This window comes from Mytilus trossulus, chromosome 10, assembly GCF_036588685.1.
Source record: "Mytilus trossulus isolate FHL-02 chromosome 10, PNRI_Mtr1.1.1.hap1, whole genome shotgun sequence".
Lineage (NCBI taxonomy): Eukaryota > Metazoa > Mollusca > Bivalvia > Mytilida > Mytilidae > Mytilus > Mytilus trossulus.
The window spans coordinates 60,311,170-60,431,273 of NC_086382.1; the positions used below are offsets into that span (position 1 = coordinate 60,311,170).

The 120,104-nt window shown below is 32.1% G+C and overlaps 6 protein-coding genes across 11 annotated transcripts; 3 read left to right on the forward strand and 3 right to left on the reverse strand.

The window, feature by feature from the left end:
* Nucleotides 1-19,355: 19,355 nt before the first annotated feature.
* Nucleotides 19,356-20,579, reverse strand: LOC134688051 (uncharacterized). The gene is made up of 2 exons (XM_063548518.1): nucleotides 20,178-20,579; nucleotides 19,356-19,919 (listed from the first exon to the last, which is right to left on the reverse strand). The coding sequence occupies exons 1-2, from the start codon at nucleotides 20,577-20,579 to the stop codon at nucleotides 19,356-19,358; spliced, it is 966 nt and encodes a 321-aa protein (XP_063404588.1).
* A 31,889-nt stretch (nucleotides 20,580-52,468) lies between these two features.
* On the reverse strand, nucleotides 52,469-77,555 carry LOC134688295 (mitochondrial tRNA methylthiotransferase CDK5RAP1-like). Its single transcript, XM_063548860.1, has 12 exons — nucleotides 77,193-77,555; nucleotides 73,206-73,309; nucleotides 72,372-72,516; nucleotides 71,148-71,276; nucleotides 69,230-69,311; nucleotides 68,331-68,451; nucleotides 66,947-67,177; nucleotides 66,183-66,336; nucleotides 60,189-60,319; nucleotides 54,035-54,184; nucleotides 53,056-53,196; nucleotides 52,469-52,642 (listed from the first exon to the last, which is right to left on the reverse strand). The coding sequence occupies exons 1-12, from the start codon at nucleotides 77,518-77,520 to the stop codon at nucleotides 52,523-52,525; spliced, it is 1,836 nt and encodes a 611-aa protein (XP_063404930.1). The 5' UTR covers nucleotides 77,521-77,555; the 3' UTR covers nucleotides 52,469-52,522.
* A 75-nt stretch (nucleotides 77,556-77,630) lies between these two features.
* On the forward strand, nucleotides 77,631-85,431 carry LOC134688296 (threonylcarbamoyl-AMP synthase-like). The gene is made up of 5 exons (XM_063548861.1): nucleotides 77,631-77,858; nucleotides 81,844-82,039; nucleotides 83,321-83,555; nucleotides 84,137-84,273; nucleotides 84,975-85,431. The coding sequence occupies exons 1-5, from the start codon at nucleotides 77,765-77,767 to the stop codon at nucleotides 85,036-85,038; spliced, it is 726 nt and encodes a 241-aa protein (XP_063404931.1). The 5' UTR covers nucleotides 77,631-77,764; the 3' UTR covers nucleotides 85,039-85,431.
* A 2,614-nt stretch (nucleotides 85,432-88,045) lies between these two features.
* On the reverse strand, nucleotides 88,046-90,318 carry LOC134688297 (transmembrane protein 35B-like). Its single transcript, XM_063548863.1, has 3 exons — nucleotides 90,195-90,318; nucleotides 89,352-89,480; nucleotides 88,046-88,421 (listed from the first exon to the last, which is right to left on the reverse strand). Exons 2-3 carry the CDS (start codon nucleotides 89,466-89,468, stop codon nucleotides 88,098-88,100), a joined length of 441 nt encoding a protein of 146 aa, XP_063404933.1. The 5' UTR covers nucleotides 89,469-89,480; nucleotides 90,195-90,318; the 3' UTR covers nucleotides 88,046-88,097.
* Nucleotides 90,319-92,012: 1,694 nt separating this feature from the next.
* On the forward strand, nucleotides 92,013-96,411 carry LOC134688298 (baculoviral IAP repeat-containing protein 7-B-like). Its single transcript, XM_063548864.1, has 5 exons — nucleotides 92,013-92,075; nucleotides 93,066-93,588; nucleotides 94,724-94,969; nucleotides 95,270-95,383; nucleotides 95,878-96,411. The coding sequence occupies exons 2-5, from the start codon at nucleotides 93,081-93,083 to the stop codon at nucleotides 96,087-96,089; spliced, it is 1,080 nt and encodes a 359-aa protein (XP_063404934.1). The 5' UTR covers nucleotides 92,013-92,075; nucleotides 93,066-93,080; the 3' UTR covers nucleotides 96,090-96,411.
* A 4,231-nt stretch (nucleotides 96,412-100,642) lies between these two features.
* LOC134688299 (E3 ubiquitin-protein ligase XIAP-like) lies at nucleotides 100,643-112,936 on the forward strand. 6 transcript variants are annotated; one of them, XM_063548865.1, is made up of 5 exons: nucleotides 100,643-100,791; nucleotides 107,738-108,234; nucleotides 108,878-109,123; nucleotides 109,859-110,002; nucleotides 110,847-112,936. In XM_063548865.1, exons 2-5 carry the CDS (start codon nucleotides 107,751-107,753, stop codon nucleotides 111,098-111,100), a joined length of 1,128 nt encoding a protein of 375 aa, XP_063404935.1. In that variant the 5' UTR covers nucleotides 100,643-100,791; nucleotides 107,738-107,750; the 3' UTR covers nucleotides 111,101-112,936. The 6 variants fall into 6 exon arrangements, with proteins under 6 accessions (XP_063404935.1, XP_063404937.1, XP_063404940.1 ...); XM_063548867.1 differs by lacking the exon at nucleotides 100,643-100,791 and adding an exon at nucleotides 100,940-101,091; XM_063548870.1 differs by lacking the exon at nucleotides 100,643-100,791 and adding an exon at nucleotides 105,634-105,654.
* Nucleotides 112,937-120,104: the final 7,168 nt, after the last annotated feature.

Genomic DNA, 120,104 nt, shown 5'->3' on the forward strand with positions numbered 1-120,104 from the left:
TGGTGTGGATGAGACCTGGACGGGCGACCTTTTTGATATGAGTGACTTTTCCAGGGACAAGGGAAATGAATTTATCCTGAGCATTATCGATGTATTTTCCAAATATGGCTGGATTATACCACTCAAGAAAAAGAAGGGTGACATTTCGGAATGCATTCCAAGCGGTGTGCCCAAGAAGCTATCGACAGACAAAGGCAAAAAATTTACAACAAACACGTAAAAGCAAGGTATCGATATCTACTCCAGCGGGAACGAAGACAATTCGAGTATTGTCAAACGTTCGAAACTTTTCAGCCAACTCCACACGCACCTATATCGATGTCCTGGACGATCTTGTTCGCCAGTACAATACCAACAAACACCGCTATCAAGATGGCCCCTGTTGTCGTAAGTCATAAGGAGCATAAAAAAACAATTCGTATTGGAACCTTTCCCTCCCATTCAAACACCGCGAATTTCCGAAACAGAAAGGTACTTTCGAGAAGGGATACACCCCGCTGGACCGAGGAAGTATTCACCATTTCCCTAGTTTTGTCATATGTCCAATCGGCCTCCTACGATCTTTTTATCCATCTCCTCAAGAGTTTCAACAAAGTCCGTGGCCGCGGTGAAAATCTAGTTTCCCGAGTGAAAGTATCCCCCGTTCTCACCATCCGCATTACCTGTTGGATTAATATTTACAAAGGTACATACAGTGCATAATTACATTGTTTTGCCCCTTAAAACGCCCAATCGCCTTTAACTTACATCCGTGACATCAGAGAGACCCTAAGGGTGGTATGCACGTCCATGCCAATAAGCGGGGTCATATTCCAGGTAGTAAATAAATCTTTAAACGTTTTTTTTCGGCGAATGTACCTCAATTTTATCCGCAATGGCTTTCCTATCTTCTAAAATCTGTTCCTGTACCTTCTTTAGCAGTCGATCAGCCTGCTAACCCTTTTCGACCCAAGTTGTTTTGCCTGGGTGACAACCTCCTCGTGTAGGGTTTGGGACGACGATGAATTTTAAGATTTGTCTTCGTTTCTATCAACTCTCAACCAACTGATATTTTCTCAACCGGGATTACCCTCGAAGGTGGTTCATTTTGGCTATATTTGACGTTTTCAACTACTAACTCCATGTTCAATTGGATCAATGTCTTCATCATAACAAAAAAATCAATTTAGGTCACTCCAAAACCACCATTCCCAATTTACTGTTTTTAGACCCAGTTTTCGGGCCTACAAAACATATATATTCGAACACATTCGATCCTACAATCCTTATAAAAAATAAGAAAGTCGAGAAACGTACGCGGTGCGTCATGATTTTTCATCCCATAGCTCACAATTTGCAGTCGGTTCTCTCTTTGCCAAGACGGTAGTCAGTTGCTTATTTAATCTCTCATATCCCCATGTGCGAATAGTTTCCGCTTTCCAGCACAAGGTTATAATTTTACAGGCCTTTACTTCGTGTCGAAGTATTTAATGTCTTTGACAATCAAGGTTGAGTTCTGCCCTACTGTTCGCAATTTGATAATTTCCTCATCATTGCAGCGCTGTTCTCGATTGGCCTTTACAGCGGCCATTTTTTTTCAGAATTTCTACCTCTTGTGCCGTATACTATCTCTGACCAGACATATTTGTAATCTTAAAGTCCATTGTGTTTATTATATCTGTGAATTTCTATTTGTGTGTGTGTGTGTTTATTTCATCCACAAAGAAAACGTTTCCCTCGACTCCAACATAAAAATGGGTGTGTGGCAGAACTCTCATAATCATGCTACTGTTCATCTCTTAATAAGCCTTCAATTGAGGTATAAGGTAATAAGGGCCTGGGGTCAACGGCTCACAACAGTCCATTCTGTAAGACAAGTGTTCTGTAATTCAAAATATGCATTTCATTATTCAATATTGGCTATTTTTTTATTTTCATGCATATTTTGGCATTTAGGTCCTCCGTAACCCCTCTAATGGTCATTGCGGCACATATCATTTATACTCAAGTTATTCCTCTATCAATAAGCTTTAATTTGGTAAATAAAATTTGCCTTTGTTAGGGACTGAAGGGCTGTAGTAGTCCATTCCATTAATCAAAATAAGCTATTTCTTAATGTTCAAGCGTATTTCGATATTTAGGTCGTTCGTTACTTCTCTAATATGCGTTGCGGAACTTGTTGACTATAAACATTTTGTTCCTCTCGAAATATGCTTTCGAATGAGGTACGAAGTCTATCTATACTTAGAGGCTAAAGGGTTGCAGCAGTCCATACCATTATTCAAAATATCCATTTCATTATTCAAAATTGGCTATTTCTTAATTTTCACGCGTATTTCGACATTTAAGTCCTCTAATATGCGTTGCGGACCATGTTGACTATATACATTTTGTTTCTCTCGTTATAAGCTTTCGAACAAGGTATAAAGTTTATCTATAATTAGAGGCTAAAGGGTCGCAGCAGTCCGTTCCATTATTCAAAATATCCATTTTATTATTCAAAATTGACTATTTCTTAACTTTCACGCGTATTTCGACATTTAAGTCCTGTAATATGCGTTGCAGAACATGTTGAATATATACATTTTGTTCCTCTCGTTATAAGCTTTCGAAGGAGGTATAAGTTTTATCTATAATTTGGGGTTGAAGGGTCGCAGCAGTCCATTCCATTATTCAAAATATCCATTTCATTATTCAAAATTGGCTATTTCTTAGCTTTCACGCGTATTTCGACATTTAAGTCCTCTAATATGCGTTGCGGAATATGTTGACTATATACATTTTGATCCTCTCGTTATAAGCTTTTGAATTAGGTATAAATTTTATCTATAATTAGGGGCTTAAGGGTCGCAGCAGTCCATTCCAATATTCAAAATATCCATTTCATTATTCAAAATTGGCTATTTCTTAACTTTCACGCGTATTTCGACATTTAAGTCCTCTAATATACGTGATGGAACATGTTGACTATATACATTTTGTTCCTCTCGTTATAAGCTTTCGAATGAGGTTGAAGGTTTATCTATAATTAGGGGCTTAAGCGTCGCAGCAGTCCATTCCATTATTCAAAATATCCATTTCATTATTCCAAATTGGCTATTTCTTAACTTTCACGCGTATTTCGACATTTAAGTCCTCTAATATGCGTTGCGGAACATGTTGACTATATACATTTTGTTCCTCTTGTTATAAGCTTTCGAATGAGGTATAAATTTTATCTATAATTAGGGGCTAAAGGGTCGCAGCAGTCCATTCCATTATTCAAAATATCCATTTCATTAATTATTCAAAATTGGCTATAATTTCTTAACTTTCACGCGTATTTCGACATTTAAGTCCTCTAATATGCGTTGTGGAACATGTTGACTATGAACATTTTGTTCCTCTCGTTATAAGCTTTCGAATGAGGTATAAGGTTTATCTATAATTAGGGGTTAAAGGGTCGCAGCAGTCCATTCCATTATTCAAAATTGGCGATTTCCTAATTTTCACGCGTATTTCGACATTGAAGTCCTCTAATATGCGTGGCGGAACATGTTGACTATATGCATTTTGTTCCTCTCGTTATAAGCTTTCGAATTAGGTATAAATTTTATCTATAATTAGGGGCTTAAGCGTCGCAGCAGTCCATTCCATTATTCAAAATATCCATTTCATTATTCAAAATTGGCTATTTCTTAACTTTCACGCGTATTTCGACATTTAAGTCCTCTAATATGCGTGGCGGAACATGTTGACTATATACATTTTGTTCCTCTCGTTATAAGCTTTCGAATGAGGTATAAAGTTTATATATAATTAGGGGCTAAAGGGTCGCAGCAGTCCATTCCATTATTCAAAATATCCATTTCATTATTCAAAATTGGCTATTTCTTAACTTTCACGCGTATTTCGACATTTAAGTCCTCTAATATGCGTTGCGGAACATGTTGACTATATACATTTTGTTCCTCTTGTTATAAGCTTTCGAATGAGGTATAAATTTTATCTATAATTAGGGGCTAAAGGGTCGCAGCAGTCCATTCCATTATTCAAAATATCCATTTCATTAATTATTCAAAATTGGCTATAATTTCTTAACTTTCACGCGTATTTCGACATTTAAGTCCTCTAATATGCGTTGTGGAACATGTTGACTATGAACATTGTGTTCCTCTCGTTATAAGCTTTCGAATGAGGTATAAGGTTTATCTATAATTAGGGGTTAAAGGGTCGCAGCAGTCCATTCCATTATTCAAAATTGGCGATTTCCTAATTTTCACGCGTATTTCGACATTGAAGTCCTCTAATATGCGTGGCGGAACATGTTGACTATATGCATTTTGTTCCTCTCGTTATAAGCTTTCGAATTAGGTATAAATTTTATCTATAATTAGGGGCTTAAGCGTCGCAGTAGTCCATTCCATTATTCAAAATATCCATTTCATTATTCAAAATTGGCTATTTCTTAACTTTCACGCGTATTTCGACATTTAAGTCCTGTAATATGCGTTGCGGATCATGTTGACTATATACATTTTGTTCCTCTCGTTATAATCTTTTGAATGAGGTATAAAGTTTATCTATAATTAGGAGCTAAAGGGTCGCAGCAGTCCATTCCATTATTCAAAATATCCATTTCATTATTCAAAATTGGCTATTTCTTAACTTTCACGCGTATTTCGACATTTAAGTCCTGTAATATGCGTTGCGGAACATGTTGAATATATACATTTTGTTCCTCTTGTTATAAGCTTTCGAATGAGGTATAAATTTTATCTATAATTAGGGGCTAAAGGGTCGCAGCAGTCCATTCCATTATTCAAAATATCCATTTCATTAATTATTCAAAATTGGCTATAATTTCTTAACTTTCACGCGTATTTCGACATTTAAGTCCTCTAATATGCGTTGTGGAACATGTTGACTATGAACATTTTGTTCCTCTCGTTATAAGCTTTCGAATGAGGTATAAGGTTTATCTATAATTAGGGGTTAAAGGGTCGCAGCAGTCCATTCCATTATTCAAAATTGGCGATTTCCTAATTTTCACGCGTATTTCGACATTGAAGTCCTCTAATATGCGTGGCGGAACATGTTGACTATATGCATTTTGTTCCTCTCGTTATAAGCTTTCGAATTAGGTATAAATTTTATCTATAATTAGGGGCTTAAGCGTCGCAGCAGTCCATTCCATTATTCAAAATATCCATTTCATTATTCAAAATTGGCTATTTCTTAACTTTCACGCGTATTTCGACATTTAAGTCCTCTAATATGCGTGGCGGAACATGTTGACTATATACATTTTGTTCCTCTCGTTATAAGCTTTCGAATGAGGTATAAAGTTTATATATAATTAGGGGCTAAAGGGTCGCAGCAGTCCATTCCATTATTCAAAATTGGCGATTTCCTAATTTTCACGCGTATTTCGACATTTAAGTCCTCTAATATGCGTGGCGGAACATGTTGACTATATACATTTTGTTCCTCTCGTTATAAGCTTTCGAATGAGGTATAAAGTTTATATATAATTAGGGGCTAAAGGGTCGCAGCAGTCCATTCCATTATTCAAAATATCCATTTCATTATTCAAAATTGGCTATTTCTTAACTTTCACGCGTATTTCGACATTTAAGTCCTCTAATATGCGTTGCGGAACATGTTGACTATATACATTTTGTTCCTCTTGTTATAAGCTTTCGAATGAGGTATAAATTTTATCTATAATTAGGGGCTAAAGGGTCGCAGCAGTCCATTCCATTATTCAAAATATCCATTTCATTAATTATTCAAAATTGGCTATAATTTCTTAACTTTCACGCGTATTTCGACATTTAAGTCCTCTAATATGCGTTGTGGAACATGTTGACTATGAACATTGTGTTCCTCTCGTTATAAGCTTTCGAATGAGGTATAAGGTTTATCTATAATTAGGGGTTAAAGGGTCGCAGCAGTCCATTCCATTATTCAAAATTGGCGATTTCCTAATTTTCACGCGTATTTCGACATTGAAGTCCTCTAATATGCGTGGCGGAACATGTTGACTATATGCATTTTGTTCCTCTCGTTATAAGCTTTCGAATTAGGTATAAATTTTATCTATAATTAGGGGCTTAAGCGTCGCAGCAGTCCATTCCATTATTCAAAATATCCATTTCATTATTCAAAATTGGCTATTTCTTAACTTTCACGCGTATTTCGACATTTAAGTCCTGTAATATGCGTTGCGGATCATGTTGACTATATACATTTTGTTCCTCTCGTTATAATCTTTTGAATGAGGTATAAAGTTTATCTATAATTAGGAGCTAAAGGGTCGCAGCAGTCCATTCCATTATTCAAAATATCCATTTCATTATTCAAAATTGGCTATTTCTTAACTTTCACGCGTATTTCGACATTTAAGTCCTGTAATATGCGTTGCGGAACATGTTGAATATATACATTTTGTTCCTCTCGTTATAAGCTTTCGAAGGAGGTATAAGTTTTATCTTTAATTTGGGGTTGAAGGGTCGCAGCAGTCCATTCCATTATTCAAAATATCCATTTCATTATTCAAAATTGGCTATTTCTTAGCTTTCACGCGTATTTCGACTAATATGCGTTGCGGAATATGTTGACTATATACATTTTGATCCTCTCGTTATAAGCTTTTGAATTAGGTATAAATTTTATCTATAATTAGGGGCTTAAGGGTCGCAGCAGTTCATTCCATTATTCAAAATATCCATTTCATTATTCAAAATTGGCTATTTCTTAACATTCACGCGTATTTCGACATTCAAGTCCTCTAATATACGTGGTGGAACATGTTGACTATATACATTTTGTTCCTCTCGTTATAAGCTTTCGATAAGGTATAAATTTTATCTATAATTTGGGGCTTAAGCGTCGCAGCAGTCCATTCCATTATTCAAAATTGGCTATTTCTTAACTTTCACGCGTATTTCGACATTTAAGTCCTCTAATATGCGTTGCGGAACATGTTGACTATATACATTTTGTTCCTCTTGTTATAAGCTTTCGAATGAGGTATAAAGTTTATCTATAATTAGGGGCTAAAGGGTCGCAGCAGTCCATTTCATTATTCAAAATATCCATTTCATTATTCAAAATTGGCTATTTCTTAACTTTCACGCGTATTTCGACATTTAAGTCCTGTAATATGCGTTGCGGAACATGTTGACTATATACATTATGTTCCTCTCGTTATAAGCTTTCGAATTGGGTATAAGGTTTATCTATAATTAGGGGCTAAAAGGTCGCGGCAGTCCATTCCATTATTCAAAATATCCATTTCATTATTCAAAATTGGCTATTTCTTAACTTTCACGCGTATTTCGACATTTAAGTCCTGTAATATGCGTTGCGGAACATGTTGACTATATACATTATGTTCCTCTCGTTATAAGCGTTCGAATTGGGTATAAGGTTTATCTATAATTAGGTGCTTAAAGGTCGCGGCAGTCCATTCCATTATTCAAAATATCCATTTCATTATTCAAAATTGGCTATTTCTTAACTTTCACGCGTATTTCGACATTTAAGTCCTCTAATATGCGTTGCGGAACATGTTGACTATATACATTTTGTTCCTCTCGTTATAAGCTTTCGAATGAGGTATAAAGTTTATCTATAATTAGGGGCTAAAGGGTCGCAGCAGTCCATTTCATTATTCAAAATATCCATTTCATTATTCAAAATTGGCTATTTCTTAACTTTCACGCGTATTTCGACATTTAAGTCCTCTAATATGCGTTGCGGAACATGTTGACTATATACATTTTGTTCCTCTCGTTATAAGCTTTCGAATGAGGTATAAGGTTTATCTATAATTAGGGGTTAAAGGGTCGCAGCAGTCCATTCCATTATTCAGAATATCCATTTCATTATTCAAAATTGGCTATTTCTTAACTTTCACGCGTATTTCGACATTTAAGTCCTGTAATATGCGTTGCGGAACATGTTGACTATATACATTATGTTCCTCTCGTTATAAGCTTTCGAATTGGGTATAAGGTTTATCTATAATTAGGGGCTAAAAGGTCGCGGCAGTCCATTCCATTATTCAAAATATCCATTTCATTATTCAAAATTGGCTATTTCTTAACTTTCACGCGTATTTCGACATTTAAGTCCTGTAATATGCGTTGCGGAACATGTTGACTATATACATTATGTTCCTCTCGTTATAAGCGTTCGAATTGGGTATAAGGTTTATCTATAATTAGGTGCTTAAAGGTCGCGGCAGTCCATTCCATTATTCAAAATATCCATTTCATTATTCAAAATTGGCTATTTCTTAACTTTCACGCGTATTTCGACATTTAAGTCCTCTAATATGCGTTGCGGAACATGTTGACTATATACATTTTGTTCCTCTCGTTATAAGCTTTCGAATGAGGTATAAAGTTTATCTATAATTAGGGGCTAAAGGGTCGCAGCAGTCCATTTCATTATTCAAAATATCCATTTCATTATTCAAAATTGGCTATTTCTTAACTTTCACGCGTATTTCGACATTTAAGTCCTCTAATATGCGTTGCGGAACATGTTGACTATATACATTTTGTTCCTCTCGTTATAAGCTTTCGAATGAGGTATAAGGTTTATCTATAATTAGGGGTTAAAGGGTCGCAGCAGTCCATTCCATTATTCAGAATATCCATTTCATTATTCAAAATTGGCTATTTCTTAACTTTCACGCGTATTTCGACATTTAAGTCCTCTAATATGCGTTGCGGAACATGTTGGCTATATACATTTTGTTCCTCTCGTTATAAGCTTTCGATAAGGTATAAATTTTATCTATAATTTGGGGCTTAAGCGTCGCAGCAGTCCATTCCATTATTCAGAATATCCATTTCATTATTCAAAATTGGCTATTTCTTAACTTTCACGCGTATTTCGACATTTAAGTCCTCTAATATGCGTTGCGGAACATGTTGGCTATATACATTTTGTTCCTCTCGTTATAAGCTTACGATAAGGTATAAATTTTATCTATAATTTGGGGCTTAAGCGTCGCAGCAGTCCATTCCATTATTCAAAATATCCATTTCATTATTCAAAATTGGCTATTTCTTAACTTTCACGCGTATTTCGACATTTAAGTCCTCTAATATGCGTTGCGGAACATGTTGACTATATACATTTTGTTCCTCTCGTTATAAGCTTTCGAATGAGGTATAAGGTTTATCTATAATTAGGGGTTAAAGGGTCGCAGCAGTCCATTCCATTATTCAGAATATCCATTTCATTATTCAAAATTGGCTATTTCTTAACTTTCACGCGTATTTCGACATTTAAGTCCTCTAATATGCGTTGCGGAACATGTTGGCTATATACATTTTGTTCCTCTCGTTATAAGCTTTCGATAAGGTATAAATTTTATCTATAATTTGGGGCTTAAGCGTCGCAGCAGTCCATTCCATTATTCAAAATATCCATTTCATTATTCAAAATTGGCTATTTCTTAACTTTCACGCGTATTTCGACATTTAAGTCCTCTAATATGCGTTGCGGAACATGTTGACTATATACATTTTGTTCCTCTCGTTATAAGCTTTCGAATGAGGTATAAAGTTTATCTATAATTAGGGGCTAAAGGGTCGCAGCAGTCCATTCCATTATTCAAAATATCCATTTCATTATTCAAAATTGGCTATTTCTTAACTTTCACGCGTATTTCGACATTTAAGTCCTCTAATATACGTGGCGGAACATGTTGACTATATACATTTTGTTCCTCTCATTATAAGCTTTCGAATGAGGTATAAGGTTTATCTATAATTAGGGGCTAAAGGGTCGCAGCAGTCCATTCCATTATTCAAAATATCCATTTCATTATTCAAAATTGGCTATTTCTTAACTTTCACGCGTATTTCGACATTTAAGTCCTCTAATATGCGTTGCGGAACATGTTGACTATATACATTTTGTTCCTCTCGTTATAAGCTTTCGAATGAGGTATAAGGTTTATCTATAATTAGGGGTTAAAGGGTCGCAGCAGTCCATTCCATTATTCAGAATATCCATTTCATTATTCAAAATTGGCTATTTCTTAACTTTCACGCGTATTTCGACATTTAAGTCCTCTAATATGCGTTGCGGAACATGTTGGCTATATACATTTTGTTCCTCTCGTTATAAGCTTTTGATAAGGTATAAATTTTATCTATAATTTGGGGCTTAAGCGTCGCAGCAGTCCATTCCATTATTCAAAATATCCATTTCATTATTCAAAATTGGCTATTTCTTAACTTTCACGCGTATTTCGACATTTAAGTCCTCTAATATGCGTTGCGGAACATGTTGACTATATACATTTTGTTCCTCTCGTTATAAGCTTTCGAATGAGGTATAAAGTTTATCTATAATTAGGGGCTAAAGGGTCGCAGCAGTCCATTCCATTATTCAAAATATCCATTTCATTATTCAAAATTGGCTATTTCTTAACTTTCACGCGTATTTCGACATTTAAGTCCTCTAATATACGTGGCGGAACATGTTGACTTTATACATTTTGTTCCTCTCATTATAAGCTTTCGAATGAGGTATAAGGTTTATCTATAATTAGGGGTTAAAGGGTCGCAGCAGTCCATTCCATTATTCAAAATATCCATTTCATTATTCAAAATTGGCTAACATGTTTAACCCCGCTGAATTATTTATGTATGTGTCTGTCCCAATTCAGGAGTCTGTAATTTAGTGGTTGTCATTTGTCTATTAGTTTTATATTAGTTTTTCGTTCATTTTGTAAAATAGATAAGGCCGTTAGTTGTTTACATTGTCTTATTGGGGCGTTTTATAGCTGACTATGCGGTATGGGCTTTGCTCATTGTTGTAGGCTGTACGGTGAGCTATAGTTGTTGATGTCTGTGTCATTTTGGTCTTTTGTGGATGTTTGTCTCATTGACAATAATACCACATCTTCTTTTTTATATTTCCTCATTTTTATGCATATTGTTGCATTTAGGTCGTCCGTAAACCCTCTTATGGTCATTGCAAATCAAAATGTAGCTATAGTGTCACGGTCAAATTTTTTTATATTTTTTTCACTATTCACCGGTTCAATTTGAATAATGAAACATAAACCATTTCATTATTCATTATTCATTTTTCAATATTGAATAGTGAATAATGAACTATTTCATTATTCATTATTGAATAATGAATAATGAACTATGAATAATGGACGTACTTCAGCCCGGTAAAATGAATACTAAAATCCAGGCTGAAAGTAAGGCGAAGGTCATTTGGTTTAATAACGGACCCATGGTTGTGATTAAGTGTATCTTAATTTTTGTTTTAATTCTTTTGAGACATCGAATGACAACATTTGTGACACAGTACATCTTAATAGATATTTACAATAAAGGTTAATGGTCGGGTTGTTGTCTCTTTGACACATTCCCAATTTCCATTCTCAATTTTAATGAAATGAAAGGAAAAACAGTCCCTTGGACAAAATTATATAAAAACGGGATATTAAAAAAATAATCTTTTTTTTTAATATGAAGAAATGTGATGAAAATTGTCTCCCCCACGTTTTTTTCCATGACATTTAAGCAATTATAACATTTTGCTCAAGTGTAATCCTATACCCATAAGGCAAAAACAATTATTCCCTATGCCACTTTGTCATTGGGTTAAGAGAAGAAGTATACTTTTGACACTACTTGGTCATATTTTATGAGAATTTCAAGCCCTAGGCGTATCCGAGGATTTTTAAATATTCATAAAACATGATCTAGTATTTTCTGGCCAATTTAGAACATATTCACACTTTCGAGTGACCTTACTAAATTATCCTTTTCAATTGTAAAATTCAAACCTAAATAAGAATTCACTTTTTATAATGAAGATAATGATCATTCCAATTAATGAAATGGAATAGCACTGACATATTTTGTGAGAACAAAAAAGAAAAGTTGCTCAAAAATTTTAAAGTTTAAAAAGCAAACAATGTTATATAAATCAGTATTTTTGGAACTGGTATATTTTTTAGTATTATTAAACTCGCTCTATCAATATCAATTATTATCATTCATCAGATGGTTATTCAATGTACATGTGCAGTGGGTTTTTTTCTCGAAATATTTTTTTGCTCTTTGTATCAGCAGTCCTTTGTCTCCGTTCCATTTTTGTTTTTGTTATATCATTATAAACATTTATAAAATTCAAAATGTTTCTTTTTATTTTATAATGCAAATTTATTCAGTAGGCTTTTTCCCCAAGAAATATGTCTCGGGAGGTTGTACACTTCGTTGGTGTAGTTATTAACAGTTCACTCTCAGAAATAATCTACAATGAAGAATAATTCATTATAACATTTGATGGTGCATGTGAAGCCATATTCTTTGAAAATTAGAAGTGAAAAACTTACTTTTCATTGGACGAGAAAGGGTGAATATGTTCTAAAGCAGCCTTTTTTATAAAATACATATGTGTTGTTAATTTTTTGTTCAATCGCTCCAATACTTTTTTTCAAGAATGGAAAGCTTTTTCTATTGTCTATCTTCAATCATCCGGGCGTTTTGGCCTTTGGAGAATTTCATCTGCACTTTCTTAAAAATGTCAGAAATTTTTGTAAATAAACTCATCATAACGTTAACGCAATATTGAATTCAGCTGCTCATACAGACCATTATTATTCTAACAAAATATGCTTGTCACAGGACAATCCACAAGAGCCTTTTCTTTTAAGAGCCCAATTTGGATACCAATGTTAGTATTTGAATCTTGAATATTAATAAAATGACGAAGGCTAATTTCTACCTTACTTTCATTTCGGCCAAATAACTACCTTCTCTTTTAACAATTATGTTTTTTTCACATTTTGTACGTACTATAATATATAAAGCAACTGATTGGACCACTCAAATAGTAAACATTTCAAATAAAACAGTAGAACGAATACTTATGAAAACATTCCTTACATAATGACTATAGACCACGACCAAAGGGAACTAATTATGGTCTGTGTCTTCTAACAAAAAATAAACTCACATAGATACTGAACTCTGAGGAAAAGTCAAAACGGAAAGTCCCTGATCAAAATTAATGGCAAAATCAAATGATAAAACACACCAAACGAATGAACGACACCGGTCATTTGCCATACTTGTTATAGGCATTTTCAAATGTAAAAAAATGGTGGATTGAACCTGGTTTAAAGCGCTAAACCTCTAACTTGTATGACAGTCTTATCATCAAATTTCATTATATTTAAAACGATGCGTGAACAAAACAGACAAAATAAGCAAAAATGTCACAAAAAGGGATATAACAGCAACATGATCCCCACTAAAAACTGGGATGATTTCGGGTGACCCGGAAGGGTAAACTTATCCTCCGTGTGACACCCATCGTGTTGCTCATTATATTACGAAGCAGATAGATAGTTTAATTCGGTAAGTCACATTTGTGTACAGGGAACGGGATTGTAGTAACGACATGATAACGGATATTCTCTAAGTTAAACGGTCAACCAACTCATGTCTGATGGCGTCCGTAAAATTTAAGAAGTTATGATTTTAACTTCACCATTTGGAACTCTTGGTTTGAAAATGAAAAGGTCACACATTTTTCCTTGCTTTAAATTTAATACTTCTCTCAACATGCAAAATTGTAATGATTTACAGTAACGAGAAACTACCATCATTCAAACACATAGCCAAGAGAACATTGATGTATATTTTCTTATTCAGTTGAATAGATAATTAGAATTTTAAAAAGTTCTAAGGTTCACGTATTATCTTTTGTTTTAGCAACTTGTTCTATTGTTAAAAAGTGAATATGCAGCTAAGAGTAGTCGGGACCACTCTTACAAAATATATCAAGAGAAGGTATTGCGAATTGTTCTTGTTACACCCCTAAGTTGCTAAATCTGTTTTAAGAACACTTAATAACTGACAAAAAATTAAGAATGATTTTTATGTTACCGGAATTAGTAAGACCGCTTTAAGGTATACTAAAGAATCGTACTTAAATCGTGCACTTTTTTAAAACATTAAGGGCTGTCAATCATTCTAAGATAGGTCTGAGGTAGGGTCTTGTTACACTCTTAAATCTTAAGACTCTCTTTAGACGTTCGTAAGACAAAAGAATGCTTCTTTTTTTTTTTTTTTTTTTTTTTTTTTTTTTTTTTTTTTTTATTGATCTTTTTGGTGTTCAAGCTACAGTGTATACATACATTTTTACAATATATAAGTGATTGACATATGGCATAGTCAAACTATTGATATTTTACGAATAAGACATAGTAAAAACAAATACAAGTAAATGATGTGAATAATCGGTAAATGATACAAGTAAAAGATACTTTGGAATACATTAAATATACATGATCATATCGAGAATAAAATTTAATTAATAACTTCCATAAATTCCCCCCATCTGTCGACAAATGACTCGTGCTTGTCTTTAGAAAGATATAAATATTCTAATATCTCCAGACGTCTTTTCAAAAATTTGAGAAAAGCTTGCACAGATATAAACAATCTGTCTAATTGTGTGTACTTTACATAATGAATGTAATATTTTGCCTGTAAAATACAATAGTTTAACACTAAGTTATCAGAATTCAATATACCAAAAAAGACACTGTCTTTATTTAAAAATATTTTTACTCCAAAAACTAAATGCCACCAATTAGAAAATTCTCTCCAAAATCGTTTTATTTCTATACATTCAAAAAATGTATGCTCTATAGTTTCTATTTCTTTACAACTGGCACACTCATTAGTTAAAGAAAGTTTATATTTTTCAAGGAGATAATTATGTGAGACTATTCTGTGTAACACTTTATATTGAAAAGCTTGTAGTTTGCTTTCAATAGTACATTTAAAAGCTAGTGAATAAATATTGTTCCACTTTTCGTCACTAATTTCTATATTAAAACTTTCTTCCCCTCTTTGTTGTGAAATAGGAGAAACACTTACCCGATCGATAAAAAGTGAATATACATCTTTAGTATATAATTTGCTAATAGGCATTTTTTTATTCTCATGCTCAAAAACGAATCCAAAAGAGTTGCTCTTAGGTGACATGTGTTGTTGTAATAACAAATCTTTCCAGTCACGTGGTATAGCAAGTTTAATAGAAAGAATGTCTACAAAAGTAACATTCAAATTATATTTTTTGTTAATAGCGTCATGAGACAAAAATTCGCCTTTATCATCTACAATATCATTAATGAACCTTATGCCTTTCGTGTACCAAGATCTGTAAAAAATACTCGTTCTGTTAACCTTGATAAACGGATTGAACCAAATGAATTCTTTTCTAACATGAAATGCATTTAACGGGATGAAAAAACCCTTGAAACGTTTCCAAGCAGATAGCACTTCTTTATAAAAAAGAGGTGCTTTTAAATTTAAAAACTCAAATTCACATCTGCTTATAAATAAATTCTCTAAATCAAAAAGGGAGAAGAATGCTTTGGAAACATGTTTCCATTTAGAGTCATGTTCTGACAAAAATCGTTTTACCCACATGATACGAAAGGATAACAGCTGTACTTGAAAATTTGGTGCTTTCAGTCCCCCCTCGCTAGGAGACTTTTGAATAACTTCCGATTTAACTTTCGGAGTACTATCATTCCATAAAAAGTTATTAATGTCCCTTTGTATTTTAATTACATAAGATCTTGGTACATGTGTAGATGAAATGACATAAATAAGCTTCGATATTGCAAGTGATTTAAGAATTACGATTTTACCGATCAAGGAAAGGTTTCTGATCCTCCACATTTTAATAATTGGTTCCATTTTTTCTATGCATGTATCTAAGTTAGAACAAATCATTTCATCAAAAGCGTTAAATTTTAAACCTAAGGTTTTAAAACCATCTGTCCATTTAATAGGAAGGGAACCTTCTTTGTTGAATTTATTTCTTCCAATCCATGTTGCTTCGGTTTTCGAAAAATTGACTTTTAACCCTGAACACTTCTCAAAATCATTAAAGGAATCTAATAAAATTTGCGCAGAAAATACATCTTTCAAAAAACAAGTGGTATCATCAGCCAACTGTGAAATTTTTATTTCAGTATCCCCAATTTTTATACCTGATATATGGTTGTTCTTACGAATATTTATTGCCAGCAGTTCAACGGACAAAATAAATAAAAAAGGAGACAAAGGACACCCTTTGTCGAACACCTCTCTTAATTTTGAACGGACTAGAACTAAATCCATTATTAACGACAAGACTAGATATATTTGAGTATAAAGTTAAGACCCATTTCCGGAACTTGCTACCAAAATTAAAACAAGCCAATGCTTTTTGAATAAATTTCCATTCTAGCGTATCAAACGCCTTTTCGAAATCGACTAGTAATATAAGTCCTGGAAAATTTTTTAAAGTAGTAAAAAATATAATATCAGCAGTTAGTTGTAGATTTTCACCAATATATCTACCAGTCACATATCCTGTCTGATCTGGATCTATGAGTTTCGGAAGAAATAATTTCATTCTTTCCGCAATCACTTTGGCTAATAATTTGTAATCAAAATTTAAGAGAGAAAGAGGTCGCCAGTTCGACAAGTGTGTTCTATCTTTATCTTTCTTTGGAATAAGAGTCAAAATACCCCGTCTTTGGTCTATTGAGAGGGTTCCGGTCTCGAAGGAATATTTATAGCTTTCCAAAACATATTTTTTTACATCAATCCAGAAAAATTTGTAAAACTCAGCGGTATATCTGTACCAGGGCTTTTATTATTTTTAAATGTTTTTAAAACTTTAACGCACTCAGATTCTGAAATATCTGCATCGCATATATCCTTTTCCAGAGCTGTTAGCTTAGGAATAAAATTTAAATCAAAAAAGTTAGAATCACCTGAATATTTATCAGGGTCTTCTTTTGATGAGTACAGATTTTATTAGAAATTTCTCTCTTCGTTTAGAATTTTTTCCTGTGACAATATTTCAATGTCGTTTTCAACTAATTTGTTAATACATTTATTTTTATAATTACGTTTTTCTAATGATAAGAAATATTTTGAATTTCTTTCATGGCCTTCGTAGTGCTCGGCATGTGATCGTATAATAGCCCCTCTTGTTTGATTATTTACTATTTGCTCTAAATCTTCTTTAACAATATCTAATTCAATTAAAAGTGTATTTATAACTTTATCTAAATATGTACGAGAGAGATTTTTCTGAATTTCGTCTTGTCGTTTTTTTAAACTGGACTCTCTTTCCCGCAATTTCATGTTTTTATATTTGGAATATTTGACGGTTGCGCCCCTTATTTCACTAATGGTATCCTATTTTAAATTTTTAGTTTCTAAATTTTGATATTTATCATCACATTCTGATAAAGTAGTTTTGACTATATCCACATAATCTTTGTCTGTCAATAAACCCGAGTTGAATTTCCAGAAACCGGGACCTCTCTCACTAAAGTTTTCGCCTGACAGTGTCAACTTGATAAGACTATGATCAGATTTTATAGACGGAACAATGGATGTTTTGGTAACACTGCTTGACAAAAAATTCGATATCAACCAAAAATCTAAGCGACATTGTATAAGCGGGGTTCTTTGACGCCAAGTATATAATCTAGAGTCAACATTTTTTGTCCTCCAAATATCACATAAGTCAAATTCTTCTATAAAATCTTCTAATTTACTCGTATATTTGACAGGTGTGTTATATTTTGAACCACCCATTTTGTCTAAAGATGGATTTAGTATCGTATTAAAATCTCCACCCAAAACGAGATTTTGTTCTAACTTTTCATTTAATAAAATCTTTAATTTTTCAATATATATTTAATTTGGTCATTTTCAAAGTTTTTGGTCGGTGCATAATAATTCACAAAAACAAAATCTGTGTTATCAATTTCAACAGTTAGAATGAGATACCTTCCGTTTTCATCTGCAATTTTTTCCTTTAATATATAATCTGTTGAGCTGTTAAACAAAATAGCAACACCTTTAGAGTTCGTTTCCCCGTGCGAAAAATAAATATCTCCACCCCATTCCCTTTTCCATATAGTTTCATACGATTCAGTACTGTGTTTCTTGCAAGAAAATGATGTCGCTTTGAAATTTTTTTAACCAAAGAAACATGGATTTGCGTTTAAAATCGTTTCAAAAGCCATTTACATTAAGAGAAGTTAAATTGATACAATAATTAGCCATTATCTAGTTTTGGCTTTACAGTCTTATTAATTTCATATGTGATACACTTAACGTAGTTGAACATTATATAACTAAGTAGAAACAAAATACAGAAAAACATATCAAATATACAATACAATACAAAAAGAGAGAGAATTCTCTCTGTTCGGTCTGCCTGACCTAAACCATATAATTTATGTTAATGTTTGTTATATTCATTGTTCATTCTCAATAAAACGCATGTAACTTTCATTCATTAATAAAAACAATACACTATAGGTTTACCAGTTACGGTTTAAAGTACATGTAACTTTCATTCATACATAACAACATTACAATTTACAACCTTTACTATAAATGACCCAATTACAGATTGAAATACACGTGCACAGGTACTCAGACATTCTTGTTGATAATTTTGTTTACCTTTTCTTGCCGACGTACGAATATGGGACACAGTTATATAATGGCAAATATGTATTTTGATAGAACTGTGGATTGCATTGCATATCACTGGATTCATGTTTTTGCATATATATATATCGGATAGTTTTTTAAGATTTGCATTGGGTGCAAAACGTATAAAAAATGTTTAATATAAACATTTTTGATCGCCAACATTGCTGGGGATCGAAAGGATATTCGCACTTTACAAAAAAGGAAATGAGAATTCATTTTAAAGAATACCAGTATATTGGATTATTCTAACGTGTGTATGTGCAATTTATGTAAATATAGTGTCAACAACAACAAAAAAGTGGGATTTTTTTTCTCCCGAGATTATAGTAATACACAGGGAAGATGATTACTTTCATGATGTCTGCGTGCCGGTACCGTGAGTAAATTTTGTTATATAAAATAACAATATACGCTGCATGTATTTTATTGACTTATTTTAATTCATGGTGAAATTATTTCGGATAAAGTTAACTTGTATGTAAATTTAAAATTCATAAAAAGTAGTTTTATCTACAGATTACCTATTAAGGTAATTCATTAAAAATTTGCTTCTTTATAACTCACTGGAATAATGAATACTCTTTTTAAAAATAAAATAGAGAATTGAAACTTTTAAGATACTTTGAAAATAGTAAACATATAGGATTTGAAAAGAGAATACATGAAACTAAATATATAACATCTAACAAATAATAAACCTGAAAGAAAAAAAAAAAAAAAAAATGACATTCAGCATACTTTACTGCATGTTTATTGTATATCAAGATGAGTTCAAACAACAGTAAATTAGTTTAAAGTTTTTATTGTTTACATTTTGCGGAGAACCGATTTTACTCCCTCCAAGATAATATTGTTTTTTCTTGAACCTATCTTTGCTGTACCAGATGGAGGTGTACGTGAGGAAATGATAGTTATGTTGTGTGCATCTATTTCTTTTAAATAGTCAAGTATCCTTGATCCAATTCCGTAGTCTCTGTCGTCATCGTACCCGTCGTGTGTATGTCCGTCTTTGTCTGTAAACCGATATACCAATGTGTTGTATGTACATGCAGATACTGGGCCCTGCATTATTTGTCGGGCAGCTTCACGAACTTCTGCGTATGTTGTGGTGACAGCAGCTGTGACACAATAAGTATGACCATTGTCACTAACTTCATTAGAACTAGTTTGCTCAAATGTACCAAGTTTAGACTTGTTACTGGCATCAAAAATAGCTAAAGCTTTTGGTGTTGACACTTTTTCCACATATTTAGATCCACTTTTGATGAAGAATAAACTGTTTCCTTTAATTTTAGTGCCTACATCTACTTCTTTGTACTCCTTTTGTTTTTGTACTAGTCTTTTTCTGTTTTCACGCATATCGTCTGGAAACTGTGGAGTTATGTATATGCCATTTAGTAACTCTTTGTTTTGTTTGCCTATTGTTCGTGCAGTGTTTATGACATGCTCCCGGTCATTGTAGTCATGGAATTTAACAACTATAGGACGGGTGCTGTTTTTATTTGTCTGGGTCCCTATTCTGTGGGCTCGGTCAATTTTAATATTTTCAGTTATTTTCAAAACATTTTTGAAAATCAATTTTAATTCCGCTATTACGTTTTCGTCATTTCGTTCATGAACCCCTATTACTATAGCATTTTCCCTCATGCTGCGTTCAACCAGGTTTGCTATTTGACTTTGTTGACAATCGAGTCTAGTTTCTAAATGTACCACGTATGACTTCATTAGATTTAATTCCGTTGTCAGTTTTGTATTTTGATTTCTGACTTCGGCTATCATAGTTGTTTGGTCTTCAGTTTCTGTTGCCACAGCTTGAAGTCTGTCTTCAATGCCATCTTTGGCGTATATGTCATTTTTAATACCATGTATTTCTTCATTTTGGTTTTCAAATTTTATTATAAGACTGTTTAATGTTTGTTGTATGCCTACTATGCCACTTAGAAGTTTGTTATTGAATGTTTGATCCTCAGAGTATTCACCGAGGTTTTGTTCGAGTGAGCTATCTGTCTCCGTCATGTCAGTATCCGCCATTTTTATACCTGTGGTTTGTTTACTATTAAAAGTTTCTGTCTCTATTTCTCTTTCACGCTTACGAGTATTTTGTTTTTCACTCATTACCTTTATTCATTACTATCAAAGTACGTTTGTTATGTGTTGGTTTCAGAAAAATTCACTGTTTCACCATGTTTAAGTTGAAATTATCAGGCAGGTCGAGCAGAGAAAATAAAACTCAACCATTCATTTCCAAGGGCCGGCCCCAGGTTGTGAGTTATCAAAACGTAGTTATACAATGTACATTCAGTGATTCACATTACAGGGTGCATTTCCTGACTATACTTCGCTTACAGATAATTTACCAGCGGATAGAAACGAAAACTATCCACTGCATACCATACTTTTAATGTCAATCTTCATAATATGAATTGCATTAACTCAGTTGAATATTTTTTTTAACAATTAACGCATTAATATAGTTCAATAACAAAATTAGAGGAAACAAGTACTTCACTTGAAGTTTTCAGTTTTATGTTAACTGTTGATGATAATCAACTCCTTGTTAGATAAAATGTGATTTGATTTCGTGCAGCAAAAACGTCTGTTGCATTTAAATAAATTAAAACTAGAGGCTCTATAGAGCATGTGTCGCTCACCTTGGTCTTTGTGTATATTAAACAAAGGACACATGACAACATTGTGTTTTTGTGTTGGTGATATGTTTGTAGATCTTACTTCACTGGAAATTGTTGCTGCTTACAGTTATCTCTATCTATAATTAATTTGGCCCAGAAGTGACAGTTGAAAATGATTTGTAAAAATTTACACACAAATTTACAAAACTTGCAAAAACTGTAAAAAATTAACTAAAAAGGGGTCAATTGACCATTTTGGTCATATTGACTTATTTGAATTTCTTACTTTGCTGTATATTATTGCTGTTGACAGTTTATCTCTATCTATAATAATAATCAAGATAATAACCAAAACTTCGAAATTTCCTTAAAATTACTAATTCGGGGGCAGCAACCCAACAACGGATTGTCTGATTTGTTTGAAAATTTGAGGGCTGATAGATGTTGAACTGATGAACAATTTTATAACAGGTCAGATTTGCTCTTAATGCTTTGGTTTCAGAGATATAAGCCAAAATCTACGTTTTACCCCTATGTTCTAATTTTAGTTATGGTGGCCATCTTGGTTGGTTGGCCGGGTCACCGGACACATTTTTTTAACTAGATACCACAATGATGATTGTGGCCAAGTTTGATTTAATTTGACCCAGTAGTTTCAGAAGAGAAGATTTTTGTAAAAGTCAACGACGACGGACGCAAAAAGAAGGGATGTTTGGTATTTATACATGATACAAAAATATTGTGAATACTTTTTAGTGTAACATGTTAGTTTCTACAATTGTGTTGCGTTATTACCTTAGCTGGATTTGGCAAAGCTTTTAGGAATGTTGGTCCTCAATGCTCTTCAACTTCCTTCTGTATTTGGCCCTTTTAACTTTTTTTTATTCGGGCGTCACTGATGAGTGTTTTGTAGACGAAACGCGCGTCTGGCGTATATACATAATTTAGTCCTGATACTTATGATGAGTTTATTCAATATACTGAAATGGCCTATGCGGTCAAATCCAAATATTTTCATTTTAAAACAACAATAACCGATAGATCTTTAGGGGCTCGGATAAAACTAAAATCAGGCAACCAATTAATATTTGTCGCGTTAAATTTTCGGATTAATAATTTATTCCATCGGCATTTTTTTTGTTATACAGCATGGAACCTTAATTGAGTTAACTATTTTAATGGTGTTGGCTGATGGTTTCCGTGTCCCGACTTTTAAAAACGACGTAATCGATGTTGTGTAACGTAAAACATTTAAACGTATACAAAGGGGAATTCCTCGAACTTATCTTTGTAAATTCAGAATTATAAACCGGTATCGTACCGCAGTTTAATCAGCGTTACTGATGGGTCTTTATGTAGACGAAACGCGCGTCTGACGTATTAAATTAAAGTCCTGATACCTTTAACTATTTACACAACTGGGTCGATGCCACTGCTGGTGGACGTTTCGTCCCCGAGGATAAATCAATAGAAAAAGTTACTCCATTCAGGAATAAACTTCATTGGACTGTTAACAATCGGTGGACAAAGGTTATATTGACAGATGAGATGATGATAGTTATCAAACCAGATGGTACAATTCAAGTTTAGAGACAAGCCAAATTAAACATGGAGACCAGACTGTTTAGGATACGGTTGCACAGCGAAATCTTAAAATTATGGTCTGAGGGTGTATCACATATTATGGAGGTTGTAAATTAGCTATGATAAATGGTAATATGAACTCTTGTCAAGTATATAGAAACACACAGATGAAGAATAAAATTAAAAAAATAGATAAAGTATAAATGGTAATATGAACTCTTATCAAGTATATAGAAACACACAGATGAAGAATAAAATAAAAAAAATATACTTTATCTAATTCATAACGTTGAAGACCGAAGAATTATTGCGTGCCTGGTCAGAAGTGCCATTTTTTATATTCAGACTTTATTCAAGACTTCTACGCCGCTGCAGACAAGTTCTTGTTCAGTTGGTTTGCAAAACAAAATACTAAAAGTATAAATTAGTTTGTGGTAAGTTTTTATCCAAAGTTCATATAACATTTTTTTTTCATATTGGCGTTCATTAAAAAAAGGTGACTCATTTACGGCACTATGCTGTATGTTATATGGCATTAGTTATATCGGGAATGTACATGACGAAGTTTAACTCGAAACGTTAAATGAAGCGAAAACAGAAATACAAAACTGAACACAGAAATGTTGGTATTCATGCCAATTTGTAAAAAGGTCCATATAAGAAGCAAACTTTATATCTAATAAATTTTCTTGGTATGAAAAGCCATACTTTAAATGCATCAATTTCTTTGTATTGTGATATTCTGTTACGCATTTAGTAGCCTCGTATCCTTTACTTTCTAAATCAAGTCACATTATTTGAACCTATAGCATCCATTGAAGTGCATAGTTGCAATTACTTCTGAAAGTTCCTTCGGTTAATCTTTTCGGAAAAACAAATATTAAATTTCCACTTCCTGTTTATTTGATCATGTACTTCAACATGTTTACATCGTTCTTATAATAGCTGTGGTAGCATTTATCGGAAGATAATCATCTTTGAAAAAGTTCAGTATGTACGAAAGGACATTATCATTGTAAAAATAGCAAAATTTTAAACTGTAGTAGCAAAGGCGGAACAGTACATGACAACTAACCGATTTTAAAAGTGTTTAAAAATGAAGCCGTAGTTTAAAAATACGAAGATGTTGTGTTATTGCCAATGGCTTAAAGTTGTCTTGATTCGGTGTAATTAGAACTGCTCGTTAATCCACCACTTACTTCTCTGCATTGTTCATTATTAAAATGATGATCATCTTTTACCGATTTGTTACAAGATATTAAATTGTGAGTGTTTTAGATATTTTTTTCTTTCTTACATTTATAAGATTAATGCAGATATTTTTTCTTCTTTCTTAGAAGATTTATGTTTATTTCTGTGAGTATTTTGACATTATATATTACCAGTTGTATACCCTGCATACATGTACATCGTGTACGCTTTGCATAAAAAAAAACATTTACACTAGTAAACCTTTTCCTTCCAACAGAGCTGCTCACGGGGACAACGTGAGAACAAACAGTAATTGTGAATTGTACTGAACTTAAAATCATAATTCCATGAATTGATATTTATAAAATTAAAAAATTAAAATAAAAATGGTCTACGACAAAAATTTGAACTTAACGGACTTCAACAACAGAAATCTACATCGTATAAATTGATAGCCTCGACATAGCAACATTTCTAAAGATTTAGTGTACAATAAAGGCAACAGTAGTGCTGTTCAAAATTCATAAATCGATAGAGAAAAAATAAATCCAGGTTACAAACTATAACTGAGGGGAACGTATCAAATATAAGAGAACTTCGACACAACAGAGACACAACACCAAAACGTAACACACACAGAGACGAACTATAATGTAACAATGGCCATTTTCCTGACTTGTAACAGGGCATTTTATGACAAAAAAAAATGGTGGATTGAATCTGGTTTTGTGGCATGCCAAACCTCCCGCTTAATGGTAGTGTTAATTATAACATTTAAATGACAACATTACTCGACAGGGTTACAATAAATAAACAGATAAATGGGAGAAAACTATAGGACAGAGAAACAAAGGAATTATAATCATCAAAAGGTAACAGGTTAAAAAAAAATATTTAAAAGCCAGACGTGCGCTACGTCTACACAAAACTATGCTCAGATTATCCGCCTGGGACAAAAACATAATTATTATCAAGAATAATACATAGATTTCTTGCAAACAGTAAATTTTATAAAATTAATATATAATAGATATACATGATTAAACTGAAGTGATCACTAGCTTTAGAATAAAAACGAATACATTAAAAAATCACAGCCCTGTTAGCCATAGTGAATGCAACGCCCACATTTACGTCACATTTAAATTTCTGAAAACTAAAATTAAGAAAGAATTTGGTTGAAATTCAAGATTAGATTTGTATGACTTATCTAACTTATATTAATAACAGTGAAAATTATAATAGTAATTAATATTTAATTGTAGTAGTAGTTATATAATTAATTGTATTATCTAACTTTGTTGGTGATCAAACTGCAAACCAAATATATAGTGTAAATTTCGTTGATCCCAAATTAAATCTACCAAATGAACTGGATGAGTTGTTAAACACAACACAAGAATACAACAGAAAAAAAAGTAACGTTAGGACATTTGTCGTATTAATTGAGATATGTAAACACGAAGGGGCAGATGATATGTTACTGATGAGCTATGGGAAATTGATAATTTGGAAGTTGAAATAGTCCTGTGTATCATAGATTTTCGTGTGAAGTCGTCCATCTGTGTCAATATTGAGGAAAAGATCATGGTAACAATGTCTGTTTATGTTGATACCCAAATTTTCTCAAATATAACGGAACTATAAACAACTGCCATAATAGTGAGAGGTTTATGTGAATAAACCCATAACTGTCTATATCAAGTGATAGTGACCCATTTGTCCTGTTTCATTATTGATGAGGTCCAACCTTTGTAATTTTAAATGGAATCCCCTTTGTGAATCTAATTCTCAGTTAAGTATTTTTGTTTATAAGTTATTCAGAATCTTTTTAAGGGACGATAATTTCAAAATTATATTGATTTGAGAAAATATTACAACGCCTTCACCGGACAGGAAAAAAAGTTTAATGTTTTCTTATACTAGGATGTGATATAAAGTGTCTTATCCTTCAAAGGGCAAAAAGCTATCTTTCTTCAAAAAATTTACTGCATTATACTATTAATTAATTCATAATGATGACTATATCAATGACAAGTCATGTCAATACCAAGGTAATGACTACTAGGCTTGTGAAAAACAGTATACATAGCACACAAGGACAATTGTTTGCCGAATGAGCTGTCAATATTCGAGTATAAGTGATTTGATTCATTATTTTTATTTAGTTGATTCCGTACAACATTAATCAGTTAGAATGGAAAATAAAACATAATTACACATTTTGTCAGCTTTTAAAGGCAACGTAAGTGTTATAAAGTCATCAAAGATACAATAACATTTATAAACAAGACGTTGTACGAATTCATCCTTATAATAGCTACTCAAGTTGTCAGTATACAATTTGACTAAAAAAATCACAACGGGGGAGGGGGTTCAACACCTTCTCATTTATTTATTAAACGAATGTCAGAAAGAGTAAACAATCCATAAAAAAAACTGTAATTGTGTTGTACTTGTGTCCCCTTACTTTGACGATCGAAGATGTATATATTTGAATAGAGCATGTAAATTGTAGTCATCCTTAAATCTGTATTTTGTATATATGAATATATTGTTGTTGAGGAACGAATAAGTAAACAAAATATTTTTGTTGTGTCGCTATAATAACAATTCAACTAGCTTTCTTTTCAGTATTTGAACACACTTGCGCAACCATCAATAACGAAAGTCGCATGTCTATGGATTCAAATAGAGACGAAGACAATAATGTATCTGTGTAAGGTTGGAACAGAATTGAGGTGAATAGCACATATTCAATCTTTAAGATTGAGAAAGGAAATGGGGAATGTGTCAAAGCGACAACAACCCGACCTTAGAGCAGATGTTACAGCCGTTTACAACTTTATTATTAAATACGGACTGTTAATTGTTTTCATATTAGAAATTTAGCCTGTGAAAATCAACTTTCCCGTTTGATGAGATGATTTTTGTAAGTTGTACGTAGATAGATATAGGAAGGTATGTTAAAGTTTTATAATCCTGGAACCTTTAGTTTGAACTATTATTTATCAGATCTTAATACAATTTGGAAGCAAAACAATTACGTCTTTCTCACATAAATTGTCTTGTTTGTGTTTGTCAATTATACCTTTGGTTAAACTTGCTGGACAAGCCAGTAAATCGTGCCAAGTCAATTGTTGAGAAAGTAAGATTACATTTGCCGAAAATAGGAAATTCAAACAGGGAGATGTACGAGTAGAACATGCAATGATAAGCCTTTCTGCAATAAAGGACGCAATGTTACAGAAAGATCTGCACTTGAAGGGCTATAATGAATTGGAGTATGTGTCTGAATGTAGAAAATAAACTCATCATAGATACCAGGACTAAATTTTGTATATACGCCAGACGCGCGTTTCGTCTACAAAAGACTAATCAGTGACGCTCGAATCCAAAAAGTCAAAGTTCAAATAATGTACGAAGTTGAAGAGCATTGAGGACCCAAATTCCTTATAGTTTTGCCAAATACAGCTAAGGTACTCTATTCATGAGGAAGAAAAGCCTCAGTATTTCAAAAAAATCAAAACTTTTGTAAACAGTTTATTTATAAATATGACCTTATCAATGATAATTCATGTCAGCACAGAAGTGCTAACTACTGGGCTGGTGATACCCTAGGAGAATTAAAACTCCACCAGCAGTGGCATTGACCCAGTGGTTGTAAATAAACTCATCATAGATACCAGAATTAAATTTTGTATTTACGCCAGTGCGCGTTTCGTCTACAAAAGACCCATCAGTGACGATTAAATTTTAAAAGTTAAAATGGCCAAACAATGTACGAAGTTAATTGAAGAGCACTGTCAGAGGACCAACATTCTTAAACGTTTTGTCAAAGAGACCGTGTTTGTCCTTTTAGAAAGAACTGCGATGAAAAAAAAATATTTGAAGATATCAGGCTTTCAAAAGAGAAGATACCAAAGTGATGTTAAAACTATAAGTCAATCAAGAACCGACGAAACCATGACAAAAAGAGAAAAATAAAAATAAAAACTCTACAAAACAAAATATAGAAAACTAAAGTCGGATAAATACGAATCTCACCAGCCGCGCGTTTCGTAAACATAATAATTTATTAAACAAGGACGCTGATATAAAAAAAAAAGTTATTGGCCAAATAAAATGAATGAAATAAGAAGTTGAAACCGTAATGGGCCGAACATTCAGTGAAGTTTTGAAAAATACAGCTCAGTTGTGTTTTATTCTGGGGTAGAAAATCAGTGCATACATTTGTGAATAGTTACACCAAATAAGGAATTGTGCTTGCTTACTTTGCTTCTTCGTCATGAATACCTATCTTTCACTAAATTGACAGTTATCTTCTTTCAACCGTCATGTGAAGGGGTAGTATATGCATTACGATAACAACAAGGTTGCTATTTTTGTGCTCTACTTTGGTCAAGTTATCTTAACAATGTGGTTAGAAACAATCCAATCAACTGAACATATTTTTCAAAGATGATGGGTGCATCTGATTTAAAAATAAAAATATGAATTAATTTCAACATACAAATAAGAAAAAAAAGAATTTTGTATTTACTTCATGGCAAAATGTCATAGGTTTATATAAATAACAGGAAAAGAAGACAGTCATTAAACATGGTCTCGGTTTTTTTTTTTAATTTAATAATGAAAGAACGTAAGTTAACTGTTTATGTGGGTTCGAGGTCAGTGTAAGACAATGGTGAAATTTATAAATAAAAAACCGCCATCATTATCACAATTAAAATCAATCAAGTTATCAACTTGAGTCGAAAGCACCACTAGATATTATTAGTTACATAGTGTGCTAGTGACCTAATACGGTATAGATAGGGTCAGTAAATTACATATGGGATGAGAGTGAATTAAGCTCGAATCTCCATATGGAATTGACTGACCCCATATATACCGTATTACTTCACGAGCACACTATTTAACGAATTTATCTTACCGACTATCTTTACGTGTGAAATTTAGACTAGTGACCTACGTGTTTTGTGAATTTATTTCAATCTTAATCATCAATTTCGTCGTCTGTTGAAACCTTTAAGTTTAACCGTGTATGAAATAAGACTCCTTACTAACCAAATATGAAGTATACACGGTCTTCGAAGACGCTTTTAACCAATCATATTCCTAGAAATATAAAGTAGGTAAGATCATAAGTACTTTGTCTTAGTTCACAGCCTAATCTTATTTTTAAATCTTAAGATTAAGATCAATACACATTACCACAAACCAGTACAAAGTGTATAGGTACCGTGGGTCGCAAACTTTTCGTCAAAACTTAATCAATATCAAATAATCAAAATCATCAATTTTACATACTCATATGTCAGTATGAAAGATAAGATAAAAATAAGACATGAAAGTCACTCTGGTATTTTTCGCCTCTCCCGTCTTTTGAGGAATGTATCTCCCTCGTGCAAAGCTCTGATTTCTTTCACGGATTTGGCTATACTTTTTGGACCTTTTGGATTATAGCTCTTCATCTTTTATATAAGCTTTGGATTTCAAATATTTTGGCCACGAGCATCACTGAAGAGACATGTATTGTCGAAATGCGCATCTGGTGCAAGAAAATTAGTACCGTTAATTTTATTTACTACCACTGGGTCTATGCCTCTGCTGGTGGACTATTAGTCCCCGAGGGTATCACCAGCCCAGTAGCCAGTACTTCGGTACTGGCATGAAAATACGGATTTTTTTGTGTTATTAAAATTTGCTGTTACAAAATGACAGAAATTATTATAAATTAAGGAATGTATCTCCCTCGTGCAAAGCTCTGATTTCTTTCACGGATTTGGCTATACTTTTTGGACCTTTTGGATTATAGCTCTTCATCTTTTATATAAGCTTTGGATTTCAAATAGTTTGGCCACGAGCATCACTGAAGAGACATGTATTGTCGAAATGCGCATCTGGTGCAAGAAAATTAGTACCGTTAATTTTATTTACTACCACTGGGTCTATGCCTCTGCTGGTGGACTATTAGTCCCCGAGGGTATCACCAGCCCAGTAGGCAGTACTTCGGTACTGGCATGAAAATACGGATTTTTTGTGTTATTAAAATTTGCTGTTACAAAATGATAGAAATTATTATAAATTAAGGAATGGATCTCCCTCGTCCAAAGCTCTGATTTCTTTCACGGATTTGGCTATACTTTTTGAACCTTTTGGATTATAGCTCTTCATCTTTTATATAAGCTTTGGATTTCAAATATTTTGGCCACGAGCATCACTGAAGAGACATGTATTGTCGAAATGCGCATCTGGTGCAAGAAAATTAGTACCGTTAATTTAAGATATATAATATAAGACAAAAACCTATTTCTACGCAAACAAATACGTACTTACATAAACATATACATTTTGATTTCTCCAAAAACTATTTGTCTATACGAAATGTACTATTCATTTCAAAACTGTTTAAGCTGTTTGTAGTCCTTACCTTCTAATGACAATTTCTTACATATTTGTGCCAAAGAGTGCATTATTGTTTGTTGTACAATAGATCTTTGAATTACACTGATGTAAAGCTTTGTTATTAGTTGATATAGAGTATAACGGTAAAGAAAATGTTCTAAACAATAAGGTATCAGAAAAAGAGAGGTAAAAGATACCAATGGTTCATTCAAACCCGTACACCGAATATAAATTAACAACGCAATGACTAAATAAGAGTTGGAAATATGTATACCACTGGGAGTTGATCAAGTGCATGAAATCTGATGTCTTGAATACTGTAATGGTTTGGATCCATAAAATATTTTGAAAGTGCACCTCGAGAACTCCTTGTATAAAGCATTTCAAATTCGATCAATGTTTCTATGATTTCAATGTTGTACTCTTAGAATAAAAGGAAGTATTGTCTCACATAATGCGATTATGGTGCAACTGAATTATATGGCAAGGCATCCAAACATAGGTTTACAAAAGCCAGACATACCTTCTAAAGACATTTTTTGAAAATTCGTTCCCTAAATGGCAGATAATGAAATTGATTTTTTTGAAAATAAAAAAAAATACCAAAAGTTTATAATAAATTCAACACCATCTGATAAATTGAATCACATGTTCTGTTTTCAGAATGAAAAAGGGGTTGAATAAAATATATCCTTTTCTGCTTACTTGTTATATAATTGGGTATAAATGTAAGAGATTCTCATCGCACGAAATTACACTGTAGTCAATTTGATTTCTGGTTATTCTCTTATTGTTGACCTCTGCTATCAAACTTAGGACGTTGACATTTGTAGAAAATACTTTATGTGTATTATTTAGGAGAAATGACAGTAATAAAAGATCAATCAAAATGTTGGAATTCGGGAAATTTGTAATAATAGTTAACTTGGTAAAAGTATCGAAAGTTAAGCTATGTACTGTCTTAAGATACAAATTAATTCTATTTTTATACGGAATTTTTAATTGTTACAAGTAAGTTGTGTAGCAATACATGATGTGCTATGAATTTAATCATAAATTGGTATGAAATATTTAAACTTCTTTTTTTTTTGTATTCAAATTCAATTAAGTTTCAATAATTTTCGTTTGTTGAATTTATGTGTCAAACAAAATAGTGAATTATGGCTACAGTTAGGTTTGCTTTTGTTTGTGTGACTTTTCAGTAGGTGTTGCTCTCCATTACTGCCTTTCATGAAAAATTTAATAGACAAAATTGCCATTTGTTTTATCAAACTAAATTGTTCAACTGTTCAGGAATTTAAACCAATTATTAACAACATATTTTATGATTACAAGCATTTTTATATAAAATATTCCTATTCATGTAGTTCTTAATAATGCCTATAGTTCTTACGATGTTCGTGTTTTTATTGGTGAAGGCTTTTGTTTAAGGTGACGGCTTGAAACTTACTGGTGTTTTTTGTGATGAAACAGCGCAAGATTTTTTTTTTCATTTTGCTCTTTTTGTTGGTTTAAAACATTTAAACCGCAGCAGATCTGGTTCATAATTAAACAAGTTGAAACAGAATGAATATATATGATACGGAACGAAGAGAATAGTTGAAAACCTATTGCTTAAAAATATAGTTCAGACCGGAAGTTATTGTGGTGATGATTTATTTGCATTTGTTGCTTTTTATATCCTTTGTTTCATTTAATGGGTATCAAGTGAAATGTTTAAAGAAAATCTTTGTTTTGCTGTTCAATAAAGGAAATCAATACGGTCCCTGACTTCCCATCACCCTTAAAAAATCAATCTGGGCATTCAGAATTAAAGGTAGACTAAAACGTTATAAAATTAAGACATTTATACATTTTGTTACTGACATCGTCATAGTTATACTTTCATATATTGTATCAACACATTCTAAAATGTGGCAATTAAATATTGCTGGTTTATGTTTTAACCTCCTGTATTACAAGAAATGCAACGACTGTGTCTCACTATAAACTTTGCGAATACACATATAGTGCTTACATATTTTATCCGGATCGATGACCATAACTGCACACTTCAATAATGAATTTATTCCAAAACACTTATCTATAGAAGGACTTGTCTTTGATACGCAAACGGGTTAAACCCCGCCCTGTAAAGTAAACTCAATTTAGTAATAATGGAAGCATAATTGAAGTTTTATGAAAGAAATTATTGAATTATGCCGCTTCGTCTAGCGTCTAACAAATAAAATAACAAAAATACCGAATTTCCAGAAAAATACAAAATGAAAAATCCGTTATCAATTGGCAAAGCCTCAAGCTCAAACGCATCGAACAAATCACAAAAAACTCGCATATTCCTGACTAGGTAGAGGTATTTCATATGTAGAAAATACAGGATTAAACCTGGTTTAATGCTAGCTAATATCCAATTTGTATGACAGTCTTAAGAGTTCGTTAAAATTCATAATGTTATTTAAGGCATTTACTTAAGTCCTATATTTCAATATATACGATGAAAAAATGAAAATATCACTATACATATATTCATATAATTTAAAACATCAAGAAAAAAATATCTGAGATATTTTTGTTTTACTTTTTTGAATAAAACCAATTTTGATTAAGTAATATTTATCAAAAATCCTACACATTTTGACTATATGTAAATCAGATAACAACCGTAGAAAAAACTAATGATGACACCGATCTAACTAAATTCGAATTATAATATACTATAACGAATATCCAAACTATTAGAAGTCGAAATAAAGTCAACAGTAGTATATATATCGCTGTTCAGAAGTCATATATCGTTTGAATGAAAACAAATTCGAGTTACAAACTTAAACCGAGGGAAACACATCAACTATAAGAGGAAAACAACGAAACAACAAAACATTAAAGTGCAAATAAAGTCAATGCAACATACATAGAAACGAACTATTAGAGAACACCTGTCATTATCCTGACTTGGTACTGGACATTTTAAGAACAAAATGGTGGATTGAACCTTGTCTTATTACCAGCCAAAACCTCGCACATTTAGGGCAGTTTAAATATACCACTAAAATGACAACATTACATGATGGGATGCATTAATGCAAGAACACTCAAGACAGAGAAAAACATAAATTAATAACATAAAAGTACATTGATATTTCGAAATGTTAACCACATAGTAACTTAACAGTACACAACACAGTTTAATAGAATTACGACTTATGGGTCTGTCACACGAGTGTATCGAGACCACAAAAAAATATCACAGATTTTCTAAAATTTTGATATAAATCGATATTAGGCCTATAATTTTTTGAATTGATTCATTTTATAACAGTAACAAAAATATTAGTAAACAACATATAGCAATATGTTAGTAACTGTGCAACTAACTATGTCGGCCTTGCTTCCATATCAAACTATGTAAAACAAATACCGAGACACGTTTTATAAATAAAAGCAACAGTAGTATACCGCTATTCGAAATTCATCAATCGATTAAGAAAAAATAAATCCGGGTTGAAAACTAAAACTGATGGAAACACATCAAATATAAGAGGAGAACTACGATACAACAGAAACACAACATTAAAACGTAACACACACAGAAACGAACTATAATATAACAATGGCAATTATCCAGACTTGGTACAGGGTATTTTAAGTGGTTTTAGTGAACATCATTCGTGCGTTTTGGAGCATCGTCACTTCCGTTTCCATGTTGAGCGAGTGGTTGGAAAACTGTAATGCTATATTGCACGAATTATTCGGAAAATTGAAATCTCATAATAGACAATCAGCACTGCTGTCATTTAGGAATTAGGATTAAGTACCTACAGAACAAACATTATTTCTAGTTTATCCAGCACAATGAAGATCTCAAAAACGCTTGATGAACGTTAATATTGCAGGGATACAAGCGATCCTCTCTATCCGATAAATTACGCCATAAAGGCGCACATAATTGGCGAGTTTTCTCCTGTAAAGGACGAACTCGAACGTAGTGTGGTGACACTCAGCAAAATAGTCTTATTCGGTAATAGGTCACGTTCGGTACTTTAAAGTCAAGACGACGTAAATGGTAACCCACAATATAAGACGTGAAAAACATGTCCTCAGTTAGTTTGACACAGACACATCGTATGTATAAATCAATTCGTAATGGTGTCTAACATAAACAATTAACGATGAACGGGTTCGATGAATGTATCAGAATATCTAATCAACTATCAAGTTGACCTCCGAAGACTGCCGATGTTGATATGACCCGATATAAACAGCTAGGTATGACTAGATAGCAAACTTGAGCACTTGAAAATAATCTATATATTTAATCTGTCAAACCTTTGCAATAACAATGATATGCTAACACTACATGACATCAGTAATTAAAGATATAAACGCATGAATACACAGAGCAAAATATTTAAACTATTTACAAATATACAAATTGTACTAGCCAGGAAGTTATATATCTATTTAACGTACACAGATTTTGCAATTTAGATTTGTTGATTAAATTCATAACTTTCTTAAACATTATATACTTGAGCGAGAAAATACCATTTATTAATACTAGAACATCATTTCATTCATTTACTGACATCTCTACTACCTCAGGAATAGATTACCTAAGCTGAATTTGGCACAACATTTTGGAACTTTGGTGCTCAATGCTCTTCAACTTCGTACTATATTTGACTTTTTATACTTTTTTGGATTCAAGCGTCACTGACGAGTCTCTTGTAGAGAATATTTGTCCATTTCCCTATCGTATATTTGAATTTTTCCAGGTCTTTTTGATTGAAACTATTGGATAAAAATATGTTAATCATCATTTCCGTCAGTATAAGAATGAGTTTTTGTTAATCAAATTATCCAACCAAATGGTTTACCCATTTCCAATGTTGTCAAAATAATCTAATAAATATCGTCGATGAGAATCCGCCTGCATGTGACCTATCCTCTTAGCGAAAGATTACACCTGTATTAAACTGAAGAAACTGACTCGTCAGTAACGCTTAAATCCAAAAAAGAATAAAAAGTCAAATATAGTACGAAGTTGAAGAGCATTGAGCACCAAAGTTCCAAAATGTTGTGCCAAATTCAGCTTAGGTAATCTATTCAGTTTAATAAAGGTGTAATCTTTCGCTATGAGGATAGGTCACATGCAGGCGGATTCTCATCGACGATATTTATTAGCTTATTTTGACAACATCGAAAATAGTAATTAATAAAAATCGAACAAAACAAAACGCCCTTTTAATATGCCAAACACATCTACTATCATTTACCTACACGTATGTACTCTATCCAGTGTTAAAAGTAGTTATTGTTCTGTGTTATACTCTCAACAGTAAAAGATTAAAGACGAGTTTACTTGTATTTTGTTAATTTTTTGGCATATACTGGAGATATGTTTACTACTATTGTAGTTTTTTAATTAGTAAGACTTCATAAGATAACAATACTAATACTAAAAAAATTGACTTAAAATCAGGCGTATAGGTACAGTTTTCAATTTGTTAGGGGGCATGACGTAAAACAGCGAATCATAGAATTAACTTTATTGGACAATGTTGTTGATTAAAAATACTCAATTCCAGGACCTGTACAAACATTTTATACAAGTAATTACTTGTATGAAGCCATCATACAGGTTATTACTTGTACAAATACAATTGAACAAGTTATTACTGGTACAATTTTTACTGAGAAAAAGATAATAACTTGTACAAATCATTATTTTAACTCGGTCTATTTGAAGTTCACAACAAATCGTTTCTCTTTTAACAAATAATTAATTACTTAGCCAAAAGGTACAAACGTTCAATGTGTGAGTACACTTTATATGAGCAAAACTGTTCAGTTTAGTAGTCAAAACTAAAGTGTAAAGATGGAAAACAGTATATAAAAAAAGAATTTCATGATGAAGTACCTAAATTGTGTGATGATAATAAATCTTCTAATAATTCAATATTTACACGTGAAACATACAGAGAAACTTTAAGTAATGTAAAAGAAGCAAAATTAATTTCCAAAAAGACTGCACTTCAAAGATACTTCTTGGACAACTGACTCGGAAAGGAGACGAAATAGTTGATCATTGTACAGTAGATGATTTTTACCCTTTGATTAGACCTGCTTATTCTGGAGTTGAGCATGGAGCGAGGCATCCACAAAACATATAAAGAGTTAAAAAAAATCCAATATCAACAGAGAAATTATCAGACTTTCATTCAGATGAGTGAACAGTGTGTTTTGAAAAAAGTCGCGGTGAAACCAAGTTGATCATGCACTACCAAGATCACCAATTTCAGGGTACTGCACACTTTAAAGACAAAAAGAGCAGCTGGAGTGACTTACCAACTCACTGACATTTTTGTTTGTTTACCTTTATGGGCTCCACATATTCTGCAAAGTGACAATTGACGTGAATGTAAGTCTAATGTACTACAGAATTAAAACTTCTTTTGCCAGAGCTAAAATTGGTGCATGGTAGACCATGTTACCCTCAAAGTCAGTGGTCCGTCGAAATAGTTAACACTGGGGTTAACGTCAGGAAAGATGTACAATTGCTTTCGTAAAGTGTTGGCCAAGGCCACGTTTACTGCAGCTGTCCGGTGGCTTTTAGACAGGCAAATGTAAAGACAAAAGATTGAACTTGCTGTATAATGCCAGATAATTAGTATTATGCTTCCTTGTCGTGTGCAAAGAAATAAGATATTTAAACAGATAATTATTTAGATTAAGAGTTTATTAAGAATTCTAGAAAATGGAAAGGTTTAGACCATGGGATGTTACTCCAGTGTTGTCATTAATTTTCTTCTGAAAAAGGGCTTCCGTTGGTAACATACATTATTGTGACCATGTATAAAAATGAGAATGGAAATGGGAAATGTGTCAAAGAGACAACAATCGGACCATAGAACAGACAACATGGTTGTAATGATTTATGTTTGAAAATAATTTTTAGAAGGGTTACAATTTATTTTTGCTTTAACGGCGTTGTCACTTTCCCCCAGAAGTCCGTATTTAGGTTGCATCAAGCTTTTTAGCTAAATTAAGGTGTCATGTTACTTATGTTATTTCTTTACGTCCGTCGTTCGTCTGTAAACCTCAAACATTTCAAAATCAATACATGTACTAATAAACAATTGAGAACAAAAATCCAGACTAGCAAACTCAAAGATAAGAGTTTTAAATAAGGAGAAACAAATATAACTTAAAGATAGTGAGTTGTACAAGTTATTATCTTTTTCTCCACAAAAATTATACAGGTAATTACCTGTATGGTGGTTTCATACAAGTAATTACTTGTATAAAATATTTTTACAAGTAAAAACCTGTACAAAATTATAAAATGTACACGACATATATATATATATATATATAGAGATAGAAACTTTTACAATTCGGATTACCAACAAAACATTTATTGTTGAAATGGAAATAGCAGAATGACGGTCTATGTTATGTATGTAACGTAGAAGAAGATCATAACCACTGTTTTATTTCTTGTCGATTTTTAGAAACAATCTAGAAAAGTATTGATGAGTTAAATTAATAGTATCGTTAAAGCAATTAGTTTTCGGATATAAACTTTGAATTCTACAAAAAATATTTTGATATGAATTTCATATCAATTTTAGTTTCTTCTATACACACATCATATCATGTATCTAATCAGAAATTGACAAATGTAAATGTTTATCAAATTTTTGTTCAAGAATACATTTAAAAGATATAACGAAAACAGAACAATGAAATTTAATCCATTACTGATGTCACTAAAAAGAAGTATAGACGATTTAATAGATTAAAACATAATAGTTTTATTTTGGATGTAACGCGTCTTCTGATTGGAAGACATTATTTTGTTATCAGCCAATAGACATAATTTAGTTATGTGACTGTGACGACATCAGCGAATTCTCAAGGTTTTCTACGGTTTACAATGTAATTTAAAATTAAATTATTAAAAATGACTGTAATTTTTTTTCTGTCTATTCGAAATAACATAAACAAAATATGGTGCACACTGTTAAATAACCCGCTACGCGCGTAATTTAGTGTGCACCGAATTTTTTATGTAATTTCTTCATAGACAGAAAAAAATGTACAGTCATTCCTCATATGCATTAAAATGATGTACAATCATATTTTAAGTATTTTTTTACATATAATATAAACACATATATACCAGTAGATGATTACTAACATTGGTATTCAGTGGAATATTATAGGATTAGCGTATTTGGTGAATAAATATATAATGTTGTTGTGTATGATGCAGAGCCATACAGATAAACTAAAGAAATGTTTCACACTGATGCGTTATATTTAATAGACTCATTACAATCAAAATGGTCGACAAGAAATAACAGATCCCTTTTTACATGGCGATGTATTGTTGCCACAGAGATTTCTACTTACGTAACTTTTGTTTAAGACTGGTAAACAATTTATAAATACTCAAACATTATAGAGTCCAAAATAAAATTCCTTATCACTTGTTATAAATTAATTTCTTCAACGAATACTCATAAAAAAATATAACATAAACGTGCGGTTAACCGCTGTTCAGTACTTCAGTACACTGGTTTCAACCGGGGGTTCCCAGAAAGTAGCCAATTATTATTCACGAGAATCCAATTGGATAAATCCTCATATTTTATAAACAGAGCTCATCTTGTGACTATCAAGTACTAATTAGCTGTTGTCGAAATAATAAATGTAAATAAAATAATGACTGTCGGTCAAAAGTTTAACTTCGTCTTTAGAATCACGTCAAAGATATTAATATTGTGGTTGATGCATCCGCTCAATCCATTAAGACTGTTAGCATCAACGGAAAATACTACAAGGAAGACATAAAATAATCGCAGTTAATTAGAGAAAAACATCATCAGCATTAAAGCTGCTTCTTAAATTCTCCAAGTTATGAACAAATTTCAAAATCTTTCTTTACATAAAGTTCATTCTTTTCATGAAGGTCAACTTCTATACAAATTATTTCTATAGTACACTACACGAAATACAAGTAACATCATTAACTTTATTATTTTTATTCAATTTTTAAACATATAAAGACAGTTTACAACACAAAAACATATTGATTTCGCATTGAAAAAACTATAATGAGTTACTTCATCAGGTATATAAATGTCCTTCATCTAGAAAAAAAAAACAGTTTCTTTAACAAATATAGATAGAAGAATGTCTGTCTGTCAGACGTTTCTTCTAGAATCATGTCTAAGGCTTTCAGTAATAGTATTTTTAATTCGGTTCGCTTTCGTTGTTTGTCATGACTCAAATAATAGAAAACTTGAATCGACTGAACACTATTCGGATGATTTGGGTTCTACTGACGCATTAAGAGACCAGATACATATTTTAACCTCTCCTGATAGCATCACTTCTGAGACAAACGTCAAAGTAGATATCCGCTCTGATTCTTGCTCAATGTATGGTACATGCGAATTTATTTCAGATATGCAAATGCCAATGTGTCGATGTGATGAAATATGTCATCTTTACAAAGACTGTTGTATTGACATTAGTGCTGTTAGTTTGAATGATATCGATGATCCTCATTTCAAATGTATCAAAACTGTTATACAGCCAAGTGACCAGCATAAATATTTCGGAGTATTTGTTATCTTATCAACAATTGTCCTAAACATCTTAGAGATACTATTATTGACATGAAGTGTCGTACAGATGATTTACTTGAAGTGGGGCCTTGGGTTGCCAGTGATAACAATTTTGTTTTTCAAAATCGTTTCTGTGCTGCATGTTATAATGTTGACTCTTACAAACCATTTGCCTTAAATATTTCAAGAGTTCCTGATAAGTTTTTCTTCGAACAAATCAATTCCACCACTAATGGTAGACTAATTGCTGCATTAACAGATCCATGGAAACAAAAGATAAGAGCAGAGTTAATACCACCAGAAAATATCAATATTAGATCCTGCTTTGTGGTCGATGAAGCACCAGATGTAGAAGATGAAGTTTGTTTGAACTATAACATGAATCCTGTTATTGACTTTGGACCTCATAACTTTCCTCACAGAAATCCATTTTATCGGAATCAGTTTTGCCTACCGGCAAACCATTCTTTTGAATGTCTTGGCAAGTATAAGGATTTGATAAGACCATCTGAAGAGCTGCATTCTCTCTTCCCACTGTCAGTGATGTTTCCTTTTAAACAAAGAGATCACCGATGTGAAAATGAGGTATGTTATATACGAGTAAACGATAACAATAACACCAAAGAATGTGCATTAGGAATGTACAATGCATAAACTATCAAATTTCAAATAGATGTTGGCAAAAGCAGGATAAGATAGCATCCGGTTCAGTTTTATTGTATATGTATGTTGAGTGTTGGTTGGGTGTTTTTTTCTTCTTTTTTTTGGTAAAAAAGTGGGTCATCATCAGTTCTATTTAATTTGTTGTGTTTCGTTTGTTTGTTTGTTTTCGTTTCTTTATTCTTTTTCTTAATTACATATTAAAAAAGACTATTAGAACATCAAAGATGTGCTGTCTTTCAAATGCAAATGATCTTCAAGACAAGTATAACTTGAACATCGATGAATAACTGTTGCTTTAACTTAGTCCATCTAATGGCTCCCTGATTTTTCTTACAGCAATTCTAAAAACCATATGACAGACAATAGTAGCAGAAAGGAAATAACTGACCAATAATTTAACTGCTTGGTTTTTTCATTTACAAATATCATATGGCCTAGTAGTAGCTATCAAAACAACTATCAGTTACTTGAATCAAAATTCATTAGAACTGAACTAGTACGTATTTGTTTAGGGGCCAGCCGAAGGACGCCTCCGGGTGCGGGAATTTCTCGCTACATTGAAGACCTGTTGGTGACCTTCTGCTGTAGTTTTTTTCGACGGTCGGGTTGTTGTCTCTTTGACACATTCCCCATTTCAATTCTCAATTTTAGATATACTTCCTAGAAGTATGATGACACGAATTAAGATGTAATTGTCTTTTCGAAATCATTTATGTACGTTTCGGCATTTAATATAAGTTCATTGAACAAATATAGGAAGTCATATGGTGACACAAAATATTCCCCTTTAATAGCAGACTTGTTTCTGTACTGTAATGAATCACAGTGAATGTTCGTACTCATAAAGACCCGTCTAAAATTAATAACAACAATAATTAATTGTCCTTTTCTAGATTAAGATAATTCCGTTTTTCACAAGGCATTCTAAACAAAAAATTGCAATAAAAGGGACGATAATTCTTTCCCTTATTATTTTCATTTCTTTGAACGCTAGATTATTGAGTCTGAGATTTCGTTAGGGACCGTTCAATATTTATCAGATGGATGGGCCTGTGCAAAATGGGGCGGGGCAAGCATTTTTTGGGGGATATATTTGGATGGGCGAGAACTAAATTTAATATGTATAGTGGATGGGCCACAACTTATTTTATAAAACAAATGTTGCTTTCAATTTTATCTGTGTGTAGGACATTTCTTTTGAAGGCACACAACATATAAGGGACATGGTCTCAACAATAATTTTCAGTTTAGGCTAAATCCGAATAGAAGTTATAACTTTTTCAAATCAACTTAGATTTTCAAAAAACTCCACATCTATCTCATTTATATATTGATTTTACAAAACGCCAGATTGGTTGATACTTTGGTGTGTTGCTGTCATTCTTATAAATTTAACAAATAGGTAAAAAAAAATCGAATTTTCAGTTAAGGTTAAATCCAGATAGTCATCTTAAAAAAATATCACTTTTTCAAATCAACTTAGATTTTCAAACTACATAAAAGAACTTACTTTCTTTTAGATGGGCATTACTTTTTCAATGAAACAATATAAAGAATGCACCAGCCAATCTTTCTGGTAAATATTGAACGGTCCCTTCGAACAATTTACTTATAACTTTTATTCACATCTTTTAAAGATACAAAAAAATAATTTGAAATTATGTAATTGACGCTACATACGTTTTTCGGGCAACATCTTTAACTGTTCGACCGATGCCAAGTGCTTGCATTCGGTTTCATAAAAAAAAACGTACGACTAGGATTGATAGTCAATCCAGTATATTTACGAATAATCTTTATAGTCGTAAGGGTTTTTTTTGTGTGAAATCGACTCATGTGTCTCAACAATCTCCGGCGCAGAGTTCATATCCGTTCCATTTAATACTTTGTAAAAGAAGGGAAAAGAGGGACGAAAGATACCAAAGGGACAGTCAAACTCGTAAATCTAAAACAAACTGACAACGCCATGGCTAAAAATGAAAAAGACAAACAGAAAAACAATAGTACACATGACACAACATAGAAAACTAAAGAATAAACAACACGAACCCCACCAAAAACTAGGGGTGATCTCAGGTGCTCCGGAAAGGTAAGCAGATCCTGCTCCACATGCGGCCCCCGTCGTGTTGCTTATGTGATTACAAATCCGGTAAATCGTCTTATTCGGTAGGTCAAATTCATGAAAGGGAAGGGGGTTGCAGTTACGACGTAAGGAACATATCCGATATCATTTGTGAAACGGTTATTCCATAACGGTCAACCAACTCGTGATGGCGTCCGTAAAATTTACGAAGGGATGATTTCAACTTCACCATTTGGAACTCTTGGTTTAATAGCTTCCTTGTGAGCAGTAACCCTCTTTCAAGAAAATCATGATAGGAAATGCAAGCACGGGAATATTGTATCAATTGGGAGATATAAACCTCGTATGCAGGTGCTGCTGGAATGTTGCTACTTAGAAATGGAAAGTTCACAATTGGAAAGCTGAAATCATCTCTTTTGTCGTAAAGTTTTGTCTTCAACCGACCCTCATTGTCAATTTCAAGATGTAAGTCAAGATATGAAGCCGACTTAACTGTATCTGTAGTATCCTTTATCTCCAATTCGATGGGATAGATGTGATCCACATAGTCACCAAATTTTGAATTGTTTAGTGAAAGAAAGTCATCTATATAGCGGAAAGTAGAGTTAAAGGATATTGCTTACTTCTTATCTTTTTTCCTAAGAAGTTCCTGCATGAAGTCAGCCTCATAATAATAAAGAAACAAGTCACTACACTCAATATGACCTCTGTCATACCTTTTTTGCGTATTCTTCTCTTCCCAAACTCTAAACAAAATTTACATAACTGTTTATTTAATTAAGATATTTTTTATTGAGAAAAATATGGAAATTCTAATTTCAATGAAGATAAGTATAAAATATATTTTTTTTTTTTGCTAAGTTTAATAACTTAAAGTTAAAGTTGCAGAAGTCATATTAAGTGCAGTATTGCGGGGCATGTAAGGAACGGATATGATCTATGCGCCGGAGATTGGTGTCTCAACTCACAAACGACAGACTTTTTAGGTCTACGCTCGTTATATATTCAATAATTGCACTTAAAAACATTCAGTGACGCTCGAAATAAAAACAGTTGAAAAGCCAAATCAATATCATAGTTGATTAGCAGTAAAAATCAAAAATTCCGAAAGTTTGTACCATATAATGGTCAATGAATGCGAGCAATGCATTAATGTAGAAAACAAAAAAATATGTTGACTATTTGGCTCGAAAACCCAGCTTCTAGCTTGGCTCATATAATTGCCAGATTGTATATATTGTACATAATGCCCGTTCTATAGTGTGCGTCTTGTGTCATTGATGCGTTTACATAACAGCTTGAAATATTATGAAGGATATATGCAAGTTTGTCTGATTTTGGTTGTTTTGTTATTCTAAGCACTATTTTTTTTATTTCTAATAGGTTAATGGCTTATGTATCGACAAGGAACTCTTTGAGAACTATGAAACAAACAAAACCATTTCGCTTATATCCTCTACTTCTTTGACACGGAACGTGATACAGCAATTATCCTTGGTGATGGCATGGTCCATGCACGCAGATGTAAAAACAGTGGGTATTAAATATAATAAAATTAATGGAGTCGACGGAGAGGGAAACAATAACCACAGTTTGTATGATATCCACCAATTTGACATGACTGGTCAAATTAAAAAAATATTAACTGCAAACGATATGCTAGATTTTGAAACAAAATACAAGAGTGCTGTTTGGTCAATAAAACTGAACCATTCAAACGGACTTTCAGAGGTAAATACAGTGGTTGGTTATGATCCTCAACCTAGTTTAAATCCTAGAAAGTTATTGAACACAATTTTAATCGGGACACAGACAGAAACCTTGAAAATTGATATAAAAGGCACATTCAATGCAAGATTATGTGACAAAATTATTTTGGTATGTGATATTAACGATGAAAATAGAGATCAAGAACTAACTGTCAAAGAGATAACATGCATTGACTACGCCAAAAAATCACAAAGAACTTCTACTGCAAAAGATGTCAGCATGAAGGTAATCACATATACTGTTATGGGTATTTCTGTTATTGCCTTAACTGTTTCAGTTATCATTCACAGAAGGTTGAAAATGCACATTAGTATCCCTGGTTCAAATGTTGAAAATCTGTCTGTTGCCTTGTTAATTTCAGACATAGCATTCTTGATAGGATTAGGTGCTAATGATAATTACTTTGTGTGTTATGTTGTAGGCATCCTCTTGCATTATCTCTGGTTGATTGTGTTTTCATTCAAATCAATTGCATTGATCCACATGTGTTACACTATAACACAAATGTCTACAAACCATTCATATGCACACGGGGAGACACAAAACAAAAGACGCATATTTACATTTCTTGGTCTTTTCCTACCGATTATGATTGTTGCACCAGCTTTTGTAATTGATTTGGTCGAGGTACCAGGCTTTAACCTTGATTACAGTGGAACTATTTGCTTTCTTACCGGATATCCTGCCAACTTGATCTTTGTTTCTATTCCGATAGGCTTGTCAGTTATTATTAACATTACATGTCTCATTTGTATTGCAGGGTTCATTGCAAAACAGTCATTTGACACGCAAAATGTAAGGAAATCGACATCTTTTCAGCACGTTCAAGTGTTTGCCCGAATAAGTGTCGTAACTGGTATGCTATGGACGACTGGTCTTATACGGGCGATTATTCAAACCGAACTCATGGAATACGTATTTGTAGTATGTTGTAGTATCCAAGGTCTGTTAATAGGCATTGCAAACTTAACAACAAAACGTGTTTACCGTGCATTGTGGAACAATGAAAAGTCGTCCACTTAATGGTTAGAAAATTTAATTTGACAATCAAAAAGGTCAATTTATTAGTCGTTAATTGAATGAAATCACTTTTAATTCTTGCTCATTTAGTCCTTCATCTGTTGAGTCTTTTTTTTTAGTAATTGGTGCTTTGTGCCAATCGACCAGACAAGCCCTTTCAAACGCCGTTTTAATGTTTATGTTCTATCGTTATACAGTTTTCAAATGTTAGGAACTGTTTGCCCTGACACCTTCTCGATGTGTTCGCAAGCGTTTAAAACTGGCTGCTTGCAGTCCGCTTGTTCTCGTCAATTTTTGTTATTCATTATTGTACTCAATACCTTGAATTCGACAGTATTCTCTTTTAGACTGTAAACTATTTTGACATCCCATTATCGTATAGCTTACATTACAAATTTTATGGCGGGTCGGCAATATGTAATTGTTTACCTTACTTATTGTGGCTCACATTACGGACTTTTAGGCGAGTCGGCCATATTTAGTTGTTAACCTTTGTTGTTGGAATTTTTTACTTACATTTCTAACTTTAATGGCAGTTCGGCTGAATGTAGTTGTTTACCTTCTCTTTTTTTTTTGTAGTTTTTAGCTTTTCAAAGCCATTTGTAATCTTTTGGCATACCAATCTATCCTTTTGTGCTTGGGTTGCTAATTGTCTCACGGGAAGTAATGCATGTCTCCTTTTATTCATTTAAGAGCTTTAGGAGAGGTAAAAAAGGGACAACTAGTGCATCAGACAAGTTTTTCTAGATTATCCTCCGTCACTGGCTGTCAAATCCTAACATTTGAAACCAAAAGATTATAAATACGGAATAACGCTATGAGATGTATAACCATAATTTTCGTTAAAAGAATAATAAACAAATTCGTCTTACGTCAATTAGGTTGATATTGTATATTCGTTACCAAGAAAGATATAAGTCACCAAAGATGAAATCATAATGTATTTATATTCATACAGTCTGGATCTAATTATGTGTATGCTCTGTATTGTTTTTCAACCGTGAAAAGTATCATTGACAAAAGCAGTCAACCTATCTCGAAATTCCCAAAAACAAATAAGGTTATGCTATTGCTCTTTATTTGCTAATCACGGAAAGGGTCAGTTCTAATACAGAGATATAACGTCAACATTGTGATATTGGTCAAAATAATTCCTGGTCTATAAGTAAAGTAAAGAGATCCATCTTAACCCTTAAACAACAGTAAGGCGCCTAGAAGATGTATTACCATCAAATCAAAATACGTCACATCGGGTTGCATACGAAAAAAATATTCTCTTGAATTAGACAATTGTAGGAAATTAATCCTAAATTAAATTTCATTGCAGCAAAACAATGTCTGAATTATAAACATTACATGTGTTTAAAAAAACATTATTTTTTTTATTTCGGAAAAACTTGAGGTTACAAAAGCTTGTACACAGGTGAAAAATTGATTGGATAACTTCATCTTTATATGCAATGTAAGTAGAACTGGACAGGATAAAACTTCACGCATGCCAAGTATTTCTTTACTAGTATTTGAAACAAAAATAAATTATGCACAATTGGTTTTTTTTTTGGAAAAGTGCAAATGTTTATTTAGACTTCTAGGATGAAGTGACTGGTGGTATTACATCTAACAGTATTCTACATTTTATCATTTTATTTTATACTCATTTGTTGAAACTTTGCTTTAATGTCTATATCGGGATTATGTCTAGACCATGACAAATTTGTTAAGATATCGGGCATGTATTACAATTTTGATTTAAAATAAAATGTTTAGCAATACGACTATATCATAATCCCTCTAGGTGTGCAGTGTTATTTGGTTTTACAATTCTCAAAAATCTTGATATAATTAGGCAAATCATTACCTTTCAAATACAATAGCTTTAGACATTTAATACAGGGACGGAAAATACCAGAGGGACAGTCAAACTCATAAATCGAAAATAACATGACGACCGACAACTTTTTATTGAAATGATATGTATAAAATAAAATATTTCAATTACTCAATTTATTTATTTCAAAATGGGGATTCATTTAAAAAACCTATCTTATATTAAATGATAAAACACCTGAAATAACTCCCAGATTTTGATGGAGTTCGTGTTGGTAGATCAGAAGTTTTTGTTATGTAGTATGTTGATTGTTGTTAGTATTTGAGTCGTCGTCCTTTGTAAAAATAATGCAATGAATGTTCAGGAAAATGGCAGTTGTAATCAAATAGTTCGTTTCTATGTTTGTTGGAGTTTTTGTTGCTCATTCGCTTTCTTGTTGTTCTTTTAGTTTCCTCTTGTCGTTAATGTGTTTTCCTCGTTGATAGTTTGTTACCCGGATGTTGTTTTTTTCTAAATCGATTTACTAGTATGACTATTGAACGACGGTATACTACTGTTGCCTTTAGTACTTCCTCATTTGCTATTTTTTGTCATGGAGATGCTTCTGTCCATGTTTTGTAATGAGAATTTACAAACGATGTTGAGATAATTGATGTCCAAAAGATTGTTAAATATAATGCAAATACTGAGCCCGGCTATTAGTTGTATAGCAAGAAAGACAATGAATCCAGTTTTTCGTCTGATTCTTTTTAATGTATAAAAACGTTAACAAACTGTGTCTACCTGTTAACTGTCAAACACGGTACCGTACTGACCATGCAGCAGTTTCCATCCAGATTTTGTATCTACAGTCAATGATGGTTTGGCAAAAGTTATTGATAAAGTATAATTACTGGCTTGAACTTTCAGACGAAAAAAGTGTTTTCGTTTATGTTGTTTGTTTTCAAGTGCATTTAACCTAAAACTTAAGATAAAAATCAGCCATTTCATGTATTTGATTTTAAAGCAGCTATATGCACATGTTTTTTGTATAAAGAGTTTTATTTGGAAGAAAACCCGACATGAGTATAGCATACAAATAATAACTTCATTACAAACACGATTCGATTTTGATATTCTTGTCATGGTTAAAAAATACATTAAATAACTTCATTACAAACTCAATTCCGTTTCAATATTTTAAGAAACTTATCTGTGATTATATCCCCAAAAATGTGTTGATTAAAAATGTAACGCATGGTTTATAAATCATTTCTTGTGTCCAAGTGTATTGTCGTATATTTATGGAAAGTGTATTCTGTGGTTTACGTGTTGTAATGTACTCTTATATTGTTTATTATTGTATTTCTCTGTCTTGAGTGTTCTTGTGTTTATTTGTATTGTATTCCTGTCATGTAGAAGTGTTGTCATTTACCTTTCACATTGCCATATTAACGGGCGGTTCGGTTAGCCATAAAAAAAAGTTCAACCCACTTTTGTCTCCTGCACCAAATCAGGAATATGGCAATTGTAATCAATTATTCTCTTTCTATGTATGTTGGTGTTGCAGTTCAGTGAATCTGTTGGGTTTTTTTTGTGACATAAGTGTTTACAAGATTAAAATGCTATTGATTAGTATGATCAAGAAAACTTGGTATGGAAATAAGTTTGTGCATTTGTTAATTGGCAATCAACATAACTGTACTGAAATAGAGCTGTTACAGTAAATCAAGTTCACTCAGTCAAACTTTTGTAGTTTGGTAGAGTAATTTTGACCCGAAAGTGAAGGAGCTTGAACTCTTCCTTTTTTTCGCCAGTTAGTTATGTTAGAAGGAGGGGTCAACATTACCTTCTCTTTTGGTCCAAATGAATTTTCGGAAAATTTGTACTTATAGTACTATTTCAATCGTACAGATTATTAGTCAGTTTCACTTGGTTTTTCGCATACATTGCTCTAACATGTACAATAACTTGTTTTCAGTTTATATTTTCCAGTTACTTGTAACTATCTGCATGATAATGTCTCACATTGCTCAAATGAAATGCATTATAGAAAGACTTTTGTTTGCTATGTTTGCATTCTAAATTTATGATATGTGTTTGTTTGTTTGCTTGTTTGTTACTTTAACAATCTTTGTCAACTTTTATTTATGTGAATAAAGTATTAGATAAGAATAAATTGTCTCAAGTTTCTTAATATACCAATGATATAAATGAAAACCCCCATCGCTGTTTAAAGAACAATTTCTTACAGTTGGCACTACACATTAATTAAAAAGTTAATCGTAAATTCACCACAAATTATAGTGTAACCAGATATAGTCAAACCGGCAATGTCCATAAGAAGCAGTTTTGTCCGAGAAAAAAATATGTAAGGAGTGGTTCTACAGAATGTCATGTCTCGCCTGGTGCAGTCAGATTTCAGAGTAAAATTGTTGTAATAACTATCAAAAAACGAACGTCCATTGGTCAAATGAAGTGGAAAATCAAAACAACTTTTGTGACCAAAACTTGCGCCAGATAATTATGTTTTCATCTTTAGTTCAAACTGCCTTTACAGAAACATAAAGTAAAATCCCAAAAAATACTGCACTCTAAGGAAAATTCAAAACGGAAAGTGCCAAATCAAATGGCAAAATCAAAGGATAAAACACATCAAACGAATGAACAACAATAAGAATTAAGTCACAGACATTTCAAATGTATGTTGTAATAGTTTCATCCAGTATTGAAAGTTTAAGTGATATACACCTTAAATACCAAAAACTAGGGTGCTACTTTTCACAAATTAAATGTTGCACAAGAATGTTGCTTCTTTACATATATAGTAAAATCAATTATACAGAATGGGACTGTTAGAAAAACATTTATTAACCCTTTGTATGTCATTTAGAAGACAAATATATTTTTATGTGTAAAAGACATACAATTGTGTGGTCAAATGCATTTTGTATGTGTACTTGATACACAATTGTATTAACAGAAACACTATGTGACTGATTATCTGAAATTTCAATTCCAAATGGTAACTTATTTTACTAACAATATTAAAACAGAAAATTGTTATTTTAGTAGTATCAATGTTATCAAGTTGAACTTATGAACCTTATCTATTTAAGTATATATGAACAGAAATCAACATAAACCATGTTGCAACAATGTCTCATCTAGAAAATCCAAAAGAAATTTTCTACAACATTTCACCAAATCAGTTTCAGTAGTCGCATGGACAAAACATTCACAATTAACCAGGTGATAGTTTTAGATGGTGACCTCACATATGCCGGAGTGGATCAAAACTTTTTTTAAAGTTTGTTTCAACATATATAGGGGGGTGGGGTGGTTAACCATATGCCCCCTTCAAACGTTCAAAACCATTGATCGTAAATATAAAAAATAGTGCACACACTGAAATGTCTCACCTTCTTTACTAATCCTTGATACTATCTTGATAGACCTAAATATAAAGCTTTATTACAACTGTCACATAAACTCAACATTAACCAAGAAAATGAAACATTGATCAATGAACCATGAAAATGAGGTCAAGGTCAGATGAACCATGCCAGGCAGACATGTACAGCTAACAATTCTTCAATACAACAAATATAGTTGACTTATTGCTTATAAATAAAGAAAAACAGACCAAAACAAAAACACTTAAAACTTAGCAATGGACCGTGAAAATGAGGTCAAGGTCAAAGAAAACCTGCGTAACCGTCATATAGATCATAAAATATTACCATACACCAAATATAGTTGACCTAATGCATAAAGTATTAGAAAAATAGACCAAAACTCAAAAACTTAACTTCGACCACTGAACCATGAAAATGAGGTCAAGGTCAGGTGACACCTGTCAGCTAGACATGTACACCTTACAATCAATCCATACACCAATTATAGTAGACCTATTGCATATAGTATAAGAAAAACAGACCAAAACACAAAAACTTAACTATAACCACTGAACCATGAAAATGAGGTCAAGGTCAGATGACACCTACCAGTTGGAATGTACACTTTACAGTCCTTCCATACACCGAATATACTAGACCTATTGCTAATAGTATCTGAGATATGGACTTGACCATGAAAACTTAACCTTGTTCACTGATCCATGAAATGAGGTCGAGGTCAAGTGAAAACTGTCTGACAGACATGAGGACCTTGCAAGGTACGCACATACCAAATATAGTTATCCAATTACATATAATAAGAGAGAATTTAACATTACAAAAAATATTAACTTTTTTTTCAAGTAGTCACTGAACCATGAAAATGAGGTCAAGGACATTGGACATGGGACTGAAAGAAAGTTCGTATCATAAGGCATCTATATACAAAGTATGAAGCATCCAGGTCTTCTACCTTCTAAAATATAAAGCTTTTAAGAAGTGAGCTAACACCGCCGCAGCCGCCGCCGGATCACTATCCCTATGTCGAGCTTTCTGCAACAAAAGTTGCAGGCTTGACAAAAATGGGGAGGGGATTCCAACCCCTGGGACAACAACTGCCTTCCAAACACACAGATTTGCTACTGCATTGACTTTCAAAGGTAACCAACTTATGATTTTCATTCCAATTTTGAGTCCATGTAGTACAGGGTTTTATAGGAAATTAAATTATTTCAGCTAATCACATGTAGGACAAGAATTCATCTTAAATTTAGAGTGCAAATCCGTGATTTTATAGTTTTTATTCTATTCACCTTTATGGTCACTATTCCTGAACATTATTGGTTGGAATTAAGAATCAGGACCACAAAAGTATCTCATTCAAATTTGATTTCAGCTTGCAACGGGTTGTCAAATGTTGATTAGCAGATCCATAAACATTATTGGGTCATTGTTAAAGAGGGATGAAAGATACCAAAGGGACAGTCAAATATTAAGTAGATTTTAGAATCCAGACCACAACAGTATCTCAACAAATTTTGGTTTCAGCTTGATAAACATATCTCCGAGATTGTCTCAAAGTAACTAACCCTGAAGATGATTTAATTTGAATTGGCTGAAAGGTATTATAACAGATTGTAGAAAGTTGGTTGATATATTGACACTTACATCATTGGTAAGATTGAATAAGCATTTCTTATTCATATGTTCAAACAAAAGTTGACATGCCTTTTTACATGAATTTTATTACTGAACAAATTAAGGTGTAAACAATATCATTCATAAAGTTGATGATTGGCACAACTGTTTAGAAATTAAATTGTCTTTGTTATAAAATTCTGTCAAAGTTGTATGGTACAGAGGTATTCCATGTAAAACTTGAGAATTAGCTGATCTAACCTGAAAGTATAAAAAAATAATAAAACTACAAGGAACAACTAGTGACACTTTTTTTTCATTATGCTACATTACTTTATAATAATGTTTTCTGTACTAGTCTATCAATAAAGTGCTTTATACTGCTCTTTGAACCTTTGAACTGAAAACAAATCTGGAATTCCACAAAATTGTTTGGCTTATCTTTATTCAAAAATTCTTTTGCAGTATTTTCTTTCCACTTTCACTTAAAAGAGTGAAAAAAATTTTGACCACAAAAATTGGTATCCTACAAGTAATAATGAATCCACAGTAAGCTAAAGAAAATACAAAAGAATAGCTTGTTCACCTACAAAAATAATGTAATCCCAAAAAAGACGGATTTGAAAAAAATCTATTTTGTCATTTCTTTTAGTTTTATTTTCTGATAAGCCTACCTTAACAACAACATAGTCCCCTCTCTGTATTTTTCTTGTAGACATATCAGCACAGCCCTGTGGGATGTTGGTGTTAGGGACAATAACTTTAACATTACCATCATTTCTTCCTGCCATATCTAATGGTGATCTTTTACTCTCCTGTCAAAATTGTCAACAAATTAATATTTTTAATCTTTTCATGGTCTCAGGGATACAATGGACAATTCTGTAATTTGTCTGTTATTATAAAATATGAAAACAGCAATTTATTAATTTAATGCATCCAAAGTTGTTTTCTTGATAAACCTTAATTAGAAACATTCACAGCCAGACATTATAAAGGCAAGGATGTAAAAGAACGGACACAGCTGAAGAGCCTTATGACCAAAAGTACCTAAAAATAGCCAACTTCATCTAATATCAACTTTGCCTGAGGGAGTTGAAACGTTAAGTTTCGTTAAATTTTTAAATTTTAACTCATTAGCAGACAATTTTAGAAAGTTTGTTATAAATCATGTCAGCATGGAAGTACTGTCTACTGGGCTGGTGATACCATGGGGGACTAATAGTCAACCAGTATTGTAAAGTATAAAAACAACATGTTATCAATTTAATGCTTTCTAAGTTATTATCTGGATATACCTTGTAGAGATGTGTCAAATAGTATCAGTTTCTCCAGAAATTTCTTTTAACAATTGTCACTGTCTTTGTTTATTTCTTTAACAATCAGTAACATTTGTTATGATTAGGTTCTCAAAATGTAATCATAAGAACACATCAAAAGAATGTACTTTAAATGTTTCCAACTTATAAATAATTTAGTTCAGAAAGTTTTTCTTATAGACAACAAATTTATATGTTTCAATAAAAAAATACTTTCAGATTCATTTTTTTCCCCCACCTAATCTACCTTGTTTTTAGAAATTCCCATGAAAATGTTTACAACACAACTTCCCAACAGTTCTGTGTAAAATCAATAAAATTTAAAGAACATTACCCCTTCAATCAAAATTAACTGAATGCTACCAATTTCGTTCAGATTTAACTTCAATGCCTCTTGTCTAAACAAATCTCTCAACTGTAAGTGTCGTCTGCTCTTCACATCATCTGGTACATTATCTTTAAGTCTATGGTAGGCACTTGTCTTCTACAGTGAAAAATTGAAAAGCTTTGGTAACAAAATGTCGATGACCTTGATTTTTATCTGTAAATTCAGAATTTATTGTGATGTTGGGGGTTTTTTTTTGCAAAAATATGTGACAGGGTTTTAATTGCAATAATTTAAACTATCATTTTGAATTTTTTTATATGAATTAAACAGGATTTTTCTCAATATCCCAAAAAAATCATTTTAGTTTGAAATGAAAAATTGCAATATAGAATGCACACAATAATTACTTAACTAACAGTATCTGATTTATAAAATCTAAAAATGCTGTAAAAAAAAAAATCATATTATAAGAAAGAATTGTCCCATTCCACTACCCCTAATTTGTTTAAACCTCCCCTCCACTTTTCCCAAAAAAAAATCTTTCCCTCAAGATATGGTCTTAAGGTGAAGGAACAGTAAATGGGCTATGTTGCAGATTTTGCTAAAAATTTGTATACAACCTTGGCTTGCTGAACTACAACTGAAAATCGAAAAAATAATACATTTATCTTTTTTATTATCTGAAAAATTGCAGATTGATTTCTTTTAATATGGGTGAATATTTTTTATAGAAAGCACATAAAATCGGCGAAAAACCTTCTAAAATGTGTCTTAAAATCGCCAAATTTCTAATTCTACTCCATAGATTTTTCTTAAAAAACTATATATTGTTGACACATAAATTTCTGTTTTAATGATATAAAATAATCATAGGGTCACCGACTTCGTTTTTTGTCTAATAATCAATTTGTTACCTTGTTGGTAGTGAAAAACGTCAAAAATCAACGTAAATACGGCCTGCAACGCGATAACTTTACGATTATTTCGACGTTTTGTTGGATTTTTTCACAAAGAACGCAACTTTGAAGATGTATACCTTAAAAACGAAGTCGGTGACCCTATCTTTATTTTGCATCATTATAACGGAAATTTATGTATCGACAACATATAGTTTTTTAAGAAAAATCTATGGAGTAGAATTTGAGATTTGGCGATTTTAAGACAAATTTCAGAAGGGTTTTCGCCGATTTTATGTGCTTTCTATACAAATGTTTACTAATTTTGTGAGAATTCAATCAGTTATATTTCAAATGATGATTGAGATGAATACAATATTTTTTCGATTTTCAGTTTAAGTTCTTTGAGTCAGAGTTGTATGCCAAATTTTACTGAAATCTGTGACATAGCCCATTTACTGTAACTTGACCTTAATATCATTTCAAATTTCCAAAAAAATTTGCAACCATAATAGCCCATTTAAATACATCATGAAAGCCTTAAAATAGATATGACATACATAATCATGGCTAAAATCAAATTACCATCATCATTTTTAAAATAGTAACTTCTAAAAGTAAACTGACAGCTAATCACCTCAAGACAATACAACATTTCTTTATACATAATTTTAAAGCAGTGTAAGGGAGGTTATTGTCAATGTTGGTTTTGAAATAATTACCTTACACTGCTTAATTATGTTTTGTACTAAAGCTATTGTCCATTGACCAGGAAACCCTTGTTTGCCCATAATTCCTCAACGGTAATTAGAGCCATAACACCCCAAAGCCAATTCTTGCCATCCCTTTGTGGTATGGAAACTTGTGGTATAATTTCAGTCCCTTATTCATAAACTGTTGGGACCATTACCCCCAAAATCAATCCCAACCTTCCTTTTGTAGTCAAAAACCTTGTGTCAAAATTTCATAGATTTTAATTTACTATACAAGTTATTTTTCAGAAACAAAATGTCTCTTAGTCCAGCAACTAAGTCCAATATTTTGGGACAATTCATCACTTTATGGTAAAAGCATGAAACTTTTCACAGTGTTAGTTATGATGCTTATCAACATTTTTGGATATGGAGCCATCAAAAAAAATTCCACAATGGCCGCCAATTTCAAAATGGCCGCCAACAGTCATGAAGCAGAGTTCAAAAGTATAGTTTAATTTAACATTTGAAAATAAAAGCACAAAACTTTGCATATTGCTAACTATGATGATTATAAAATCTTTTCTGAATATGGAACAATAAAAAAAAGTTCAAAATGGCCACCAACAGTCATGAGGCAGAGTCCAAAAATATGGTATAATTTATCATTGAAAATAAAAACACAACACTTTGCATATTGCTAGTTATGGTGCTTATTAATCTTTAATGAATATGGAACAATCAAAATAATTCCATAATGGCCGACAAATTCAAAACGGCCGCCAACACTCATGAGGCAGAGTCCAAAAAAAAATAGTATAATTGATCATTTGAAATTAAAAGCAAAAAACTTGGCATATTGCTAGTTATGATGCTAATTATTTTTTTCTGAATACGGAACAATCAAAAATAATTGCTTAATGGCCGACATATTTAAAATGGCCGTCAAAAGTCTTATTATCAGAAACTATATCGTGTATATCTAGAAAGCTATATAATAATCAACAAATATTTGTGCTCTGCAAAAGTTTCAGGATTTCAGGTCGTCAAATATTAAATTACATACTTTTTGTTTGTCTTTTTAACTTTTTCGATTCAAGCGTCACTGATACATCATTTGAAGACGAAACACACGTCTGGCATACAGAAGTTATATACAAGGAATATATAAACTAATTTACGATCATATTTCTTACATATGGCTACTGAAAAGACGTTCAGGGTATCAAGTGTAGAATATGACAAACCAACTAAGTTAAATAATATTGATATTGCAAATTGCATCCTATGCCAAGAAATAATAGATGAAAAAAGTATATGCCCATTTGATTCTAAACGTCTCAATGTTGGTGATGGTCATCAATCTTTAGCTGAAAATATTTAGAAGTTTCATGAATTACGATTGATGCCTGAAGGCATTAATGTGTGCATTGAAAACTTATATTTATATGAGGGATCTGGAAAAGCACAGTATTTCATTGACCAAAAGGCAAGTTGGCACAAATCTTGCAACTTGAAACTGAACAGGACAAAGTTGGATAGAGCAGAAAAACCAACCTCACATGAGAGAATAGATGATAAAGCAACCACATCTAAAAGAAAACTAGACATAGCCTCTCCGTTCAGTCCACCAGTAAGCCGTCTGTGTGCTTTTTCTGTAATGAAAATGGCCAAGAAGCCCTTCATGAGTCCTCAACGTTTGGACAGGATACACGTGTGAGAGAATGAGCAGTAAAATTAAATGACACGTTGTTACTTTCAAAGTTAAGTGCTGGTGATCTAATTGCAAAGGAAGCAAAGTACCACTCTAAATGTTTTGTTTCCTTATATAATCGTGCATCTCAAATTGAAATGAAAAATGATAATGTTGAATCTAAGAAGGAAAGTCAAATCCATGGTATTGCATTTTCAGATTGTCAGATCTATGTAAACTTTATACGGAAAGAATAATATGTCTAGGTGCAGATGTTTCATCTCGAGTGAATAGTACACGACTAAAACACAGAATTGTAATTTCCCTAACTTAGATGCTTACAAACAAGGTCTTGAAAACATTCTTGCTTTCAAAGATGACATTGGTCCCGCATTGAAGAGAGTCTGCTTAGAAGACTTTGATAATGAGTTTGTCAACATATCAAAAGCAGCTACGTTTGCTCGTAAAGATATTTTCGCATCAAATTCAGAATTTAAAGGAACCTTCCCAAAGGGATATCAGGAAGCTTATGTACCCCAGTCATTGCTTACTTTGGTCAGTATGATTCAATTTGAACCCAACATTCAGGATCATTCATATTCTCAGTCGACATTAACAATAGCACATCTTCTGATGTATAGGTGTACAAAGAAACTATCCAACCGTCACATGAAAGATCATGAACCTCCAGTTTGTGCTTATTTGGGAATCATGATCCATGTAATACTAGCAAACGTGATCTAGTAGATACTTTCTTCAAACTTGGACTGCCTGTCTCCTACGACCGATTGTTAGAAATTTCTACTTCCATGGCCAAGGATGCTTGTCGTCGTTATTTCAAAGAAGGTATTGTTTGCCCTACCAATCTATTACAAAATGTATTTACTTCATCTGCTGTAGACAACATTGATCACAATTCAAGCAATATCTCGTTAAAAGATTCATTCCATGGTACAGGTATATCTTTATTCCAACATATTTCAGAGGATGTTCAAGGCGTTGTTCAAACATTTGACCAATCTGAACCTGTGTTGAAATGCCAGTCAAAGAGAGTGTCTCTTTTACCAGAGAGTTATTCAAATCTTCCACCAGCTGTACTAATATTCATCAAACCAGATATCCCAATAGTTGAAGGAGAACTTTCAATTGATATGTCCTCATTCCCAGCTGCATTAAAAGGGGAATTCAAATGACTGAACAGCTGTGGATAGCTTTTGGCACTGGAAAGAACTTTCTATATATTTCAATTTATGGATTGTGCCTTGCTCTAGGACCATTGAAATTGAAAGACTTTCCACTGTTCCATTCATTTAATAGTTCTGACACAGTCTCAGCTTTTTCTGGGAAAGGTACGAAATCAGCTTGGGATACATGGTTCGTATATGAGGAGTTGTCAGAACCATTTCTGCAGGTTATTGAAAATCCAAATGAAGTGGAAATTTAAAAGTGTTAAAAGTAATAGAACGATATGTTGTGCTTTTGCGGTCTAGTACAGCTAATATGGTGAATGAGTTTAGAAAACAGTTATTCACGCAGAAGACAAGAACAATTGACAATATTCCTCCATCACGAGATGCACTTCTTCATTGAACATACGAAACGTGCAGCTTACCAAGGTAGTGTTATTTGGCGTAATAGTGTTATTTGGCGCAATTGTTTAGTTGCAAATTCAAGTATGCCATCACCAGATTTATTTGGTTGGCAAAAACTTGATGGTACTGGGGTACCATTCTGGTCTGTGCTTGCTGAAGCTTCAATGTCATGCCAAGAGTTCATCCACTGTGGATGTAAGAAAGGATGTATAGGAGCATGTAAATTTTTGAAAGCAGCAGTGAAATGCATGTAGCATTATGCAACTGCTCATCGGACTGTGAAAGAGAAACTGATCGTGACTGTGCTTTCTTTTGATTTCCCTGCATTTGTATCATATTTTAATTATAATTTTAATCTGTTGTTATGTTAAATAGTTACTTGTGAGTTTTTTTTTTTATTTCTTATCTCATTTCTAAAAAGAAATACTCTTTGCACTGATTCAATACTGCATATGTTGGGTTTTTTTTTCATTTCAGGAAAATTGTGAAATTTTCTAAGGTCATTACCTGTAACTGTGAAAAATAAGAACTCGTCGAAGACGCCATTTTGAACTGTATCGGCCATTTTTATTTCATAGTTAATGTCACCTGTTACATTAAATAATAATATGTTTGTATATAAGTGCTTGTATTGAAATAAATTATCCATTATTTTTTAATCATTTATATACCATATTTAAAAACAAACGTCAAATTTGTACATTTTAAACGGCTCCATTTTGAATATTTCCACCATTTTGAAAATATTATCTATGCACCCAGGCATTAATGATACATTGTAGGCCTTTGTCAATATAAAATGATCAGTTTCGCGGAGTTGGTAACTTTCTGTCACACAATGATGGTGTATACATACGAATACTGTCAAACTTAGACATTTTGACGCGCCATTTTGAATTTGGACGCCATTTTGATGATTTCTGAATTATTTATAAGGTTTAAAAAAAACAATAATTGACATATCTTTATTGTATTTCCTTAAGTTTGTGACATCTTCTGAACACATTAAAATTGGAAGACTTCATTAAGTGAATTATTTTATACTAATGTCGGCCATCTTGAATTTGGCGGCCATATTGTATTTTTTTTTCGTGGCTCCATATCTGAATTTTGTCTTTACCCCTTAATCTTTCACTATGCCAAGTTTCATGCTTTTACCATAAAGTGATCAATTATTCTGATATCCGCTGGACTATCTGGGCGACAAGAACAACAATGATGTGATACCAATATATGACTGCAAATATATTTTGGGGTCGTATAAAAACTGAAGCACATAATACTAACTTGTCTCATGCTGTAGGGGAAAGAATAGACCACATGATATTTTACTTCCTTCATTAATGAAACTGTATCTTCATGCTCCAATTCTGTTTCTTCACAAAAACCAGCAATAAAATCACTGGATAAATACACATCTGAAATAAACAATTAAAGTGCTTGTTAGCACAGAAGGGTAAAGATTGCCTTAATTTATCAGTGGGAAGTAAAATTAAATATTGCATTTTCAACTAGATATCATTGAGATGGGAGCCATCTCTGTGGGCCCCGCTGTCAATAATGTGGGGTAAATAAGTTGTATGGATAATCTGATATGAAGCATTATTTGAAGTTATTACATAGTCTCACATGTGATTTTAATCTAAGATTTTAAGTTAAAACTGATAAATATTCTCAACTTACTTTCATAGTATAATAGTGATATGACTGCATGATGTGAACTCATTGTTGACTACTCTAAGGTGACTTCTGGATATATGGATTGATATTTGAACCAAATGTTTAAAGGTGCTGCCCAATTGATATTTGTCACATATTTTTAGAATTATGCTTTCAATATATTATGACCCACCAAGTATAAAGTATGAAATATTTAGGGTTCTCGAGAGGTAGAGCAGACACAATTTGTTAAGAACAACGAACGGATGGACAGACCCACAGACTGACCTTTGACCTAGGATGCATACATTATGACACACCCTCTGGTGTTGGTTAAAATGGATGTCAAGTATAAACTTTGAAATCATAAGGGTTCTCAAGATATAGAGCGGACACGGTCTTCACCAAAGGACACAGGGTTGTCAACTGAAACTAAAGTTTTTGACCTTGACCTTTGACCTAGGAAGTTGTTCATACATCATGACACACCCTCTGGTGTTGGTTAAAATGGATGTCAAGTATAAACTTTGAAATCATAAGGGTTCTCAAGATATAGAGCGGACACGGTCTTCACCCAAGGACACAGGGTTGTCAACTGAAACTAAAGTTTTTGACCTTGACCTTTGACCTAGGAAGTTGTACATACATCATGACACACCCTCGGGTGTTGGTTAAAATGGATGTCAAGTATAAACTTTGAAATCATAACGGTTCTCAAGATATAGAGCGGACACTAAAGTGTTACGGACGGACAGACGGACGGACAGACGGACAGACTGATCACTATAGGGAGACCCGCCTTAGGCGGGGCCCTAATAAAGCATATATTCAACTAAAAATCAGGACAATTGAAGATAACTCCAATTTTAAAGACAACTTTAACAATGACATCATTTATATTTTTAGAATAGATAATAGATTCCTACACCATGCAAAAGGGCAGGTGTAACATCATTTTGTGACTTGAATATCTGAGCACATATTACATTTATGAATTTCTGAAAATGTGCATTGATAGCATGTAGATTGTTAGGATCAATGCACTATTTTTTTGTGTATCAAAAAGGTAGTGATAAGCCTTATAAGATTTCTTTTTTTTTAAATGTATTTTAGATTCAAGGATTGTATGTTTATTATCCCTAGATCACTGGTTTTTGAAAAGGTTAATACTCTATTTAAGATAAAAGATTTAATACAGCAAAAATGAGATGGTCATCTATACATCATAAGCAAGGTATATTCAAAATAACCATCAAAGAGAGCTCATAAACAAATGACATAAACCTATAATTAGTTCCCATTAAGATGACATAATCCCTAACTCTTTTATTGTAGCTGATATTGTCATCTTCAATAACAATCCAGTTATGTCTTATTTCATTTATTTCTTTGGTAAAACTCAATATTTACAACATGTACACTAAACAAGTTAATGAACAAAGCTGAACAAAACTGGATCTGACATCTTCAGTCTATAAGTATACACCCAAAACTCCACACCATTTATATTATTCCACCAAATAACTGACAAGGGGCATTAATTTAATTTTTTTTTAGGTAGAATGCCCTTAATTAAAAAAAAAAGCTACAGATAAACATAAACTAGAGGCTCTAAAGAGCCTGTGTCGCTCACCTTAGTCTATGTGAATATTAAACAAAGGAAGCAGATGGATTCATGACAAAATTGTGTTTTGGTGATGGTGATGTGTTTGTAAATCTTACTTTACTAAACAGTCTTGCTGCTTACAATTATCTCTATCTATAATGAACTTGGCCCAGTAGTTTCAGTGAAAAGTGTTAATAAAAATTTACAAATTTTATGAAAATTGTTAAAAATTTACTATGAAGGACAATAACTCCTTAGGGGGGTCAATTGACCATTTCGGTCATGTTAACTTATTTGTAAATCTTACTTTGTTGAACATTATTGCTGTTAAAAGTTTATCTTTATCTATAATAATATTCAAGATAATAACCAAAAACAGCAAAATTTCCTTAAGATTACTGATTCAGGGGCAGCAACCCAACAACATGTTGTCAGATTCATCTAAAAATTGTACAGCAGATAGTTATTGATCAGATAAACAATGTCACCCAATGTCAGATTTGCTCTAAATGCATTGGTTTTTGAGTTATAAGCCAAAAACTGCATTTTACCTCTATGTTCTATTTTTTGCTGTGGGGCCATTTTGATTTGATAGCCGGGTCACTGGACACATTTTTTTTAACTAAATACCCCAAGGATGATTGTTGCCAAGTTTGGATTAATTTGGCCTAGTAGTTTCAGAGGAGAAGATTTTTGTAAAAGATAACTAAGATTTACTAACTAGAGGCTCTTAAGAGCCTGCGTCGCTCACCTTGGTTTATGTGAATATTAAACAAAGGAAGCAGATGGATTCATGACAAAATTGTGTTTTGGTGATGGTGATGTGTTTGTAAATCTTACTGTAATAAACTGTCTTGCTGCTTATAATTATCTCTATCTATAATGAACTTGGCCCAGTAGTTTCAGTTGAAAATGTTAATAAAAATTTACCAATTTTATGAAAAGTGTTAAAAATTGACTATAAAGGACAATTACTCCTTAGGGGGTCAATTGACCATTTTGGTTATGTTGACTTATTTGTCAATCCTACTTTGCTGAACATTATTGATGTTTACAGTTTATCTCTATCTATAATAATATTCAAGATAATAACAAAAAACAGCAAAATTTCCTTAAAATTACCAATTCAGGGGCAGCAACCCAACAAAGGGTTGTCCGATTCGTCTGAAAATATCAGGGCAGATTGATCTTGACCTGATAAACAATTAAACACCTGTCAGATTTGCTCTAAATGTTTTGGTTTTTGAGTTATAAGCCAAAAACTGCATTTTACCCCTATGTTCTATTTTTAGCCATGGCGGCCATCTTGGTTGGTTGACCGATTCATGCCACACATTTTTTAAACTAGATACCCCAATAATGATTGTGGCCAAGTTTGGATTAATTTGGCCCAAAGTTTCAGAGGAGAAGATTTTTGTAAAAGATAACTTAGATTTACGAAAAATGGTAAAAAATTGACTATAAAGGGCAATAACTCCTAAAGGGGTCAACTGACCATTTCGATCATGTCGACTTATTTGTTAATCTTACTTTGATGAACATTATTGCTGTTTACAGTTTATCTCTATCTATAATAATATTCAAGATAATAACCAAAAACAGCAAAATTTCCTTAAAATTACCAATTCAGGGGCAGCAACCCAACAAAGGGTTGTCTGATTCGTCTGAAAATTTCAGGGCAGATAGATCTTGACCTGATAAACAATTAAACCCCCATGTCAGATTTGCTCTAAATGCTTTGGTTTTTGAGTTATAAGCCAAAAACTGCATTTTACCCCTATGTTCTATTTTTAGCCGTGGCGGCCATCTTGGTTTGTTGACCGGGTCACGCCACACATTTTTTAAACTAGATACTCCAATTATGATTGTGGCCAAGTTTGGTTTAATTTGGCCCAGTAGTTTCAGAGGAGAAGATTTTTCTAAAAGCTAACGACGACGGACGACGGACGATGACGCCGGACGCCGGACGCCAAGTGATGGGAAAAGCTCACTTGGCCCTTCGGACCAGGTGAGCTAAAAATGGTTAAAAATTTACTATAAAGGGCAATAACTCCTACAGGGGTCAACTGACCATTTCGGTCATGTTGACTTATTTGTAAAGCCTACTTTGCTGAACATTATTGCTGTTTACAGTTTATCTCTATCTATATATATTCAAGAAAAATAACCAAAAACAGCCAAATTTCTTTCAAATTACCACTTCAGGGGCAGCAACCCAACAAAGGGTTGTTCGATTCATCTGAAAATGTCAGGGCAGATAGATCTTGACCTGATAAACAATTATACCCCATGTCAGAATAGCTCTAAATGCTTTGGTTTTTGAGTTATAAGCCAAAAACTGCATTTTACCCCCATGTTCTATTTTTAGCCAGGGCGGCCATCTTGGTTGGTTGACTGGGTCAGGCCACACATTTTTAAAACTAAATACCCTAAAGATGATTGTTGCCAAGTTTGGATTATTTTGGGAATGTGAACATACACAATTATTATTAGAACAGATTGAAAATTGGTTTCTAACCAATGGAATTAGTGTACTTTTTAAAAAAGAAGTTTTTTTGTTTGGTAACACTGCAAAAATATCAAAAGGCAATGCAGAAAATACTATTTTTCTTACCATAAAGCAATATATTTATAATTCCGGATGTTTTAAAAAACAACTGACAATAAACTCAGTAAAAGAAAAGATAAAATATGTGTATGCAATGGACAAAAATATTGCTATGAAAAACAAATGTGAACATCAGTTTCTCAGAGAATGGAATGCTTTTGATATATTACTTAGCATGCTTAGTTAAGTACAAAAATGTATATACATGTTATAAATGAAAATGCTGTATTTACTATACTAAAATAGAATTCAATTTCTAGATGAATTATATTGAAAACTCACCACACTATTCTCTCTCGCTCTCTTTCTCTTTCTATCTCTCTCTCTCCGGTGTTCAAACTGCTTTACTCTTTATCTTATATTTGTATATTTAAAAAAAAAATTAAAAAAAAATTGCTTCCTAATAGAAAGATGTATTGATTAGATAATATCTATAGATTTATATATTATATATTGCTATTATATTTGTGTATATTATGTTGTAAATTGGAAGTTATAAATAATAAAAATAAAAAAAAAAAAAAAAAAAAAAAAAAAAAAAAAGTTTGGATTAATTTGGCCCAGTAGTTTCAGAGGAGAAGATTTTTGTAAAAGATAACTAAAATTTACGAAAAATGGTTAAAAATTGACTATAAAGGGCAATAACTCCTAAAGAGGTCAACTGACCATTTCGGTCATGTTAACTTATTTGTAAATCTTACATTGCTGAACATTATTGCTGTTAAAAGTTTATCTCTATCTATAATAATATTCAGGATAATAACCAAAAACAGCAAAATTTCCTTAAAATTACAAATTCAGGGGCAGCAACCCAACAATGGGTTGTCAGATTTGTCTGAAAATTTCAGAGCAGATAGATCTTGACCTGATAAACAATTATACCCAAGTCAGATTAGCTCTAAATGCTTTGGTTTTGGAGTTATAAGCCAAAAACTGCATTTTACCCCCATGTTCTATTTTTAGCCAGGGTGGCCATCTTGGTTGTTTGACGGGGTCACACCACACATTTTATAAACTAGATACCCTAATGATGATTGTGGCCAAGTTTGGTTAAATTTGGCCCAGTAGTTTCGGAGGAGAAGATTTTTGTAAAAGCTAACGACGACGGACGATGACGACGGACAATGACGACGGACGACACGGGACGACGGACGCCTAGTGATGGGAAAAGCTCACTTGGCCCTTTGGGCCAGGTGAGCTAAAAAAACAATAAAAAATATGCATAAATCATCACTTTTGTTATTAGAGCATAAATCATTAAATAAGTGCAAAATAAGAGCCAAATATAAAATAAGGTACTTGTCTTAAATATATATATAACCAATAACAGATTCAATGAAGATCTTTCTTGTACAAAGTGTTTTAGTTAAGACTGGATGTATTGATCTAAAACACCTATCCTAATTACCTGGTATCCTGTGTCTGATATGATAGACCAGGTCAAGGTAGGCCTCTCTTGTGTAGCCTCGTCTCATTCTCTGTAAAACTTCACTATTTCCACTCTGAGCAGGAAGGTGTATCTGATTACATATATTTGACCTTTCTTTTATTAAATCTAATACCTACAAAATATTCTACTAGTTATTAGAGCTTATAACAATTGAAAAAAACTTTATGCATGGGAAAAAAAAGGACCATAACATTACACAAAATTATCAACGGAACAAAATTCAAATTGAATTGTAACTTGTCATGATAAAAAAAAACACCAAATATCAAATCAATATCTTCTAACTTGAAGAAAAAATTGTGGAAAACTGATTTGCCAGACTGACCGATGGACAGACAGATCATGAGATGGATGGACTTCATCGGTAGAGGATTAATATTTAGTTTGATGAATGCTTAACAAAATTAACTTAATTTTCAATACAAAAGTCATACAAAGACAAACATGTCTACACAAACAAGAATGTGTCCATAGTACATTGATGCCCCACTTGCAACATCATTTTCAATGTTCAATGGACCTTGAAATTGAGGTAAAATCTACAATTTGGCATAAAAATCAGTAAGATCACACTCATGAACAAACAAATGGACAGACAAACGGACACACAGACCAGAAAACATAATGCCCATAAATGGGGCATAAAAAGCATGAGCAACTCAAACCTCACCACAAACCAGAAGTGAACTAATTTACAAATATTGAATTTAAATTTTATGTACCTCATCGGGGAAGTCCTTTGGATGTGGTGATGTGAACCTAATTCTCATCTCTGGGTCTATCTGTGAGACTTTATCAAGTAAATCTGAAAACCTTCTTCCCCCAGTCTTAGGTTTATATACTGTTTTGAAGCCAGCAGTCAGTTTAGTATCAATACTGTTGTGGATTGTAGAATCAGATGTATCTCTATAACTATTGACATTCTGTCCTAGTAATGTTACTTCTTTTATTCCCTGTGCAAATAAAATATATTTTTATTATGTCATTTCTCATTGTAAACTTTCAAACTTCATATGTATAAAAGAGTATAAACTATCATGAAACTAAAACAACAACATAACAAGACATGTAGGGGTCAATTTACTTATCATTGTTTATGTTGCCAGACATCAATTCTACAATAGATATAAAAAGAAAAAGACGTAGTATAATTGCCAATTACACAACTCTCCACCAGAGACCAAATGACATATAAATTAGCAACTGTAGGTCACTGTACAGCCTTCAACAATGAACAGAACCCATACTGCAAATCAGCTATAAAAGGCCTCATAAGGTTTACAAATGAAAACAGTTCAAACAAGAAAAACTAATGGCCTGATCACCAGAAATGAAATCTACACATATAAAAAAGAAGATGTGGTATGATTGCCAATGAGACAACTATCCACAAAAGACCAAAATGACACAAACATTAACAATTATAGGTCACTGTACGGCCTTCAACAATGAGCAAAGCCCATACCCCATATAGTCAGCTATAAAAGGCCCCGATAAGACAATGTAAAACAATTCAAGCGAGAAAACTAATGGCCTTATTTATGTAAAAAAATGAACGGAAAACAAATATGTAACACATAAACAAACGACAACCACTGAATTACATAGTTTGTGTCACTACAGAATATTGTTATCATTATGTCCATTTATTTCAAAGCTGTATTTGTGACCTACAGAATAATTTGAGAGAATACACAATTCATCAAACGATAAGCTTTATGGTTTTCTGAAGCTGTCAGTCCTGTCATTTGGTCTTTGAAGAAAATTTGATGCAGTGGCAATTATATAATATCTCCTTTTTTATCCTTATAACAATTTTGTAACTCATTGATCAACATACAAAATGTACCGCTAAGTAAACTGGAAATTCAGTCCATTGAACTAATGAATACTATGGAATGTAACCGTTTTTACTTTACTGTCAGAACAATACAATTTTCTATCAGGGTATCCTTTTTTTCTAAATTCAACCATGAAATTGCTAATCAACATATTTCTTCTTGCAAACATAATTTACTTTTTGAATTATATCAAACAAAGCTTTTACAAATTCTAATATTTTTATTATAGATATTGTAAATTAAATTTAACAAAGTAATTCTATACCTGATCAGACAACATTCTGACTTCGTCTAAAATAGAGGAAATGGGTCTACTCCTTTCTCTTCCACGGGTAAATGGTACAATACAGTATGAACACATATTATCACAGCCTCTCATTATTGACCTGAAAACAAAAGATTATAGGATTAACCAATTAAGTTTCATTTTTGTCAAATTCAAAAATTGCCAGAAGTAAAGAGCTTGTAATTTTAGTAGTTATTGTTGGTCACTCTGTATCATCGTGTCCATAATTGTTTTTGGTTTATTGTTTTGTACATTAATCAGACCATTTGTTTTTTTCCATTTATGACATAAATTTATGAAGACCTTATATAACTTATTATGCAGCATATGTTTTGCTCATTAGTGAATGTGTAACTTTTGCCTATAGTTTCTTACATCCGTGTCATTTTGACTCATTGGACAGTTGTCTAATTTATAGACTTACCACAATTTTTTTTTCTTATTAATACTTGTTTCTGGGAAATCAAATTTTTCCTCTCAAAAATTCAAATGAAATTTTTGAACAATTTTGGCTCAGTTTATAAAGATCATTTCCATAAAACCAGGTGCATAACTTTGTGTGTACAATCTTTTGGTGAAGTATCAGAGATTCAAGGTTGAAATATGTAGGAAGAAATTTTTATTTTTTTTCTGTCCTGTTTGCCAGATTTTTTTTACAAATGTTTATTTAAATTTTTTATGTAGTTAGATTTGTCAAAAACTATTAGATAGTATTCAACAAACATTGCAAAATTCCTCACTTCAAGCTGGATCTGCATGAAATATTTAAAATATAAAAATTATTGTTTCTACCAGTTTTTCAAAATGCACTATATGGAAAAATACCAGATGATAAAATCAGAATGGGTTTTAATTTAGACTACTTTTTAAGAACTTACACAAAAGCAGATGGTGAATTTTCATTAAGTCTGACAGGCATAATATCAGCATAAGTCTCATCTAGTGACAACAGAACATTGACTGAAAAATACAATTGTTTTCAAAATTATAAATAATATGAGGGTACATTAGGAGCTGGATTTAAAGTATGTATATAGAAATTATCTGCTGATGCAGGTAAAAAAATGAAGTATAATTGCCTTTTAAGGGCATACGATACAGTTTTGATCCTGTATTTACAAGTTCGTGAAAGTTTGCATATAGGCTATTTTTATTCCTGATTAAAACAAATATGTAATAAAAAATATACCTTCATGTGCTACTTTTTGAGTAAAATGAGGTTGACATTTTGTATATTTGCTCAAAATTTAGATTTGTGGCCGTTATTTCTTTTTTGAAAGAAAGACATAACTTTTTTGTTATAAAAGATAAACAGATTGTTTTTTGTTAAATAATCGGTAATTTCTGTATTTTATAAGTATTCTTAAAAATTATGCATTTTTTTATTAAAAAATAGCTCATATTTATCAAATGTTCATGAATTGAGGAAAATACGTCATTTTTTGCTGCATGTTTATCAAAATTTAAAAAAATCCTCTATTTACAGTTTTATAAAATTTGGGTCACATAATCTCCCTACAAAAGGAAACAAATTGCTATTTTGAAAAATAGAGGTCCATGATCTCGTTTTCAAATTAAATCAGTTTTAATGATAAAAATCAGTCGAAAAATGCATCTTTTCCCGATATGTCACAGTTTGACGTCGCAAAAATAACATTTTACGTTAGCATCGTCATGACCTCCCCTGTAACTGTATCGTATGCCCTCAATCCTGTATTTACAAGTTCGTGAAAATTTGCATATAGGCTATTGTTTACCAGATTAAAACAAATATGTAATAAAAAATATACCTTCATGTGCTACTTGTTGAGTAAAATGAGGTTGAAATGTTGTATATTTGCTCAAAATTCAGATTTGTGGCCGTAATTTCTTTTTCGAAAGAAGGACATAACTTTTTTGTTATACAAGATAAACACAAATTGTTTTTTGTTAAATAATCGGTAATTTCTGCATTTAATAAGTATCCTAAAAAAATTATTCATTTTTTTATTCAGAAATAACTCATATTTATCAAATGTTCATGAATTGAGGAAAATACGTCATTTTTTGCTGCATGTTTATCAAAATTAAAAAAATTCCTATATTTACAGTTTTATAAAATTTGGGTCACATAATCTCCCTACAAAAGGAAACAAATTGCTGTTTTGAAAAATAGGGGTCCATGAACTTGTTTTCAAATTAAATCAGTTTGAATGATAAAAATCAGTCGAAAAATGCATCTTTTCCCGATACGTCGCAGTTTGACGTCGCGAAAATGACATTTTACGTCAGCAACGTCATTAACTCCCCTGTAACTGTATCGTATGCCCTTAAATACAAATCTTCTGATTATTTATGTTTTGTTTTTTGGGGAATGCTGTTTGTTTGACATTAATTATAAACATCTTTTTTTGCCTCAGGTTCATCAGTACTAACAGATAGTCAAATTATTTAACTTATCTTTCCACTATATATTAATTACATGTATCATTCTTTCAGACATATGTGCATATTAAAAATAACCTAGTAAAAAGGTTCATTTGATATGTTGGGAAAGCAAACTATTTCTATATGTTCAATTTCAAAACATTCTTTAATAGCCGGCTGTACAGTATCATTTCTCATTGCTGAAAGGTTGCTTATAATTGCGTATATATCCACTTCATCTGAACTCTAGTGACTACTTGTTTTGCATCTTCTGATTTTCAAATATTAATTTATTTGGGACATTAGGGCTTGCGAAAGATGTTTTGTATCTTACCAAAGATGACCTGATGACCTCTAATTTTTGTATTATAATAAGCATAACTAGTATACCTGCAGTCTGCCCTGACTCAGTAACAGCTAACATTCTGGGTAAATCTTTATAGGCATCAGGACCACACACCAAATCCACCATTTTCTCTTGTTCCAAAATCTTGGACTTTAATCTTTCTGCCATACAGCCTGGGGGATAAAATAGAAGAAAAAAATAAAATTATGAACAGAAAAACTGTAAATTCAGATATCATTGTGATTTTTAGAGAATAATTACTGCGATTTCAGGAAAATCTGAATATGTATTAGATATTAGAATGTGATTTCTTATTATTGCAATACCAATTACATCTCCTTTTAGCATTAATAATATCACCACTATAATTTCATTAAAAGATGTCCAACAACAAAATTTGACAATTTGACAGTTTAACACTTGAAAGTACATTGTACTGCATACTTGACCTAAATGGCAGGCTATCACATTCTGCTTGACTTATAACTTACATATTTTTCTACATTGGTTAGAGGTATAGGGGGAGGGTTGAGATCTCACAAACATGTTTAACCCCGCCGCATTTTTGCGCCTGTCCCAAGTCAGGAGCCTCTGGCCTTTGTTAGTCTTGTATTATTTTTATATTAATTTCTTGTGTACAATTTGGAAATAAGTATGGCGTTCATTATCACTGAACTAGTATATATTTGTTTAGGGGCCAGCTGAAGGACGCCCCCGGGTGCGGGAATTTCTCGCTACATTGAAGACCTGTTGGTGACCTTCTGCTGTTGTTTTTTATTTGGTTGGGTTGTTGTCTCTTTGACACATTCCCCATTTCCATTCTCAATTTTATACTATGGGTCTGATGTTATGTATTAATATACAATGTACCATATAAAGGGATAAGTTTGACTAATTCTATTTTAAATCAAAACCATACTTCATAGCCTCCTTCTGTAGACTGTAATCTTCTTGATATTACATGTATTGGCTCCCTTAACATAAATTTCTGATCAATGGTTAAATATCTCTAAATCTCATCTAGTTTTTTTTATCATAGTTTGATATTCACAATTATTTATTAGCCTAGAAAAAACCTTGTTGACAACTTATGAGTTTTGACATCCTTTAATGTTTTGAAGGACTGTCTGATTGTACTGATACATCTTTATTCAAATCTTGGTACATGTAGTTTTTTGAAAATGTATTTCCAGCAAATTATGAATAACATTTTGATTTAAACCTATAATTTGCTCATTCATGTGTGAATTAATAAAATTTCTACCCACCTAAAATACCAATTTTCAATGGTGGTAAATTTTCGGAATTTCTCTGCCTTTTTTTCTTATACTGTTTGAGAATATTCAATTTTCTCCATATCTTTTGTTCGGCACCATCTCTAATAGAACATGTCATCATGAGTATTACATCTGCCTTGAATGAAAGAGAGATAATTAAGGCCATCCTCCCAAATAGTTTAGGCCATCATCTTAAATAAGTGTACAAAACATCTCATTTCAGTAAGCTGTTTTTTATAGCCCTGATTATATGAACCCCAAACTATATAGTTTAAGGATAAAATGAAGGAGTAAGTTTCAGCATACAAAAATGAAATAATACAAATCAAAATGATTTCGACTAAAAACTATTAATTAAGTTTTAACTGTAATATCCTTGAAATAAGACAAATGACAAAAGTTGGTACTAGGTGTGCTATTCTTGCAGGCCCATCTCTATGTTTATTAAAGGAAACACTAACATGACTTAAAAAAAACACTTTTTTATGTGATGTTTTCACAACCTTTCTTTTAAATTTAAGTATAACATAAACAGATATAAAATAGAAATCCTAATTTAAAAGTTGAAAAACGGCAGCACCTCTGAAAATCAATTACAATTATTAACTTCATAGCCAAATACTAAATAAGTCCATACTGCAGAAGCAGAGAAATGTGCAATTTCAAACTTCTTTCTTTTTAAAGAAAAAGTCAAGATTTATTTCCATCATCTTTGGGAGATTTCATGCATGAAAAAATTACTTTAACAGCCCTTCATATTTATAAATCAAAATTAATTAGTTATCAAAAACCAAACTTAAATAGTTTTGACAGTTGGATATTTACCTGCCCTAGCTCTGTAGTCCTTGTGTACCCACTGTTTTTCAACACCGACCACGAGATCTCTACATCATTTACGTTCATCTGACATCCATGTACATCGAAGTAAACTGAAAGAAGAAATACATAATATCAGCTAACATCCATGAACATCAAAGTAGAAATATACAATGAAAAAATACTGCATCTTCATATGCAAAATCTATTTATAAATAGAAACCACAAAGCATATATTTGAGTTGACATTTTTCAAATAATTTGAATGTGTGTCATACATGTAGTATTTGTCATTTCAAAGTTTCATAATCATTGGATATTTTTATATATAAATCTAACTACCTTCTGTATCCATACCTGCCAACTGTCACTATTTGCGGGTGATTTCCCCCATGGAAGCTCCAAGATGGAAATTTTGAAAGAGCAATTTTATCCACAATCTTAAACAAAACAGTTAATTTTATAATTGCTTTAGGCTATTAAAAGTATGAAGAAGCCAAAACACAACATTTAAATGTATTTGAAGCCCCCTTTGAAGGTTTTTTGGGACCACAAGAGTCCTCTTGCACGAAAAACTCCCATGGGCATTTTGAAAAGTTGGCAGGTATACGTGAATCACTATTTCTCCTTTAAATTTTAGTGAATTTTCTTCATATTCCTAAATTGTGTAAGAATAACAAATTATCTTTCTGGTAATTTTTTTTATTATTTTTTCTTATTTTGAAAGGTAACATCTATGACATCCACCAGGTCCACCTGTTTTGGTTTCTGCTTTAGCAAGTGAACAATTTATTACAATCATTGACAAATATCTTTTGATACTTTTTTCAATTGATTAATAAATACATGAAATAACGTATTTCATATATGATTACCAAAATTCAAGTGTTGTTTTTTAATTTAACTACAATTCTGGACAAAAGGAAGATAACTCTATTTTTAAAGATGACTTTAACATTTGACATTATTGAATAAAGATATAATTTGTTTTTAGCACCTTGCAAAAGTAATTTTCTTTATCAGGGTTAATAGTTCCAAAAATAAATGTATTGAAGGGTTGTTTATTTTATTTTTTTTGATGCAGGAAGGCATCAAAGCAAAAAAAAAGCCTTTCAAGACGACATTATTTTATGAGTAGAGCAAGCAGAAATGCAAGTCAAGCTAGCTCAAAGGGTCTATTCAAGAATGAGGATGCCACATTCCTAATTGTTATCAGATGTTTTATGTCATGTATGCACATAGTGATAAGATCCATATATATTTGTGTTCCAAACTTGAAAGGACCCCTTTCATTGACAATATTGGAAACTAATTTACTCAAAATATTTGAGTGTCTGTTTTCTCAAATAAACATCAATGAAATTGGTGCAGAGTTGGAGAAATGACAAACTACTCAATACACATAATACACCTTGTGGATATTTGGATGTCTGTCCCAGTTGACCTGATCAGAATCTGCCCAACAATCACTTTTCCATGGTGGTGCCATTTATTTTATATTAGACGTCAAAATTGTATTGGAACTGAACATTTGTGATCTTAATTAAGCCATGATGAAAATAGTGAAAAAAGATACAGGTATATTTAGGGCTAGACCAAATAATCATGAGGTCTTGTATACTATCATAATTTTTGTGCTTTGATGCCAAAAAAATTTAATAGCATATTTTGCAAGACGTGGAGACTGTAAACTCATGCAGCTACAGTACAGCCTGTGACTTCCTCTTAGTTATGTCCACCCTCTTGCATGGTCAACATCCAATGGTGAACATTTATTGGGGTATTCAATATTGAGATGTTGGCCATTTATTGGGGGTCATAAATCATAGGCAGATTTTTTATCTAATTATGTTACCTGTTAAAATCAATCAGGGTTGAAGTTTTCAGCTGGTATGTTTCATTAAAATTTACCTGTACAGGTAACTTGGGTTTCTTTTAAAATTGACATTTCACCTTTTTTGGAAATGTAGAATAAAATATTGTTTTTGTCTGTTAATTTATTATTATTTTTTTGTCTTTCATGTCTTTAATTATATTTAATTTTTTAATTGGTTTTTTTTTCATATTTGTATGTTTTTTTTCTTATTCTTTTAATTTCTTCTTAGTAAGAATCTTGAGTAGAAATGGCAAAAAGTCAAAGCTAAAGTTATTGACTAGCATTTAAAATAAACAGACTTTTAATAATTGTTTTTTTAAGTAAAAGGTTAATATAAATGTACATAATGCACATTGTATTCAATTGTTTGTTAACATTATTAAATGAGTCATTACTATTAATAATAACTAATAATCATGCAAGTGATATTTCAAATTAAAAAAATTAAAGTAATTAAACAATTTTATGATCAATATCAATCCTTTTACAATAGATTTTGATAACATCTAATATTATTCAGGAAAACTACAAGTATCATTATATGGTTTAGGAAAAAACTAATTTTGTTCATCTAAATTTTCTTCAAATCTCAAAACAAGAGTTGTGCACAAACAATCACCGTCAAAACTTATTTTCCAAATGCCCACCTAGTTCTCATCATATTTTGATAAATGTTCATTAAAAATGCTAATCATAATGAAAAATGTTCTTATATATCTGAATCAAGTGAATCTTATGAAAAGAAATTATTTAAAGAAATTGTCTTGAAACTTATTAAATATGTTATCTTCAGTTTGGTTAATTTCTTTCAAAATTTGTCTCCAGAAAAAAAAGTGCATTTCTAAAGATGGTGTCACTTTTTAAAATGGTCTTATTAATTAAATCAATTTTTTTTCCCGTGTATTATATTGTCGTGTATTATATTGTCGATAGTGCTGGACTGGCATGGTACATATTCTTGGTATACGTTTACAAAGAATATTTAAATCAACCTAGGCCTTTTAGATAAAGTTAATAATTGCAGGGACTTGAAAGAAATAGGACTTTTAAAGTCCTTAATAAAAAATGAATATAAAGAAAAATCTAAAAATTAAAACTTAAGATATTAACTATATTAAAACTTGATTGTGTCAATAGGTAGAGAATTTTTGGTCATAATTTAGAAATAGAAAAATAGTGGACAATATAAAATACATAGAAAGGATAGAATGTATAAACTGTGCCTCTTGTAGGTCAATGGAGAACACCTTTTCCTCGATTGTAAATTTAACAAAACAACTTTGAGATAATCCATTTTGAAAATTATTTACCTTCTCATTATAATGTCTCAAGAACAAAAAGTAAAAGAAAGGCTTAACCTCTAAAACATGGATCATGTTTAAAATATCATATGACAATAAAAATATTATCAAATTTTGCTGTAATAAATATTTCTAATACTTATAAATATTTTATTCAATAAAGAAATAATGAATTGCCTAAATTTTATTAAGCATAAGTCCTAAAGACAATCTTAATCATATGTTAAACAATATTGAATGCAGATCAGTCTATCTACAATTATTTACCATTTTGATTTTAGAAAATTAATTTGAGAAACACCTTGTCAATTGAAAAAGGCAGGCATTGTAAATGTTTGCAGTATATTTGAAAATGATATTCATTTATTCTTCACTACCATGCCTACCAAAAAAAAGACTTAAAAAAAAATAACTTTAATTTATCAAAAATTATTTATAAGGTATAATATCAAAACAAGTAGTCAGGACAAATTAATTTTTAACTAGTTTTATTATTTCATTTTATTTTTGAATTTCTTGTCATAATCACAATTATTAAATTTGACAAACACATACATGTATATTTTACCTGAGACACCTGACCTGTAAGTTATATAATTTTAACACTTCAATGCATTCAAGATTTCCCTTTATCCTTGACTAGTTTTTGAGTAATACCTTGTGTATTAAAAAGCAACAGGGGGTAAGATGATGAACATATAGGGCCACCATGGTGAACTTATTTTTTATGGCCACCATTAATAAGATAAAGTCACAGGTAGTACTGTAATTAGGTCAAGGATTCATAAAAATTTTCAGATCATTTTATAGCCTGCATGCCTTTTCGATTTTGTCCATCCAAAGTAGACTTGCTGATATAAGACGGCAAAGAAACTGTAGTTGTTCCAGTTGTTTGTACATTCTGATTCTGAAGAACACTGGACTGGTTTGCAATAAAATGTTCTAATGAAGGTCCAGATTTAAAACTTGTTTTTATGTGATCATTTTTAAGCTCTTCGTTGACATTTGATATAGTTTTGGTGGTGTTAGTCTTGGAACTATGTGAAATTAGTCTTCTTTTCAAGATGCAAAACAAATTTCTGCGAGCTGAGTTTGATTTAGGGTTTAAAACTTGTGAAAGACAAATCTGTCCATTTCTTATTGCCATTTTTGTATAATTTCGGAGCTTTCATCAATTTGATTGATAAAATCCGAGAAATCTTATCTGTTTTGTTGTGGTCAGATAAACGTTTGATATGAACCTGCATTTAAGAGTTTTATAAAGATATTTATTAACATTGAAAAATGTAAACAAACACGTGTGTTCCTTCAAAAATAACTGAAATGATGCAATATTGAGAAATCTGATATTCATTTCACTATATAATTATTTTTATTATGCAAAACGACTTATGATTACAACATTTCAGACTTTTATGAAATTGTTATCAGTCAGCAGGCCATATATTTCTACCATGAACAAGATTGTTAAAGTTTCTGAAAATGGTAATTATTCAGTAGTTATTTTTTTGACAGCTTTAAAACATAATTTGGGGTCATGCTTGATGCTTCTGAAAATGAAATAGTAGAAGCTTTGAAGTTATTAAATTTAAATAAATCACCAGATATATTTGGAGTTTCAACTGAAAACTTATTATATGGAGGACAATCTCTTATTTATCACCTTAAAGAACTCTTGGATAGTACTTTTAGACTTTGTTATATACCAGACGAACAGAAATTAGGGATAGTAATTCCGCTCTTTAAGAATAAAGGAAGTTGTAAAGACAGTAAAAATTATCGTGGAATAACAATTACTCCAACATTATCCAAACTCATTGAGGCTGTTTTAAAGATCAGAATTAATCCTGACATTATAAAATATCAAAATCCATTACAACGTGGCTTTACTAAAAGAACAGCACCATTAAACTGCTCTTTTATTATAGAAGAATATCACAAGGAATGTATCGAGTTAAATGATCAAATAATAATAACTATGCTTGATGCAAAATCTGCATTCGATGCTGTTAAACATGCTGGGCTTATCAGAAGATTATATCAAATGAAAATTCCGGAACAATCAATTTTAATTATTGATAATCTATATAAAAATGCTGTTTCTTGTGTTAAATGGAATAATCAAATATCGGACACTTTTAGAATAGAACAAGGCGTAAGACAAGGAGGGACTCTTAGTGCAGACTTGTACAAAATCTATATAAATACACTTTTAGACATTTTAGCTGATTCAGGATATGGAGGCAAAATTGGATCTATTTCTTGTTGTGCTCCTACTTGCGCAGATGATTTAGCCATTCTTAGTAACTGTCCGTATGAAACGCAAATTTTAATTGATATGGCCTTTGATTTTAGTAAACGTGAGGCATACTTACTACAACCAGCAAAAAGTTGTGTTATACAGTCTAAATCACGTCACCATGAGAAAGTAAATGAAAATTTTTGGAATTTAGGCAATTCTGTTCTTCCAACTTCTAATAAAGCAACACATATAGGAATATGTCGTACAGACGATGATTCATGTAAAGCAACAATAGATGAGAATTTAAAGAAAGCAAGAAGGACACTATATAGTTTAATGGGGGTTGGACTTTATGGCGAAAATGGACTAGATCCACAAACTTCAATGTCAATAATGAATACTTATATTATACCGATAATGTTTTATGGATTGGAAATAGTAATCCCTAGAGGAAGATGTTTAGAAACTTTAAATATCCAATTTAAGAAGTTCTTGAAACAATTGTTATCTTTACCAAAAACAGTAGCAGATCCTGCTATATATATGATTTCTGGGATGTTACCTGTAGAAGCTCAAATAGATGTAAAAATTTTAACTTTTTATGGAAATATTACTAGACAAGGAAAAAATTCTATTGAATGGCAACTAGCGGAAAGGCAATTAAATGTTAAATCTATTAATAGTAATAGTTGGTTTAGTTTACTGAGGAAAATATTTTTGAAATATGAACTTAATGATCCTGCACAATACTTAGTTAATCCAATTAGTAAATACCAATGGAAAAGGGAAATAACTTCCAAAGTTCAAAAATTCTGGATTGAGAAGATACTGAATCAAGCAAAACTTTATACCAGTTTAAGATACTTATCGTTGATATATAAACCAGGACAATGTCATCCTATTGCAAATACAAATACTATGAATTCAAGGGAAATTATTAGAATTCCTACAAAATTGAAAATAGCTACTGGGAGTTACATTCTGCAAACAGTTAGAGCCAAGTTTAAAAGTAATACAGAACTGTCTATATGCAAACTGTGTAATGAAACAGAAGAAACTTTACCACATTTCTTATTAACGTGTAAAAGTTTAGAAGATATCAGAAAACCAATTTTGGAAGATTTAATTAATTCCTGTAGTGAAGAACTAGCTGCCTTTAATATGAAAGGTGAACATTTTGACATTTTACAACTGATCATAGATCCCTTTAATTACATGACAATGTTAAGAAATGAAAAAGTTTTTAAAGTGATACAGAACATTATAGATCCAAAATGTAGGCGATTATGTTACAATCTCCATTGTGAAAGATATAGACTGTTGCAATTAGATGATATAAAGAAAAAGAAAAGAAAGTAACATTTTATGAATCCTAAGTGTCAATTGGTTGTCTACTCTTAAACAGTGATATCTTTAGATAAATATTTTTAGATTTTAAAATATTTAATGATTTGATGATATTGACATTAAGTCCAATTTTATCGTCAAGAATATGATGAACAATGTAAATAGTGTATAGTGATATTGGTGGAAGATATTTTTATTCATGATGTGAAAAACCAATACTCGGAAGAGGTGTGCCTACATTGGCAGAATATATATTACAGATTACAGATTACAGATCATATTTAACTTTGGCTTTTCCAAGGAAAAGTAAACCCTTTGATGTCAGGCGTCAAACAGTTATTTTGGCTACCGTGAGCGTCTGTTAAAATTTTACCATGATTTGTCAAATTATCCTTATTGTGATTCGTCAGAATTCTCAAATAATTATCGTTTCTGTCATTTTTGAAAAAAAATTAAAGTGATTTGTCAAAATCAGTCAATGTTTTTATCGTCTAAAAGAAAGTGTACATTTTATCGTCTAACACCAAAATTACAGTTAACATAAGTTAGAAAGAACTTTTACCGTTATTTGTCATGAAGGTACTCCCATTACGACCATATTCCAGTCTTCACCATGACACCAAGTTGGGGAGGATTCTCATATTAAAACATATGATTAAATTATTATCATTGTGGCTTAGAAGGTATCGGTATCCGACGGGATCGTTCGCCCTGAATACATGTTCGCCCTAGGTTTGTTCGCACTGAGTTTGTTAGCCCTGGTAGTCTGTTCGCCCTATATTCATTTATGATATGTATTATGTATATATGTTACATCAATGAACGAAATATATTTATATATATTAAAATTTATGTATATCTATTAAAAGTTAAATACAGAATATATGCCAAATTTATATTAATTAAATAAAATTCTTGGCTGCATTGTTACACTTAATTTTATTAGGTATACAATTACTTTTAATTAGTTTACTGTTGATTGAAATTTTATTGCTGATTAGGTGTCATTTGAAACCTTTGATATCACTGATTGTTATGTAAATTGTCTTTGATGGATTAATAATTTAGTCTTCAGTTGTTTTACATTTAAAAATACAATGTAGTCATGTAGTGCTGAAATTCACAGAAGCTTATATTTCCTATAGCTAGTAACGTAATTACATACAGATACCTTGAAGTCACAATATCTTGTAGTCCTGAGATGTACTGAAACTGATAACCTAGAATAACAGCTAGCTTTAGACAAGTTAACATGAAACATCGTACATATTCGGCAAAATTGTAGACTGACTTCAACACAATCAATTATATACACTCAAAGCAACACTATACAAAAAAATAAAATCAGGGCGAATGAACTCGGGGCAAACAGGTATTAGGGCGAACAGAAACTAGGGCGAACCAGAATCAGGGCGGACAGATCTGGATTCGGCTTAGAATTAGATGGCGAGTTGTCTCATTGGCACTCATACAATGTAACACATTATCTTATTTCTACATGTATATAACATCAGTGATACAACAGTACCTCTATTGACCCAATAATACTGTTATTATCTGAAAAATTTTAAGTTATCAAATACACTTTTTCCAGGTGATAATATTAAAATTTCAAGTTTTATTCGGTCATTACATTAAGTGTTTTTCAGTCATTTGTGTTACCCGAGATACAATATATGGCTTTCTAAGAAACAATAACATTATATTTTATAGAAACATGGACTTAAAACTAGCTATATACATGTACATAGAGTATTATAATATAAGGTTTCACAATTTTAGGTGATTCTGAATTTCGATATTGTCATTATTGAAATTGAAATTTTTAGCTTATAAGTAATTAATCATTTAGGTCTTTATATGTTTTATTATTATTAACAGAACTGCAAGAACTTGTTTCTGTAGCAGTTAAAAGCCTAAAAGCTGGGAACATTATAGCTGTTCCTACAGATACAATATATGGTGTAGCAGGCCTTGTACAGAATTCTGAAGCTGTTGATAGACTGTACAGTGTAAAGAACAGAGACTACAACAAACCTGTAGCAATAAGTGTGGCTGACATATCTGATGTGTATAGGTAAATCTTTCAATTAGAATTATCCTTAAAGTGACATTTTTATAGCACCGCAAAAAAATAAAAAAATGGTCGTATATTGGTATTGAGTCGCCTGCATCCTCATCAGCTTCATTTGAAGACAGATAATTTCCTAATAATACATAACTTAGTATAAGTAAATAGAAATCAATTAAATTTTAACACAAGGTTTACAACCACTATATTCACTTTAGGAAGATTGGAGATAAGAAATTAGGAGCCTAAATGGTCCAAATTAAACTTTGTTTGATTTCATCAAAAATTGAATTTATAATTCGGGTTCTTTGAAATGCTGAATCTAACCATGTATTTCATTTGTATTTAGATTCTTAATGTTTGGTCCTGTTTTCAAATTGGTCTACATTTAAAAATGTTCATAGGGTCCAAAATTTAAACTAAGTTTGATTTCAACAAAAATTGAATATATGGGCTTCTTTGACATGCTGAATCTAATTATGAATTTATATTTTTGATTTTTGGGCCCAATTATCAAATTGGTCCACATTGAGGTCTAAAGGGTCCAAAATTTAACTTTATTTGATTTCATCAAAAATTGAATTCTTGGGGTCCTTTAATATGCTAAATCTAACCATGTATTTAGATTTTGGATATTGGACCATAAAAGGTAAATGTCCAATTTAAACTTTTTAAGTTCTTAGACCACATTCATTCTGTGTCAGAAACCTATGCTGTACGTGTCAACTATTTTATCACAATTCAAATTCAGAGCTATATATATCAAGCTTGATTGTTGTGTCCAAACTTGCCCCAACTGTTCATGGTTCAACATCTGTATAAATAGATAGCAAAATTGACTTCTACAAAAAAATGTTCATTATTTTGTGTGTCCCCCTACACCTTCAGAAATGAATATATTTTGGATCTATCTTGAATATCCTTTGTTTGAATGGATTAAAATGTATACATGTACATACACGACATACATGACATACATGGAAGATTTGATGTGCAGGAAGTAGCTACTAAGCTTATTGCAATGGAGTTCACAGCCACCAAGTACAATGAAGTAATAGTAAACAAATATTGTTATGCCAAATATTTAATTTAGTTTCTGACAGTTTATATAATGATGTTATTTAGATTACAGATGTCAGGTATAGGCATTTGAAAGTAGTTTATATTTTTTTTGGTCAACTTGTCAAAGGTCAAGTCCCTGTTAAGTGGAGGAGATGATGAAAGGGGCTTTAACACATTTATTTTGTAATCAAGAATGATAAATTTATTATTATATTTTCTTTAAAGATGGGGCCAAGTAACAGTACCTCAAGCTTTACTAGCCAAGTTATTACCAGGACCAGTGACAGTTGTGCTCAACAGGACACCAGACCTTAATCCTGAACTTAATCCAAAAACATCTCTTGTTGGTATTAGGATACCAGACCATGAATTCATCAGGGAAGTTGCCAGAAGCTGTCAGGAACCTCTGGCTCTTACTAGTGCTAATATCAGTTCAGCTCAAAGTACTTTGAGGGTGGAGGTTAGTGTTATATGTTGATAGTTATATTATATACATTTTTGCAGTATTCAAGTAAGTACTGTTAGATTAGAAACAAGTTTCAGAAGTTGAAGTTGTTTGAAAGTGACATGATAGTTGACGAATGAAACATTTTCTGATATAAAAAAAAAGACAATGATTTTCCAATATCACTGGTTACTAGTATGCTAGTTAAGTGTAATAGTAAATTGTTACAGCCATACTTTTGATTTTATTTTACTTAAAAAACTTTTATATCTGCCCTTATACAAAAACACTTTGAAAAGTACTTATTAATAAGAAGATATGGTAATAATGTATGAGGGCCAATGAGACAACTCTCCATCCAAGTCACAATACATGTATATATACAAAGTTAACAAATATGTTTTTGTTCTTTCAGGGGTTTCACCAAAATTAAAGAAAAAATTGATCAACAACTTGTATGGTTTATAAACTCTAAATATATTCCGGATAAAGGTTTTAATTAATTTACATTATATGCTCATACTTACATGTAGTTAGTTGCATATACTTGTTTTTGCTGTCAATTGCTTAAATTTACCAGTGCATTTTCTTTTCAGGAATTTGAGAATTTGTGGCCTAAACTAGATAAGATATTTGATGATGGTATGCTTGGTGATACATTCCATTCAAGACAGGGGTCAACAGTGGTAGATTTATCTAAGAAAGGAGTATACAAAATAATAAGGGATGGCAGGTAAAAGAAAATTTTATGTATATAACTGTTGCAATTGAAATGAAACCTTTCCCAATAATAAATTAAAAATAGAAAATTCTGGTTTTCAAATGTGTGTCTCTTATAAACATTCTACATTGCAAAAACATTAATGGTAAGAATGTTACTGCACCTGATGTGCATTATGACAATGAATGTCTTATTAGTGAATGTCTTTTCAGTGATGTTGATGCCAAAATGGTTGAAACCAGGTGAGGATCCAACCATTTTAAAAAGGGGTGTTCCTAACCCAGGACAAAGGGGGGTTCCAACTACATGTCCCAATTCAATGCATTGATCGTCCAAAAAAAGGGGGGTTCCAACTTCCAACCCCCCCCCCTCTGGATCTGCCACTGGAAACTTGAAAACCATATACAAATGTTGTAGATCTGATAAAAACAGAAAAGGAGAAATAGTAGAGTCAAAATCCAGACTTGGAATCTGAGCGATTCATGAGGAAGATGCATATCTGAAATTTAAACAATTTCCAAAAAAACTAAAAACAAAAAAAATCTTATGAACAATATCTATATTAAATACTTGGCCAGATGATATCCTCATTTCAACTGCACATCTACAGGTATCACAAAAGTCTTCATTAATGAACATGTCATAATTTTGTATTTCAATTGCAATCCCTCTCAAAAGTAATGTAATTATTAACCATTTGTTTTATATTTCAGTTCCCTGAAAAATACAGTACAGGTTCTGAGTAGTTTTGGATTAATAGACGATAATACTTCATGACAAAGACAATACTTTAGATTCTAGAAATAATCCTAATTTATAGAAGTGTATTGGGCAGTGGGCACAATTCTGTGATGTATTTTATAGCTTGCAGATGCAACCTCAACTATGAATGTGAGCCCAGTTTTATGTGGTGGATGATGACTCTGAATCATGTGTGTATGTAGACTTCCTAAACACTGACTAACACACTATGAAAAAAGATACTGTAATACTAATTGTGTATTTTTGAAAAGTACATGTATATTGATATATCAAGACTTTTTCTTGAAAACTGTCTTCAAAATATTGTCTGATGTATCTACCTTATATATATTTTATGAATGGTCTTTTTGTGTACATATACAAGCACCTAACATGTTTAAAATGCAATAATAAAATGTAGATTTTTAAGTTTTGTATTATGGAATTAATTTTAGTATTGAATTGGACTGTCAGAGTGACCTGAGTTCATTTTCAGTGATTTATTGCCTGTCAATACTGAGGTTGTGAGTTCAAACCCTGCAATTGGCAAGGTGTGTTTTAGACAGACAATATCAACGAGGGCTGCAATTTTCGTTGTTGCATGTTGGTAATCTTTCTATAGATACTCTGGCTCCCCGACCAATAAAATTTGGCTGCAATGTCAAATAGCCAAGTGTTTTTAAAAACCAGCAATAAACCAATAAATCTATTATAGAATAAATCATACAGGTATGTGCTTTAGCTTTTGAAACAGATTCCATCGTAAAATTTCTCAAAGATTTTCTCTGAAACTACTGAATCGTCTTCAGGCAAACTTTTGGTGAATGGCGTTCAATAGAAATTTTTAAAAAAATCAAAAAAATTCCCCTGTTAGTAAACAAACATAGTTTCTGTGGCTGAAAATAGAACATTGGGATAAATGACGTTAGTTGTTTGTCTCATATATTTAAAAATACCCTAGAGAAAATTTGACAGGGGCTTATAATCTTATTCCTGTTTGCACTCAAATGATCGTTATAGAGTTGCTTCCCTTAAAGATGTAATCCACTAACTAGCATGTAATGTTTTTTCTATTATCTCAAAACTAAGCAAATGTAAACAGCAAAAATAATCATCAGTACAAGGCCTACAAAAACACAGATACAGCTGATACAATTGGTTGACCTCTTACGGGAATACGATACAGTTACAGGGGAGGTAATGACCTTGCTAACCTAAAATGTTATTTTTGCGACGTCAAACTGTGACATATTGGGGAAAAGATGCATTTTTCGACTGATTTTTATCATTCAAACTGATTTAATTTGAAAATGAGTGCATTGACCCTCATTTTTTTAAACGATATTTTGTTTCATTTTGCAGGGAGATTATGTTGACCAAATTTTATGAAACAGTAAATAGTGCAATTTTTGTCGAGCCTGCAACTTTTGTCGCAGAAAGCTCGACATAGGGATAGTGATCCGGCGGCGGCGGCTACGGCGGTGCTGTGTTAGCTCACTTCTTAAAAGATATGGATGCTTCATACTTTGTATGTGGATGCCTCATGTTACGAAGTTTCCGTCAGTCACATGTCCAATGTCCTTGACCTCATTGTCATGGTTCAGTGACTACTTGAAAAAAAAGTTAAGATTTTTTGTAATGTTAAATTCTCTCTTATTATCTTTGATAACTATATTTGATATGTGCGTACCTTGCAAGGTCCTCATACCCGTCAGACAGTTTTCACTTGACCTCGACCTCATTCCATGGATCAGTGAACAAGATTAAGTTTTGGTGGTCAAGTCCATATCTCAGATAATATAAGCAGGAGGTCTAGTATATTCAGTGATGGAAGCATTGTAAGGTGTACATGTCCAACTGGCAGGTGTCATCTGACCTTGACCTCATTTTCATGGTTCAGTGGTTATAGTTAAGTTTTTGTGTTTTGGTCTGTTTTTCTTATACTGTAAGCAATAGGTCTACTATATTTGGTGTATGGAATGATTGTAAAGTGTACATGTCTAGCTGGCAGGTGTCATCTGACCTTGACCTTATTTTCATGGTTCAATGGTCAAAGTTAAGTTTTTGAGTTTTGGTCTTTTTTTCTAATACTATATGCAATATGTCAACTTTATTTGGTGCATGGAAATATTTTATGATCTATATGTCAGTTGCGCAGGTTTTATTTGACCTTGACCTCATTTTCATGGTTCATTGCTCTGTGTTAAGTTTTTGTGTTTTGTCTTTTTCTTAAACTATAAGCAATAGGTCAACTATATTTGTTGTTTGGAAGAATTGTTAGCTGTACATGTCTGCCTTGCATGGTTCATCTGACCTTGACCTCATTTTCATGGTTCAAAGGTCAAAGTTTAGTTTTCTTGGTTTATGTTAAGTTTATACAGTTGTAATAAAACTTCATATTTACAACTATCAACATAATATCAATGATTAGTTAAGAAGGCGAGACATTTCAGTGTGTGCACTCTTGTTTTAATTTTGATAGATATACAGCAAAATATGACGTTTTTTTTCTCAATTTATGACCATTTGATAAACATGAGTTATTTCTAAACAAAAAATGCATAAATTTTTAGAATACAGAAATTGCAAATTATTTAACAAAAAACAATTTGTGTTTATCTTTCAAAAAAAAGAAGTTATGTCTTTCTTTGGAAAGGGAAAATTCGGCTACAAATCTGAATTTTGAGCAAATCTACAAAATGTCTACCTCATTTAACTCAATAAGTAGCACATGAAGGTATATTTTTTATTACATATTTGATTTAATCAGGTAAAATGTAGCCTATATGCAAATTTTCACTAACTTGTAAATATGGAATCAAAACTGTATCCTATGCCCTTAAGGAGTTATAGCCTTAGATGACTAGTTTGTCTCTGTTTATACCTCCATGGAGCTAGTAAAACCATGTTTATTTTGACTTTGAAGAGATCATCACCACATTCAACTCAATTGACTCATTAGAACAATTTATATAAAGAGTCCATGACCTACCTGCTGCAAATATATTTTTATTTGACATATTATAATAAAAAAAAAGTTAGCTAAGAAATTAAATAAATTTATTGTACAATACAATAACAATAAGTTATGTTCATTAGTCCTCTTTCTCTTTTTCTGTTTCTGTGTTTTCTGATACAGATGTTCTGTTTGTCATACCATATATGTAACACAATGTTAGAAACACAATAGCTGGGAAAACGGTCTCACTGTACTCTTTCAAGTTTATGTATGTGTGTATAGCACCAACCATTATGATTCCCAGGATGATACAAGCCATTTGTCGTATGTCTTTAAACAGTAGTCCAATAGCTGAACAAATTTCCCATGATCCAACACAAATTTTGTAAATGAATGGATTTGGCATGTATCCAAACATTGATGTAATACATACTACACTGTACTCATCAAATCGCCTATCCTGGAAAATAAACAAAAACAAATAAAACTTAAACCAGTTTACAAGAGATGCAGAACAAAAGAATGTAAGTACTAGTATTATTAATAATTGTATTATTGTCTTTCATAAAAAGTATTTACAGGATTTTTTAAAAGTAACTGAATGTAAAAATTTAAAAACAATGGGTTTGAAATATCACTCTTTGAAACAAATACCTTATATGTTTGAAAAAGTTGAGAAAAAAAAGATATACCAGTATACAGAATTTTTAATGTCATGTTATTTGCTATCAAATTAACTTGAGTATTTTGTCATTTTGTTCTTATAAGAAACAATGAAAAAATGAACTTGTTGTGTTGCAGCAAAGGTCTACATTCCCAAAAAGTATTACTTGAAAATTCTCTAAACATCAGATAAAACTAATGTTGATTTACAAATGTGTGTCCATGGTATTTATGAACATACACATTTCAAAATATAATGAGCAAGAATTTGATTACATTGTCATTGAAAAGTTTTCATGTATATATATATATATATGTCGTACTTGACTTTCAGCCTATGTCGTTTGGACTTTGGCTGGCCTGGTAAAAACGAAGAATTCCAAAATAACTATATTTTATTACAACTGAGATCTCGTGGCAACTGACGAATAGCCCAAAACACTAGCTGCTCACGTGCTTAGAGATCCCAGGTTTTCTTCGTTTTACCAATGAAAGTTATCGTTGCATAATTTCGTAACTGACCACAACATTTTAATTGGTCACTCATAATTTTGTCTTGTCAACCAAGCTGACACTTTAATATCTGAAATTCCGAATTTGCAAAATAGGAAATATAACATATACACCAAACATAACAGACTAGCATTGGTGTTAAAAACTTAAAACTCTACGAAAGCGTGGTTCTATCTTGTTACATGTTGTCTACACGATTAAAATAATCATTTACCAAAACAGCTGTTCTTTCTGGAATGAGTTTTGGGAACAACTTAATCATTGCATCTATAAACAGCATTGAAGCCACACTGTATAGGGCCAATCTTTCCAAAACTGTCCTCAGACTCATGTTTACTCTGTTCTGAAATGAAAAATTAATCACTGTACTTAAAACGTTTAAACCCGCTGCATATGTTTGCACCTATTCTAAGTCAGGAATCTGATGTTAAGTAATTTCTCGTTTTTTATATGGATTAAACCGTTTGTTTTACATATGTCATGTTTGAGGACCCATTTTAGCTTGCTGTTCGGGGTATACATAAGATGCTCTATCTTAATAAAAACTATAAAATAGCCAAATTGGAACCCAAAGATTAAAGATCAAAGATCAAGAAATTATAGCCATTTATCTAATGAATCGTAATTTTTTATTTAGGTAACTATTCACACAAAACATTCTTTCTTAAATACTAAGTAGTGTAATCAAACCAATTCCAAATTTGATTTTGATACCGTACTGTAACAGTTGTGTACTCTACAAGTTCAGATGATCATTAAGAAAATAATGCTTAATTAATTGAAACAGCATGAAAGTAAAACTACGTCTGACACGCCTGAAGCTTCAGTAGTTATACATGTATAATAATTTGTTCCGTTATTGGAGAAGGCTATGGTGTATTTGACGAGATATTTGAAATTGCGTCTGAACTATTATATAGAAAAGAAAATGGTGTTGTGATTTTTTTTTATGTTGATCAATGAATGAATTTACTTGATTCAAATGAAATATCTAAAATATTTATTATTTTTTTAATAAATTGAGGAATATTAAACAAAAACAGTTCACGTAACTTACCTTAAAGATTTCCTTGTATTGTCTGATGTTCAAAATGATTTTTTAAATCATATACAACTACATGTTTAAAACTTCCTGGAAATGTCCATTCGAATGTCCATTTTGACATTAGCTTGAGGGAAGGTTATATACTTCCTGGCGAAAAAACGTTGGTATATTGTAATGCAAGATATATATGCATTATACTTGTATTTTTAATAATGATGATTGTTATAGGATGAACTGCATATATATTATACAGAATTAAGAAATTTAGCCTAAAAATACGCAAGGACTTTGTAAATACGATCTTTAAAAATATCATCCTTTCGAAAGGACCTTTTTTTATTTAGAAGTATGAATCCTGTTCCTTCTTTATCTCCCTTTCAAACTTTACAAATTAAAATATTGCTTCTTTTTCTCGTTTTAAATATGCAGTTTCAAATGGACTTTAAGCTTGAACATTTACCAATAAGCTATGATTGGTCGGTCTTTCATATTATAAAGATTAACCAAATATTTGTATATATACAGCTATGTGCCAGTGACCTATATTTTGATTTCCAATTCAAGGAGTTATAATAATTACATTGTTTTAAAGGAAAGGAATCAAGCGACAACATGATACGTATGGGGAAGCCTGAGGAACAATTCTTATATAATATAATTATAACTGTTCTCTTTATCTAATAAACTTTGAGCATGGGAATGGGGAATGTGGCAAAGAGAAAACCATAATGCAGAAAAGGACCACCAACGGGTCTTCAACGCAGAGAGAAATATCCCGCTTTCAATAAATGTATTTGAAAACATAAGGAATGTAGAAAAATAAAATTATTCGAAGCTTGATTTCCAGTGTGTTAACAACGAATATAGTTGTTAAGAACCAAAAGGATTGACAAACTCCGGACATAAAAACCAGAAACGTGCATGAAGCGGGCAAGAGGGGAACGGAGAGTGAGATATAGGGTATCAAACAACAACATATACGTATTTAATTGTTCATGCAAGTAATGGCTACTGTGCTGATGTAACTTCGGTAGACCAGTGCATCACGAATTGGATTTGGCCTAGTTGTGACATCATTTTTTCCACCATGAAACGTAATACTGAAAAAGAATTTGCCATCTATAAATAAGGAAGAGTTAATAAGATATGTTGGACTCAATTCGCAAAGTGAGTATAAAGCGGGAAATATAAATGATATAGAAATAAGTAGGTGTGATATATTTGGCAACATTTCACCAGAGATTAGTATTCGTTCATCGAAAGACAAAACGTAACTACAAACATATAGGCATACATATATAACGAACGAGTTGGAAAATAAGTTATTTCTTAGATCTAAGATGGACACTTCTCTTATACGCAATCATTGCATTTCTCTTTATTGTCATCTGCTTGATAGTTACTTATTAAATAATATACAAATTTCAGTGAAATAAATGCTTCGAAATCTTGAAACAAAGCTAAAAACCAAAATCACAAATAACTCACCAAAGATTAAAATTAGTCATTATAGAATCTCCTATATGTCTTGTTTTCGTTTATAATGATTTGAATAGTAATTTTTTTTCTTTAGTCTTTGTCAAAAACAATTATATGTATATAGTTATACGACATTAACAAGTATCGAAGTGTATTAAATTTGAAAACTAGGGTCTGTCGCAGATGAACTCCGATACCAAATCCCCCATAGTACTGTACCATGAGGACGCAAACATTTATAGTTGTGAAATCATGCTAAAAATTTAAAAGGGAGCATTTTAAAAATCACTATGACACAAACACATTTACTATTCACAGCAATCTGTTAAAATCATATTTACCGCCTTTTGTTGTACACATATATGCATAAATGACTGATCCAGGAAGTAATAACTGGTAAACCTGCGGTCATAGGTATGTAAACATAAGCATTATGTCTTCATTGCATATGCATTTACACACTCACATATAGTGCATAATGAATTTGTTATATTGTATCATACTCCCTGGCAGTTTCCAGCTTTTCCCAATGCTACGAGTGACAGTGCATACAAATCACGGGCACTTGTTTTCTATCCATGGCAAAATCTACTAATTCTACGTGCCCCTGATACAAGATTTTTAACGGCGTAAAATATTTCTAGAGTGTCGTAATCCTGATGGACTTCGAATCGTCAAGCACCTGCTGAAAACTCAACTAGTTTCTTTGCATCTTATATATATAACAACCCTAATAGTACCGAGAATAGTATAATGTGATTTTGATAAATGCAATATAATTAAAATGTTAACAAATATGCTGTATACATGTATTTTGATCAGTCGTTTGATTCAGTGCTGGCTATTGTATACCCTACGTCTCATTTAGTCATATGCATTTAATTTATACAAATAAAGATGGGCTACTGGTTTGCAGCTGTAAACAAAGGAGTGTTAACATTATTAAAATCAAACAAAAAAGGCCTGGCGGTGACCTATAGTTATTAAAGTATGTGCCATTTTGGGAGAGTTGTCTCAGTCGCACCTTATCTCCTTTTTCTTTCCTTTTTTTTTATAATTAATCAATAATATCTTGGTCGAAAAGTTTTGATTGCTGCTGAAGTCTCTACGTTTTTTTAACACGCGCTTTCCGTGGTAGACCACGAGGTTTTTATATTGGACAGAAATACACTATGGTTGCATATTTGTAAAAACGCCCATTAACCGACGAAAACTTGAGATGTAGTATTTTTATAAAAGTATATGTATACTTTTAAGGGCACCACGCATAAATCCACATAGCTTGCAATTTTGGACCGACCGCATTTTTTTAACAACAGCTTTGCTCTTCAGTTAGGAATTGCAAACTATCAAAACTTGTAAAAATGTTTAAACTTTGATATTAACTTGTGCTGTATGTTTTAGGAGTATAATATCCAAATGACGATTTTGGAAAAGGCGGACTCGCTTGATGGGGGTGGCGATACACACGACTGTGGTCATGATCATGGCACTGGACAACAGAACGTTGACCATATGAAATACGAGAGATACCGCCTAGAAACTTTCGATAGATGGCCACAGTCTGCCAACGTAGATAAGAACCAATTAGCAGCTAATGGTTTTTATTACATTGGTGATGGCAGTGATGACAGGGTTCAGTGCGACTTTTGCAAAATAATCCTTAAGAAATGGGAACCAGAAGATGATATCCAGGAGGAACATAGAAAACATGGTCCGCAATGTCCTTATGTAAACGATCCTTTACATGCGGGCAATTTTCCACTTCGGTTTAGAAGGTTAGATAGTGTCAATCGTCACCACCATGGTCCTTGCCATAGAGAGTATAGAGAAAGGGAAATAAGATTTCAGTCTTTTTACAACTGGCCTCACCCAGATAAGAGACCAACACCGGGTGAACTGGCAGATGCTGGGTTTTTCTACCTCGGTAAAATTGTTATAGACATTAGACATTAGCCATTATTTTATTATACCAATCATAGGCCCTTGTCGGGCACGATACAAAAACATCATAATACAGTGATTATATAAACACTAGTGAAATACACAAATGATAAATTGATAATATAAGCAATGTAGGATATAATTATGGTAAGAGGCATTGAGTGTAATGAGGCCGATTTAATATTAAAAAATATGATATAGTTAATTAATAGGGAAACAAAAAAGAGTAGAAATAGAACCAGAAATATAGTATCTCATTCTGCAGTAGTTCTCCTCATGACTAGTGCACAGCAGTGATGGACTTTTACATCAAAACAATGCAAAGGTCATCAAGGGGAGATCCTTCAGAACTAGACATGAGATTACTCAAGGGTTGGCATTGCTACTGGTCAATATTCATCAAGGAACGGTGCTCTAGAACTCACTATAGAGAAAATATAAAGTTCAAATTACAAGTAGTAGAGGGAGATAAATCCCATTAAAACTTTATATATTTCTTAATGAACATGCATAATTCTGATAATAAATTTTCATCTTCATTATTCATTAACCATATTTTTGGGTAGGGTCAAAATTTTAAAATTCTTGCAGCAATTATTTATCATTGTTATCACGTCTTTCCTTTGTTCTGATAAACTATCACAGTTGAAAAGAGAAATGTGTTTCATCTTTGACCTCATTACTACAACATCTCTTACATATTCTATTGTGTCGGGGATTATTACTATATCTACTCCTCTTTATAAGTAAATGGTGAGCAGATATACGAAATCTTGTCTGTCTTCAATTTTTTTAACAATATTTATATCATCTCCTTGCTTTTTGCTCTCAATGAAGCCTCATAAACTTTCAGCGAAAACCGCCACAACTTTCAACAAGATCATAGAGAACTTGGTATTAAAATAGTTTGTTGAAGACCGTACTTTGACCAATGATGGTCTACTTTGGCAGATTATGATTTGGATGGAGGGTTGCCTCATTGACATTCATATTACATCTTCTTATATATCTATTGACCTTTTTTATTCTACCACATTAATATGAAAACAGATTATTGAACCATCTATGGTAAAATTAAATCATGAAGACGAAATAAATGTGGTTTTTTTCTATTATAGGTCAAGGCGATGCTGTCAAATGTTTCTATTGTGGAGGAATGTTGAGGCACTGGGAAGAAACAGATGAAGTATGGACAGAACATATGAAATGGTTTCCTCTTTGTCTGTTTGTCGTAGAACACGACCCCTCATGCCACGAAAATATTGGGCGCCATCTTCAGAGAACCATTAGTGGAATTGCCTTGTCAAACGGCTATTCTGATGAGGAGATAAATGAGTACAGACAACACATTGATGACAATCAAAGTAAGTAAATATCACTAGTACGAGACTGCCATGGACCAATGCCACCAGCAAGTACTAAAAGGGACCGTCAAACGCTGTCATTTTTTAAAATAATTATTGTCAAGTTTTTCACCTATAATGTTTTACTCCTTTGAACTAATTTGTTTTTCTTGATGCTATACCAACAAAATCAAATAGCACTAACAGTGGAAATATACTGCAACAATAAACGAAAAGTCAAATGTCCGGATAGCCACTGAATATCATGTTCCTTATTTAGATGTCGCTAGAAGCTATATATATAAATATCTTGTTTTTCAGTTGCACACCCAGAGGAGTACAGAGAATTTGTAAATCAACTTGACCAGTTTAGGCAAAGGCAAGCTCCTATATCTGTCCCTGCTGTAGCAAGTAACGTTAGTGTTGCAGAAACAAGTAAGTATTGTTTGATTATTATCAATATATTTTTATTTTCTACACGTCGTGATATTTGCTGATGCAACATAAACATGTCATTAGGTTTTTAAAAAAATGTTTATTTCGATAAATCATCACATATAAAAATAATCAAAAATATCTCAAATGATTGAGAAATATGCAACCACCTATTAGTCAAAACATAAATGATTTTTGCAATAGATATATAAATATGAAAAAGGCGAAAATAAATCTGAGAAGATGTGATATGAGTGCCTATAAGACACCCTTTGGGTCAGGTGTGCTATAAAACGAGAAAGAGAAGCACTTATATGAACCACATCTACACACAACAACTACTGAAAATTATATTTAGTAGAAAACAAAGAATAAATTTGAAATCATTTTGTAAAAGGATTTTATTATACGAATGACTATTATTATTGCCTCATGTTAGTGTTATTATCTGTAACAACATTAATTCTTTTTTTGAGTATTTTATTCTTTTATAGATGAAGTAAATCCACAACATGCAGCTGGTAGAAACGATGTGGGGGATCAGAACGAACGTTATTTGTGTAAAGTTTGTTATAAAAATGCGCTAGAGGTTATTTTTTATCCATGTAAACATGTATGTTGTTGTAAGGAGTGTGGTGATAAGTTATCTAACTGTCCTGTATGCAGAGAAGTCATCAGGGGGAAACTGCAGCTTTTCTTTCCATAGAATTGTTATATATTTCTAATATACATATAGTCTATACGTACTGTTTTATTAATTGGAGTAACGTGCAGCTTTAGTATACCTCATTTTAGCGTTAAATTCAGGTCCTCTGCATGGTTGTGAGAAAATAGACTGTGTGATTAACACTATATTTATAACATTTTAATTAACTGTTGTGTGTATTTCTTTAGACTCTGCATGTTTTAATTAGTTAATACCATTTATATTCATTCGTTGGCTAAATCTTATTATAAGCAAAAGGATTTATAATTAACATTACATGTATATACAGAATTATTTTGTTTTTAAATATGTACTACTTTTACCTTGTGTGTTCTTTTTTATCCGGCCTGATTTGTTAGTGTTGCGCCTTACAAAGTCTTTTTTTTTTAAATATATTTGCAACAAATTCTGCTCAAGCTTGTGCTAGGGGTCGTCTTATGCATGCAATGGTTTTTTTCTGCTCCGTTTAGAAAGCCTAACTGTGACTTTAAGATAATGAGCATCAGTATAACCGCGGTTTCTTTGATTTTTTATACGTTTTTGCTATGCATTTACTTATTTTGTGGCCTAGATGGATAACCTATATCCTTATATAAATAAATGCTACACGAATTGAATTTTGTACCTTATAGCTCATAAGAATTCAAAGATCGCTATACTTGTAATGCTTAAAGTGGCGGATCCAAGGGTGGGGGGGGGGGGGGGGGGGGTCGGGGGTATGATCCACCCTTTTTTAACAGATCAATGCATTTGAATGGCGATATATAGTTGGACTCCCTCTTTTTATCCTGTGTTGGGAACACCCTTTTTAAAATGGCTGCATGGATCGGCCCCTGTGCTTATAGATCATACTAATGTTTTGATGATCAGAGGCGAATCCATAGGTGCCCCGTTAATTTTGAGTTGCATGTAGGATTTTTTTTTTTATCTTTTACAAGTCACACTCCTAGCGTGTGCACCCCTCCTATTTCAAAATTCTGAATACTAAAGTTAGGGATTATCAAGTGACCTTGATCAAAATAAGATACAAATATAGACCTTTGATTTCGTTACATATAATATCATAGGTCTATATTTTAATTAGACTGAGTGACCTTAACCATGCATGAAAATGTTTGTTAAAACTTCGGCAACCACACTGCGCGAGTGTTAGCTAGGGATGTCATATACCGATTTGCTTATTTAATATCTACAACTTAATTGATAAGAATTGATTAATATACGACAGTTCACTGAATAATTTACAAATTGTAAACGCGTGAAAGATACAAAAAACAAGAATGTTTCCATAGTACACGGATGTCCAACTCGTACTTTCTATGTTCAGTGGACCGTGAAATTTGGGTCAAAACTCTAAATTAGTTTATATCATATCAAACATGTGTACTAAGTTTCAAGTTGATTTGAATTCAACTTCATCAAAAACTACCTTGACCTAAAACTTGAACCTGAAGTGGAACAGATCGACGGACGGACGAACGGACGTACAGACCAGAAAACACAATGCATAAATGGAGCATAAAAATTTAACATTACTATATTAACTCTCTTAAATGTCACTTTTCCTATAATTATGTGTTGCTTGTTATTATTTATAATCATATTCCAGTTAATCTCGGCAACCAAACCGAAAATTAATTACGTCTGCGATCAACAATCACTGAATGAAATATTGTTTGTCGACAAACATCTTAAGTAATAGATGTCAAAAACGTGCCTACAGTACTTATATATAAAAATTAGGATATGTGGTATGATTGCTAATGATGCAACTACCCATCAGAGTTGAAATGAAGTGAATATAATCAATTATAATAGACAACCGTTTGGACTTTAATAATGAGAAAATATGAAGCCTCAAAATGAAAAAGTTGAATCAATCCAAATAAGAAAATTGACATCCCTATGTATAATAATGATAATTTACCAAAAAACAAAATCAAAACTGACATGAACTAGACACAATTACTGAAGCACAATACTCCTGGCTCATAACAGTACATGAACAAGTCGATCTGCTATGTAAGAGGCACAATTGGAGCACATAGGAATACCTACAAAATGTCGATAAACGAATTTGCCGAAACGTACATAGATGTCAATGAGAAAATGTCAAGCTTTAATAATTTCATCACAGGTCCAGTAAGTATTATGCTATATCTAGTCTATGTCTCTTTTCATTACAGAAGGTTTAATATGAGATGCAGCTAATAAATCTTCAACCAAATTTTCCAATGGATCGTAAGAAAACTTCTGATGAGATTTATTGGTAGTGTCTTATATGATACGATTGTTTGTTATAGTATCTTGCACAGTCAAAACATCTTACTTGTACTAGTAACTGGTTTAGTAAATCCGGGTGCGGGGTTTTCTCGCTGAGTAGAGGACTTATTGTAGGCCTTCGGCTGTTGTCTTCTCTTTGATCAGGTTGTTGTCCCTTTGACGATTCCCCACTTCCATTCTTAATTTTAATAATTCAATCGCAAAAGACTTGGATAACATGAAAGAGAGGCGGAAGAAACTCGTAAATTTAAGACAAACCGACAGACCTGTTGGTGACCTTCTGCTGTTGTTTTTTTATTTGGTCGGGTTGTTGTCTCTTTGACACATTCCCCATGTCCATTCTCAATTTTAACATCTATATTCATGAATTATCTTAATCAACGTTTTCGCAATTAGGACCTTAAACTTTTGACTAAGATAAATATGCTTTTTATATCGTTTCTATGCAGCTAAATGTGAGTTGCACTAACTACTTATACATATAAAATGAAACAAAATCGTAATAAAGACTTTCACTTAAAATTTAAGTTGTTTAAATTTTAGACGTTATGAATGCTTTGTTGAAGCCGCGTAAAACTGTCTTATAGGAAAGACCAGTAAATTTTAATAGAACGATAAATAGATAATCGGGTTTACTTCGTACAAATATCATAAAATATCGGCCGTTCGACACAATGTGACGTTTTTTTGCTCGTTCGATGTGCTCACTCGCCAAAAAGGTTCACACATGTGGCACGCTGCTGATATTATACGACATTAATGTATAGAAAACCCGATAATTTATACTTTGAATGGTTTTACATTGTCTTATCGGGGCCTTTTATAGCTTACTATGCGGTATGGGCTTTGCTCATTGTTGAAGGCCGTACGATGACCTATATTTGTTAATGTTTACATGTCATTTTGGTCTTTTGTGGATAGTTGTCTCATTGGCAATCATACCACATCTTCTTTTTTATATTTGATTTTTTTTTTCAAGTAAAAAAGAACATTCATTCAAAACGTCTGTAAGATATTTGTTTACGATCTTATCTAAACTGTTTCCTAAGTCTGTAAAATATTAGTTACCCAGATCATTTGTTTGTTAAGGGTGGCAACTCTGAAAACCAGATTACTTATATAAATAACTTTACTCTCAATTAGAGAAGAATAATTAAATTTAAAAATGCAGCCAGATTCTTTACGCTTAAAAAGTGGTCCCTTATATCATCAGACATTTCGTCAGTCTCATCTTTTGACATTCTGATTCTTTTGCTATATGAAGGATATGGATGCGGCCCGATTTCACCTTTTTGCGTTTTCGCGTTTTTCCCTTGGAAATTACTCTGCAAACGCTAAATCGATAAATCGTGAGATGCAAAATCGAGAAATTGAGATATTAGGAAATCGGCAAATCGAAAGATCAAGAAAGTGAAACTTCGAGAAATCAAGAAATCAAGAACGTGGAAACGCAAAAGCGAAAACGGGAAACTACCAGTGTGATCGGCTACAGAGATATTATAGTACTCACTAAACACTAAAAGACTCAGTAAAGACTAAATGAAATAGATTTTCTCGATTTCATGTGAAAGTAGAAAACGCGGAAATATGGGGTTTTCTATCCATACCCGAACGAAGAATCACGTGATTTTACGAAAAACGTGATTTTTCGTATGGGTGTGGATAGATGAATGCAGGACAGACTTGAAGTCTCTGGACTAAAAGTCACAGACAAAAAGTCACGGACAAAAAGACACAATTCGTTTTTTCTAATTATTTTCTTTGAATAGAAAAATGCTTATTTCCACACAAATATTTTTGTATTTTTCTTGAACTATTGAATATAAACCAACTTTTTAAACAAAATTTATCAAAAAAATAACAAAGATAATCAAATTATTGTTAACTTCGAAAACAATAGGTCCAAGTGGCTTGGCACTTAAATTGCTTCATGGTGCAAAGAAATATAGCTTTTGCATGATTAAAATTAAATAAATCTTCATTTTTCAAGTATGATGACACATTTCCTAATCTGCTATATGAATATATGTATTAATAAGTAAATATTTCAAGATCATTTCTCTTACATATTCAAATCTGAATTGCCAACACCTTATTTGTGACTTTTTGTCCTGTGACTTTCTGTCCGTTTACCTGGATAGATTTCCCCATATTGACAGAAACAAGTGCCTGTGATATTGACCAAGTCTAATATTTTTTCACTTGACTATTTATAGATACTATATTATGGTTCGTTGCATTGGTAATAAGCGTTACCTTTCGGTCTTAACATAAACCAAACAAATAAAACCCAAACAAAGTTTTTTTTAACTTTGGAATTTCGCATTTGACATTTGAGACAAACTAGAACGCTTGCATAAATTATAATATGCATTAAATGTGTTGGTTTATAGATGTATGAAGAGAATGTGATAAAATGGTAAGACAAATCCCCTACCGCCCACAGGCACTTGTTTCTATCCATTGGAAGAACCACTATCAACGTTGATAGTGGTTCTTCCAATGGATAGAAACAAGTGCCTGTGCTACCGCCTCCAGCAGTGGCTAACATGTAAAATTTAGGTATTTTCCCTAGTCCTGCCACCTCTAGTGTTTAGTTTCTTTTCAAACAATACATTATGTAATTTCCAAATACTTTACTCATTTTAAGTATAACTTTTGATAAGATTGCAGTGTGGCAGAGTTGCTTGGATGTTAATTTAGCTGGGTCCAGCAGTTGGTCAGTATATTATAATTTAGTTTACTAATGATCACTAGTACATGTTTTAATGCATTGCTACTTAGTTTTATGTGACAGTGGCTGTTCTAGTGTTTTTATGCTTTCTTTTCTTATAGTTTGACACAAAAATTGACAGAAACTTCTCTGTGGTTCAATGTACTGCTTTACAAAATGTCAATGAAACCGATGAATGGAGATGCTCATGGGGTATTTGAATATGGTGCGGTGTATAAGTGCACCTAAGACTTATTACTTCACTTCATTCAACTGATAATACCAATACATAAACCTGGATAATATTGATTGAACACATTCATAACGTAACTTTTATTTCATAAAATTATCTGTTCAAATGGTTTCTTAATTTCTAAATTTGCGTAATGAGTGTCCAAAATTAGGGAAACCCCTGTTCTGAGAATTCCTCCAATGTCTAGTAATTTTGTGCCTGCCTTCCAAAAATAGCTTATTTTGAATAACAGAAAGATTTTCTGTTACGAAATATAGCTCACTTTGAACCAATTTTAGGATGCGGAAAAAATTAAAAAAAATGATCTGATATAATAAAAATTGGCCAAATAATGTAAATTACAGGAATGCAGTTATTATTGAAATCTTGAACTAATCAATTTAATTCTTTTTTATCCCTTCGGAAGGCTAAAACAATTACAAGAACGATTTTATTTGTTTTACCATGTTGATATGACGAAATCAGCTAATATGCGGTATCACTGGCATCACAGACACCAGGACTTCAGTGTACATGATTATTTACTTGTCTTGATACAAAAAGTGTCCTCTGTAGCATAGAGGGAATTAAGTTTTACCCTAGTGTCTGTCTGTATGTCTCAAAATAATGTTACTGTTCTCTAATTTCAGTTTGCCTCAACCAAAATGTCATGAAAATAAATTATATATATACCCTTTACAAACATGACAAATGGAAAAATTGCTGATTTTTTTTGTTTTGTTCCCCGAATTATTAGTTTGCCCCAACCAAATATTATGAAACACTTTTTACCACAAAAGGCAGATAAGGTTTGAATAAGGATGGAATCACTTTTATCTTTCTAGAGTTATGCCCCATTTACCATGTTTACAAATTTATGGAAAAATTGCTGATTTTTCTTTATTTCTGTTCTCTAATTAACTTTAGTTTGCCCTAACATAACATAATGAAATTTCTACACAATGCTTATTAATTACAAATGTACCACAGACACTCAGATCAAGTATGAATTTGGGTAGTGTTACGCCTACAATATAATTTAAAAAAGAAGATGTGGTATGATTGCCAATGAGACAACTATCAATAAATACCAAAATGACACAAACATTAACAATTATAGGTCACCGTACAGACTTCAACAATGAGCAAAGCCCATACCGCATATAGTCAGCTTTAAAAGGCCCCGTTAAGACAATGTAAAACAATTTAAGCGAGAAAACTAACGGCCTTATTTATGTATAAAAATGAACGAAAAACAAATATGTAACGCATAAACAAACGACAACCACTGAATTACAGTCTCCTGACTAGGGACAGGCACATACATAAATAATGTGGCGGGGTTAAACATGTTAGCGGGATCCCAACCCTCCCCCTAACCTGGGACAGTAGTATAACAGTACAACATACGAACGAACTATAAAAATCAGTTGAAAAAGGCTTAACTCATCAGATAGACAAAAAATAAAAGTGGACGTGGCCGGGTACAATGTATATCATGTATTTTTTTTGGGTTATGCATATGGCTCTTTATAAATTTATATGCCAATGGGGGCATCATTTGTGTCCTATGGACTCATTGCCCATTTATTTTAGTTATACCTGGTAGTCCTTGTACCTAGTGGATAAATACAATATGTGCAAAGCAGGGGAGCTGGAAATCAATTGTTTTATTTTGCTTTTTACCTATAAATAGAAGTCTAAGTTTTATATACATATAGATAGAAGAGCAAACTATAAAAGCCCCAAAAATGATAAGTATAAAACCATTCAAACAGGAAAACTAACAGTCTCTAATCTATATAAAAAACAAGAAACACTTAATATTGTATGTATATTTCAAAACAATGATACACATGTATATGATTTTAATAAGTCAATTAATCTCATATAAGTCAAAAATATCAAATAAATTTTTCTTCAAGTCCCCAAGTTATAAAAATACACTTTAAAAAGCCATGGTTAATACACTTACAAACTGTGATAAGATTAGGGACTGTTATCTGATTTTTTTTTTAGAGAAAATTAATTGCAATGTAAGTCATGAACTTTTCAAGATAAATTACAATCATGGTTATTCATACATATGTTTGTAAAAGAACCACATACATGTATCTTTTTAATTCTCAGAAAAGTTACATTGTCATAGGGGATCGATGTATCCTTCTCATAAATTTTAAGTAAGTGTTTCATCCTGTCATAAGAAAAATAGATTGACCTGAACAAGCCTGTATCTTTCCAACTAAGACAAGTGAAAAAAATATAAAGTGATCAATCTTTTATCATAATACATAATTTGACTCAAGTCAGTTTAATTATTTAGATAAAAATATTTGGTTTAAGGGGAGACAACACTGTAAAATTTCTGGTATTTTGTTGGAAAGGAATATTGAAACCTAATAAATACATGTACATGTATATAGCTTATTTTACAACCAATGGATTATACATGTAACATTACTGCATATAATTACTAAGACATTCAGTCAGTATAGGCCATTAAATTTTGTATCTTTGCAAAGTCTACATTTTTATCTGTTATGGTTCACCAGAATGACCAGTGTCCCAGAAATTTTCATAAGTGGGGGCCCACTGACTGCCTCAGAGAGGCACGCTCTAGTCATGCTTCAGTGATTCTGTATGTAATCATTTATTCTCTAAAAAGGAGGGACCTTGCCTTCTGCCCCTCTTATTGAATAAAATCTACCTTACATGTAGGTCACCTGACCTTTACTTCATATCATGAATGATTGATCAAGGCTAAGCTTTCTTGTTTAAGTCTGTATTTCAGATTGTACTATAAGCAATACATATTTGTATAGATTGAATGAATTTAAGACATGTAGTCATGTACAAAATTTACCAAAGTTAATCTGCATGACCTTGACTTCATTTTCTTCATTCATTTGTTAATATTATATTTTTGGGGTTACATGTATGTCTACATGTAGATCGATATCTGTTTCTAAGAAACTATAAAATTTACAAAAGGTCAACTATTTTTGGTGTATGGATTTTTTAAAGGTGTTCATGTCCATTTGGCAGATTATAAGCTGACCTTGACAATTTTCAAGGTTTATGTGGTCAACATTGAGTTTTCGTGGTAAAAATTGTTTCTCAGAAACTTGAATTTATGTATGAAATTATAATCATAAGGTGTATATATATCTGTCTGACCGAGTTCAGATGACCAGTGTTTCTCTCACTTCTAATGATGTATGCTTAGTACAGAATAAGCTAATTTTGAAGTCTTTGGAATTGACCAAATCAAGCCTAACCTACAACCTTGCACACGCTAATTGAACTCACTGCCATGCGTGTCTGAGGTGATTCTTCATCTGAAATGAGATTCAGTGGCCCCCTGGATCCGTCTATTACATTGAAAGTATATAATTTGGATTCTGCTGTCCAATGTGAATCATTAATACATAATGAACTAAGTCCGATAACAGATTATTAACTCTGAGATTCCTACTCTGACATCAAACTGCTGTTTTGCCATACAAGCTGGGCTGTCGGACTAATAAAAAAGTACTTCTAGATCATGTTGATGTACAATGTATATACTAAAGAGTGAAATCAAGATTGCTTGATTGATTGACCATATTGCTTGATTCTGGGTGTTTTAAACTCTAGCTGGCTGTACATAATCAAGGGGATAGAAATTAACACAAAGTTTCAGTAATACATGTACATATAAATCATATGTTCATGATCAGTTGATCAAGAAGTATCAGACTCCAGACAGCTGACCAGTTAAGTTAGTTCAACTTCATGTGACTAAATAGATAAATACTATAGCTTATATTCTGATGATGTAAATGAAGAATGTTTCTTAAAAAAAATCACAGTGGCAGATCCAGGGGGAGGAAGTTCCTGGGGTTGTACCATGCGTGACTGAGGTGATTCTTCATCTGATATGACCTTCAGTGGCCATCTGGATCCGCCTATTACATTGAAAGTATATAATTGGGATTCTGCTGTCCAATGTGAATCATTAATACAGAATGAACTAAGTCTGATTACAGATTATTAACTCTGAGATTCCTTACTCTGACATCAAACTGCTGTTTTGCCATACAAGCGGGGCTGTCGGACTAATAAAAAGTACTTCTAGATCATGTTGATGTACAATGTATATACTAAAGAGTGAAATCAAGATTGCTTGATTGATTGACCATATTGCTTGATTCTTGGTGTTTTAAGCTCTAGCTGGCTGTACATAATCAAGGGGATAGAAATTAACACAAAGTTTCAGTAATACAATGTACATATAAATCATATGTTCATGATCAGTTGATCAAGAAGTATCAGACTCCAGACAGCTGACCAGTTAAGTAAGTTCAGCTTCATGTGACTTAGATAAATACTATAGCTTATATTCTGATGATGTAAAGGGAGAATGTTTCTTAAAAAAATCTCAGTGGCAAATACAGGGGGAGGAGGTTCCAAGGGGCTGAACCCCCCTTCTTTTTGGACAATTAATATCAATGCATATGAATGATATGAATGGGGACATATGGTTGTGAACCCCCCCCCCAAATATCTTAAAAAGCTTATTTTTAAAGTCAAAACATATTTATTTATTTTGAAAGGAAGTTGACTTAAGGAAGGGTACATGTATATACGTCAAGGGTTTATCATGTTTACATCTGATCTATCATATGAGTAAATACAAGTAGGTAACTAAGATGTTGTAGGTGTCAACGTAAGGATAGGAAATACATACAATATATCAGGTTTGTCTTCAGTTGACCTTCAACTTACATTTTTGTACTCTTAAACAATAAAACTATTTTACATTCATGATATTTGTATGTCTACATTTTTGTATCGATCTGGGTCAATTCAATTTAAATTGTTCTAAAAGGTAGGTGATATATGATTGAAATGTTGAATGAAGTTCTATAAAAGAATGTCAATTATTTAAATCTTTAGTTAAACAGATCAACTTGAACTTTATGCGTATGAATTTAATTTTAGATTTAACAATATGAAAATTTCAGCAAAAAAAATGGTAATGGTAGATTTGTTTTTGTCTTTGTTCAAAAATAGTTACATGTACTTCATGTTTTCAAAATACTGTGAATTATAGTATAGTTATTTATATCCCCAAAAAAATGGATGTATATGGATATTAATGTAAAAAAATATATATGGAATAGTTGATCTATATATATAAAAAAAAGATGTCCCAGTATGATTGCTTAAATGAGACAATTGTCAACCAGAGATCAATTGATGCAGAAGTTTGCAAACATAGGTCTTCAGTCTAATGATTTAGTACTTAAGAACCACAAAATGTATGTGTATTATTTAACCTCAGAAATGAAGGTACATGTATATTGTACATACATTTGTATTATGTACACAGTGTAGGCCTGGATCTGTTACTTTGATTAGCTTGATATCAGACACAAAACATGTAGTATGAATGAATTAAATGAATTGATAAATGTATAATGTACCACATTTGAAGACCATCAAAAAGTATTTACCGTAAAGTATTAAATATATCTAGGTCACCCTAATGAAATTGTTTATTTAATCATTGCCTTTAATGTATTACCTTTTATATATAGGGTGTAATATATATATTTAAGGGGAGCATTGACATGTGGATTGTTTTCATGGTAGAGTTAATTTATTTTGCATATTTAAATGAAGGCATCATCTACTTAAAGTTACAGTTTTACAATTAGTAGCCAGTTAAATTGAAATTTTAGCAGTATAAGTTCATAACATAAGGTGATAAAAGGTCAACAGGAAAACAATTAGTTAAATTTCTAAATTTTACGGCAAATCTTGAATCATCATCAACTATTGTAAGATTATGAGGAAAAAGAAACAAATTTATTTCCTCTAAATATTTATTATTAAGCATATTTAAAAGTAAGTAAGCAAAATGTGTTGTCGATATATATGAAATAATTTTTCCATGACCATGATTAAGGTTTAAATACAATTTGATCTAAACATTTTTTTTGAAGGAATAATGTACTTTAGTAAATTCTATACACAATACATTTTTTTTTGTATGTATTGTGTATAGAATTTACTTAATTATTTTACCCCTTGTTAATTGTTTTTACTATGCCCCATTTATGGGCATTATATGTTTTCTAGTATGTGGTCTGTAGTCCCCCACTATATGTGTAGCTATCCACTTGCATTTGTGGATAGTGAGGACTGGCTTTTGTCAGACTAGATAAAGCTTTCCCTGAGAAGTTTTGTCAAATTTTTTGACAGCTTTGGTTGATGATTCCAACTTGGACTGAGCCTGAATTTTACTACTCTGCAATTGTGAGAATAAAACACTTATAAACACAGTAGTTAAATATGTACAGAATCTTTACTGAGAGATATAAAATATATTTTTATTTGTTGTTCACTTTTATTTATTTCTATTTCTATTTTAAGAGAATAACATATCATGCCTGAGCAGGAAGCAGAAGATTTTGTTGATGGATTTCCTAACAACAACAGTAATGATCATGTAAACAGGGGACCAGAAGATTATTTACGTTATGAACATTATAGACTGGAAACATTTGACAACTGGCCTGTGACTGCAAATGTAGATAAATATTCATTAGCCAAAAATGGATTTTGTTACCTTGGTGATGGTGACAGGGTGAAGTGTATTTTCTGTAATATTATTCTTAAAAAATGGTTGCGTGGGGACAGTGTTGTAGCCGAACATAAGAAACACGCTCCTCATTGTCCATTGATCCTTAATCCTGAGACTGCTGGAAATATTCCACACCAAGATGATGTTAGGTCAAACAATCGACCCATCAATCCAAAACATTCAGAATATAAAAACAGGGAAATTAGATTGAAGTCGTTCAATGGATGGCCATCAGATAAAAAACAAACACCTGAAGATTTGGCTTGCGCTGGATTTTTCTATTTAGGTAAAATAGCTTCTTTTTGTTAAAGCCTGAGGTTTCAGTAGTGAGTACATGTACATGTGCATGCACAAAGAATATCTTTATGATTTGAATTGAAATTTTATAGTTTATGAGAAGCATATCATACATGATGTAACATTTGTATATTCAGTATGAAAGCAATATCTTATGCTCAGCAATACACAGTTGGACAATCTGGTAAATGTTGGTTAAATTAATCTCTACCTCTAAAGTCTGAGATGAGATCTTTATCAATAGTTAACTCATAATTTATAAAGCTTGGTTGAAATTTGTAGCAAATTAATTTACTGAGTTCTTAAAACTTTCTTTCAATGTTTACTTTCTTTCTAGTTCACAAGACTTTTAGGGGCTGTAATAATCTAATAAAAATGTAATTATGATTTGCCATGAAAAAAAATCTGTGATTTTAACATGACAAAAAAATCTGAAACATTGAGAAAAGAGGGTCTATAAAATTATGCAAAATTTATTAATTTATAATTTATTGTAAGTAATTTTTATAATTATTTGAAAGAAATTTCAAATGTCAAGTCAGAATAAAATTTTAAATTTTAGAATGTTTTATGTCTCTATTGAAAGTTACTTACAGTTGAAATTAAAATAATTGTTTCCTTTTTTACTTTAGGAACTGGTGATTCTGTGAAGTGTTTCCATTGTGGTGGGTTATTAAGGTACTGGGATGATCCTGATGTACCCTGGGAAGAACACAAACGTTGGTTCCCCGCTTGTCCTTTCATTACTGAGAATGGTCAAGATGATCAACAAGACTTAAAAAAGAAGAGAACTGAACAATATCGGAATATAGCAAGGCGAAATGGATATACTGAAGACCTACTGAATATTCATAAAGAATATGTGATACAAAATGGATGTAAGACATGTATTCAGAGATATCATCCTCAATCAATGCAAACATAAATATTAGAAATCTTGCTAGAGGTTTAGGGGAAGCTTCGAGATCTCACAAAACATATTTTATCTGCGACATTTTATGCACCTGTCCTAAGTAAGAAGCCTCTGGCTTTTGTTAGTCTTAAATGTTTTTTAAGCTTATTTCATCTATACATGTATTTTTTGCAGCCCCGGTATAAAGTCCATTTTCCCTGAACTAGTACACTTTTTTGTTTAGGAGCCTTTTGAAGCCCGTACCTGTGTGCAGGAGTTTCTCCCTGTGTTGAAGACTCATTTGTGGTACATTGTGTATTTGGCTATTTTTTGCTCTTTGGCTCTTTCACACATGATCACCATTTCAGTTCTTAATTTTATTTGTTATAAAAAACTTTTGAGGTCCTCTTTTTCTTCAGCTTTTTTAGCCAGAAATAGTAGGAATTTGAAGGCCATGTCAAAGTAGGGTACATGGTCTGTGGATTTTCAGTGCACAGTTTTAAAGACATCTTTGTTAAAGGGGATCATTTATGACCCATTGACATCATTTCTATTGTTATAATACCTCTGTGAAATTGCATTCCATTTTTGTAGAAAGAGAAATCTGACGGGTATTTCTATTTTACCCATAATCTATTGTTGAAATTTTGTTTTTTGGTTTTCAGTTGACCTGATAATATGTTGTGTTACTGTCATGAATGTAGTATTTATATATTTGCAGTTCCATGCCCTGAAAGTTATGAAGACCTTGTGGATGAATTAGAACAGTTGAGAGTCACCCAGGATTCACAACCCCCTGTCCAAGGTGCCACAGGTTACACAAGTAGTCAGCCCTTAAGAGAGGAACCACTTCCTCGTAATTCAGGTATGTCTTACCTTTGGTTAATAGCTGTGTTTAGCTCTGTACATTTCAAGAAAGACAACTACAGTGTGTTGATCAGTGAACAATGAAAGTTTGGTCACGGTCATGTGGCCCCAGTCAGATGGACATACACACCTTACAATATTTTGTGGACTGGTTAAAACAACCTACATGTATCTGGAAATTGTAGTGTGTGTCAAATTTTCACTGTAGGCATTGTACTGTTGAGTGTACATTTAAATGCGTTGTACAAGGACATGAATTTGCAAATAATATTCACAGAGATATCTTGTTCAACAAATTTCAATTTCCTATAGTCTTTGGCAAAACATCTGAAATAAATATCCACGAAAATGGAAGTGATCTATCCATGACACAAAATCAGTATATGCACAACAAAACACACAAAAATTAGTATATGCACAACAAAACACACAAAAATCATAGTGCTTTTAATGCTGTTATTCATCTCAGTGAGGCCTTCAGCACAGCGCTAAACAATCTTAAATAAAATTGAGAATGGAAATGGGGAATGTGTCAAAGAGACAACAACCCGACCATAGAAAAAACAACAGCAGAAGGTCATGAACAACTCATCAATGTAGCGAGAACTTCCCGCACCTGGAGGCATCCTTCAGCTGGCCCCTAAAAAATACACACTAGCTCAGTGACAATGAACATATAGTTTTTTGACAACTAAAAGTACCAGTAATAAGATAGATATAGGAAGATGTGGTGTGAGTGCCAGTATGAGAAAACAATCAGTAAAAGGTTAACTATCATTCAGTTTAAGCCATTATCAAATTAATATGCCTGTGTTATATACTCACTGTTATTTTACTTACAGAAACGCCTGTGCAAGATCAAAATTCTAAAGGCAAAAGACCAGACTACAAGACACAGAAGAGTACCATTCAAGCTAATTGGAACACAGATGAGAGATTCCAATGTAAAATATGTCTTGACAATCCTGTAGAAGTTTTATTTTTACCATGTAAACATGTGTGTTGTTGTCAAACTTGTAGCAATAAGTTGAAGGTGAAAGAATGTCCAATCTGTAGGGGGAAAATCAAAGCAATTCAACCACTGTATTTTGCCTAATGATATAATTTATTATTTATTTGTGTATCTTGAAAAAAAGATAAGTTTATTTTAATAGTGCAAATATTTTACATTAAAGTGTTGATTTATGATAGAAGTCTTTCATAGTTATTAGAAAGTATAAACACATGAATGAGTAAAACATAATTCTTACTGTATTACAACCAATTATTAGTTACTATATTTGATATTTATAGATTATCGTTGATTATCTCAACGAGAATGATTTTCTCGCTTGAGCTGGAACAGCGAAAGTGAGAAAAGCAATCGAGTTGAGATGACCAATGATAGTCTGTTTATCGCTATTTTACCTATGACGACGTTGTCAATTTCAATGTCAATTTCGTTAACAACGCACTTGGCGTCCTTAGTTTCTAGCGATAATTTTTCCATCTCAAGCGAGTAGCATGATATGAAAATTATCACAAAAAAAGATCAAAGGAAAAATGCACAAAATAGCGATAACAATTATTACATATTGTTGGGATGGTTATTTCATCCACCTATTTATTGGATTGACAGCCTTTGAGTTTTTAATGGATCATGATATGAAAAGTAATCTTATTTGCAGAACTTCTATACATATTTTACCTTGTTTTACCTTTCTAATAATTTTAAACCATCTTATTTGATAATGTGTATTGTATATAAAGTGACATTAACTTATTATGTACAATTTTTGCCCTTATTTTCTGATCAAAATGTAAGCCAGAAACAAAACAAAATATTGGAAGAAATTTAATGCTTTATTTAGTTTTTATTGAAGAAGGGTGCAATTTTAGCTATTTTGTTGTTAATCAAGAAATAATTTTATTATAGAAACTCACTATATATATTACAAACAAAATCTAGAAGTTGTAGAACTATCATCTTGTCTAGTCAACTCAATAATCAAAGGGCATTACAATGATAATTAACAGTACTTTATTACTTTTCCTTGTAATAGTCAACTCTTTAATTAATTTCTTTGTCTAAAAAAACCCACTGAAGTAGGATCAGTGTTTAGCAGGCAATTTTAAATATTTCACTTCTGAACAATGAATCAATCAAGATATGGTTTCATTATTTTTGTACTTGTTTTCTTGTTTAATATTTTTATTCAGAAGGAATATATCTAGCTCCTTAGGATTCTGTCTTCCATTTGCCTTGTGTTTGTGATAGAACCTACTTCTGTTTGCAATGATGTTTTATAATCTATAAGCTGTTCAGTTAAATGTCATGAAAAAGATTTCAGCTTTAAAGAAAGTAAGTTAAGCATTAAAATCTTATTTTCGACCTTGAATTAAATCTTGTAGGATACAGATAAGTAATAATACTTATAATACTTATCCACTGATTTAGGAAAGTATCAACTTTTGTAAAAAAAAAACTAAATAAAAAATGATTTCACAAGAATAACTCAATGGATGCATCATTAGATCTCTGTACAACGATTTGCAACATCATTGCAAAATTTTGGCCAGGGAGGCTGATGTTCAGTCATCTATAATAATGGCCTGAATAGATATAAGAAGATGTGATGTGAGTACCAATGAGACAACTCTCCATTAAAATAACAATTTATAAAAGTAAATCATTATAGGTCAATGTACGGCCTTCAACACAGAGCCTAGGCTCACAACGAACAACAAGCTATAAAGGAAAGGGCCCCAAAATTTCAAGTGTAAAACCATTCAAACAGGGAAAGTAAGGGTTTAGTCTGAATGTATGAAATAGATAATATAATGTATATTATATAATTATATTTTATGTAGTGCTTATTTATATTAAGCCTTAATCAAAATATGTAAATTTTAGAGACAATTATATTATTGTAATAAACACCTGAATAGAAAATGTGTTTTGTTTTATGCGCATATCTTGACCCTATGAGTTATTGCCATCACTTTGCATCAGTCTATTGCTGTTATCATTCAGTATCTGCTTCTATCTGTGATCAGTTCTCTTAGATAAAGTTTTTTCAAAACCTTCATCTCTGAAACTGCTGAAGTAAATATCTTCAATCAAAATTTGGGGCCTCGGTGGTCAAATAGAACAAAACTGCAGCTTTTTGCTTTATATGTGACATAATACAAAACTGACATAGAGAAAATTACTAGATCTTTTTCTTCTTAATCTAACAATTTATTTTGGGGTTATGGCTGTATTTAATCAAATGAGTAGGTCCAGTAAGGGCTGATTTTGGCCTTAAATTTCAGGTTCACCTAACGAAATATTTTGGACATCTTTTAAATACTTAAAAGTGTCTATTTCAATTGATTCAATTAGTTTATGTGAAAGATTTCAACTGACTTAGTCATTAAAAATGCTCTGATTTAGGCTTAAATATGAAAAACTATCAAATATTCAAAAAATCGTCACTTTTCAGATGGTATTTGTCAAAAATGGAAGTGGCTGCATCTGTGTTCATCTTCAACCTTTATATATGTTATGTATTATCATCAAATGCAACTTAAATTTCAATGTTATGAGTGAACACAAATGCGGGCACTTTCATTTAAGACGGAAACTGTCTAAAATTTAACTAAAATGCTAAAATTGAGAAGATTTCAGTAATTTAGCATGACTTTATGATGTTAGTAACCAATACATGTGCATTGGTTTGTCAAAAACAGCCCATATTTGTGTAGAAGTATTCTAATCCAATGAATAGCTACAAGATTACATTTTCTCAATTTTGTAAAACTGCTAAATTTTGGGGCCAAAAAGGGGTCTTACTGAACCTACTCCTTTGGCAGCTTTTGGCTATTATCTTGATAGCTATTGTAAAGTATTTACAGTAAGCAAAATAATTAGCAAGATAAGATCTACAAGAATTTAACTAATGAAAATTTTAAATTGACCAATTTACAGGGTTATCATATTAACCCAAGTTTATAATAAAAAAAGGCCAAAATCCAACTCAGTGTTTGAAAAATGCCTGGCTGTTGCTCATGTTTCAATGTTGCATATGTTTGTCAGGTGATTCAGGCTCACAGGATCCTCTAGTGTGCCTTATTTAAACAATAGACCAAAGCGCGGTGTAATGACTGTTTTCGGTCTCATAAGATCAGAGTGTTATCTTTGGGCTACACATTCCTGTTATTTTATACATTACTTGTATTTATAAAGTTGCACTTAAATATATCCAAACCTAAAAAATCCGACGTATAGACCCTCTTTAAGATTCTGATTTTGCTTCACTCTTAATGAAATGCGTCTTCAAAAAGTTGTGAGACAAACATTTCATTGGTTGAGATTATGATCATCAGAACAGAAATCCAAAAGGAGCCTTTTTAGATTGATTTTATGTTCAAAAGATCGATTAATTATTCAGAGCTTTGTCTATGCAAAAGGTGATTTTAGGTATACATAATATTTCTTGTTTTGGTTAAAGCAATCTGATTTTGTGAAGAACAACACGGTTTCTATCAAAAAGTACAGTGAAGGTAATATCAAAATGCATATTTTAATCGACAAATATGAGTTTTGAGGATTGATATTCAAACAGACCTTCTGTATTTCAAATGGTTCTAATTGTGCATCTCTTCTGACCGACTTGTTTTTGATAGAGAATTCATTCAACATCTTCTAAAAGACAAAATGAGAACCTTCCAAAATTCTTTAATTTTACTTTCAGATATGTTGATGGTGTCCTATCACTGAGTAACCCATATTTCAGTACTTTCATTTGGAATATTCCAGTGAACTTGAAATTAATAAAATTGAAAATGGTGATAGGGAACGTGCCAAAGAGACAACAACCCGACCATAGAACAGACAACAACAAAAGGTCACCAATATGTCTCAATAAGGATACTACTGATACTAGAAGGACTGCTTCATACCTTGATCTTTTCCTCAATATTGACATAGATGGACGACTTCACACTAAAATCCAGAACAAAAGGGATGATTTCAACTTCCAAATGATCAATTTCTCACTTCTCAGCAGGATCATATCTGCTTCTCTGAGAATGGTGTTGTTTGCATATTTCTATTGATGAGTTACTCTCATGCATGTTCCTACTACACCAACTTCATATGCAGGAGTGTGCTCCTTACGCAGAAACTGCCCCACCAGAGATACGAGGGGGGGAGATTGAAAATGACACTCCATAATTGTTTTTGGACACCATCCGCTTTGGTTAATCTATACGCTGCGTCTATGTCTAAACTGGCTAGTGACATTTTCACCACGTCTAAAATAATAGAACATCTATGTTGTCTGTCTGCTAAGTCCTGTATGACTGTAATACCGGGTGTAAATTTGCACTGCTATACGACATATCTCGGAAGTTTATACATCTAACATTCATGTATTTATTTTTAGGCAGTTAAGCTGCCTTATGCGAGCACCCTGAATTTGTGGGTATCAGGTCCGTTCGCGCCCAATATACTTTCGCACCCTACACGTTCGCACCTCGCACGTTCGCACCCAAGGTTCGTTCGCACTCTACATGTTCGCGTCCAGTTTTAATTCAAATTCCAGTTGAATAATTGGAAAATTATGATTGTTGTTCTTAATTGCTTTGGTGTAAATACTAAATGTATTTATAGCTTGGTATGAGTAAAAGATTGAAGATTTTAAATGAAAAACACAAAAGATAATTATTTTTAACAGCTTGGTCCCTTTGATCTGAAACAATGAAACAATAAAATATAGCAATACACTATAATAACCAAAACATGATCAAACATGATAAAATTTATTCATCACACAAAAAAACCGTAGTCAGAATCTCACTCCATTTTGAAACAAGTCAATGAAACAAAGTTATATATATATATACTGAGCAATACACTAACCAAAACATGATTAAGAGTTATTCGACACAAAATAAATTTTAAAACGTTGACAGAATTCCATTTTATTTAGAAAGTAATATATATTTTTTTAACTATACACTATCCAAAACATATAATTAAGATTTATTCAACTCAATATAAAATGCTGTCTCACTTTTTTTGGAAACAACGAAAACAATTATGCTTATAAGAATACTACTTGCCACAACTAGATTACAAAGTTATTAAACCCAGAACCATTCCAATTAAAATTGGGCGCGAACGTGTAGGATGCGAACGGACTTTGGGTGCGAACATGTAGGGTGCAAAAGTGAAAGGGGGCGAACACGAGTGGGTGCGAACATGAATGGGCGCGAACGGACCCGGATTTGAATTTGTGTTCTACCCAATAAATGCTGAAATAGGTGCCATTGTTATTATCTTGCTGGATATTATGTTATTTATAACTTATAGCATAGGATCAGATTCCCCTATGTTACACGTCATCTAATGAGATGCAGATTTTATAGCTATTCTTATCTCTGAAAACCCGGATGTTGCGGACAAACACTCAGCATGATTGTATTACTTTAACTTATAACATGTACAGCAGTAATGCATATCAACCTTGTAAAATTGGAAAGTAAACATTTACATTGTGTTTAACTATATTAATATATTATAATAAAAAATAAATTAACAAAAAATCTAACAAAATGTACAGTTGAATAGATTTTCAGTGTTTTATATTAATTAAATGTACTTATATTGTCAATCTTTTCTTTATTCTAATTTTCCTCTTAAGAGAACAGATTTTAATTTATTTTTCATTGTTGTATTTTTACCTGCTGGAAATGTAAACAATTATACAGTCCATACTATTATAATGAATAAGTTTCACAATAATCATAATAAAAAGTATTCTCTGATTATTATAATAATCACTGGCAGATTCAATTTTAAAGTAAATCATGTGACTCAATAGAACATACTTTTTGCATTCTATTTTTGTGTAAATTTTGGCATGGAAAGACAAATTTAACTAAAAATGAATAATTCTAATCTGAAACACAATATATGAATTAATATTCCAAATATATGATTTTGGTCTTGGTTAAGATGGTCTTTGAAATATATGTATATATATATATGTATTTGGTGGAATAAATTCCCTGCATTTGATTTTCTCGCAGAGTCAAACATTAAAGTTGTCAAAGCCTACTTGAATTCGAATATAATAAAGTCTATATCATATACTTGAAATATTTGTCAACAATTTTTGCACTTTGGTATGTTGAAAATTTTTTCCAGCGCTATTAGGTGCTGTTGAAGCCATTTTGATATGATATTGCGAATTTTACATGTTTTTGTAAAACATTTCATCAATCATGCTAATAGATATCTCAAACCAAAATCAAAATTAATTTCGATCTAGAATTTTTTTTTTAAACTTAAACTTCCAACACATTGTGGTTTCGGTTGAAAAGGTCCTTCTCATTCATTTTTGGGATGAATACTCAAAATTTGATAAAATATTTCAAAATTGCGGTTTTCTGTTGTCGTAAGTCTATTATTTATTTTTATTGAAAATGTCATTGTATTGTAAGAATCCTAAAGTACACATAAACATGTTAAATGGAGCTGTAAAACTTTGAATTTGAGTATAAAGAATAAAAAACTATTTGAGAAGGACTATTGTGTGAAATAGATTCAGAGTAAATTAATTATGCGTACTTTCTTATTGATAAAATTGATAAAATTGTATATACATATATATATATGTCATTTTCTATAAAATGCGGTCCTTTTTGGGCTCTAAAACTATAAATATTCATCTATAATATTCTTCCATGGTAAGTTAAAATAGACTCTTATAGAAAAAATTTAAGAGAGTTTGTAGAAAATTTTGTTGCAAAGGGTACTTTTTTTCTTCTTTTTATATATATAGGGAATTATGTAAGAGGGTTTTGTGTGGGTTTCTTCTCAAAGAGCACTTTCCATTACTATTTTAAACTAATATTTCAACCAAAAAAGAATACTCTTCGATACTTATTTTTTCTATATCATAAGTGTATATATTTGTTATAAACATTCAAAAATGTTACTAGTTATAAAAGAATGTGAAATGAGTCTTTACTAAATCATATTTAATAGACAACTTTCGAGTTCATCCGTCACCGGAAAAAACTCGTCAATTATACGCGCCTTTATCGCAGTCATCTGTGCGTTTAGGGGCGTCGTCACTTCCTTACAAGGTTGAGCGAGTGGTTGGAAAATTATAATTCTATATTGTACGAATTATTCGGCAAATTGAATTCTAAAAATAGACAATCAACACTGCTGTCATTAGGGAATTGTCAGTAAGTACCTACAGAGCAACCATTATTTCTAGTTTATCCTGCACAAAAACGATCACTAAGACGCTTGATGAACGTAAATAGTGCAGGGATACAGGCGAGCCCCTCTATCTGGTAAATGACGTCATAAAGGCGTGCATAATTGACGAGTTTTTGCCGGTGACGGATGAACTCGAAAGTGGTCTATTGAAATTATAAAAGATCAAAAAGTTACTATTTCATATTTCCTATAGTAATTGTTTGTTAAAACAGTAACACTACTGGTATGGGATAAGTTTGTCCGCAAGTGAGACTGATTAATCAGTGAGTAGATAAGGTTAACTATAAATAGAACAATCAGATAATCTGAACCTATGCTATTGGACAGTTTGTTCATACTTTTCATTCTGGATTACAAAAAATATGACCAGAAAACTTAAATGATTGTCGATTTTCCCAAAAGATTTGAAGTTGCACATTAGGAATCCTAATGTATTGTATTATCCCCTGAACTTTTGGCTAAGATGTCAAAGAACAAATGTATGAAATATTTAATCGCCGAAAATCTCTAAAGACGAGTAGTTTAGATTTCCCAAATTGCAAAAGTCGTAGGAATATTGTTTGTCGTCAATACGTAGTCAACTACGGCAGTAGGTTATTAAAATAATTTCAACTGATCACGCTGTTGGCGGCAATTTCGAATTAGGAGACAAAATTTTCGTATCTTTTCAATTTGGACGCAGGGGTTAAAATCAGCGGTGGTACGAGGTCTGCGACCTTCCACTTTTGCAGTCGGACTTTCTACTCGGTTACTAGCTACGCCCGACATGCCCGATGGACCTTGAAAGAAAATTCAAAAAAATAACTTTCCTAACATTTTTACCAAAGTTTCCTAATAAACGATCTAAACTTATTTTCATCATTACTATTCATGACAGCGATGTTCAATTTGATCAACCGCTATAAATACTTATACAGAAAATCGCCGACAAACAATGTGTAAATTCGAGTAAAATCGTATCTCACAATCTGTCAAACGACATTGAAAAAATGGCTGCCGCGAGAAACTATTACAATATCGGATCCGATTCCGGAAGCGGATAAGGATAATCCCGGGTTTTGGCTGTCATGTAAAAAAAATCCAGACAGGTGACAAAATACATCTATGCATGGTAAATAAATATAAACACTAGACTTGAAAACCAAAAGATATATGTAAAAGAAAGAAAAAGCAGAACATATTTTGTACACAAATTTTAATGTCAAAATCCAATACAATGTGACAGCTGGGAACAGTTTATATAACAATATATATGTTCCTGGTAACAGTATAAATTTTCTTTATCAGTGGTAAATTTTGGTAATCCATGTTAGATGCTTTTAAAGTTAAACATATTACTGCAATTTCAAGGGTAATTGTTTTCTTCTCAATTTTGATGGGTCAGTTAAAATAGCTGGAAGTTTCTTATATAAAAAAAAGATGTGGTAATGTAAAACAATGTAAAACGAGAAAACTAATAGCCTTATTTATACAAAATAAATAACTAAAAACAAATATGTAACACATAAACAAACGACAACCAATGAATTACAGACTCCTGACTTAGGACAGGCACACATAGTGCAACTATATATATGATACCTGAATGTAAGCAAATCTTATGATCTATAGGTGGAGTCCATTGGGCCACTCTACCTCTTTCTGTTTGATAAGTTTGAAACGGATGAGATCCCCACCCCTCGACCATATACATTTATGTATGAGACTAAATAACTAATCAAATGAAATATCGGGGAAGTCCCTAGGGTCACCCCACCCACTATAACTTTAGTTTAAGTGAATAAAAATGTATGAAATTTTGACACAAGGTTTATGACCACAAAAGAAAGGTTTGGATTGA

Bases quoted from the DNA above. Each gene is read 5' to 3' on its own strand.
- LOC134688298 (XM_063548864.1), top strand. From the start codon at position 93,081: ATGACGATTTTGGAAAAGGCGGACTCGCTTGATGGGGGTGGCGATACA. The intron at 94,970-95,269 runs GTAAGTAAATAT...CTTGTTTTTCAG, and splicing joins ACACATTGATGACAATCAAA to TTGCACACCCAGAGGAGTAC. The intron at 95,384-95,877 runs GTAAGTATTGTT...ATTCTTTTATAG, and splicing joins CGTTAGTGTTGCAGAAACAA to ATGAAGTAAATCCACAACAT.
- LOC134688295 (XM_063548860.1), bottom strand. From the start codon at position 77,520: ATGGCAATAAGAAATGGACAGATTTGTCTTTCACAAGTTTTAAACCCT. The intron at 67,178-68,330 runs GTATAGAATTAC...TTATTTGCACAG, and splicing joins TCAGAATGTTGTCTGATCAG to GGAATAAAAGAAGTAACATT. The intron at 66,337-66,946 runs GTACATAAAATT...AATATTTTGTAG, and splicing joins CAAAGGACTTCCCCGATGAG to GTATTAGATTTAATAAAAGA.
- LOC134688296 (XM_063548861.1), top strand. From the start codon at position 77,765: ATGATTACAACATTTCAGACTTTTATGAAATTGTTATCAGTCAGCAGG. The intron at 82,040-83,320 runs GTAAATCTTTCA...TTTTCTTTAAAG, and splicing joins GACATATCTGATGTGTATAG to ATGGGGCCAAGTAACAGTAC. The intron at 84,274-84,974 runs GTAAAAGAAAAT...TTTATATTTCAG, and splicing joins AAAATAATAAGGGATGGCAG to TTCCCTGAAAAATACAGTAC.
- LOC134688297 (XM_063548863.1), bottom strand. From the start codon at position 89,468: ATGAGTCTGAGGACAGTTTTGGAAAGATTGGCCCTATACAGTGTGGCT. The intron at 88,422-89,351 runs GTAAATGATTAT...TTTATTTTCCAG, and splicing joins CAGAAAGAACAGCTGTTTTG to GATAGGCGATTTGATGAGTA.
- LOC134688299 (XM_063548865.1), top strand. From the start codon at position 107,751: ATGCCTGAGCAGGAAGCAGAAGATTTTGTTGATGGATTTCCTAACAAC. The intron at 108,235-108,877 runs GTAAAATAGCTT...TTTTTACTTTAG, and splicing joins CGCTGGATTTTTCTATTTAG to GAACTGGTGATTCTGTGAAG. The intron at 110,003-110,846 runs GTATGTCTTACC...TTTTACTTACAG, and splicing joins ACCACTTCCTCGTAATTCAG to AAACGCCTGTGCAAGATCAA.
- LOC134688051 (XM_063548518.1), bottom strand. From the start codon at position 20,579: ATGGCGGATACTGACATGACGGAGACAGATAGCTCACTCGAACAAAAC. The intron at 19,920-20,177 runs GTAATAGGGGTT...ATAACTCCACAG, and splicing joins GCATGAGGGAAAATGCTATA to TTTCCAGACGATATGCGTGA.